Source organism: Argentina silus (assembly GCF_951799395.1).
Source record: "Argentina silus genome assembly, chromosome: 4".
In the NCBI taxonomy this organism is placed as follows: domain Eukaryota; kingdom Metazoa; phylum Chordata; class Actinopteri; order Argentiniformes; family Argentinidae; genus Argentina; species Argentina silus.
This window is the reverse complement of record NC_139658.1, coordinates 12,230,334-12,352,797: the sequence shown is the minus strand read 5'-3', so window position 1 is coordinate 12,352,797 and position 122,464 is coordinate 12,230,334. Positions and strand designations below refer to the sequence as shown.

General features: G+C 41.8%; 7 protein-coding genes across 7 annotated transcripts; 5 read left to right on the top strand and 2 right to left on the bottom strand.

The window, feature by feature from the left end:
- Positions 1-4,738: 4,738 nt before the first annotated feature.
- Positions 4,739-14,386, top strand: LOC310803067 (solute carrier family 41 member 1-like; the record flags this gene model as incomplete). Its single annotated transcript, XM_083667703.1, has 10 exons — positions 4,739-4,933; positions 6,352-6,459; positions 6,669-6,740; positions 7,103-7,247; positions 7,571-7,717; positions 8,002-8,146; positions 8,463-8,542; positions 11,232-11,366; positions 11,588-11,736; positions 14,207-14,386. 10 exons carry the CDS (start codon positions 4,739-4,741, stop codon positions 14,384-14,386), a joined length of 1,356 nt encoding a protein of 451 aa, XP_083523829.1.
- A 2,557-nt stretch (positions 14,387-16,943) lies between these two features.
- Positions 16,944-35,533, bottom strand: LOC310803903 (carbohydrate sulfotransferase 11-like). Its single transcript, XM_083668862.1, has 3 exons — positions 35,419-35,533; positions 22,713-22,795; positions 16,944-18,025 (listed from the first exon to the last, which is right to left on the bottom strand). Exons 1-3 carry the CDS (start codon positions 35,510-35,512, stop codon positions 17,180-17,182), a joined length of 1,023 nt encoding a protein of 340 aa, XP_083524988.1. The 5' UTR covers positions 35,513-35,533; the 3' UTR covers positions 16,944-17,179.
- Positions 35,534-42,620: 7,087 nt separating this feature from the next.
- Positions 42,621-54,310, bottom strand: txnrd3 (thioredoxin reductase 3). The gene is made up of 16 exons (XM_083669229.1): positions 53,933-54,310; positions 53,118-53,178; positions 52,051-52,160; positions 51,250-51,357; positions 50,947-51,019; positions 50,613-50,732; positions 50,081-50,223; positions 49,206-49,321; positions 48,317-48,542; positions 47,908-48,000; positions 47,514-47,590; positions 46,177-46,333; positions 45,594-45,701; positions 45,143-45,238; positions 44,489-44,623; positions 42,621-44,317 (listed from the first exon to the last, which is right to left on the bottom strand). The coding sequence occupies exons 1-16, from the start codon at positions 54,047-54,049 to the stop codon at positions 44,255-44,257; spliced, it is 1,803 nt and encodes a 600-aa protein (XP_083525355.1). The 5' UTR covers positions 54,050-54,310; the 3' UTR covers positions 42,621-44,254.
- A 2,857-nt stretch (positions 54,311-57,167) lies between these two features.
- On the top strand, positions 57,168-64,668 carry bin2b (bridging integrator 2b). Its single transcript, XM_083667443.1, has 12 exons — positions 57,168-57,369; positions 58,347-58,427; positions 59,491-59,545; positions 60,462-60,556; positions 60,723-60,818; positions 61,037-61,144; positions 61,243-61,328; positions 61,519-61,594; positions 62,348-62,430; positions 62,888-63,554; positions 63,860-63,952; positions 64,173-64,668. Exons 1-12 carry the CDS (start codon positions 57,277-57,279, stop codon positions 64,284-64,286), a joined length of 1,647 nt encoding a protein of 548 aa, XP_083523569.1. The 5' UTR covers positions 57,168-57,276; the 3' UTR covers positions 64,287-64,668.
- A 5,518-nt stretch (positions 64,669-70,186) lies between these two features.
- Positions 70,187-99,920, top strand: LOC310803771 (integrin alpha-5-like). The gene is made up of 30 exons (XM_083668653.1): positions 70,187-70,557; positions 74,210-74,340; positions 78,017-78,117; positions 78,474-78,597; positions 78,846-78,907; positions 79,107-79,152; positions 79,273-79,398; positions 79,678-79,722; positions 80,100-80,143; positions 80,434-80,490; positions 82,056-82,108; positions 83,050-83,258; positions 83,638-83,829; positions 83,919-83,964; positions 85,168-85,281; positions 86,454-86,509; positions 86,862-87,019; positions 87,537-87,674; positions 89,813-89,880; positions 91,769-91,919; positions 92,226-92,318; positions 92,519-92,598; positions 92,815-92,895; positions 93,062-93,167; positions 95,784-95,942; positions 96,083-96,190; positions 97,596-97,709; positions 97,992-98,093; positions 98,179-98,301; positions 98,505-99,920. Exons 1-30 carry the CDS (start codon positions 70,349-70,351, stop codon positions 98,586-98,588), a joined length of 3,180 nt encoding a protein of 1,059 aa, XP_083524779.1. The 5' UTR covers positions 70,187-70,348; the 3' UTR covers positions 98,589-99,920.
- A 4,080-nt stretch (positions 99,921-104,000) lies between these two features.
- On the top strand, positions 104,001-107,661 carry LOC310802923 (heme transporter hrg1-A-like). Its single transcript, XM_083667542.1, has 3 exons — positions 104,001-104,405; positions 106,628-106,795; positions 107,491-107,661. The coding sequence occupies exons 1-3, from the start codon at positions 104,276-104,278 to the stop codon at positions 107,625-107,627; spliced, it is 435 nt and encodes a 144-aa protein (XP_083523668.1). The 5' UTR covers positions 104,001-104,275; the 3' UTR covers positions 107,628-107,661.
- An 11,365-nt stretch (positions 107,662-119,026) lies between these two features.
- On the top strand, positions 119,027-119,608 carry LOC310803338 (twist-related protein 2-like; the record flags this gene model as incomplete). The annotated part of the gene is made up of 1 exon (XM_083668076.1): positions 119,027-119,608. The coding sequence occupies one exon, from the start codon at positions 119,027-119,029 to the stop codon at positions 119,606-119,608; it is 582 nt and encodes a 193-aa protein (XP_083524202.1).
- Positions 119,609-122,464: the final 2,856 nt, after the last annotated feature.

Sequence of the window (122,464 nt, the reverse complement as noted above, 5' to 3'; positions counted from 1 at the left end):
ACGTCTGCATTACTAATCATTACTTTTAGCTTGTGCCAAGTAGAGATTGTACCAAAGCCAAGGGAGAGAGGGCAGCCACAGGGCAGGTTGTCTACACTGTAGAGATGTCACACACACACACACACACACACACACACACACACACACACACACACACACACACACACACACACATTATGGATAAGCCTTGGTGGCCACCCTCTGCCCTGTACACTCAAGTACTACGATGAAGGATGAGAAAGTCAAGCCCAACATGGCTACCAGTGAGTCCTCAAGGAGGATTTGTCTACAAGTGGTGGTTCCATACCTACTGGCTGGGCAGGGCATGGTGACTGCAGGCATGGTGCTGGATGGTGTACAGGTGGGTGAAGCCACTAAAGCTTTTTGGGGTTTGTTTTGTACTCAGCCGGAACCTACAATATCATGTCCATAACGACTCATGAGACTCTTGTACACTACAGCTCTACATCTGAGAGGTGGTGTACTGTGAAGTCCTGAGATTTGTAATTATTTCTGCAGTGATGACTTGATTAATATATATGTTAAAGGACATCATGGTGAGTCCAGGATTGGAGTGGAGACAGAACATTTGTATTTGTACAATCACAGCAAACTGTGTGGACTCTCTCTGCAAAAGCAAGCTGAACTCACTACTTCTCACAGATACTTACATAAATGATGTCAGTTTGAATTCACAGTGTTGCTAGTAGATTGAATAATCTGTTCTGGTATTTTTTTTTGCTTTGAGGCTATGTAGGCTAAGTAGGGTCCTATGTAGAGTAAAGGCTATGTAGGCTAAGTAGGGTCCTATGTAGAGTAAAGGCTATGTAGGCTAAGTAGGGTCCTATGTAGAGTAGAGGCTATGTAGGCTAAGTAGGGTCCTATGTAGAGGCTATGTAGTCATTGCCAGTGTAGACGCCTCTCCCTTCCCTCTGTTACAGTGAGGTTGGGGACTGTGGGTCACAGTGGGGTGTCACAGTGACCTGGTAAATCAGATAAAGAAACCTCACTGACACACACACCGCCGTCACAGGGATCACATCGGCCTTGGCTCATGAAGAGCGTTGGTTAGAGTGGACAGTCAGGCTGGTAATCTGCAACTTGGTCCTGTGTGACTCAGTTTAGTTGTTAGAGCATGGCGCTAGCACTGCTAAGGTTGTGGGTTCGATTCTCGCTGGGACCATACAAAAAGTGTATGCACTGTACTGTAAATCGCTTTGTAATTTTAAAAAAAAGCATCAGCTAAATGGTATATAATAATAATATGACAAAGTGCAGACATCACAGATGTTACACTACTGATATAACAACGTTAGTGTGGTTAGCAGTGGGTGATTAATCAGCGATTATCACCTACTGATATTATTTGACCATAATAATGCCTGCACTTACTATAACTCCTGGCACATACAGTGCCTGTATGATGCACCTGAACATATCTATAATTCATACCTGCAGGTCAAGCACTAAAGTGAAAGCCACAAGGAACAGGAAAGATGTGTGAAAGATTACCAGAGCACCAGCTGATTCTAAAATCTGCACAGTAGTCAAGATGAACCCAATAGACTTGAAGGTGATCTTGCATTCGTACTCCACAGGAGTATTTTATGACATACTAGTGTTTCAATCCACCTCGTGTACACATAATATATTGTCAAAATGATAATACACGTGATAATGAACACATTACAAAATGACAGAACTCTCACTCACGCTCAAGCACTTACAAATCATCACTAACCACAAATAGACCATGTTTCCAACAACCTCTATGACACAGAAACAGGCTGTGCATAGCAAGTGTCCTCCGTTGGATTTCTCTAAGCAATCCTGGACCACTTTCAAGGTGTTTGTAATGAGACAACCAGTCTAAAGCTGTGATATACGAACCATAGACTTGTCAGTCTGCCATTTAACAACAGACCCAGAAAGGCCATTCTCGTAAACATGCCAGAGTGTATCACTATACAGAGATTGACTGCTAAGTGAGTTTGTCTTGACTCTGTTTTCACTGACTACAGAGATACATGTATGAATGAAGGAGCTTGAATAGAGGCTAAAGGGATTTAGATTAAAATTTTTTATATAAATTCGTTTTAGCTGTTCTGTTAGTATCTATTCAGCCCCTTCTACTCTTCTCTTAAATGTACAACAGTAAAGACACAGTTTCCACGTGTTTACGACTGTAAACGTTCTACCTTGACTAGTTTTTGTTGTTGTTTGTTTACTTCAAAAATCATTCAAAACTACTTAATATAATTATTATGTGATCGTTGTGTGACGCATGAGGTGTCAAAAAACACAGTAATTGCTACAATAGCCTATTTCGACAAAGCCCAGTATGAGGATTAGTGACAGAATTCTGGCGGACTGTCTTTCTGTTTGTGTCCCTCAACAATTAGGGGACCTTTTTCACTTAGGCTAATTAGGCCCATTGGTAAGCTGTGTGCACAATGGACGTATAATCCTTCAATTACTCTTCTACCCCAGAGTCTCCTCTGAGCTCTTTGTTTACAGTCCGAATTACAGCAGCGCATCAGAGGGGGGAGCAGGAGAGAGCAGACTATCTACATCACGTCTCAGGGACGCCTTTCAGCTGAGTCACTGTATGTGTGTGTTGTGTGTGTGTGTGTGTGTGTGTGTGTGTGTGTGTGTGTGTGTGTGTGTGTGTGTGTGTGTGTGTGTGTGTATGTGTGTGTGTGTGTGTGTGTGTGTGTGTGTGTGTGTGTGTGTGTGTGTGTATGTGTGTGTGTGTGTGTGTCTGTGTGTGTCTAATCACTTAAATTGGGACAAGGTTAGACAGAGGACTGGACTTAGCTCCATGTCTCTGCTCTGCTTAACAGCATGCAGATCTACACCAACGGTGATTCAAAAGCTATTGATTTTCGCTGTTGTGCCAGTCCATGGCAAATATTTACTAAATGTCTTTCTGGGTAATGAAGTGGACAAAGCTGTTTCAAATCAGAATTTGAGAGAGAGAGAGAGAGAGAGAGAGAGAGAGAGAGAGAGAGAGAGAGAGAGAGAGAGAGACTGGCTAAATATGACGGACAGTTACAGGGAACAAAACCCCCCATGAGTCTAAGAGTGGAGACAGTCAACCCACCAATCAGAGAGGAGAATAGATGTCCTTTAAAGGGACAAGGCCAATGCCACGTGTTGGTGACAGGTTCAGCACATGCTGGCACTGAGAGTACGTCACACAATTAGAGGGGGGACAGGGAAAGAGGGAGGAAGAGGTTGAGGGAGGGAGCGAGAGTGAGAGAAAGAAAGAGAGAGAGAGAGAGAGAGAGTGAGAGAGAGAGAGACAGAGAAAGAAAGAAAGAAAGAAAGAAAGAAAGAAAGAGAGCGTTCACAGGAAGGTGAGATTTATCAAGATACAGACATTGTGAGATTAGAAAGAAAGACAGGAGTGAAAGAGAGAGAGAGTAAATGAGAGAGATTCACAGAGAGAGAGAGAGAGAGAGAGAGAGAGAGAGTCCGTTTCAGTCTAGTAATCTTGCCAGCACCCCCCCCCCTCTCTCTCTCTGTCCCTCCCTCCCTCCCTCCTTCCCAGAGCACCATCACGACCCATCTGTCTGCATACAGAGAGGAAACCCCCTACCCAGCAGCGACGGGACAGGTGCGGCTTTGCCTGAGACTCAGACGGTGCTCACTCATTGTCACCCTGCAGAGCTATGCAGCCTTAGGACTACAACAGCCTCCCTCATCCCTCACCCCTTTGTCCCTCTCATCTGCGACACACAGACGACAGAGCCTCCCCTCCTGCATTTCTCCGGTCCAACATGAGGAAGGGGCTCCAGAGCAGCCAGGCTCACCCAGAGCAGAGGCAGAGGCAGAGGGAGGATAAAGAGAGGGAGACAGAGAAGGAGAATCAGCAGCAGCAGCAGCAGGAAAGGAGGGCTGAGAAAAAGTTAGCCGCCTTCTGGCTGTCCTTGTCCCAGAGGACGTGGACGTTTTTCAGGCCCAGAGAACGCGCGTGCTTCCAGCGGAGCCCCTCAGCCGCTCGCCTGCTCAAGAGTGAGGCGTGAGGACTGTGTGTGTGTCCGTGTGTGTCTGTGTGTGTGTGTGTGTGTGTGTGTGTGTGTGTGTGTGTGTATGTGTGAGAGAGAGAGAAAGAGAGAGAGGAGAGGTTGTCTGTCAGTGGCAGGGTGTTAGGAGAGGCCTTCCTGCCCCCCTATCGGGGGACCCGTGTGTTTGTGTGTATGTGTGTGCGCACGTGACCTCCATACGAGAGGACAGAGGCGGTCCCATTCTTCAGCCTCGTCCACCATTGGCAACATTTCTTGCTTCAGTTATCTTAGCAACGTTGGCTAGAGGGCCAAGAGAGGGAGAGAGCGACAGGTGAAGGACGAGGGAAGGAGCTCTTTGAATCCCCTCTCCTTCTTTCTGGGCTCCCTCTTGGGAAAAGCGATGAGCGTTGGATAATTGTTTCTTTGACCTCCCGTTTGGAACATTACAGCGACAAACTTTCATTTTTAAGGTTTGTTGACTGCAACTTCAGTGGATCAGGTGACCTCTGTCCGACTGACAGGGTTTCTCCTCTTTCTCCTCTCTCATTGTCTAGAATCTTTGTCCTCAGAGAAAATCGGAGCTACGGAACATTTCGATTCGCTTTACGTGTGTCACTATCAATCAACTTACCACAAAGGCGACATTAAAGTTGGAGGTTCTTGTGGCACAACGCAGGCTCCTTCAACTTGTGACTTCCCAGGCGGGGATGGGGTAATAGGACAACGACATGGTGGTCACCCATCTGGAACTGGAGTTGTGCTACCAGGGGAAGAAGCTGAGGGGCTTCACCTGTAAACTGACCCGCTCTGCCAATGGCTTCCTGCCCGAGAGTGCCTGGCTCATTGGTGGCCAGATCCTGCTGCCCTACCTGCTGGCCGGTCTGGGCATGGTGGTGGCGGGCATGGTGATGGACGTGGTGCAAGTATGGTGTTACTCTGTTTATGTGTGTGTGTGTGTGTGTGTGTGTGTGTGTGTGTGTGTGTGTGTGTTGACACGTGCGTGTGCGTGCGTGTGTCTACTTGTGAAGTGTTAACACAACATGGTCATTATGGACTATGTGTCTGTAGTTGAATCATATATTGTATGTGTGTGTGTGTGTGTGAATGTCTCTGAACAACACCCATTAAATGTGACTTGACTGCTATGATTTCAGTTATTGACCTGTTGTTAGGCTTTAGATGCTACCTTTTTTTAATCTGTGCAGGCTCTGTGAGAGCAGGATTTGTAAGTACGTCACCACAGCTTATGCTATATTGTGGAAATCCATTTCTATCTATATGTATAGGTGATCTACATTGTTACACTGCTTTGTATCAGTAATGGCCCACATTCCATAGATAACATCCCAGGTTACGTTACAATAGCGCAGAGTGAGTCATCTGGGTCAGTGTGATGCTTGTGTCATGAGATGACCTGAGCTGAGGTTGAGCTGAGACAGAAATGGTAAACAAAACACTTGGAGCAATGCACTGTGGGAAATGTAGGAAGGGAAGAAATGAGGAATGATAACCAGACCACCTTGAATCGTGCCAAACTATACAGATAGCTGTATCACTGTATCACTGTGGCAAAGTCCACTCAGAACTAGCAACAGTAACTGAAAATGACAGCTAGAACATCCATGAGTGCTGTACCCTGTGGAGACATACATTTACTAACACAACAAAATCAATTGATCAGTGTTTTAGTGCTGGGTTAGAATCTATTTAGTTGTTGCCAAAAACACTGCAATAGAGATGTATGTGTCAATAACTGATACATAAAGCATTTGATGTTAATCTGCTGAATATGGAAGATGGATAACATCTGAGTGCTAAGGACATTTTCTTGGCCTTAGAGAGTGTAGGCAGTCTGATAAGCATATACGCATATACGCATATACACATGGGACACAGAGGCAGATGGAGTACAACACAATAGCTATTTCCCTGGCTAGACCTTTGGAAAGATCCCTGAGGTAGCATCGCATGACTGGCTTCCTGAATAATGTAACAAGTAGTCGCTTTGACTGAAGTCAGCCAGGCATCATATGAAATAATGTGTTGGGAGCTCAATGATTTTGTTCCATTTGATTTGTAATGAATAAAAACACACCATAAACACTGGTTAGATTCAAAAGCTACAACATGTAACCCCAAATACCACAGATGGATATTAAAACATATTTTGTTATCGGTATAAATGTACTAATATTAAATGATATGAGATGATAGGAACTAAGGGATCAACCAATGGCATTAGCACATTAAACATCTGTGTTTTGAGTTTTGTAGTGAAATTGTTGTGCGAATGTTTCAGCATTGGGAGCGGTTCAAGGAGATCATTATGTGTACGTTTCAGCATTGGGAGGTGTTTAAGGAGATCACAGAGGTGTTTATCTTGGTGCCAGCCTTGGTGGGACTGAAGGGGAATTTGGAGATGACATTGGCATCCAGACTGTCTACAGCAGTGAGTGAACACACACACACACACACACACACACACACACACACACACACACACACACACACACACACACACACAAAAACACGTTTTCAGACCAGACATTGTAGTTAACATGATTTTGTCCACAACTGTCAACATGTTATCACTCACCAACTTTCAGATAAATAAGTATCTCTCCTCTCTTTCTTCTGTCTTCCCTCCCTCTCCATCAGGCCAACACTGGACAAATGGATGACCGTAAGCAGCAGTGGAGGATGGTGTGTAGTAACCTGGCTCTCATTCAGGTGACACCGACCACTCAGCTCAGCCAACTGCATTCCATCAACCAATGACACACACTGTCACATACTGGCCACCATACAAGTTGTGGAGGAGGGAGATATCTATATTAAACAGACGGTGTTAAAACTCACTGTATCAAAGTGTCTGTCTCATTCATCTTCCACTTTTCTCTCTCTCCCTTTCTCCTTCCCCTCCTCTCCTATTCTGAACCTCTCTCTTTCCCCTTCTTTTGTTTCATTTCTTTCTTCTCTTTCTTACCTCCCTCCCTCTCTTCTCCTTCTTTCTCTTGCTCTCCCTCCCTTTTTTTATCTCATGAACCTCTCTCTCTCTTTCCATCTCCCTCCCCCTCCCCTTCCCCCTATAGGTCCAGGCCACAGTGGTGGGCTTCCTGGCTGCATTAGTTGCTGTAGGCCTGGGAGCATTGACCAGAGGTCGGGTCAACCTGGTAAAGGCAGCCGTCCTGTGTGCCAGTAGTGTCACAACTGCCTTTGTAGCTGCCCTATCTCTAGGTAAGCCAACGGAGCAAGACCATGGGAGTGGCCATGCCTCTGGAAAATATGCAAGCACTGAAGCTAATAATAGAGTTAGTACTTGGTGTCTTTTAGCCTAGTTAACCAAGATATTGACATAAACGTCTCTAAACGATCCAGGGGCGCAAAACCAATATAGCAAAACACACAAGTGAAGTTGGGACTGTTTAGAAACCTGATTGTATTTATATTCTGTCTGATTAGTAAGCAGTGGTGCTGTATAGTTGACCTAATGTCTGATGCACTAGATGACTATACTGAATTTACTGTTGGCTTGATGTACTCACCTTGTGTGTCTATAGGCCTAGTGATGGTCGGGGTGATCATTGGCTCCAGGAAGGTGGGCATCAACCCTGACAACGTGGCCACGCCCATCGCCGCCAGCCTGGGTGACCTCATCACCCTCTCTCTGCTGGCCGGGGTTAGCAGCTTCCTTTTCCGGTTCAAAGGTCAGTCAGTAATAACATACATTTTGGATTATTTCTTTTTACATTGCGATCAACATTACATTACAATTACACACATTAACAACAGACCTCATTGTTTTTTTTATGAATTCATCTACCAGCTCTCACAAGAAGGCACTTGCATTGTGTAATCAGTAGAGGGCAGCAAAGTATGTGTTGCAGGTTCTTGGCGGCCTGCTAACATGTCTAACACAAGACTGCAGCTGACAACCTTAACACACATGTTCTCTTTCTCGTGTGTTCTGTCCACTCTCTTTCTTCGTCAGAGATGTGGTACCTGCCTCTTATGATGTGTGGCTTCTTCCTGGTTCTCATCCCTGTGTGGGTCATCGTTGCCCGCCGTTCTCCTCCAATCAGAGAGGTGCTGAAGTCTGGGTGGCAGCCCGTCATCCTGGCCATGTCCATCAGCAGGTAACAGCCAGAAGCTATGAACTTTCCACTGTCTATGATCCGTACTAGAATGTTTATAAAAGGCTGCAACATGTCCAGTCTCCTTTCCTTAATAAAATACTAATCTGAAAGAACTGGACAGGTGAAAGATTCACATCATATGGGCATCCACCAAATTGCTTTCATCTAATCTCTTCTTGCAGATCAGCAAGAAAAAGGGCACATAGTGCAGTGAAAAGCCATTTTATACTATTGAGATAAGCCTCTTGGCCACTTATGTCTTTGTTTAAACATATTTAATGACAATAGTATCCTACTGTGTCCTTGTAATTCACAGTATCGGGGGCGTGATACTGGACAAGACTGTGAGTGATCCTAACTACGAGGGCATGGCGGTATTCACCCCTGTTATCAACGGTGAGTGGACAGAACACCTCATGTTTAGGGTTGGGGAATTTGAAATCAGATTCCTATGTCAGAATATAGGTGGCCTCATAGTATGGAGATACATAGATTACTGCCAATATTATTGTAAATAAAAGAAGTAAGGAGAATAAAACTCACAAATGTGTACCATGACAAAACTACCATGACAAAAACAGATATAATTGACTATCCACAAACAAAAAACCTCTTGATTTGTATTTGCAAAATACAAAATACAACATTTGCTACAAACATCACGATGTGTGAATAAAAACGAAAGCAGTGACAAACATCTTTCCAAAGTTCCTCTAGAGACTGACGCTGAAAACTAGGTAACGCTAAAGGCTAACAACAAAACAGGGCATGATGTCATCAAACATCGTGAAGCCACGTGTTACCTAGTTTTCAGCATCAGTCCCTAGAGGATCCTTAACATACAGTTCATAATGGCTAACTTATCTTGAATTTATCATTTTTTCTAACATATGCCATGCGAATTTGGCTATGCATTTAATTAAAATAAGAGTAGTTACCTAAGTTTACCTGTATGTAGTTTCCAGCTGGAAGGCTTCTGCAAAATGTTCATTTGCGTTGACAGAATAACTTAATATCAGAATAAAAATTAAATAAAGTTGAAACTCATCTACTGTTGGGAAATCAGCACAGCCTAACCTAACCTGTTTCCTGTGTAGATTCTATGAAACCAATGATCTTATTAAGCCAACAAATACATTGTTTATGAAACACAAAGGCGAACAACAAAACAAGGCATGATGTCATCAAACAACATTACATGATTGGCTGAAAAAAACCTTCAGCAAAGATTTTCTATTTCAGTGGAGATAGCTAACTGCGATAAATGCATTTGTGGATCATTTTTACATGTACAAGCTAAATGTTAGTGCCAAAATTCTGTAAAGAAATGTAAACAAATCCACGGACGAAATGTGATCTGCAAATGCAGATTCAACACTTCTAACTCAAATGGGTTTAATATATTTACAAATCATTTTCATGTTTTACAAATACAAATCAAGAGGTGTTTGCTTGTTGGTAGTAATTTTTATTTGTGCTTTGTGGTTTTTGTTTACGGATCATGGTACACATTTGTGAGTTGTACTCCTTTTATTTACAATAATATTGGCAGTAATCTCCATACTAGCTTTATTGGTCCTCAATGGTTGTGAATGGATCATCGCTTTGCTTGGGTTTATTGTCTTATCCCCTCCTGTCCAGGACCACATCAATTGTAAGATATTAACTCAATCTACAACTCCTTACTTCTAAGCCAACATCTGGTTGTCTTGGTGGGGAAATATATGACATGTTTTGCAAAGTAATAGGCAGGGATGGGAACTTGTGTTGTTATGTCTTAACAGTCTTTGAAGTGTAACAGTTAATCATTATAATTTGTGTTATTGTTTACAATTTATGTAATTGGTGTCATATGGAAAATTTTGGAGGATCAAAAACACCATGAATTTATTTAAATATTCCCAAGTCATTACACTCTACAGAACGACAAGTTATTCAGAGTCTTGAACTCTAATGAAATCTAAAGGATTAAGAGGATTAAGAGGCCTCCCGAGATCTTCATAATTCATAATGATTAAAAGGATACTAATTCAAACCACTCACCAGGCTGGCCATAACATCAGAGAGACAGGAGGAATGCATTGAAGTTCCCACATCTTCAGTAAGACTCTTTAGTATGGTGATGTTTGTTACCCACGGCTAAGCCGGCACCGTAGCTGGAGATGAATAACAATGGGGTTTGCATAAACCGCCTGCCTGTTTAGAATGTCAACTATGGACTGTCTGGTTCGGATTTCCTCTATGTCATTGCCAGCCTCAACGCTATCAAAGCCTCTCGCATATATTGGCTTTTCAGTACAGGAAGTACATTTGCATTGCCATTCAGTGTTGCTTCCGCTTTTGTGCTCTCTCTTTCTCTTAACCTGCCCATGGTCCTGAAAGAACCCCTTGCACCTTCCCTGGGTTTGCCCCTGTGTTTGCAGATCTGGACATATCAGACAGGTGTAACTAGAATGGTGATGGTTCCATGGGAACCCCTAATTGGGCTTAGGGGAGCCATATTACTTCTGCTTATCTGATTCCCTGAAGATTGGGGGGGTCTCTAGACTAGACTACTTACTCCCTCTCTCTCTCCTATCTTTCCCCTTCCCTTTCTTTCTCATTTGACTGTAGCACACCATCTCCTCCCCGAAATAATGTAATGACTCAATTACTTCAGACTGTTTCAACCAAATATATGTCTATTGTAGCTGTAGGTTGCAGAAACATGGAAATTGAACACCCAGAGTTATTGCACGATATACAGCAATAATCGCGATAGGCTATGATACATGATTGTTAATACAGTTCTTCAGCAATGGAATCGTAAGGTAATGAAGTTACATCATTCCGTAATTTATATGATGCATGTTTGCTGAAACTCTGAATACAGAAACTAATCTTGATTCAGTGAGACTACTGAGTGAGAAACTAAGCCAAAAATGAAAATGTAGTATGTAGGTAGCAGGTGGTTATCGTAAAAAAATAAATTAAAAAAATCTCAATGACTTAGAAACCAGTTTTATTTACCTTAACCTCTCAGCCAAAGATCCCCTGAACATTAGCTCTTTCATGACATTTCCTACTGTGCCCTTCTTTCATCCAGGTGTCGGAGGTAACCTAGTGGCCATCCAGGCCAGCAGGATCTCTACCTACCTCCACTACTGGAGCGTTCCAGGGGCTCTGCCCTCTAAGATGGCTCAACACTGGCCTGACCCCTGCCTGACCTTCTGCTCCTCAGGTCAGCAGACAAAACACAACTCTAACATAACATACAAACAAACTAAATAAAGACACAAACATGCACAGGTGTGCTTGGGGCTGCAAGTGGGTTGTGGAGATTCCACTCCATTGGGAGTTCTTTGACAGGAATCCTTTGACAGGATTCCATTGCAGTTCACATTACTATCCTTGTGCATTTCCTCTCAACTGTTTTCTGTCTCCAACTATGTCCAACCACAGGGGTCAACTCCAAGTCTGCCAGGGTCCTAGTCTTCCTTGTGGTTCCGGGCCACCTGCTCTTCCTGTATACCATCCACTTCCTGCAGGGAGGCCACACGGCCATGACACCTGCCTTCATCTGTTGCTACCTGTGTGCGGCATTGCTCCAGGTCAGAGGTCACACTAATGGATCGCACCACAGATACAGTGCCTTCCATAAGTATCGGAAAGAGGAAGCATTTTGTCTTCTTTTAGCTCTATACTCCAACAGTTTGGATTTTAAATGAAACAATTACTATAGGGTCAAAGTAGAGATTCTCAGCTTTAATTCAATGTTTTTTTTTTTTCAGATTAGGTTCACCATTTAGGAAAACATACTCCTCTTTCAGGGCTCCAAAAGTATTGGGGAAAAAACATATAATGTCCAAATAAAGTACTCATATTTAGCATTTGCCCGACAATCCTTTGCATGCAATAACTGCCTGAAGTCTGCGACCCCTTGACCACACCAGACCCTGGGTATCTTCTCTGGTGATGCTTTGCCAGGCCTGTACTGCATCTTCAGTTGTAGTTTGTTTTGAGGTATTTTTGCCTGAAATCTTGTCATCAGGAAATGGAATGCATGTTCAATTGATTTTAAATCAGAAGATTAACTTGGCCAGTCAAGAACTTTCCGCATGTTGGCCCTGAAAGACTTAGCCTAGTTGCTATGGCAGTATCTTTGGGGTCATTCTCTTACTGTATGATGATGCGTCATCAAATGAATTTGGAGGCATTTGCTTGTACTCGAGCAGACAAGATGTTTCTGTACACTTCAGAATACATTCTGCTGCTGCTGTCCTCATTAACATAATTGATTAATTGATTATTTATTTTTTTTCTCCAAACTTTCCTCTTGCAATTCACTCTGGTACATGATAATATGTATCTTATCTGTTCACCAGAGTTTTCCAGACCTCTGCAGACCTTTTAGGTACTTTTTAGCAAACTGTAATCTGACCATCATTTTTGAGCATAACTAGTAGTTTGCACCTTACAGTGAAGCCTCTGTAGTTTGGCTGGTGACTTTTTCTGCAGATGGTAGTCTCTGACACATTCATGCCTACCTCCTGGAGAGTGTTCCTGATCTGTGGGAGAGTTTTCTCAATTATGATGAGCATTCTTCAGCCATCCACTGTAGGAGTCTTCCTTAGCCTACCAGCCCGCTCGTGATTGCTTACCAGTGCTTTCTTTCTTTTTAAATGATGTGACAAACTGTAGATTTTGGACTCCAAAGGCAAATGCAAAGCCTAGATTCCATACTAGACATTGACAGCTCTCTTATACACAAATGATGTGATGGAACACACTTGACTAACCAGAAACACCTGTCAAAACAATTTGCCAATACTGCCCAGAAATAGGAGAACTATGTATAAAAAGGGTTGTAATTTCTAAAAGGATCTACCAATCAGAAAAAAAGAAAATATTGAATTAAAGCTGGGAATCTCTACTTTAACCTCATACTGTTGGAGTATAGAGCTAAAAGAAGACAAAATGCTTCCTTTTTCCAATACCAATTCCAAATTGGAATTAATGCTAATTTGAGATCCATGTACAGTGCCAGTCAAAAGTTTGGACACACCTTCCCAAGAGTGTGCAAAGCTGTCATCAAAGCAAAAGGTGGCTACTTTGAAGAATCTAAAATATAAAACATATTCTGGTTTGTTTAACACTTTTTTGTTTACTACATAATTCCATATGTGTTTCTTCATGGTTTTGATGTCTTCAATATTCATCTACAATGTAGAAAATAATAATAAAAAAAAAAAGAAAAACCATTGAATGAGAAGGTGTGTCCAAACTTTTGACTGGTACTGTATATTTTTGCACAAATCTCCTATCGCCATTTATTGAAGTCCAATTTACGCAGGAAGATTAAGTAAATGTCTTAGATGTCAAGTTGGAGTAATTTTCTTTCCTCCTTTCATCTGTATCTTTCCTCCTTCCCTGCATTAGATGGGCTAGAATACATACAGAGAGTGATTTGGATGACTTTATCAAACTGATATAAACAAAGGCCTTAGTACAAATGCTAAAGTGTTCCTCTATGCTCTGGCATGATCTCATGCTGCAATTCAAACCACATGTTACTGAACCCAGCAAAAACAACAGTAACACTTCTGGTTAGAGCATATATTTCAAGCCATGTGTTTTAGCTCTTCAGTTTATCAAATTGATGGGTCTTTTCCTACTGGAGTTAGCTGTACTAGTGATTATACACTGTTACTGGTGTCATTGTCAATTCAATAACAGGAATATATGTTTTTGTGACCTACATAAACAACTTATGTGCAATAAATATACTTCTAATATAGTAATGTGTAAGCAACAACCTGAACCAACAGAGACAGTGGAATGATCGCCTAATCATCAGTGAGTAAGTGATGGTTTTGACAAACAAAAAAATGGGTTGCTAGGTCCGGGGTTACAGATAGTGTATTAGCCCCTCTATTCAGTATTGCTCTACAACTGAAGTCGAATTTAACCGTTTCTAACTACATAGTAGGTTTTCTAGATGCAGTGTATTCCAGTCGCTATACTTTGCAACCTTGCTTTACTTACTTCTACTAATGATGTACTCATTATCATGGTATCCAGGTGGTAATTCTCCTCTACCTGGCTGACCTGATCGTGTGGTGGATGTGGCGGAGGGGGCTCGACCCAGACAACTTCTCTATCCCGTACCTCACTGCTCTAGGAGACCTGCTGGGAACCGGGTTCCTGGCTTTGAGTTTTAGGGCGGTTCTACTTGCCAGTGTTACTGAGCCTGGTGTCTAAGAGAAGAGAGTGTTTTTTTTCTGGATGTGTTGAGACTGTTCTGATCACTTATTGTATGCAACTGGCTGGGATCAAGCTGTGCTTTTGGAAATTGTAGGAGGAGACAGAGAGAGATAGAGAGATGGAGATGAATAGATGGAGAGTGAGATGGAGATAGAGAGATAGATAGTGAGAAGAGAGAGATAGAGAGAGAAGCGGCTAGAAAAAAAGAGAACGGGAACGAAAAAGAGTGAGTATGCTCATCTGTGATTGTATTTCCCCCTATGCCAGACCCGGCCTCCCATATCTTTGGCAACAGTGGTTAAGAAAACCCAGCATACACAGAGTAGTCTCACAGGCCTCGCTTTCTACAACCACACTAGCTTGACTTCACACACAGTAACTAGTCTCCATTATGACATGGATGCTGCTAAGGATGTACTTGTATACTGTAGCTCTATAGGCTTTACTAGAGCACCATTTACTATACCTACAAACTGTTGAGAAGTGATCTGGCGTATGTAAGACTATTGTAAATGCTTTAATAGTAAATGGTAAAGCACTGTATTGAAGCAATAATATTGTCTGTGCTTGATTGTTCGTCCCTTGATTGTCTGTACTGTCTGTGTCCTCATGCTCTGAATTGTTCACGTGAATTTAAAGTTAGTACTGTCACTATTACTGCACTCTGAATGTAAACACAAATCATTAAAAAGACACTAAGTATTTAGTGTCTCAATTTTACAGTGCTTTTTTTCACATACTATCTAAGGAGATTATTTTATGTGGAAGTGTGCCTTGAAACCATTACAAGAAGAGCCATGTCATCCTTATCATATTTATGAAGTCAGTAGCATTGTTGCCTGGCACATCTGCTAGTAATTGGGTCAGTGTTAGTTGTTTGTTGTATTGACATACCACTGCGGCAGTACATTGCACACATTTCTGAATGCAATTTGTGTGTATTAAATAAGTGAATACACCTCACTATATGGGGCCTTTTGAATCTATCAATATGCAGTTTTAAAAACTGTCTAAAATCATCGTTTTTCTGTATTCAAGCAAACCATTTAAAGTAATGTTCACTAAAGATGTCAATTGTTGTCTTTTTGATCCTATTTCCAGCTGTACTGAACACATTTTAACTTGTATGCTACCATATTTACAATAGGAAGATAACACACTAGAGCAAGTTATTTTAGTAATGCAATTACTTTCTATCAATGTGTTCCTTTTTTTGAATAAACAAATTAACTCATTCACATACTGGGCTACTGTACTGTGTGCATGTCTTTCATTTTCATGCGAGGCAAAAATCAGCAATAAAAAAAAAAGAAAGAATATTTTTGGACATAATCACCAACATCAAAATCATGACTCACACGTCCACATGGCAGCCTTGCATTTCTACACCCCTCCACAATGTATGATGGGAAATCACCAGACCAGAGCATGTCCATCTAAAACTCCAGACTAGAAATCTGCCCAGAGAATATAAATAGCTTTGCAACACCCCAACAGTTATTTGACATACACACGTCAAAATGTCTGCACATATTTCCTAAAGGGATGACCATGCTCATGCTGTTGGATTGAGCCGTGTCGGGGGCCGGGTTCACAGCTCTCAGCTCCCGAGCACAGGGTGTTCTTGTTGACCTTGTGTCAGAGAACATGACAGGTGTCCAGAAGTCGGTGGAGCCCTTGACAGCTGATCTTTGAGCCATATCGGGCCTCAGAAGGAACCTGACAAATCAGTTTTGGGGATTTGTCATACTTTCTTTCACTGGACCCTAAACTGCACACACAATACATACACAACCTTTTCCTGGGTTAGGGTTAGGGTTAGGTAAACAATCTGTGTAAACCAATCTGTGTAAACAATTCAAAACCATTCCAGGACTCCGACACAGAAAAACGGCTTAAATGTGTTTATTTGAATTTGTCAAAGAAGATATGCCTCTTTGTGGTTTGATCGCAGTTTGTTGACAATGAGCGGCAGATATAACAATAAATAAACCGTCCATGGAGAGTCAATGCCATATTCTGCACAGAACAGAGACACTCTCTACAGTAAAAATAAGACACTGATGTCAGTCACATTTCAAAAGGATGTCATACATACGCCTAAGAGTCAGTAAGGCTCACATTTAAAGGCACCAATATGAAGAGACGTTCAGTGTCCCTATGAGATAAATACTACTGTCCTTTCACATAGCTTGTCTTCCTCTTGATGTAGAAATAATGTTGGTGGTGGTCAGAGAAACCTTTAAAAACACCAGAAAACACAAGAAAGACAGAACCAAAAGGTAATTGGTGGTGACCAACAGTTTGGTGATTTTTTTTGTTCATATGATACGTACTGTGAGAGGAGTACTGCATTTCCGACATATAAAGGCAACAGTTGAATCTCTATTGGCTCACTATTATGGTACAGTCGTTTGCCTAGCATAGGCAACATCTTCATCTTGAGATAAGTGTCCATTCAAATCTCATCTTAAACACCAATCTTACCTTCGTTCACTTGATTTCACTAGATAAGCATTACTGTGCTTTTGAGAGAACTTGGTCCATAATAAGAAGTGAATAAGAAGTGCCTCTAACTCTCTCCTTCAAATTTACATCAAAGCCATCATAGCATGCCATAACATCTGTTATGACCTGTCATAACAGCTGACATTTACACATCGTCATCACATAGGCTGCTGTTCACAAGCTAATTGGCTGGACATACATCCATTAAGTCATGCTGATGACTGCCTTATGTAGGTAGACCTTATGATCAAGAGTTTAAACTAGGCATCACTAAAGGCTGCATCAAAACTTCAAGTACTCTGGCGTGGTGTAGTTGAAGAGCAGGAAGTCCATACGATAGAGGTTGTACAGCTTCTTCTGGTAGAAGGGGCTGATGTTGTGGAAGAACTGGGCGGCCATGTCTCCTGTAGTCCTGGTGCTTTTCCCCAAGGTCGGGAAGTTGACCTGGCCCTCTACTCCTGCCAGCTGCAGCACGTAGCGGGAGTCCTGCTCCAGCGTCTCATACTTCCCTACCACATCATAGTGGATGAGGCAGGGGTGGCACAGCGAGTGTACTCGCTCCCAGTGCTCGTTGAAGGGCTCCTCACGTTGCGTGGCAGGGTCTACAAGGTAGTACACAAACTCCTCGAAGGAGACGTCATCTCCCCGCTCCAGTGCCTCGGGCTGCGGGTCCTGCCGGTGGCGCCGCACGATCTTGGTGCCGTATCGCTTGTGGAAGGCCGTGTTGTAGCTACGTGTGAACTTGTTGCGGTAGGCAGACACCAGCCGCTCAAAGGGCTCGCGCACAAACACAAACTTCAGGTAGGAGCGCAGACGCTGGTTGATCTGCGAGGTGGAGTACTCGGAGAGGGTACGCAAGTTGCCAGGCACGTGGGCCTCGTTGGCGGGGATGGCCAGTGGGTCACGGTGGGGGCCGGCGGCGCCCGTAAGGACCATGAGCACCCGCTTCCAGTTGGTGCAGGCCACCTTGGGCACATAGCAGTAGAGTAGGCCATGCTGGTCGTCCACGATGACGTGCTTGAGGTCCTCGGGGATGAGCACACGGCGCTTGCGCGTGTACGAGCGGCACGCATCCTCGAGGAGCTCCCGTCGGCCCTGATGTGTCAACTGCACCGCAGACTGCTCCAGCTACAGGAGAGAGGATGGAAAGGAGAGGTTAGAGAGATTCGAGTTGTTGATTTGGATTTATCTGAAGTTGTGCGAGGCATATGCCTAATGTCTCAGTGTGGCTTAACCACAGTTTGTTGATATTGAGGAGAGGAAAGGATAAAGTAAGACGGCATGTGGTTAAGGCTGAAGGAGTAGAGTTCATATCCATGTTACTGAAGACATTGTCATACTTTACCATGGTAAACATTTTGACATTGTGCTCATCAGATTGCAGATGGCACACGAGATACTCTCTACTGGATACAAAAGCCTCCTTTAAGTGAGAAGTCTGAACAAAAGGATATAGCTGGATTTAGAGCTAGATATCATTTATGAACAAATTTGTCATGTTTCAAATTTAGGGAAAACAACCTTTGAAAAGGAGTAACGCTTATGCATGATTTTCATGTCTTTCGAGATTATGTATAATAGGCGTAATCTGTCCAAGAATGGAGTTAATCTCAGAAGATTGAGGAAGTATGCATCAGTAAGTAAAATATAAACTATGCATTATTTAACAGGTCAGCCAAATGGAGAGATATGTTCAGCATACTAAATTACTGTAATTCAAAACTAAATAACAGACTATCTAATTATGGATTTTCAAACTTAAGACAAACTTGACTGTAATGACTTGGAGCATATTTTGTGCTCCCCCATTTGAAGGCCCTTTTCTGTAACTCATGTCTTATTTTCGGGGTTTTTTCCACTCTCCCAATGAATCTCCCACACGCACGCACACAGTACTTTAGCTCATCACAGCAGGAGGTCCTAATCACAGTCTATCCTCTCTCCTAAATACTGACCCTCCTTGTGTTGTGTATAATGAACAGTGAATGTGTCCATTTATCATACACTTTTATCAAGCAAGACTTGTCAAGATAAAACGCTATTAATATCTCTTTTGTCATCGACAAAGTACAATCTTAATCATTTTACTATAATATTATAATACTTATGTGGAACTGAAACTACTCAACTTGTTTGGTAGAGTAAGTATTCTTGAGGCATGGTCTGTGGTTGTCTTTTCGGCAGGTAGCTTCAACATAATAGCCTACTCTGGTCGTCTGTGGCTCAGTTGGTAGAGCATGGCGCTAACAACGCTTAGGTTGTGGGTTTGATTCCTGCACATATACTGAAATGTATGCACTCACTGCAATGTAAGTTGCTTTGGATAAAAGCGTCAGCTAAATGACATATATATTACTCAAAACAATTCGGTTTCTGCGTGCATTATGACACGATTGGAGAGAATATGTCTTCAAGCAACCTGAACTAGAACAAAGTTAATCTGCCAGCAAACATCCACATCATCCACAAATTACAATTCACTAAAATGGAGCCCGTTCTGACTGCTATCTTTATGAATTCGAATAGACACTTTTCCTCTGAGTATTGCCACAGCATGGCTTGGGAAGAGCTAAGTGCAAAATAACAAAAAGAAAACCGCAAACGATTAAAAGTAAATCATGTCTTTAGGAGTTGTTTTGTCTTCTGGCAAGTGTCTCAATTCCCTCACTGGGAGAGTTAATTGGAAACAGCTTGTTCTTATAGCACTCTTTTTGCTGTACTCCCTCGCCAAGCTCATTTGTCTCTCCCTAAGTCTGAAATATCTAGCCTACTGTACATAATGTAGTAAGGTATTATACAATACTATCTACATATCTTGGTACAAAGTAACTACACAGGTTTTACCCTGAGATTACCCTGGAATAATGCCACAAGTAATGTGGAGTGTTGCCATAAGATAGAACATCCCTTTCTTTGCCTTTACCAAGCCATTAGGTAAAGTTATCTTTCTGGCTAGTCTGTGTACATCCACATTTCATGAACTCATAGTAACACACACAGCACATTGCATTTCTAAAGTTAGTCTGAAGCAACTTGGAATGTTGAATGACATTGGACACTTTAATAGCTTACTTTATACAACAGATCCCTATGTTGCACTCTATCACTGTCTTTTTCAACAGCAGTATGGACATTCTAATGAAGGATAGAGGGTAGCGGCTGGAAAATGTACTGCCGTCAGGGATTTATTCCCTTCTTTACGAGACAGTTTCACGCCCACCCACACCTGACTAGTCAGGCAAAAATGAATTAGAAAATGCAATCCAAATCATAACTCATCTCTTTCCATCAAGTGTTGTTCCTACATGATTTTGCTAACCAATGTCTGACTGCCGTCTGGAACTGACGGCGCAAAGCCATGAATCATTCTCAATAAACGTCAGTTTGTGGTGAAATTAAAGACAGACGTTTGACCTTTTGTCTGATGAGGAGCATCAAAGGGGCTGTACTAAATGGTAAGCGTAAAGTTCAAGGTTCGTTCGTGTGTCAAGCACGGACAGTCACCGGTAGTGACTGTCAGTTTCACTGCAAACAGATTTATTTATTTATAACCTTTATTTAACCAGGAAAAGTCTCACTGAGATTAAAAAATTTTACAAGAGCATCCTGGCCAAGACAGGCAGCAGCACAATTAACAGGGTTACAGACAAACATAACCATTAAAAACATTCATATTACAATTTACATTGAAAATAAAGAATAAGTTACAGAATCAAAAATATTCATCAATATTCGTCACAAGTCATCAACATCAGGTATCAAACAGGGGCAATATGAATCAGCCAAAACATCTACAGCCAGATGTGCCTGCTTCCAAGTCATTTAGAATTACTTTAAATGCATCCAGTGAGACAAGCTCACGAAGACTCAGCCCTGAAAAGTGGTGATAGATAGAAGGTTCAGTGGCTTTGATTTTGTATTTGAAAACATCATGAGTTTTGTTTTGTCAACATTCAAAACAAGTTTTAAATCACACAAGGTACGTTGTACAGTATTAAAAGCAAGTTGTACCTGACAAAGTATCACAGTATCATCGGCATAAAAGTGGAAATTTGCGTTGGAAACATTTTGACCAATACATATAATGAATAGGAGTGGTCCCAGGACCAATCCCTGGGGCACACCCTTGGAAACACTAAGGGAGCTAGAAGTGATACCTTCTGTCTGCATGCACTGAGATCTGCCTGACAGATCATTTTCGAACCAGCAGACAGTGTGTTCTGACAGTCCTCCACTGATAAGTCTTTGCTCCAATACTGCATGATCCACAGTATCAAAAGCCTTAGATAAGTCAATGAAAAGGGCTGACAATGTTGCTTGTTGTCTAAAGATTCAATAAAATCATTTACTACTTTTAGAGCTACTGTAGTTTTTTTTCCTAAAACCTGATTGAAAATCAGATAAGACATTGTTAGTAGATAAGAACTCTTTCAGTTGTTCACTCACAAGAGATTCCAGAACCTTAACCAGGACAGACAATTTGGAGATGGGCCTGTAATTGTTTAAGACTGTGGTCAAAGGAGATGTGATAAAATCAGCTGCTAGCTTTAGAAAGTAAGGCTCCAAGTTATCAGGACCTGCGATTTTCCAGTGTCTAAAAGTTTGAGGGCTTTATGCATCTCTGAGACTGTAACCGGATTAAAACTAAAGGATTGACTAACCGTAACATGACCGTCAAAACAAACAGTAGGGAAATTCTCATGAGTAATGTTGAGAGAGTCAAACACGGAACCAGAGGCAATGAAATGCTCATTAAAACAACCAAGCATTTCGGCCTTATCAGAGATTTTATGTGAGTCCTTAACAATGCATGGAGGGAGCTCTATGCCATTTTTATTTCCAGCTAAGGATTTAATATTCTTCCAAAATTTCAAGGGATTGTTCAGATTGTTTGAAGTTTCTGTGAGGAAATGGTCAGCTTTGGCTTTTCTAATTGCAACTGTGCATGCATTGTGCAGTCGCCTGAAAAGCAGACAGTCTGAATCAAGACTTGTTCTCCTGGATTTTGTCCATGCCACATTGCACTCGTGAAGTGCGTTGGATAAATCTGGAGTGAACCATGCATTGTTTCAGCCTTTTACTCCTTCTACCTGAACTTTCTGAGGGGAGCATGCTTGTCGACAAATTCAGTAAAACCATCATAAAATAATTTCCAGGCATTTTCAACTTCAGCAATAAGGTTAATTATCTCCCAATCAAAGTAAAACAGGTCATGAAAACACCCTTGTTCCATAAAATGTTTCATGTCACACTTTATAATGATGCGGGCTTGGTTTTGGGAATTTTTGTATTTCTAACTGTGGCAGTTACTGATGATCCAGACGATTAAGCCTTGATGCACATCTGTAGTAGCAATGTGGCTCACGCTGATGATTTCATCTTCATAAAATGTTTACAGACAAGTCACATAAACACTGAATTATTGTAAACTAATTTCATTGGGGATCATTGTGCCAAAGACAAGGCATGCCAAAGATGTTGATCTACTGTACATCTTACTCAATGGCTTTCCACAACAAAGTCACTTGTTTACCACTGCTGTTTCATGAAGGTGTGTATAAAATAATAATATTTTCTTTATTCATGAAAATGACATGCAAAATATCCTTCAACAACTGACCTTTTATTGAAGTTAGTTAACACCCTCATAATATTAGACCCTTGAATGTTTTATGCATAAAAAAGGCTCTGAATAGCTTTAAATTGATAGTTCCACTAGTCATTTGTTTTGTAACTCATAAAACATGACGAAAACAAGTTCAGTGGTCCTCATTATAAATCAGATAGACATTCATCAGTGTTGGTAGAGACTCACCTGGTCACTGTCATAGAGTGTCTGAAGTGGACTCCTCCTGGATTTCCCCTGACCACTGGTGCTCTCGCTGCCCTGCGACGAGGCTGAGAGAACACACACAGGTACATACGTTAGAATAAAAACTCACCAGCTACGTTCATGCTCAAAGGTTCTAAATTCTAAATTCAATGGCCACCTGCGGCATTAATGTATTTATGGCTCAATGTTACTAGAAATTAAGACTTCCAATTGCCACGTGGACATTTGTTTAATGTCCAGTCTGTGACAGTGACCAGAAGAAACTCTTGAAACCCTTATCATTGAAACCCTTATCATTAGTGATGACTTACTACACACACGTACACAGGTGCAGTACACACCTGAAGGTTATCCCAAAGTCAAAACACACACCTGAGGGCAAGTTTGTTATAGGAACACATGGGGAGAAGAAAGAGGCTTCTTTATGCAAAAAACAGGCCTCCAAATGGACTGTGCACCCATTCAGACTACCACCGTACCTTTTACTGTAGCTCCCTGCTACAGATACAGTGCAGAAATACTGTAGAAAACAGCACTCCTTTATAGAGCCAGGGAGGGGGGAAAAAAGGAAATGTGAGGGGGAAAAGGGGAAAACTCCTGAAACCAAACCACAGGGGCCACTGAGGCATAGCAACCAGAGAAAATCTATACTGCACTTTGGAGTTCATCTAAGAAGCATACTGTGACGTGGACTTGACTGTTTTTAGACTGTTGTTGCCACCGTTTCATATGCTGCTGCGCTTGTGATGTTTGATAAAAAAAAATTGTCTGGCAATGCAAACGTGCAATTTGCTGTGTTTATGACGGTAAAAAAAAATCCCATTTGTCAGACAGTGTGGGCTGACAAGAAATCTCCGCATCGGAATGAAGAGAGACAAAGAGCCACAGACACAGTCCCTCTGGGCAGCGAAGGTTGATCAGGGTGCAGGCAGGCAGCTCAGGTTTTGGATCATGGGCTTCATTTCAATACTAGAGGGCAAGTTCTGGGCATATCCCTGATACTGTACCTATACATTCCTTTAAGATACATCTTTGAAAAGGAACTGTGAAGGGACTGAGTGTAGGGGCTAGTTTGGTATGGAGTTACATCTTGCCTACTGGTAAACTACGTTCCATCATTCCTTCTCCTAGCCCTACAGACAGGGCTAGGAGATGAAAGGACACTTCTCCTCGTCCAAGAACCTAGACTGGAACCTCTCATGTTCCACACATGAACCAATATGAAATTCTCTTAAGGATGTGTACATTCAATCCTACATCCCGATAAGCATAGGAGGAAGCCCTGTGTTAGATTTTTGTTCTCAACAGACATATCTAACGTTCTCCACTGACTCAAGTAAAATATAAAATAATAAAATAGTGTCTGGCTAACAATGTGGTCAAATGAGAACAACAGTAGCCACCACACAGCTCTAAATCAGACACCCCATGGCAGTGTGGAAAGACGTGGATAACACTCCACCATATGTTTTTCTACACATTTATATACTCACCGGCCACTTTATTAGGTACACTTGTTCAACTGCTCGTTAACGCAAATATCTAATGGTATGGGGGATATTTTCTTGGCACACTTTGGGCCCCTTAGTATCAATTGCATCGTTTAAACACCACAGTCAACCTGAGTTGTTGCTGACCATGTCCATCCCTTTAGGACCACAGTGTACCCATCTTCTGATGGCTACTTCAAGCAGGATAACGCGCCATGTCACAAAGCTCACATCATCTCAAACTGGTTTCTTGAACATGACAACGAGTTCACTGTACTCCAATGGCCTCCACAGTCACCAGATCTCAATCCAATAGAGCACCTTTGGCATGTGGTGGAAATGGATGTGCAGCCGACAAATCTGCAGCAATGATGCTATCATGTCAATATGGACCAGAATCTCTGAGGAATGTTTCCAGCACCTTGTTGAATCTATGCCACAAAGAATTAAGGCAGTTCTGAAGGCAAAAGGGAGTCCAACCCGGTACTAGCAAGTTGTACCTAATAAAGTGGCCAGTGAGTGTATATTCCAGCTACAGCAGCAACAGTCAATATGCCCACCCCTCCCCCCTCCCCCCAAAGCTCATCAAGAGTGTGATGCAGTGGGAAAATTTGACTTGTTTGTATGCCTAAGAAAGATGACTTGATCCAGAGACTACCCCCCTACCCTATAGGCACTTCATGAATCTTTGGGAATTTGAGAGGAATATGTGATACCAGCTTCATCCTCTGATAGGCTAGATGTAATCCTCTCAGATCTATTCTACAAATGTCTCTAGGCAAGAGTAGAGATTTGGGGTTGTTTCTGGAATAGGCCATGGGTTCTCACCATAGTAAATCCAAATTCTTCTAATAAGCAACAAATCAGTCAATCATAACCAGCTCGTTAGGCCTGTACATCTGCTTTCAGTTGCTTTTAATAACTGCTCTCCTGTTGCAACAACCTCTGATCCTCACATTGTTATGATTAGTACTACATGAGCCCTGTTCAGAAAGTAAAAAGGCATCAGTCTTGTCAAGTTCAAAGGCAAAGAGGGCCCCTCTCTGACATTGATCTACCATGTTTCAACTCTAAGGTAATGCTTCTCATTGCCTGTCAAACAAACAGAGGACTCTTTTCACAGCTAAATTATGACCATCATAAATGGATCATTGTGCATTAGCTGAATTCTCTAAAACACTTTACGATCAGATGCAAAACTGGAGATGGAACTTTAAGAGACTGTTATATTGTCAGATACTTGAAATAATTTTTTTTTTTAGTTCATTGTATGGTGGATTTTGCTTTTTGTATTGACAGAATCTGTCTTCATTGCACAATTTTACAGGGTCACACACAGTATGTTGACTCAACACAAATGACCATGCATTCCACAAGGTTTAAAGGCTGAAAAAGCCTAGCTTTAACTGTTACTCAAATGTTAATGAAGACAGTTGCTGCATGAGTCAGGGTAAGATTTCATTGTGACTATTACTAACTGTTATTTTTTGGAAAACTCATTTTGGAAATGATAAACCACTGAAGCCCATAAGACACCATGATTTAGAAAACTGACTTTTAACCTTGACTGTTCCTTCCTTGTCACAGAACTACATAATCCTGGTTTTGCTCAAGTTAATAAACTTTACGACTAGACTCAATCTCCACTTTAACATCTTTTGCCCTTGTGCTCCCCACGTCTGTGTGACTTATGGTGCAGGCATCAGAGCACAGCTGTAGAGGTCACGCTTTGAACCGTAAACGGGTAGGTTTTTTTGTTAGGTGGGGGGGCATGAGCCAGAGGGGAGGGATGGAGATCATCCAGGTGGTAATGAACACAAACTAGCTTTTTGTCTGAAAGCCCTTAGTGTATTCTCAGTTCGGGGCTTTACACACTGTAGGGTTCACTGCGTTGGCTCGGATACTTTCCTTTCACATTGACAGCACAGATTTAGCAACAATAGTGGATATGGTTGTGGCGAGTTCAGCACAGCAAAGTACAGTACGGCTCAGTACAGTTTGGCTTAATACTGTGAAAAGGGTCTGAGATACAGTCCTAACAAAGTAATTTCAATTAACTTTCTCTGGGCCACAAACAACAGTGAATAACAGTGACAAGTTAAACTGAATGTTTTACCCACCACTTTCTTAATGTATATTGCTTCGTTTGTTTATAATTTCAATATGATCCGCTTCTAACTTTGTTACAGCTACAATGAAAGGCAACAAATGGGTAGTACTTACAATGAGTAAAGGGCAAAACGTATACCAAACAAAAACCCTTTTTACCAAAGTTTAACAAACCACGCAGCTCTGTGCACCAGGACTACTTCTAACAATTCCAACTGAACGCCCCCCCCCCCGTGCAGATTGAAAGTTTGGTAATGGAATGACTATAAAATCTCCCTGGGTTTCTTATGTAACCATGTTTCCCCAAAACTGTGGTTACATAGAAATGTTAAATATATGCTCCAAATTAAGATGTAAATATGTCTGCAGAAAGAGTGGAGTGTTAGCTATGATATAACCTTGTTGAGACCGGGCATTGCTAGTTAACATCCAATGAAATTGCGAGCACATTCTCCCATCGCTCCGTCCAGTTTAATCCAAGTCAGGGTTAGGGGGTTAGGGTTATCGGCTAATCTAAAATTCTCCAGACATCCAAAAGAGGCATGAGAACAATGTGATTTGGAGGTATGGCTACGTGAGGCTAGCTATGACACGATACCTTGAGCTACAGGAAATGACATGGATTTACATCTGGTAACAGAGTGATGGTAACAGAATGACTGTATGGGTCCCTCACAGAAATGCATAATTTATGGATTTGAATGTCATTCTGTACATGACAATGTAGCCAAAATAGGGACACGGGTAGAAATATACAATAGACGCTCTCATCAAGGTAATGTCTTTTGTTAACTTACATATAACATTAAAAAGGGTAATTGATTAAAGTGATCGTTAAAACTCTTCATTTATGTTATTTAAGTCAATGACATTTGTGGTTCTCAGTGTCTTTTACTTTTACTTCATTATATATATATATATATGGAAAAATAGCCTACAATTTTGGCACCAAAAAACAGACTCAGACACACCCAATCTGGTCTAGTTTGCCTCAGAAATCCCCACTGCAAAATGAAAGTTCTTCATATTATTCTCTGCAACCAGTGTTTGAAGGACCCTAAGAATCTGTCTTAGGGATACTACACTATATGTGTCAGTGCTCTCTTTAATGATGAAGACATGTTGTCATCATTCTCAAAAAACTATTTGGAGCAAGAGATGAGGAGGATGTTGATGATACTGTATAATTTCACACTGTTTTGTCCCTGTGGAAGAACACTTTTGGAACCCTTTTTTTAAGTTCCAAGTAGAACCCTTTTGGGTTCCATGTAGAGCCCTCTGTGAAAAGGGTTATACATGGAACCCTAAAGGGTTCCTTAAAGAGTTCTCAGAATAATCGTAAACAGTACAACCTGTACAATAAGTGAATGTAGCCAATTCAATTTCAGTAACTCCCTTACCAATTTCATTGGGTCATTCTGTTTCCAATTTGATAACAGAATGACCAGTTTTAATCACTTATTGATTCATAAACTAAATCGTATCAGTAAAAACACAACAAGTATTTGGTAGGTCTACCTATGTTTCTTACTTTAGGTCTATACTTTAACATTAATGAGGTTTGATGTTTTTCTTAACACCTTTAAATAAAACATTTTCTTAGACGCTTTTAGATGTTTGACCAGAAGTCAACACATTTGCTTATCTCTATTCTTATGATAGAAGATGGTTGAGAAATGTATTTCTGACTTAATTTCAGTTGACACCCAATTTGCTCTGATGAATTTCACATTTTGGTCCTCATTGGTCCTTTTACACAGAACTGCCTTAAACTAGAGGGTAAATTGCAGTAAAAACAATGATATCATAATGTCTATGTTGAGATTGTAACTCACATGGCATCAAACAGACACTTAAGAGTTAATCAGAGAACAGAGAGCATCGTGGCAGCTGCAGAGGACACAATTCCCAGTGCAATAACATACAAGATGATGAAGCGATGAGCGATAACACAACGCAAACAAGACCTTCATTCAGGAAATTAACCTACTGCGTAGAAACTGGGGAAACCCAAGAGGGAGAGTTTCATCTCTCCTACTTTAAAAAATCCAATTAAATATGACTCCCATTCCTAAAATGCCAACCTTGCTTTGTCCAGTGCTTCTAGCATTACATACGTGGAGTTGAAGCTACATGGTATCTACAGCTTTCTCCCCAAGGGACTCTTAAGAGTTATAGAGCACATTCTGTCTCACCTAACAGTCACCACATAGGGGTGGTTTCCCAGACACAAATTAAACCTAGTTCTGGACTAAAAAGCATCGTCCGTGGAGAATTTCTGATTTGGTCCAGGACTAGGCTTAATCCTTGTCCGGTAAATTGCCCTAGAGTTCAGATTAAGCTTTAGCTATCCACTCTGTGGCAAAACGTCTGAGTAAAACATGAGAGAGGACACAAAAAAGATTGAGAAAAATGGTGAAATGTACATACAGGTGGTCATACAGGACACAACCTATACAGGACACAACCTCTAAATGTCATGAATTTTTTCAGGGGCCAAACCCTACGAAAACAACACACAGAGAAAATGTAAACACACATATGGTATGTGCTGCCCAACACGCACACACACGGCATATACATTCATGTGCATTTTCTCTCTGAGGGGAAAGGAATTTCACTTGATGAATCGTCTGCAGACTGAGACCTGGGGCTCCATGTGTGTAACCATCAACGCAACTATGTGCTGCGGATCGATTAACACAAAAAGCACACACTCATAGAAGGGAGGAAAGTGACACTTAACTGCTGTGGATAAACTTACACACACACACACACACACACACACACACACGGCTAGGTGCATTGAGAATTTAAGAAAGTCCAACTGCCACGCAATCAAACCCTTCCTGCCTTTTGATAGAACCATGACCAAGCAACAAGGACAGGGTGGATAAGAATACCCGGGACAACACACACGCACTGCACACCCCCCCTCCGAGACAACACACGTGCACACACCCCCCCAGGGAGAAGCTGGGCTCTGGGCACAGGGTCAGCCAAGTCAGCGCCCCTGGAGCAATTCAGGGTTAAGTGCCTTGCTCAAGGGCACTTCCGATTGCTGGCCGGCCTCTTTAACCTCCAGGCTACCTGCCGCCCCACATATGCCATCCCAATATGTATTACACTGTTGAACTTCAAGCTCTATAAATACTCTATCAAGCTAAAGCATTAAATCCTATTGCATGTGGCTGCAGTGACATGAATAGAGTACGTAGGCCTACAGTCTGCCAGCACTGACAGTCTCTAATCAAGCTCAAGTAGATGGCCTTTAGGGGTATTTGATTAGCCTAATATGCAGCATGCCAGAAATACTCCATATGGATAAGGGAAAAGGCTGAAGGACGATGTGTATGTGCGTCTCTGACTCTCTCTCCATGCCTGTGTGAGACTTGGCAAGTCTGAGTGCCAAGCGGCTTGTGAACAGTGAACCCACTCACACTGTCCATGCCACAGCAAGGCATGAGGGAAACATATACTGTAGCCTACTGTAGGTGGGGATAAACTATATGCACTACACTACCAGAGAGAGAGAGAGAGAGAGAGAGAGGAGACAGAGAGAAAGGCAACCCAGCAATTACTTCATATTGTAAGGAACAAACTCATAGTCTTGCCATCTGCTGTCCATCCACTGTCAACGAAACAGCTTCCATGTTGGCAAGCTGGTTCTGAGTCAAACAATTTTTAAATTATTTCGATGCCATGCAAATAGACATTGGATTCACATTCTCTGTGCAGAAGCTGCTACTATGCAGTGACTACTTTAAAAGCATCTCACTATACAGAACCCCCCGCCCCCCCCAATATGTGCCTAGAAACAGCCCAATAATGCTTGAATACACAAATGTTTCCAATAAAGCTACGTCATCAATGCATTAGTAGAGAAGGAGCTTCCAATGGGAAGTTTTGTCACTTGTTCTAGCCCTACCATGTGAGGTGTAGTGGCATTTTGTGGTGAACAGTGCTACAGTACATTTACTCATTTCGCCATGTTTTTTAAACTCATTACCACTTCCCTGGCAGAATATGACTGGCTCCTTTAGAAACAAGCAGAGAAGACACATTTTCTGGGTTGAATGAATCCATTGTGTCCTTACCTTCCTGTTAGAACTGCATCATGCAAGAACCATGGAAATTTACAAAAACATTTGCAGTACTTCACACCACTTTTTGTGACTGACAAAACTTTGTTAAATTGTTAAACTTTCATACCATCAAATTAAATAATAAATACATTTCATGGCCATTTAGTTGCGGAAAAAATGTAAGGGGTGAAGATTGGGTCTTACGTACAGTCAGTGTAAGTCACTCTGAATAAGAGCATCTGCTCAGTGACACAAATGTAAATAATGAAACCTGAGTGGAGACCTATGTACCCTAAAAAGGGGTTCATGCTGTAGCACTCACCCAGAAGCCATTTGATGCAAGCTGGCCAAGTCCTATTGGTTTACACTTTGCTACACCCCATGCTGCTTCTCTCTCTCCACCACTCTGCCTCTCTAGTATAGCATCAACGGCCTAGGAGATGCAGAATATAGAAAGGCCAATGTGTGTTCCTCCTGTCCCTGCCATAAACGCTGCTCTGTGTGGAAGTCCCACTGGGAATGGGGCCCCCTCCCTCTCAGTGAGCTCTCCAGGTCTGCCAGAGAGGAGCTTTACTGAGAGAGACAGTGTGCTGTATCGACGCTGATCCCTCATCTGCAATGTGTGTGTAAAGGGTGTTAGTGCACATGCACAGGCGCGTGGTGGGTATCTGTTTAACGAGAGTGAGAGTATTAAGAGTGTTAGCAGATGTGGGACGTGCATCAGAGACTTGCTATATGGAGTTAAAGGTGGCGTTGGGGCCTGAGATCAGTAATGCAATTGTACTGTTGTGTAGGGTTGTAATGCTTATGGGTCTGAAAGCAATCAAAACATGTTTTCCAATTGGAGGGATATCTCCTAGGTTGAGTTTTGGATCATCTCTGACACCCCTGAAGTCAATCAATTTGCGGATTGATTTTTCTCTACCAGGCTAGTCATATATGCCTTTCATGAGTCAAGTGTTTCCCCAAGTGAGGAGAACAGCCTCCAACAGCTCTCAAAGTTTATCCGTGAAAGTGTAGAGTCAGCATGGGAAATCTAGGGCAGACATACTGACTTAAGCACTGATCTAGCAAGACCTTACCAAGCCCCAACAATACCCTAACATTAAGAGGACAGTGCCTGACTGACTCAGTATAAATATCACATTGAGAAATATTGTATAAACATGGGGTGACTGGCCCCCTTAGCATTCCCAGTCCTTTCAGTCACTATGTGAGAATCAAATCCAGCATTGTGGGGATTTGTGCCTTAGTGAGACCAGCTGGAAGTAATGGAAGACAATTATGAACAAACCCAGAGTGAGCGGAGGAATCCATGTTCAGGAATCACTAAATATCTAGTCCTGGAGCGCTTTGTGTTCATGAATATGCAGCTGGCAGGAGGAAAGAACAGGTTGGAACAGCAGGGCCAAACCAAGCGTCTTCAAATATCCCTGGATGGCTAAACTTCTGGAGGGTAGAAAGAGGCAGAACAGATTTCACCTGGCAACCCAAGAGTGTCATAAACATCTACTTAATGAGAGACAGGCAGGATGTCCCTGGGGACTGAGTTCTAGGATGAAGTCTAACAACAATGTCAACACATACAAATCTATTGTGAAGTCCAACAACGTCATATAGTGCTTGAATAGGATTGAAAATGTAGGCAGATTGTGCCAGCAACTCCATGGCCAGAGTAATGGGACAGTGAAGCATGTTTTCTTCTGGCACTATACTCCAAAAGTTTGGATTTTAAATCAAACAATTATTATGGAGGTGAAAGTAGAGATTCTCAGCTTGTATTGAAGGGGTTTTTTTCTATACATGTTGCCATCACCATGAAGATATTACAACACTTAGACATAGTCCCCCTATTTTAGGCCACCAAAAGTGCTTACCAAATGTCCAAATTGCCCACTCATGTTTTGTATTTGGTCAACAATACTTTGCATGCAATAACTGCCTGAAGTCTGCAACCCATTGACCCTAACAGACGCATCTTCTCTGGTGATGTTAGGCCTGTACTGCAGCCATCTCCAGTTGTTGTTTGTTTTGAGGACGTTTTGCCTTAAGTCTCCTCTTCAGCTAATTAAATGCATGCTCAAATCTGGAGATTGACTTAGCCAGTCAACTTTCCACTTTTTGGTCCTGAAAAACTCCCTAGTTGCTATGGCAGTATGTTTTGGGACATTGTCCTGCTGTATGATGAAGTGCTGTCCAATGAGTTTGGAGGCATTTGCTTGTACTTGGGCTGACAAGATGTTTCTGTACACTTCAGAATTTATCCTGCTGCTGCTGCCGTCAGCAGTTATATCATCAATGAAGGCAAGTTAGTTCCTGTGGAAGCCATTCTTGCCCAAGCCATAACACCCCCTCCACCATATTTCACAGATGAGGTGGTGTGCTATGGATATTGGGCAGTTCCTTTTTTCTCCACACTACTCTTGCCATCACTCTGGTGTATGTGATGTGTTCTATCATTTCTAGTCACATGCTGCTGCACCTAATTAGAATCTAATGACCATTTGACGAGCTCACCTCTGCTTTCTTCCCTTTTAACTATGTTCCAAACTGTTGATTTAGGTAGGTTTAAGTTTTTGGCTGTGTTTTTGATATTTTTTTCTTCTGATATTTCAGCCTCATAATGGCTTCCCTGACTTTCATTGATGTCTCTTTGGTCCTCATGTTGACAGACACCAATAGCAGACTCCAAAGGCAAACGCAAAGCCTAGAATCAATAATAGACATTGAGAGCTTTCTTATGACTGCCCAAATGGTATGACGAAACACATCTGACAAACCAGAAACACCTGTCAAGCCAATTGTCCCATGACTTTTGGGTACCCTGAAATAGGGGGACTATGCATAAAAAGAGTTGTCATTTCTGAATGGTGAAACCAATTTGTACACAAATACCATCAAATGTGTAGAGCCGAAAGAAGAAAAAATGCTTCACTCTCATTACTTATGCAGAGCACTGTATATGTTTACGGTCCTACAGTTGTTCTAATGACACTAATGTTGAGTAGGTATATTTTATTACCTTAATGGCGTTGAGTCAAGCCCAGGCAAAGCAGGTATGAGGTGGGACCAGCTTCACGGTCTAAATAGTAGTAGTTGCCCCAAGCACTGATTTATGAGCAGAACTTAAAGGCAACCTACACTAGGATCAACTCAAATTTCAGATCACTATCACTTCATGGCATCATATACATCAGTGAAATCATTGGTTGAGCATTGTGATTCTGCCCTCCCCCCTCTACTTCTAACATCCATCTCTGTCAGTCCCCTTTGACTGTTCTTCCTTTATCACAGCAGCAGACTTGGAGGGTTTGTGGATAGCTCAAATGTGGATAAATCCTGACAGGATTACACATTTTTAAGAGCCACGCATGCCTTTCCATGTCTTTTTTTTGTTATGTTGATTTTTCAAACCTTTGTTGCCCCCTCTAAATACCCTTGAAAACCACATGGTGCATCTTAGGTTGAATAGAGTACGACAACTTTAGCATCACCACCACAAAAATTTCCTTTGTGTCTGCTTGGTCATGACACAGTGGCTACAGCCATGCAGCGTCCAGTGCAGTCTATGTTATTATCTTCGACAGTGAGAATTCTGTGCACAGGATCCTATTCAGGCAACAGGAGTACTGTAATTTACATTGCCATACTGTAAATCTACAATAATGTACAGTATGACAAGATACTCTCAGAGCTTTGTGTTGTCCTACAGACACTGTAATCTTCGACAAAGACAGGGACCTGAGGATTTTTCAACACAGACATGTGCATTGGTATGAGGTGCATTAGGCGTAATTCATGTAGACCTACTTGAAATTGCCTGTCACTAAAACCTAACCTTACATTTCCATTAACAATGTAGAGATGAACCCATATGGCTTTGTCTTAGCTTTAGTAAAGCCTCATAACATCATGCTCCTCAAAGGAAAAGAATAAAGCTCTGTAAGAATGAGTAACTGATTTTACATATTTCACATGACATGCAAGCCAAGGTTATGAAAAATAATGTCATAAGTAGAGCTACATCTACAGATGAACACAAGAGTGGCCATTACATTCCACAAGTAAAAAAAAATAATTTAAAAAAACCCAAAATGTGTCCCTCACAGTATATAGGTTACATGGTTTCAATATACCCAAGCATGACTGAATGAAGCCTTTGTATGGGGCAAAGAGAGACCAAAGTGAGGTAGAGAGGGGTCTCACAGTCGCAGTGAACAAATCCACCACCAGCTGCAAACTCTCACAATGTTGTTCCATGTTGCAGAGGAAACACTGAACTAATCAGTCTGGTAATTAAAGTTTTCCTCCATTCTGGTCCACGTCCACAAAAGGGAAATTTAGACAAGAGGGTTGGGTGGAGGTAAAACATTAGTGAAAGCTGTTGAGAGACATTTGCGTCTCCACCCCATGCACTCACACACAGTCTTTGGTCGACTGAAGCATAGAAGATGCATAATGTGTGGGATTAGTAACCATAGCCCTGAGTGCAACAGACTACACAATGACAACCCTATTTAAGTTAAGTTAAATGATCGATACACTGTAACCAATATACCAATATACTGTAGGTGGTAATGCATGAGTAAGGGCTGACATGCACAGCTGCAGGCTACTCTTGAGTATGATGGACATGACATGGACTGGCCATTCATCTACAGCTGGCCTGTGGAAAAACCCTGGAGACATGGCTAGTAAAAAATTAAATGTGTTGTTTGGCAACTATTTAGCACACTGTACTTCAATAACATTAATTCAGAATACATTGACGACAGTATTTGTATTCCTGTTGGATACTCTCCTAGATAGGAAAGTTCTGACAAACTCCTTGATAGTGTGTAAGACATGAGAGCTTGATAGAAAGTTCAAAAGTTAATATACATGCAAGCACATTGGAAGCAAAGAATACAGCATGAAATTCAATTATGGCAAATTGGTAATATGGGGGGACATATAAAAATGACATTTGAATGAAAAAGCTCGTCGGGGCATTTAATAACTCACCTGGTTTCAGATTACTCTGAAAATAAAATATGACCATGATAAAACACCCCAAACACATCGCAAGAACCATCCGATAAACTTTGGGTTTTCTCATCCTGAATCTTTAGGAACGACAAAGCGCCGACCCAAATCCTTTTGAGGTTCATGCGAAAAAACACCGTTTCGACCACGCACGGGCTGCGTTACGGGGCTCGGAGAAAGAAGTAGGCTTCATTGTCCATGCAAAGATAGAAGCGTCTCCTGCTCAACTGAAATTGCTGATTGTTACTTGTGTAATTCGTCATGTTGATATACATCCATGCATGTCCTCTGTCGGCGAGCAGTTCAACAGTCCAACAACCACAATGGAGACGGTAAAATGGGAAGCCTACACATAATTTGTCACAATTTGCTAGTCGTTTGCGTCGCGTCCCGAATAAAAACGTCCCGAAACCACTGGGATCTGTTGGAAATTGTACTAAAAGGCAGCATAGTTCTGAGTACGAAACGGTTTATATGCCCTTCGGTGCTTCTTTCCAAATGTTTGCTTAGCTGTTAACTCTTTACTTTCCAAAACATGGATGGCAAGACACGGGTGGCGCACCCCCAAGCGTTGGCCCAAATGATACGCTGCTTAATAAAATAAATTCAAAAAATTGTCTTTTTCCTCGTCTGGTTAAGTAATTTTCTGGACGCTTCACTGGCAAACAAATGTCTGAAAATATAACTGGGATGTTTAGCAGTTTTTGGGCACTTTATTTAACCCGCAGCAGCTACATCTAGTGGGCTTGACTAACAGTCTATAGTATAGGTCTACATACAGGGTAGCTCCTACTGGACTACTGGTGTTTACCTTGTATCCTGACTCAGTGTGAGAAACCCCTGAGAAAATCATGTTGTTGTATATGAGGGTAAAACCTGTTATGATCCAACACATCTTCTCTCACTTGTAGGGCCAGGGCTGGTGGCTTGACTATGGACTGTGAACTGACCCTGAATAAACCATAAGTGAAGTGGTCCATGATTAAAGGGTTTAAATGAAAGGGTTTAGATTAAATTGAATAATACAAATGGTTGAAGCTACTAGATTCTTGTTGTAGGATAATAGACAGAAGTGTAACAAAATCAACCCGAGGAATGTCATACTTGAAATACAGCAAGAGAAGTGAGGTAGAACTGAAAACTATAGTATAGAAACACAGTAGGGAGTCCAGCCTGTGAGAGTGGAGTGCACATGACCGCAGTGGCAACCACAAAGTTCACCCCTAATCCCACCATGTGATAGCAGCCCCTAGACTGAACTCTCAGGCTCACCGAAGGGTAAAGCAGTAGGCGTCTGCTATCTTCATCCATAGCAGCGGACAGTGTTGGCCAGGAGCCCATGTTCAGCTAATTAGAGATAGGAACATTTCCTGTACGGCAGCTTTTGACCTTTGACCCCCTCAACATACTGCACATCCGCTTCCCCTGGGTCCGAGGGCAGAGTGGTCCTGGTAAGAGCCAGAGTGGGTTAGGAGCCACGCGAGTGATCAAACGAAAAGGCTGGTCTTGAGACGGAATGAAACCTGGGGGCTGTTTACTGTCTAAGAGTGAGATAATGGTGTCAGTTCTAAAGCCAACCAGACTCCTTTGATTAAGACAAGACATTAAACCATGGAGGCAGTGATCTGAGGGGATGAATACACCTATTAAAAGTAGGTTTCACACTCATAAGAGTGAAACCAAGTCTTGTGAGTTTCTCTCTCCTCTGACTAAGGCAGTGTGATTCTAAAACCCTTCCCATGCTGTGACCGACATAAAGCCTTTGGATATTACTTGCAACCCGCAAAGTAAATAAATAAGGTTTCTAGTTCAGCTATGACACTTAAAGGAATTGGCTGTGACGCTCCAATAGATATGGGAAACATTGCTCTAAGGAAATTATAAGGGAAAATTGATTTATAGTTGCTGTGGAGAAATCATGAATCGTAATTCATGATAATAATATCAGATCAGATTTCTTCACCAACAAATATGCTAGATGGACTAATAGTGACGTAAGGGCTGGATTCTTCAAAAATAAAAACAAGACTGTCAAAGCTGGTAAACAAGAGCAACCAAAAACATGTGCTTAAAAAATCTAAGAGCTGATGGCTCACACTGACTACCTCTATGTAGATTCGTTTTTGTAAAGATACGTGTTGATCCTAAACTAAACATCGCACTCAGTACACAAGCGTTTCTTTACCTTTGACAATCTTTACCTTTGACCAGATCAGTTGGATGCACAGTCAGGCCAGTCACAAAAAATAGTCATAAACTGGAAACGTAAATCTCAATATTTTCTTTCAGTGTGATAGCATGATTGATAGGCTAGCAAGCCAGGACAGTGTCTGCATTCCATCCTAATACTTATTGTCAGTGATTAACTTTGTTGTGTCAGACCAGATCTGGTGACTAGCCAGAGAAAAGGAAGAAGGGAAAGAGGGGTTAAGGGCAGAGACAAGTGTAATCCTGTCTCAAATAGTAGACTGTGGGGAGCACTTATCTATATAACCGTTAAGTAGGTAAGCTTGAACATTTTTCGCTTTTGAGAGTGACCATGAAAATTGGCACTCGCATAATCTTTTCACGCTGAACAAAACCTTATGTAGTTCAAATTTAGCTTGGCCTTTTTGGAGCCTGTAGCCCCACCGAAAGGTTAAAGACAAACTTAAAATGCTTATAACTTAAAAAAGATAAATGTTATCAAGAAGCTGCATCCATGCAAATTAAGTAAGGGCGGCTTCAACAAAATCTGACATAGTGCTATTTTAACCAGGCCTCATGAGAGTGAGTAGCGCCACCTACAGGTCAAATCCCATACACTTTGAATGGCCATTGTTTACTTACTGGAAGATATAAAGATATACTTTAATGGAAGATTGTTTCGTTCCACGTAGGTTTGTCTGTTAAAGGGCTACTGCTTTTTCACCATATATGCTATAATCACCAAAGTACCTTTAATATGTTCAGGATTGTCTAACTTAATTTGCTAGAAAGCTGGCATACTTTTTACTCTGTAAACATTCAAAGTTGTATGATTTAACATGGGTTTCAATAGCCCATTGGTTTTCTATGGTGAATTACAAAATGCTACTGTGTTTTCGTCTTTTAAACTAGACACTCCAAACCAACTTTAAAATGCTGAAGCCGACCTTACTTAATTAGCTTAGATGCAGAGTTTATCATTTTAAAGTTATAAACAAAAAGTGAACAATATGGTTGTTTTAGTTTATCTTCTAGACTAATACAATTTTTGATTCCTTTATTCCCTTACCCGCTGAGCATGCAGCACTCGAAAAGGTACTTTTATGGAATCTGCAGCACTAAACTCAAAGCAGGTGTAATGGGATATCAATCAGAAATAATAGTCCTGGCTTGCATTCAGAAATGAAGGCAATGAACAATGCATTAGAAGGTTAAAGCAGATAAACAGCTAAACCCACAAATAAGCAATCTGTCAACTTTGAGACGCCATCTAACCCACCACTCCCTCCCACTCTACTTTCCTGAAGAATATTTCCTAAAGATAGAATAAGTGGACAGGTGATAGCAATATGATGGACATAAGGGTATCCATTCCTTTCACCTGTCAGCGGTGCAGAATGGAATGAGAATTTACGACTTGGGACGACGTCAGAGACTCCTCTGAGGTGATGACGAATATCATAGACATTTTGGTCAGACTAGAAAACCCATAACCATGTGGAGCATAAGTGTCTTCCTTCTACCAGTTGTTTGATGTCCTCCATGTCTCTTCCTCCGTGGTTTATGTGTGTGAAAGAGGATGAAGACATACACAGAGACAACACTGGCATGGTCACTCTCTGTGTGCTTGACACTAGTCCAAGGCTTGTGAACTCACATGTATGAGCTCACACACTCCCTAACTCCCTGATGCACCCCGCCTCGTCCTCCTCCTCCTCTAAAATCCTGCTCTGGCTCAGAGGGTTCACTGCAAACAGATTTTCTCCAGAGGAGGAGGAGGGTACATTTGTTTATGGGGAACACCATGTTCCCAGACAGAGCAGCAATCTGAAGCCATTCTTATGAATTCATGTTTCCAAACACATAAAATGGGATGAACAACAATAACAAACTCAACAGGAGTCAAAATATGGTGACTGGTTTAGTCTCTGTTCAGGTTTGTTTTACTACTCCAATAATCTGTCTCTTGAGCCAGCAAAGTTGTAAAATCAGCCTGTTGTTGACCTTCAAGCGGTACATTTAGATACCTTAAGGGGGCATGGGAAGGGTATATTGACCATTTTGGAACTGTCGAGTGGTGCTATGCTCTGTCTGGTTACTGTATATGGAAAATAGACTACTAGAGTCTATGTATTGGTCACTCAAGTCAAGATGGATCTGTTGAAATGAAACATGCTTACATCATCGATACTCCTAAGAGGCATGAGTAATATGACCAAAAACTGGGATTTGTGAGACTGTGCTGCCTCCTATTGGACAATGATAAAACTATAAAAGATAGATAAAGATGATACTGTACAAACAAAACCTCATCTTCCTGGCTAATAACTCTCTCATTATTATCTGTGGTGTACTTTTTATTAGTGTACTAAGCAACTGGCAATTGCTCACATTCACATTCATAAAGGGGTTTTCAGAAAGTCTACCTCTACATCATTGTGTTTGTACAAACCCAGCAAACTTAGTTTCCCCAAGAAGTACACACCCAGCTTTACTGTCCTTTTACAGTGATAGAGGATTATTGAAATTGGACACATTGACTCCTTGACACTTGAACTAGTCTCCCTTGGCCAGGCTTGACACTTGCCTGTGTCAAGAAATGGATGGTATCCCTTTTCTCCATCCTTCTCCTGCATGGTAGGAGAGCTAGTGGAAACCACTCATATGCTTTTAAATCAATGTGCGGAAGTGCAGAAGTGCATCAGGAAGTGTGCTTCACGGAAAGGTGAAGAAATGTGAAGCAGAAAAACTCCTAGGTTGGCTTCTTGTTAAAAAATACTTTATAAACCTCCTTCTGATGCAACACAACTCTTTACAAAACAAAATGTGCTGCAAATGACTCTTGAAGTACTGTTACAGTACTTAATGTCAGGCAGATTCAGCTATAATCTATTCTTATTGTTTTATTGTGCTGTACTGTGCACTATGGCAAGTTGTTCAGGCTGAGCATGTCTGGAAGTCATCAGCAGGGCGCAGTGTTGAGCTCACATGCTACATCAATGGCCTGGGTGAGCACAGCATGGAAGAGCAGAGGAGGGGCAGGAAAAATACTGTCCAATGACTCATAGTCAATGACTTTTGATCAGTCCAGTCATTCTGAGACCTGATGCATGACTCAGTTTCTGCTCAAGGAAGTCTTCAAATCCAAGTCCAATATTACCAGAGATCCAACAGGCTCCGGAACAGTTTGTACCCACAAGACTGCTCAACTGACCCCCCCCCCCCCACACACACACACTCAACCGTCACTACCTCAACCCCCCCGGGACTGCTGAAACTATAGAGTCATTGTTTGCAAGGCAGGGATAAAATTTGACTTCTCGTTGATAGCACATCATGTGTTAAAACAGGAGATGTCAGAACTTCTCTGGTAACTCAATCATAGAGCATGCAAAGTTTGAGGTCACTTTATCTACCAAGCTTTGGTTGCATTTCCTGCTTTCTTGCTAAACAAAGGGCATAGGGGAAGATAAAGAGGAGGTCAAAATGGTTACTATGTGGTTTTGTGTCTCACTTTTGCAATCATACACTACCTTATAGAGTTGTCAAGAAGGACTTTGTTCTACAAAACAATGTTACATTCAAAACAAAACCATTTTCAGATCTCATCAAAAAGTACACAATAGACTTTTTTTAAGGTTATTTTTGAGCGGGGCAGTCTCACTCTTATATTTTTTATCGGATAGAGACAGTGAAGATAGACAGGTAAGTAAGGATGAGGGGGCATGTTAGCAGGGCATGGGCCGGATTCAAACCCATGCCGACATGGACACACATGTAGGCCATGGACCACTGGACCGCCACTGTACCCAACAGACTTAATTGCTCTTGGGTCTTGATTCACTCCCATTTTACACTAACTTTCACTAACCTTTAAGTTGCAACATTTTCCTTCACTCTAATGTCTTGAATTACATAACACTTTTGCACAATCTGAGGAAAAGGCGGCAAATACGATGAATATCCAACTACTGTTTGAAAGGCCCTCATTAGAATGATAAACACTGGTGATATAGTTGAATCATATTTCCAGGAGATTGATTAAATGAAACTGCTTGACCAAAGTAAGATTAAAATTCATAAGGGCCAGAGTTGTCATGGCAGCCAGTGCAGGTGACACCGTTTACACATCTGAGCAAAGGACAGACCCACTAAAGCAAACAAAAGCTTCACACCAGTCTCCCCTCATTTGATCATGACCGCCACTTACACTAGAGACATATCTGAATAGCTCTATAGAAATAATTAAACACACAGAAAGGAAACGTGTTACTGGTTTTCCATCCCCCTCCTCTGATGTAGGGAAAATGAATGCGTGCCTACTTCAACAGACTGGTTTGATCCACTGTACCGACGTGGGCACTGAATACAGATGCCCCAAATAATCTAATAATGATCTCATAATTATTTAACAGGCCGCTGGAAGATTACCATTTTGTGAAGGGAAGTTTTCAGGGCAAATGTGGAGAATAAAGATGAGAACCGGTCATTTCAATCACCTGAAAAAAGTATCTCCGTTTAAATGCAGATATACTTAACTTACTGAAATTAAGCTAAGTATGATTGGCAACAAGACATTTACATCATTAATCACTCCTCCTATTCCCTGCACTGATAGCGTTCATTGTGCAATGCTGCGCCTTTCCAGGAAAAACGGAAGTCACGGCAGCCTGATAAGACGCTATTAACACCAACCTCTAGTTGTTGGACTCTTAACTCCTTTTCTCAGGAAATTAAAAAGCAGGTTGCTTAGGAACCCATGCTCACCATCAACTTCCCTGTTCTTTCCCGTAAACCTGCCATACTTACATGTCTGGCGTCATGAGAATAGCTTGAATACTTCAAAGAGCCAGAGGTTTTCCCTAACCACAAAACGCTCCAGGCCCTAAATACAACCTTTAAATAGGGCCTAAACTGTTATAGTCAGAACCAAATTATAAATAAAACATGCATTCAACATTTTAGTGAGAAATCAAAGATGACACCACCATAACCAACTTTTACATAACTTTTATTTAAGTCTTGAAAGATAACTAGAAACAGTGATATGATACCAGTGAAGCAGTCGTGTCACTGCTCAACGACAGTAGTTTCAGTAGGAATTTTCTCATAAATACTGTGCTCTAAAGGATTGGATACATCTTACATACACATAACGCAGAGGCAAACAAACAGCAAGATCAAACCGATACAAATAAGCTTAAATTTAATTCTCCCCTTAAAACGTTCGGAACCAATTTCTCTAAGGACAAGAACATTCAGTACAATCCATGTTTTGTAAATGTATTCATTCATCAAAGTCTAACGGTTTAACTGAAAGTGAATTCCGAAGGAGCAGCACACACCATAGCTCTGAATGACAGAGCAGGATCAAGGACTTTGCCAGCTAACTTTGATAAACACTCAAATATTTTATGGTTAGAAAGAGAGTAAAAGTGGCCATGTGAGTAATACCATGCCTGATTAAAATATGTCTTTAACTTACAAGGAAGTACAGAGATGTTTAGGGATATCATTAGCTTGCTAACTCATTGATCCTGACCTTAATTGTCAAATACTTCCCAGATGTGAGTGGTATCTGATGGTGACAACATTACCCAGCTCTGTTCTCTTGACTTCTCGACAGCATGCACCTTTTTTGGTTAACACTTTGGTAGAAGTTTGAACTGAGAGTTGTCTTTAATCTAAGGCTGACAACCCCCGACATAGAGAAGCAGCAAGGTTGAGCAATACAATGAGAGATGTTGAGAAAACAAATTTCTATTGCCACACATAAACCTCAATGACTAGAATGTCAAATACATTTTTTGAAGAGAAATAATGCCTGGAATGTTGATGGCTTGACAGAAAAGAGACATGATAACAAAAGGAAAGATAACATGTTAGACATAATATTTCACTTCTACCAAGTACACCGACGGTGCATTTCAGCCACCCACTGGATCAGACAGTTCAGAGCATTATGTCCATTCAGTCAAACTCCAGTCGTGTGCCAGCAGTTACCATCTGTTATACTCCAGGAGTCTTCATACATGAGTGTGTATGTGTGTGTATATGTGTATGTGTGTGTGTGTGTGAAATGTTTCATGTTGGGGAGTTGGACGAAGGGTTAGGTACACCCTTGGTGCCTTCAAAAGAGGAACATCAGTCCTAGCCCACCTCAGTAAAAAAGGTTACGGGCCAGAACGTCAAAAACAGCACTTACATACAGAGATGTGGTGCTCCTCTGAGAAAGACACACACAAGGCACCTTTTAAAAACATCAGCAGAGTAACCCCGCTGTTTAGCAGGCTGTCCCATAGTAAATCACCTCACCTCCTCATATCCTCACAATCACCTCATATCTGTGCTACAGGTCCCCTCAGTGCATTTTTGGCTCAAATGATAAACAGTGACCCACAGTTTACACTCCCCCCCACCCCTATTCCCATTGAGTGGTTTTGTAAGTTGAGAATTCTCCCCCCCCCCCCCATCATCTTGTTGGTTTTCCTGAGAAATGATTGGTTGTCTAGAATCTGAGAGGGCCATGTTCACACAGAGTTGAAAGGCTAGAGGGAGGGAGAGAGAGAGAGATGGAGAAATCTAAGATGGAGGATAGGACAGCCCGCTAAACAAGCAGGGTTTAACCTCAGCAGCCTGATTGGGTGATCTCGCCGCCTGAGCTCTTGGTCACCTCCATGGTGGTGAAGATCTGGAGGAGATAAGGAAAATGTCTGTCACTTTACCCTACATTGTCATTAGGTTAGGCAGAGTGACTTATATATATATATATATATATATATATAGTTTTAGTTTAGCTATCCATCCAGTGAACAAAGGCAACCTATCAGATCCACAAAGGGGAGTAAATGAGGGCATTTACCTCAGCGCAGGTGGGATGGATGCCAATGGTGTTGTCAAGCTGCTCTTTGGTCAGGCCACACTTCATGGCCGCCCCATAGCCCTGCGTCACCTCTCCGGCGTTGGGACCCAGGTAGTGGAACCCAATCACGCGGTCCTGCAAACAGAGAGAGAGAGGAGGAGAGGTTAACATAGCCTCTTGGCTAGAGACAAATTAGAGCATTGTATTTCCCTAGAAAAAAGACAAGATAAATAGCAGTATCTGTACTATCAAGCTGCAATTTTAGTAGACGGCGCGCTTTCTCATTCTTATCAGCCAACGAGTCCAGCCGATGAAGTCATCTCCCTGATACCATCCAATTGTAAAATTACATGTCAAACAGACTAAATAAAAAGACACTATGCCAGATTCTTTGTACTCAAACAAACCTTCTACGTTTACAGATTTATAGCATCATGTAGCACTGGAGACATGAACGCCCTTCTTAAATCGGCCAAAAGAAAAACGCAACAAGGACGGCATCGTCCAAAAAGGCAACATTTTCAGCTGATGCCTTCATGACAACATTCCACAGACATTCATAGGGAGACGCCATTACAGCTTTGTCTAGTAATTAGTAAGTCTGTGATGTGTACAAAACGGGTAGCCCCAGTCAGTTGAGATGCATGATCTTACATTGTCCAGTTTATTGCAGATGATCTTGGAGTAGCATTTGTTGTTGTCCCTGTTTGGGACGGTGAACTCCAGAGGCCAGAACAGACTGTGGTACACCTACACAGGTAGGAGGGACATGCATTAAGGTCAACTCTAACATGCACGCTGATGTTCTTAATGATTGACAGACATACTTGATAAAAGATAAAACACAAGCACCCACACAGTTAACCTGCGAGTTATATCACTACAAAAACATACATACAAACAACAAAACATCAGAAAGCACACCTCACTGGGTTGTGAATACTGTCTTATATAGCTGTTCTATATAGCTGTTCTATATAGCTGTTCAGTGAAGAGCTGGTGAGTTCATTAACAGGTGACGTGTTCAATGTCACTTGATATCCATCCCAGCATGAATAATTCATATGAGAGTGGAACAGAGAGTGTGTGTGTGTGTGTGTCTCACCTCCAAGTTGTCCTGGCCATACAGCTCCATAGCCTTCTCTTCAGGAAGCCCACAGGAGCCGTACTCCAGGGGGGTGAACACCGTGGTGGGCACGTTCACGTAGTCACACTGGAAATGACAACGTTAAACCGCGGTTAATTAACAATGGAGGCTGACGAGCAGTCGTAAAGGCGTATAACATAAAGCCATCCTGTCTGAAATGTATAGCGCTTAACTCAGTACTCAACACTACATTCCATGGAGAGAACAAGAACAGATGGATAAATAAAAAGTAACAGAAATAACAGGTGGTCATACATCTGCAGTTTGTTTGGACAGACTGAGCTCAATCAGAACAGGTTATAGTATGATGATAGAGGATACAGAAAATAATGTGTGTATCCAAGATTGTTCCTAAATCAAAAGAACTCATGCTCTGCAGAGCAACATCTAAGGCTGCCAACATCATGTTCTTGAAAAAACATTGACTTCAATCATTTTAAAAGGCACAAGGGGTGGCAGAGCTAGTGAACTACCCCAAACTATTGGAGAAGTTCCATGGTCTCTAGATACAAGTATGTGAACCTGCAGGTGGTCAGGTTACCTTGAGAGAGCCTCCGGCAAAGAGTCGGCGTGCCAACAGCTTGCCGGCCTGGATGGCCACGGGCGTCAGCTCCCACTTGCCCTCCAGGATGTCTCCGATGGCGTAGATATGCGGCACGTTGGTCTGCTCTTCGTCGTTCACTGGGATTTTACCATTCCTGTGGGGAGAGGGAGAAATTGAGAGGGGGAGTAAAGGAGAAGGACTGGGAATGTATAGACGTTCAGGTGCGGGGGTCAGTGAAGAGGTGCTGTGTTCGACTGTAACTGTAGTTTTTTAGTGTTAAGAGATTTTATAGAATTCATTGTTCAGTCACAAAAACAAAACAAAAAAGCTGGCGTCACACTGAATTTGATGTAGTGAGAGATTGTGCCTTCACACCAACATCTTCCGTTTCTTTTAAAAACACATGGGCTGATCTGTTCAGCTTACTGCTCCGTTTGCACTGCAACTTCACAGTGCATTACATCACAACATCTGATAGTGACAAACTGAAAAGTCATGATCAGAAGAACAGGACCGGGTGAGACTAATTGTATCTCTCATCATGGGTGATACAAAGGTTAGGCTAATTGCAAACGCTCCTCAGTGAGCAATGGAGATGAGGATGATAAGTCACCAATGACAGACATTATTGCAAATGATGAGCCGTGTGTTTGTGTAATCCGACACATCTCTCATGAGGTTGCAGGTTTGTTTTAGAACAGGTTGTGCCTTGTCTAAATACACACAATCATTTCAGTCTATTGGAGCATGAATAGCCAGGGGATATCACATTATAATAACAATTCAAGTCTCGTGCAAATAATTAGCAATTTAATGGCTATTCATTATTCTGCATTATAAACTAGCATAAATAACCACCTCGGCTAATGTAGCTCAACCTAAGGGAGGCCCCCTCCAACTCAGTGCATCTTAAGCTGTGTGATGACCCCTGGAAATGCTAGTGGGGTCATGTGACTGAGGCATAGGACTCAGAGCACACTCTTAAGCCTGGCTCATGCGCTTTTTAATCCTTATGGCCCAATGCCTTCTGTAGGGCTCACCCATTCAGAGTGAAACCCCAATGTTAATGGCTGCATCCCCAATTCCATTCATGTATTAAGAAGCCAAAACACTTCAGACACTGGTGTCCCAAAGTGAAGTGCACACATGGTGGTGCCACACACACACACACACACTCCCCCCTGTGGTGAGCCGTGGGGTGGCAATAGTGCTGAATCACTATGACTGTGGAGTCTTAAAGGTACAGACACACCTCCCGTTCCTGTGTCTCCTTGGTGAATAAAAGAGAAGGAACAGAGAGAGAGAGAGAGAGAGAGAGAATTGAGGAAACGTACTTGGGGTTGACTTTGACCCCAGCTTGATCCAGACCGATCTTAGTGGTGCATGCGTCACGACCCACAGCTACCAGCACCTGAAGGAGGACAAGGAAGTCACCTGCTTAATGATAAGGTTTCTGGCTAGGAAGTCAGATTCAGCTCATATAAAACAACAGTACCTACATACTAGTTACATATTGGACCACAATATATTTGACAAATGCAAAAATCCAAAAATAAGATCATTTCACAACCCTGTTGTATGTTATGAGGCCTGCAGTGAGTTCAATGTTGATGGCATAATATTCCTAAGGACTTTTATCCAAAGTTACTGGTTCATTTCACGCAGTCAATGCCAGATTGGATGACACAACGCTGTTCTATTGGGGGTTAGGGAGATGTTCATTCGTACGGTGTTGTATTCTCCCTCGAAGATCTCGTCACTCTCTGTAGACTTGGCTGTAACCTTCAGCCTTCCCGGAGTTCCGGCCTCAAGCTCCTCCACCTGACACACACATACAAATAAATAAAAGTAAGTGTAATCCAAATAGAAGTCTTCCAGGCAAACCATATTGTGTTTCTTTGAACCACACAAGTTTTGCATTCAGTAAACATACATGACAATGTCCTTAACAGTTTGGTTCAAACTGGTGGCAGGGGTTGAACTCTTCCCATGGCGAGACATTACATAACTTCCCTGATGACGACTGAGCAATTCACCCAAGGCATTTAACAAGTCATAAAAAGTTATGAACCTCCTTAACTGTCTCCTTAACTGACAGCTGAGGAATGTTTAAAGGGCGCATGTTTAATCTTTTCACCTTGACTGGGACGTGCTTCCGAAGGAACTTGACCCCATGCTCCTCCATGTGCTCACCAGCACGGTTGGCCATCTCCTGGTCGAAACCCCTCAGAAGGATGGACCGTACCATGACCGTCACGTCTAGTCCCAGGCCCGCCAGGAAACCCCCGCACTCCAGTGCCACGTAGGACGCCCCGATCACCAGGGTCTTGCCGGGGCAATAGGGCAGCGAGAACAGGTCATCGCTATAGAGAGGAACGAACACACGCATACAAAGAGCAGAAGGTCAGCCAGAGTAGAGTGCATTTGGAATAAACCCAGAATGCTTTTAAAAGTATGACCCCCGAAATTCAGCCACTCTCTTCAGACTTTGTTGTTTAGTCATAATACAACATCTACATAAGAATCTGCCTTTAAAGGGGAGGTAGAGGGGTGGTCACAAAGGCCTACACCTATGTCATGTGGGTTAGCAACACTGCACCACTATCTTAGATAAACCTGCGCTTAGACAGATGGGGGATTATATGCCTATGAAATGAGTGCCTAGAGACAAGTCCTCCTGTGGGGAAAATGAGAGACTGGAGCTTACTCAGGGAGAGTCGAGAGAGAGAGAGAGAGAGAGAAAAAGAGTGTGTGTGTGTGAGTGTAAGAAAGAGAGAGATGGGAGAGCTTACAGAGCACAGGCTCAGATGAAATGTCAAAAAACCCATCCATATATCCAAATCGCTTGTTCCTCAATATTGCACATCACTGTGCAATAATGAGCTGTAGACAAGGCTTTCCCCTCAGTGGAAGTCAGTGTAATTGAGGTTAAAGCCCGCTACGTACTTGGTCTTCAGGGATGCTTGTATGTGTATGTGTGTGTGTGTGTGTGTGTGTGTGTGTGTGTGTGTGTGTTGGTAACACACCTAGTGATGCAATACTCTTTGTCTCCGGGGATGCCCAGGTAACGGGGCCGTTCGCCTGTCGCCAGGACAAATTTGGCCGCCGTATGGAAGGCCTCCTTCCCTCGCTTAGTCGTCGCCTGCAGGCAAAGGAGGAACAGATGATGTTCCTCTATGGTGAACAATCAAAAGCCAAGGAGTATAAACGCCACACCGCCCTAGAGTCCTGTACGAGTTACCATGGCAAAATAACAACATAACCTTAAACCTGTCTGCTTGGTTAAGCAATGTGACTGGGATGTGTGGGTGGAGTCTGTCGGAATTATTTTGGTTTGGTTGGTTATGTAAAGCCAAGAATCTAATGCAAAATTTCCATTACCATAAGCATGGTTTCCATTTCCATTTTAACCCTCTAGCTCCCCAATAGAATTCTAGAACATACCAGCAGGGGTTTTGCATTCAATTATTATATTTCTCTAATGCCTGAAATAATGGTGAATAACTCAAAATCTAAGGATAAACATCAACTACACGTTAATTTACTGTTAAAGATGAGGCTAAACTTTATTTTCATATCAGAATAGCCTACACAATTTGTCAAATCCTATACCACTATGAGATGGTATGGCTATCAATCAATTGGTGCAGTATCGTCATTATGTGACAATTTTTCCTATGACAACCTATGTTTATTCCAATCAAATGTTAAAAATGTTTTAAGTATTGTATGCTTAAATTACTTTATTGTATGAGTGAAAGTGACGGCTGTCTGCAGGCACTCTAGTAAAATATAGAAAGGCCGTTGAGGGCCGTTATGTGGTCTAGAGGGTTAAGTAAAAAAGATAATATTGGTGTAGTGCCCATTAGAAGCATAACGGCGGTTAGGCTAGGCTGCTGACCTTGATTTTATGGGGCTCGAGGAACTCTGCGTAGGAGTTGACGTAGTTGACGTTCTTGTCGCGCAGTGCTACCCTGTAGCCCCAGTTTAAGGAGCCAATGTAGTTGTTCACCCCCGTCTTCATTGTTTCCCAGTTGTGCTTCACTAAACCAGAGAATGACAGCGTCAACAATGATAACCACAACACACGCCAAGATTAGCAGTTCCAAATAAAGTCAAACCATTTGTACTTTATAGCCATTAAGTACACTTCTTAATTCACAGGTGAAAACATTAAGAATGGTTTGGTGCTAAAAAGTTGAGATCGTTACTCTGGGGCTATATACTATTGAAAAACAAGGACATAGGACTGAAAAGAGACTGGTCTTGAAAAAGCTTGTGCAGCAGATTGAGAGTTCAACAGTCTTTAAGTTTATATTCTAAAGTAGTCAATCTATCAGTTTACAAAACAATTTCCTAAGAAATTTTACAATTGCACATCTCTTCATCTTCCAGTTGACCTTTGACCCACATGACCATGTCCACCCCCTTACCGGACTCCTCAAACTCCCAGCCAAACTTGCGGGCGTCCTGCACGGCCATCCCCAGGAGGGCCGTCTGGTGCATCAGCTTCTTGGGGATGCAGCCCACATTCACACACGTGCCCCCCAGACCTGGCCAAGACGTGGACACGCACATTAATCTCAACACTTTATTTGGACAACAAGGAAACATAGGTAGTACAAAGAATCCAACTGTCTCTGTCTAAATAAGTCACTAATGCAACTTTCAACCATTCTTCTCAGGGTGGGAAACATGCCACTTCACTTCAAGATATCATAGATATATAGGCTTATTCAAGAACTTATTTGCCAAGTGTCACCTTACCCCAGGTGTTGCCTTTTGGCGTGGGCACCACATAGTCCAGCACCATCACCTTCTTCCCAAGCATGGCTGCTTCCTACGCCAAATAGAAGCAAAACAGTGCCACATACATTTATAAAACATAATTTAGACAATGACTTTAACTAGCCCAGGTCATGCATTGATTCTCAAATCAGAATTTGTAGCCTTGATATATTATTTACGCCTTCTGGGTGTCTCAGAAGGTCAATCCTCCACACTACACTATACGTCAAGAGATCAGAGGTTGTGCTTGTTTGTAGATCTGTTCTGATACGCGGCTCTCACCTTTGAGCAAGCCAGGCCTCCCGAGCCACCCCCGATGACGATGAGGTCGTAGTCGTAGACCTCGTTCTCCCCACACAGCATCTGCTGTATGACGCCATCTTTGTGAGCCTGGGGGGGGGAAGAGAGAGGGCTGAGTATCCATGGTGCTAGCCATAACCAACCAAGATATCACAACAGTAACTTCTAAGATGGTGGGCAAAAGGACAAAATGCTGCAGGAACGACTCCCACACATACATTGTATTACTACTGCTGTATTATAACAATGCCATTCATGTTGCCCAGAGTGTTCTATGAGGACAGCACATGTGGTAATGTTGCGTTGCACCATCACACTCCAGGAGGACGTGTTGGCAGTTTCAAAATATACACCATTGTGTGATGCTGGCAAAGGGCCACCGTATGCAAGTCACAACCAGTGTTCTAAAGACCAAAAACAAAATGAAGAGCTGATTGAGTTTCAATGCGAGAGGGACCAGGGACTGCTATTTTTATGTAAATCGCTATATAAACAAATAGGTTAACGCAATCCTTGCTTCTGGCAAGTGGACAAAGACTATTCTATTCTATTACAGAGCAGCAAAACAGGTTTCAGTTACAGGTTTGCATCATTTATCTCACTCTAAAATACAAGGAGGAAACACGGCATCAACCTGTAACAAACATTCCTTCAACAAAATGTAAGATTTTGAGAAACTTTGAAATGCTCACAAATGTCAATTAAGGAAATAAGCGAGTTCAAATTAGAGAAAATTTGAGAAATTTCAATTAAGTGGATTCTAAAATCTCCACTGATCCTTACCTGCATTGTTTTGTCACAGCCACCGATGTGAGTCTTGTTGATGAAGACATTGGGGACAGTTTTCTGTCCAGTCATCTCAAGCAGCAGTTCTTGATAGTTGGATCCATCCTCTATATAACAATTAGATGTTAGAAGAGTGGATCAATTCACACACAATTTAGCCAGTCATTCCACCTTTCCTTTCATATCTTCATAGTTCTCAATAGTGTGGAATATGTGCCAAAACCAACATGCTGTTTATATAATTGTACTTAAGAGTATGTTCTTCAAACAAACACACCATGTGTAAATACAATTTCTGATTTCCTAGTGTAATTAACAGAGTAATAGTTATGTGCTCATTGTGTATTTACACAAAAGCAGCTGTGACTGATGAGAGATAAAATGGCCAAGCATGAAAGTGTGTGTGTGTGTGTGTGTGTGAGAGAGAGAGAGAGATACAGAGAGATATGGTGCGCTGCCAAGATATGTCCAGGGAGTGACTCAGCACATTTCATGAAGGCCCATAGCTACAGTTTACTATGCATTCTGTGGTAAAACATCTTGGCTTGGACAACAATGTTCATCTGTGGAGGGGACATCCAATTGGCCTTTATATGTTTCATTCAACCCATCATGATAAACTGAGTTTAGGGAACTTTTTTTATTATTTTAAAATAACCATCCCTAGCCTATACTGATTTTGGGGTCTGAAAGTGAACATACTAAAGTTACATGCAAATATGAATGGTCCAAGTTATTTTATGGTTTGGATATCACCCTTGCACTAGGGATAGAAATAATCAGCATTGATTAAACAGCATGACTATGCAGAACTAACCAGTATACATTTCCTGAAGGTGATGGTCCAGTATTACACAAGGCATCTTGAACTTTAAACTGGGACAAAAGACCATTCCATGAGGACCCTTAACTCATGGTCAACTTAACTATGGCAAATTGATCTTATCTACTTGAAAACAAACAAAAGCACCTTGCTTATCGCTAACCTCATGAACTCAAAATATCTTCACAACCATCCATTACAGCTATGCAAACCACTCACAACATGTTATTCTTTTTCTTACCAATTAAATCCAACTCCACCACATTGCACTTCACATTCAACTCCTTAAAAAGATCCTTCACCTGAAAAGCAGACCACAAAAAAATACTTGAATTATGTTAGACTCTAATCATATACTGGTAGTAGTTTCAATTGTATGCGTAGCCCACTAAATGAGTAGCGACAAGGAATGTTTTAAATGTGCAATCTGTATGTTTTTTTCTGCTGCCTATTGGCAATTCATAAAGACAAAAAAGAATACCCAATGATAGACTTTTAAACCATCTTTTATCATTAGCTCTATGGACAGTAATATTGATCTCACGTCATCTCTTGTAACCAGCTAATGGTTTGGTTATTTTACCCCAGCCCAAACTCCCAGTTTACCAGACAAATGTCAGGCTGTATGCCAAATATTTAAATGGCAGAATGGCTTTTTACTGCTAGGCTAACTAGTTCACATCGCACTGGTTAGAACTGGTGATGATAGCTAAAGGCTTAAAGCTAGCCAACTTAAGCAACAGGCCAATGTTGTCAGCAGATAATTCAGACAGAACGCTCACTTACTACTACTAGCTTACGTTAGTTGTGCTGCATAGCTAACCAGTGTGATAACTTGTTTGCGATTTAAAGCACTGTTTCTAGCTATCTACGTTGTTCAAGAATACAGAGTTACAGACTTTACCTATTCAGCGCAAACGCTAGCAAGCGGCGTACTACTAGTAGTAGTACTGTACTGTACTACCAGTGCCGTGCTGAGTTGGTAGCTAGACAGCTTGGCTTAACTAGCTAGCTAGATAGAGTACCATGAAAAACCATTCAACTATTTACACTTACCTTCACACAGAACGGACAGTAGCTTTTACTGAATACAACTACTGGATTTGAGTCAATAAGCTCCTGTATTCGAGATTTGATTTCTTTCCGCCCGGTGTCATTGTCGATGGGAGGCATTTTTCGGAGTATTTCTGTCGCGCTTGCCTTGCAAGCTTCAGCTGACGCTGGGGTAGCAAGCAGAGGGAGAGGCAGGGGCAAAACTCCCTCGACCACGCAACAACGTTAACAAATCCAATAACGTCGGTTTCTACGAGTGACTCGTTCACGTGTCACAGCTAGATCAAATATCTAAACTGGTAACTACAACTCGGACGAGTCAACTTTTATACTCATCTCGTTTTCCGCCCAGTGGTGTCTGTCATTCAACCCGCGAAAAGTCTTGCGTAAAATCTTCACTTGGGTGTCTGGGCGAGCGTATTTGCGGGCATCAACTCTGCGCACAGTGCGCAATTTGCTGGTCACCAGTCCACAACTGCCTGGGAGCCAACAATTATCACCCAGCAAAAAGGAATTACAAACGCAGAAGATCTTTGTTTTTAAGTTTTTGCTTGGCCCAAGTGCATAGATCAGGAAAGAATAACAAAACGTCTATGATAGTTGATTATTCTTTGTTATAAAAAAAAAGTAATAACTCATAACCCAATGTTTGGAATCACAGCACCATCTGCTGGAAAGCAGCAAAATGTACATCAAGGCCCCCCATGTCCAAACTTGCACAATCCTACCATCACTCCCTGGCTGAGAATCGTCTACATTCTTCTTTCCTTGTTTCGTTCCTTTTAAAAAAGCATAGGAGGAGAATATCTATGGGGAGGAACCTAAGGTGAGGATGCAAGGAATAGAGACCAGACTATTGGGACACAAGCCCTATCTCTCAGCCAGGTAAGTGACATGCTTGGCCTTGGCCACGGCCACTATTTCTCCACTGGGATTGGCAAGTTTTTTTTTTTTGGCCCAGGAACCGACCAGCTTCTTTTTGTAGGACTGCTTCTATTAAAACTAATACTTGCTGGGTGTTGTGACTAAATGGGTGTTAACCAACCATCTTGGGGACCTGTGAGCAACATCCAGGATGGGCTGCGGTCCACAGACCTGGGGTTGAAAAACACTGCTCTCCTGCACATTCCTTCACTTATGTTTCTTTCTGCCTCTTTCCTGGACCTTCTAATCATCTCTAAAAAGTGCTTGAGAAATGCCATTGTATATTATTGCTGTTCAATTTCACACAAACCCCCGTATTTCTAAATATATGTATAGAGATCCAAGCCACTCTCAACCTCACAGGGAACTGATGTGTCAACATGGCCAGTGGATGGCGCCTGGAGGCCTGAGATTGATCCTTGCTCCAGAACGACTTGAATTCAAGAGCAGCTGTGACTGGTAGGAAGGCACATTGCTTTACAGGCAGCAAATACAACATTCAGCTGGCAGTACTATGTTGCTTAACATAACAAAAGTTGAAAGTTGAATTGAAAGTATATCAATAGCTTGCATGTTGTGAATGACTTGCATATTTTTGTGGGTCGTTAGCATGTAGCCTGACAAGACAGTCCTCATGAGTGTATGAGCATCAAGTTTGTATTGTGTCCTCCTTGATGTCCTGTTGATTGCTTGTTATGATTTCATCTAATGGAGATACCAGCCTAGCGGTACATTCTGTAATATTTCCAGCAGTGGAGGCTGGAATCGTTTTTGATTTTCCTCATTCCATTCCATTCATTACAATAAGCCCATCCTCCGATTTCTACCTCCACCAGTCTCCCCTGATCCAGTGATTTCAAATAATGATAACCTTCTTCTGATTTAAAAAAATGACAAAACTAGATTTGTCATGTTATTCAGTTATTTATGTTTAAATTGACACTTTAAACAAATTGTATACAGCGTCATTATACCAAAGATATTTAAAACTGTGATAATACTGCTCTCATGGAGTCATACCACAGATCATACCTTACATATGCCACATCATAGAAATCAAGTGCTATTTTGTGTTGTAATGTATGTACTGTATTTAAAAAGTAAATAAATTAATGTATGTACTGTAATGTCATGGCCATGCACATCATTATTCATGGCTCACACGGGGATGTATTTGCTACAATAAATTGTTATATTTTTGTAACGACGTGTCACATTTTGTAGTAATGGATGGATGTTGATGGATGGAACTTTGGACTCACTTTTTGAATTCTGTAGGCATTTTTCAGCCAGCCAACGTTTTTTTTCATGGACCTGTAGGTAGGCTAGCAGTGACTTGCCATGTCTCATTAGGTCTACATGGTTAATCTAATCTTGTAATCAATTAGCCCGGGGTTGGGTGTAAAATGAGAGTAGATCTCCTATCTGTTATGCTCATCTATGGTCGTCAAAGCCAAAAGGGAGTTGCTAGCTAGTGTAAACGGTTCAGCGGAGCTAGCTAGCTAGCGTTAACAGCACAGCAACGGCTCATCAGAAAGTAATCATCCTAAAGTTTAATCTCATTTTGACCAGCACATCAAAGTGTATCCTCTTTGACCTGATTTTGACCGTGTTTGTCTGTGTTCTTGACAGCTACTACTAATACCTCTAATTTGCCAACCGACTCGTCGCACGACTGAGAAAGTAAATTAATAAAAGCAAAAAAAAGTTTGTTATGGTTTTGGTCAACGATGTACCCATGAAAGAGGGTAGCGCAGGTGTTTTGACACAATGTCAGATCGCTAGCTAGCTAATTATTGTGCCATAAAAAGTCCAGACATGTATGGAATGGGGTTTTTTTGTCAGCAAGCTGTCAAGGTCCTCACAAATGCCTCTGGAAAAGTCTTTCTCTAGCAACTCATGGCCAGTAGCTCCATAGGTAATGAGTGGAACGACAAATCAACGTCTCATACCTTTCAGGTGAGTCTCCATCCTCTATTACCTGGAGGTTGCGCAAAAGCGCATGGAGTGACGATTTGTGGGGATATAACTGCATGGTTGTTGAGTCACACTGATACTGGTGAGTAAAACTGGTCAGATTTGAATTATGATTTGAATATGACTGAAGAATGTATTTTTTGGATGATAGCTAAAACATGTGTACCAGACAATTAGCTATATACCACACTATAATGCGTTTGAACAAGTAGCTAGGGAATGTTCATTCTGAGCACAATGAATTCCTGGGGCAGGCATAAGTGTGTGTGTGTGTGAGTGTGAGTGTGTGAGTGTGTGTGAGTCAGCATGTCAGTCAGCATGCCACAACAGGCTTTCACTGTTGGCTTTGCTCCCCCTCCTCTCCTAAGCATTCAGGGAAGATATAAGCAGCAGTTTTGCAAGAGGAAGCAGAGAAGAGCCATAGTCAGTTGAAGAAAGAAGACACGATGGCAGAGAACAAGACAGGGCCAAACATTGGGGCTGGGGCTGGATTTCTCGCCAAAAGGGTACAAAAGTCATTGAATCGAGCTCAGGAGAAGGTAAGCAACTGGTTTGGTTGTTTTATAGCGAATCACCTCTATATTGTCATATTGACCTAATTGTGTCACAAGGCACTGTCACCACTTTGTGGTCTGACTAGCCTATTTATCAGCTTACCGCCTCTATATAACTATCAGGGAATTAGTGACTTGGCTACTACTGTCCTGCCCTTTCTCCTTAAAACATATGAAACAGATGAAGTATATCTGTGTGCCTGTGTCCTATTTAATCAAGAGTAACACTTTCACATAGCTATGGCGTGTGAGCGTCATTGATACAGTATCTCTTATGGTGAATACGCTGTCAGTTGCAATACAGTTCTTCAGGCAGAGGCATAGTTTTCATACAGAAGAGACTTTGCTTGATTGCTGTCAACAGGACTGACAAGTAAATAATTTGCATTATCCTTGGGTAAGGGTTCGAAGAGAGATAAAAGTAAACTGTTTCAAGAATCCTACAGAATGTAGGATATAGGTTGAACATTTGTCAGAGCACAAATTAGACTATGTAGGCAAAGAATTTCCATGGACTTTCCGGACTAGTCTGTTAATGCCATTTTGTTGATGTTGAGTGTGCAGCTGTGTGTGGACACAAAAGCTGCCACTTCCTGCCCCTGAATTCACTTCCTCTCTCTTTCTGCTCGCAGTCAGTGGCTTTGTGGTTCCCTCGTTTGGCTCGGTGCTCTCTGCAAGTTTCACTTAACTGCTGTCAGCCTAAGCAAGACCAGCAATGTGGTTTCATATGTCTGCAACAGATTTCAGTCTCTAACCTAAACTACTTCATCTGATTAGTTGTGCTAAATTTATTCTCAATAAATGGGAGGAGGCACTACTTCACCACACTTTCATAATTTGGAATCATGTTTTCATCATATCAATTTCCATGAAATGGCCTTTTATATTTTCAGTTGTTAATGTTGATCGCTGGAAGTCCCTCACTGAAACAGTAGGTCATCTGTGTTGTTGTCCTCTCATAGGTCATGCAGAAGCTGGGGAAAACAATGGAAACCAAGGATGAACAGTTTGAGCAGTGCTCCCAGAATCTCATTAAACAGCAGGTACCAATAAGAAGCCTGGAATTTTTCTAACTGACCTTTGCATCATCTGTACACTCAACGGATAAGGTCATCCGTAAATGAATATTCGGTCCGCTCTGATGCTCCAACCAGAGTGCTCTGTTTTCAGAATGGTCAGATAGATTGAATAAAAGAAAACACACCCAATAGGACTCATATTGACGCTTGCTTACATCTGATCATTCTCATAGAAAGAAATAGACTCGGTCTTAGTCACGTGACTGAAACCTTTGTAACTTGCTTGATCCAAATGTCTACCTGGTCTTCTCTTATTTGCTTTTTGTGTTTTACGTTCTTTGATTTTTATTTTAATGTGACTAATGTACGGTTAGATAGCTAAAGAGCTCTAGCCCTAGACACTTATTTGAATAACACTTAGAAAAAACAAACATTGTTTAGTCTGCTGACCTTTTTTTATTTTTGTTTACTGTCCCCATGTCAAGGTCAACCATACCATGCTCTCAGTGTAGCTTTGACATGGTACAAAGTCTAACAAGGAGAGCGATTTGTCTTATCGTATGTGCATACTTCCTTATTTCCCTCAAACATAGGCTTAGTTCAGTATATCATCCCTTTAGTGTTTTGGTCCAAAACAAGGAATTCCAACTCTGAAACAACATGGGTTGGAGAAAAAAAACGTTATCTTTTAAGTTATTTAGAACATACCGGTAATTCAAATTGATTCCCTGGCCGTAACCTCTTTATCTTCTCCCAGAAGTGGCCAATTTAAGGTTTTGTGTATACAGCACAGAAGATTCAAATGTATGAAATGTCACAGGAAGGAGCTCCACCCTAAAACAAGCTGTTCTCCCTCACATTGCTGCTTCACCAAATCTTGACTGGTGTAGTGTAAAGTACTACTGCATGAAACACTATTTACTTTAACTATCACATTTAAAGGTTATCATACACCTTGTATTCTAAAGTTCCTCTGCTTCTCTCACATTGCATTTGGAGTTACATCTTCTTTTAAAGGTGAACAAATAAAATAGCCTTTGACTAATGCAACCTGCTCAGAGTCTTCTCTCTTTTCTTCTACCCACAGACTGATGGGGGCAGGCTATCCAAGGATGTCAAAGCATACTTCAATGCAGTGAAAGGTATGATCTGTACAGTATATCTCACTCCATAGAAGAGGTTGCACACAAGAAAAAGAGCAAGGTCATAGATTTGATTAGTGTTATCACATGACTGACATTACCGGTAGCTTAATTGAAGGAAACCAAATTATGCACTCTGTACTAAGTTGTAGTGTTGGGGCAGTGATAAAAGGTAAAAGCCAAACTTCCACATTTGAAACAGATTTTTAGATATTCTGTATTATTTTGACCAGAAGATCAAAAATCATTAGGCTACTATGTTCTTCTTTCAACCTTTTTTTGATTGTGGTTACAGTTGTGTTCAACTTAGGGCACTGACCTGTGTGTCTTTTTCATAGTACTGACTGTACTTTCAAATCCCTTCGAGTGGCAGGAGAGAAAGTGAAGAGAGAAGTGAATTATATCTATTCTTAGATCACTGTGTTTCGCAATGCTGTCTGTGATGCTTTATAAGGATAAAGGAACTGCCCATACCATCAAAAGGGCAGACACAGCAATGAAATAAGTATTATTTATTTGATCAAGCATAAGAATGGATTAACAAAAAACATTTGTATTCGTATAGTCTCTGTTTTAGTGCAGCAGTGCAGTATGATTCCACCTCTCAGGAAGTGAGTGTTATTGTGACCTTTTAGTGTAGGCGTAACCAAATGTGCCCTAGATGCCACAAAACCAAAACATCTTTATCTAAATGCTGATTTACTGTATCCATGCCAGCTGTGTGTCCACTTTGCAAGACCACAAACCTAACTATTGTTTTTTGTGCAGGGAGCTGTGTTATACAAAACATACAGTGAGAAATGCTTACTTAGCATTTCAAAAAAACATAAACTTTAGCTTTACAGAGTCATCAAAGGTGGTTCGTTCGGTGGTTTTGCTCATGTTAACATTTTCCCTTCGTCCTCCCGTCCCACAGCGATGCACGAGACGTCCAAGCGATTGTCCCAGACCTTGAGAGATGTGTATGAACCCGAGTGGCAAGGAGGAGAGGACCTGTCTGTCATTATGCAGGTGGGCCAGAGCTGGAGTCTTCACACAGATCAGTGTGATGGTGTAGACAAGTCAGCCAACAGTACATTTCATGTCTGTTCTAACTGAGGCATTGTCACATTGTTAAAATACTGGATGATTAGGATTATTATTGCAATAAAGTGACACTTTCTTCCCGCTACTGCAGAGTGAAGACTTGCTGTGGAATGACTTTGAAGAGAAACTAACAGATCAGATAGTCCGCACCATGGAGAATTACACAAGCCAGTTTCTGGAAGTCAAGGTAGGCTTCTAATACTACTACTACAATAGTCAATTATACAGTTTTGTGGTGCAATACGAGTTGATCACATGTCAAAATCCTATCTCACTATAAACAGAGGTTTTACAAAGACAAAAGTGTTGTGTGCCCTTCGATGGGGGTTGGTCTTACAAACAATAATCATGTAGCTGTAATTGTAGTCTGTCTCTGCCAATGGGTTTTGTGTTCTCTTCTTTCAGGAACGCATGGCCAAACGTGGTAGGAAGCTGGTGGACTACGATTCCTCTCGCCACCACTTGGAGGCGCTACAGAACGCTAAGAAAAAAGACGAAGCCAAAATCACCAAGGTGCATTTAAAATGCGTATTCAGTCTTACCTCTGCAATTTTTGGGTTATGGTTAGGAAAGGAACTGAAAGAATGTCATCTGCTTTTTGCTCTAACCAGGCAGAGGAGGAGTTCAATAAAGCGCAAAGTGTCTTTGAGGAAATCAACAAAGAGTTGAGGGAGGAGCTTCCTGTTCTCCACCAAAGGTGAAGTCTTCTTACTATCATCTCTATGATCATTCCCGGGTGACCACTGTGTTCGCAGGGGCCCATTCAGTAATAACGAACATTCAAATCCCTAACATACATTCAGTTCAACACATTTCTATCTGCAAAAATAAAGTGGCTCTAGTAGTAACACAAAACTAACAAATAATTTTCCCTCTAATACCCATAGCCGAATTGGATGCTACGTGACTGTTTTCCAAAACATTTCAAACCTGAGGGACGTCTTCTATAAAGAAATGAGCGTGGTAAGGCCGTCTCTCCTACAGTTTGAGACCAACTTAACAGGAATCCAGATGAATACAATGATTGTGTTAATCATATCACTATACTTATATGAAGAATGTACACTCACAAAGCACTTTATTAGGAACACCTGTACACCTTCTCATGGTGGAGGTGGTGTAATGGTGTGGGGAATGTTTTCTTGGCACACTTTGGGCCTGTTAATACCAATCAATCATCGCTTGAATGCCACAGCCTATTTGAGTATTGTTGCTGACCATGTGCATCCCTTCATGGCCACAATTTACCCATCTTCTAATTGCTACTTCCAGCATGATAATGCACCTCGTCACAAAGCAAAAGTCGTCTCAAATTGGTTTCATGAACATGACAATGAGTTCAGTGTTCTTCAGTAGCCTTCCCAGTCACCGGATCTGAATCCAATAGAACACCCTTGGGATGTGGTAGAACAGGAGATTCACAGCTTGAAAGTGCACCTGAAAAATCTGCAGGAATTGTGTGATACACTCATGTCATCATGGACCAGAATCTCAAAGGAATGTTTCCAACATCTTGTGGAATCAATGCCATGAAGAATTGAGGCTGTTTTGAGAGCAAAGGGAGGCCCTACCCAGTAATTAGTATAGTGTTCCTAATAAAGTGTTCAGTGTATGTTCCTAATATGGTAACTGACTAAAGCTAATTCTTCAACTTGCAGGGACCATCAACAACATTGAGCTGATATTGAATAATACAATAAACATGTCTAATTTCAGCTGAACCATGAGCTTTACAATGTGATGAAGAAGTTGGAGACTCAACATTCAGGAAAAGCTTTTATCATCAAGGGCCTCAATACGTAGGTTCACTGCATTTCTATCGAAAATATACATTTCTCATAGTTGTCCAGGCAGTTGAGCACAACAAAAGATTTAATCTTGACACATGATGATGCTAATGGTATGACATGCTAATTTAGTCTTTGGTACAAGCCTGTCATAAATCACTAGATCTGAGAAGATTGATAAACCAGTTTTATGAAGTGCACTGGTAAAAATGGCTTATGCTTTGATATGATCATAGCATTTATCTATCTAACTCTAAGGTAAAAGGCAGTGCTACCCTTCTTATGTACAGAAATATTTTCATTCAAGAGACATTATAGATGCTGGAATTAGCCAAATGGTATGGAGCCTAGCTTTAAACGTAAAGGAATCAAGATGTACTCCCTTTGATATGATTATGCTCCCATCAAGTGTAGAAGCCGCCAACAACAAATGCCACATGAATTCACTCTCTTCTCCCCTCTATGGCAGTACCAAATCAAAGAAGAGGAAATCCCTAGTCATCTCTGCACCCATTCCTTGCAACACAGCCTTCCCTGCAGACCACGCATCCCTCCACTCGTCTGCCCAGAATGGCAAAGAGGCACACACCCCCAGCCTTGGAGAGAACACCCAAAGCATCTCAGAGGAGCCCACCCTGGCGGGCGAGGGCATGGACGTGCCCACTGTCACCTCCGAAACATCCGACTCGGACGAGCTGAGCTCCAACGGCCCCAACACGCCTAAAAGACAGTCTGTGTGCGACAGCGTCAACAGTGACCGGAGCGACGCCACAGCGGAGGGTCTGAATCTCACAGAGAGCGTAACACAGGAGGAGCATGGCTCCAGCCAATCAGAGGACTCCTCCACCGTAGAAGTGCAAACTGAAAAGTCAGAGGTGACTGGGGGTGATGAGGCTGCCAACCAGGAGGCTCCTCTGGGGTCTACAGACAGCCACATCCCACACACTGAAGAGGAGAGCACACCTGTTCCACCACGGAATGCTGAAACCAAGCCTCTACCTGTACCTGCCCCACGTCTCTCCTTCTCTCCTGTGGAGTCTAGCATAGTGGTGGGGGAGGGAGAGGGGACTTCCCCGAACAAAACTACCACAGGAAATGCCTCAGCCTCCCAGAATCCACCTGGTTTCCTGTACAAGGTGATGCAGATTAGGTTGATATCAGGCTGGTTAACTTGAACCCCTTTGGACAGCAGTGTCTGCAGAAATGCAGTTATGATTTAATAGATCAGTGATTAATCAGTTAACAAGGATACAGAGAGATACAGTTAGGTTATTAATCTGTTCTTCGATACAACCAATGAGAAAGGTATCGGAATATTGTCTTCAGTATGTGTGAGGGAAGTTGAATAGAGCACCAATACCTTTTAACACTTATATTCAACACTTGGAATCAGTATTTCTACTCTAATGGAATTCTGTTGTGATTGTGCTGTTGATATCAGGCGGTGGCGGTAGAGAGTCATGCATCGGAAGATGGATTGCTGCAGTTTGAGAAGGGAGACGTGATTCTTGTGCTCGCCGAAACTGTGGACAAGGTTTGCATTTGTTTTCATATGTATATCAGTGCAACATCTGTTTACTAGTCTCTGTCTCCACTGTGCAGTATACAAGTTGGCCCACTGTAAGTAACTTCTTTGTTCTTTGATTGAATAGTAGTTATTGACACACAACTTGAAGAGACAGTAGTTTGCCCAAATGAATTATCTTTTGTTGAATGGTCATAGCATGGTAATTTGTATTCCTTTCCGATTACAGCAAGAAGGCATGTTGAATGGGGTGAGAGAGGAGAGCTGGAACCAGCATGGGGATCTAGCGGATCACTCTGGATTCTTCATGGAAAAACTGATCCAGCCAGTTGAGTCAGATTGAAGCCAATGGCCTCTTCTGTTTTCCCGTCTTCCCGTCAGCAGTACACACATTGGCAATGAACCCAGATAGTGTGGGTGTGGAGACTGCAAAAGAAAAAGAGGGGAACACAACCCCCATGTGGTGACTTACTCACATGCTTCAATGTCGCAACTTGTTTTTGGCATACAGTGATGAGTCTTTTAAAAAAAATGGACAGAGAGAAAGAGATTTCAGAAGAATGTTCTAAACTGATAACAAGTGCTGTTTGTGTGATTTGCAGCATCTGGTCTTGTTTGTCTTGTTCAAAGTTTTGTGACAAAATACTGTGAAACAAAGAGAATACTTTTTTTATGTTGACGCTATGAAAAGATTTATTGTTAATAAAGTTGTTAGTGAGAGAGGAGTCAAAGTGTCTTGAAGTGAATGAACCAGAAGTATTTTGTTTGTTGAGCTTACAGACCGGCTCATCTGCAGGTTGTCTGGGAGACTAGTTCAGAATTCTAAATCGTCTCTTAGCCCCTGTTCGCTAACCTGTCGATCTGACAGAAGGAAGGTGAAGTTGATATGGTGAAGCTTTGGCCTAGCTTATCAGAGGGCAAGATGGAGCATTGACCATATTGCTTAGTTATACTGTTAAAATCCTGTCAGATCTAAAGGAGTTGCTCGGGGCCGTAAAACAAACAAAAAACATGGTGCTTTACCTTCCCTCAGCCTACATCCTCTGGAGTGGAGGTTTAGCCTCTACACCTCACACTTTAAACCACAAGGTGGCAATAGTGATCTTACATATTGGGCCATGAACTTGTCAGCTACATTTCTGGCTCTTTTTCCCAAAATGTTTTGTCTTGAATGATGGTAAATCCCTGGTCACTAACACTATGATGGATCCAATGCGCCTCTTTCATTTAACTTTTTTTTTTTTTTTAAACATTAAGTCATTTAGCAGACGCTTTTATCCAAAGCAACTTACAATCAACATGATTTAATAACTGATGATTTTACAACACATACAAAGACCAGTTTATTTAAATTTGAATATACAAAACAGCATTTCCCAGAAATACTGCAACCAAAGGGCCAAACAAGGCCCCTCAGCTGAGAGGGTTGTACTTAAAAAATAAGTGAAAAAGTGCCTGGGGCCTCCTCTTCCACACAAGGACATAAAACCACATCCCTATTGGTGTAATATTCCTCATTCTATAGTGTACAGGCTGAAAACACACTCAAATGAAGTCACCACAATGACAGGGGCCTTGAGCAATTTCAGAATTGAAATTGGAATCATGTTTGCCTCAGCTTTCCTGGAAGGAGAATGTGGCTTGTATTGCACAATACAGCTGTGGAAATAAGCTGTTTCCCTGTTACAGCAGCTCCCAGGTGTTTGTTTTTTGTTTAGTTGGAACCAATGGTATTTAGTGACATGCTAAGCTTATTCAGAGGCAATGATAGGTGACGTAGTATTTTGACAGTTGGAATTTTGGGGGATTTCCTTCACTTGGGAGGAGAGAAACATGTCAGCTTCATGCGAATTCAGTCTCTTCCCCACTGGCCTAATACTACTGTCCCAGTGGAATTGCAGCTACTGCCCATAAATGAGCTCCTAAGGACCACAGGAAGTCCTTCAAGGCGCATAGTGCACACCAGAGTGCGTGCTGAGAACAGCAGTATTAGTTGATCAATTTCCTTGTCAATTCCTTTCCGTGTTTAAGAAATTATTTGAGTTATGATATAATGAGGAAATCTATTTCTCTATATATAGGCAACATTTCCTCTTTCAAGGTGTACAAGTAATCAACATTTGTTTCACCAAAATCTGCTCTGTCCACAGTTTCTCCATTGCACAGGTTTTCCATCTGCTTACATAATTGTCCCCACTTTTTATGATATTATAATGGAAAGTACGGAATCATATGTTTCACAGGGTGGCTTTTAGTGTTTTTTATTAGGGCAGTGGGTTGGGGCAGTGGCACGAGTGGCAGGGCACTCCACTGAGCTATGGCAGATGGTGAGTTGATTTTTTAGAGGGAGGGGAGGTATTGCAACAGATGGTATCACCGGTGCCAGCAAAATCATACAACAACCTAATTCATGTGTCTGTACCAACCACTAAATTAACAACTGCTTTTACTTTACACTTTACAGGTCACAGGTGAATACAATTGTCATAAATATAGTCCTTTCCTTTTCCCAAGCCCCATAGTGGCAGACACTTTCGACATGGCTATTTTTCAATTGACCACAGGGAATACACACATACACGTACTTGCAGGGTCCATAAGCTCAACCCAGAACTCTGTTATTTATAGCACTCTTCCAAACTGAGAGGTTAAGAGGGAAAGGTGATATTCTCATTAGAAGGGCAGACATTCTGGGCTCCATTCCGATACTAAAACAATGCATTGTTCCTTGTCTTTTCTCAATGAGGGGTCTTCTCTCCCTGTTTCCCTTCCTATTACTCTCTCTCTGTTTTGCTTGTTTGTTGTGTGAGTTTTACCCCAACCCTCTTGGGAGTGGGTGTGTGGATGTTTTACAGGCATGAGTGTGTTGTATTAGTGTTTAGACCCATTAAGAAGTTGCGTTGTGTTGACAGGGCAGATGATAGATAACTTTTATACAGTCCCTGAGAGACTTCTGGAGTTTCAACCACCGCCGACATTCCTCGTCTTGGGTTGCATGCCCAAGGTAATCCAGATGAGATGTTCCCTTGAAGAGCTGGATCTAATCAAACCTGCTGTAGTCATGTTTATGCAGATGTTTACACCACTACCACTCACGCACACACTTCTGAACTGTAACTGTAACTGCAACCACTGTACTAAAGAGCGCTGTCTTCCGACTGTCACAGGATCCTTCCGCTGTCTTCCTGTCTTCTTTTCTATTCATTTGGGGTTTAGGCATATAGCTGGATCTACACAACCAATGGCATGGGACATGGACTCATTTTGCTACCTTTGAGGTCATCTGACAGTTTTATTTTGGGGTGTAACATTCCTGAAATTTATAGTAGGTAGGCCGATTGTCCTTTTGAGAGACTCTGCCTCATATTGTACCATCCCACCTGGTAAAGGCGGTGAAGGTGCTCCCACCTGGTAAAGGCGGTGAAGGTGCTTATTAAACAAGGCAGTAAAAGGTGACACAGTGAACAGAGATTAGCAATAGAAAACAAAAATACAAAAATGTGTTGAGAAGTTAGAGCCTTCAGCTATCTTTGCATGTATGGGCAATAATGGAAAACCTATGAAGACAAATTATATGTTTGGTGACCAACACATCCAGGAATGTCAAATGGAGGGAAAATGACAAATAGGTCTACTCATTCTCCACCTAGTTTTGAGAAATAAAGCCAATGTTGCTGTGTACATCTATGTCAGATTAAGAGGTTCTCCCTGTAATACAGCATAAGGCATAATTCTATAACATGGTAGATACAGTATGTAGTATTTACTCTATGAACTGATGAGTGGGGTTGATGAGTTTAGTCTCTTTCAAAAGTAATTAGGAGATGATAGAAATACTAATTATTACTGCAGATTGCTAACAAGAAAACATGGTTGGCAAAAGTAATTTCCCCCTCCTCCAAGCATCCTGTCATGTCAGGATGTGTGAATACTTAGACAGTGACTTCAGCCAACAGACCTCAAAACTGGAGGTCCCACATTTGCCATGTTGTTGTTTTAGTAGTGGTAATCCTGTGGCTTTCTGTGTGGGCAGTGTGTGTGTGTGTGTGTGTGTGTGTGTGTGCGTGCGTGCGTGCGTGCGTGTGTGCGTGTGTGTTTGGAGAGAGAATCACTCTATCCTCCATCTTTCAATACTCACAAGACACCATGCAGACAGCCTTGTGTGTGTCATGTCTCTTATCACGTTGCTTATACAGACAGGGCCTGTGTGTGCGTGCGTGTCATGAACCTGTCAGGATGATATTGAACCATTTGTGTCTCAAAGCCTTCCTTCAATGTGTGTGTGTGTGCATGTGTGTGTGTGTGTGTGTGTGTGCGTGTGTGTGTGGGTGGGTGTGTGTGTGTGTGTGTGTGTGTGTTTGTGCATGTTTATTTCTGGTCCTGAAAATAGCTATAAACTAGGTACTTTTAGTTGCTCTAAATCATGCTTTGCTTTGCCTAAAGTTAACCAGAGGAAAATGAAACCTCTTGCACTTAATGAGTACTTACATTGCTAAATAATTGCAGAATAATTACAGAAAAAGCTGGAATAGGTGTTTTCAACATTTACCCTCAGACTGTTCGAATTACCCAACACACGCGAGTAGCGCAGTATTTATTTGAGCTTTCGCTGTTTCAGCATGATACTGGTAACTTAGCTATGTCCTGAAACATGCTCTTTTTCCACAGACCTGAGCCAAAACTACAAAGGTCACACTTGTTTTCTCTCTGCCCTGTTTCTCATCTTTGAAAGTGAAGTGGATAACACACAGTACACATTGAGCAAGTGAGCCCAATGGATATTGACATCACTTCCTCTGAGCGAAGATTGTCGGTTTGATGGATCTTTATTAGTAAGGGGCCTAGACTCTGGTCCAGTACGATTAGCACCTCTTGTAGAATAACAGGTTCCATATGAAGTCAAAGGGGGTTTGGATTTCATGCTGAATTAAAGTAACATAGATATAAGGGATTCTGTGTCAGAGTTTGGTCTTGTGGTTAGCACTGGCAACCAAGGACTAAACTGTGTAAACTGGAAGCTGGGATTCGATCCCCAAGTCTGCTACTTTCACTGCTATGTATACTACCATCTCATCCGTCTCGCCATCTGTTTCCTACAGTACTTGATAAAACACAAAAATACCAATTTCACAAAAAAAAAGGCTGGCAGGGATTTTACAATTTTGGTGAGATATCCATTCATACAGAAGACCACATTAGTAAAGTAGAAAGAGCCACCAAGATGACACATCTCTCTAACCAATCCCACTCTTACACTGTAGGCCCACTGCTCATTTTTCATATGGACAAACTGTATGTTGTAGGGAACGACAGTAATCAAAATCCAAACAGGATATGGTGAATGGCTGCTTCTGCTAGCAAGAAGCACTGACACCTTTTTGTTTGAAGAGGCTAAAACTCAACAGAGAGCATCAGGGAACTACTTTCTTGAAGTGTGTAGATTTTACAAGTCAATGTTTAAGGCAAGCCATACAGAGCTCTCATAGATATATAGAGCCATACAGAGCTCTCATAGATATATAGAGCCATATAGAGCTCTCATGCAACAAGACGTGTGACTCAAAACATTGTGGATTTATAAAAACATATCTTCACATATCCGCACATTTATTTATGCTTGTTTACATTTTCCCAATATTGTCAGACACAGTTCTCAGTGTTTTCAGAATGGAATGACATGATTTAAAACATGCTAAATCTAAAGATAAAGAGAGTGTTTACATTGGTGGTTGGTGTCAATGGCCTGGTAAACAGAGCCAAAGCAGGGATTGCATCTGTCTTTGTCTGACTGCTTTCAAGATAAGGAAACAACTATGTAATTTTGTAATTTAGGTGACCTATCCCTTTAATGAAGTCACTTATCAAGAATAACTGAATGGATAACAAACTTACAAATAAATTTAAACTTGCCTACAAGAGGTCTAAGTGAAGCTATTATATGAGACTACTGATTATGCATTATTAATGATTCAGGGAAACAATTTGTGTTACATTATTACAATTTTACACAATTTACAACACACAAACAAACACACATGCTCATTCTCTCTCTCTCTGTCTCTCTCTCTCTCTCAGCGGCTTCGTTCCTGTGATGATGAAAGAATAATTTTAGGCAGTTACTATAACAGTTTTGGAAATGCACCGTCCCACACCGCATATTTTAATAAAGCTCCACCCCAAAATAAGTTTGCAATTCTCCCTCTCCTCCTCCTCACTAGTCTAAAACGAGTGTAAGAGGCAGAAGCGAGTAACGAAATCCTCTTGTTTCCACAAAAAGTAATTTCTATGGTGGGACAAATATGGCTTACCAAACATATCGGACAGCTGGATGATTTGTTTTACTTCTCAAAGCAGGTTGAATATTGCGTTTCACCTATTCAATGAAAGAAAAGACGCACAAAAGAGATGGGCACCGGACGGCGACTTTCAGAACTTTCAACAATTCTATCATCACAAAATCCCATTCATTGCACCTCAATCGTTGTACTGACAGTGGTTTTTGTCCAGCTGTGTGCAACGTTTAACTTGGACGTGGAAAACAGGGTCGTCTATACTGGACCTAAAGCAAGTTTTTTCGGTTATTCTGTGGACCTTTTCAACAGTAATTCATCTAGGTAAGTGAGCATCGGATCTTATTTGTAGACCTATGTGGATAAATGGTATTAGGAAACTGTTTGGGACAATACACCTCAAATGGGGAACGTTGGAAACGTGTTTGATCTATTGTTCATCATGCGTATTTGGAATAACGGTCTGTGCGCTGCTACTCTGCGCTAAAGCGGGAACCCGCAATGGGGCAAGCCCCCTCAGTTCCTTATTCCATCTACACAGGTCTACATCTTAAAGCTTCTCGGTGAAAGTAACAGCAGTGGGATTTTCCTCACCTCACAATGGTATTGTATGTTATATGTCTCAGAATCTATATCAGAATCTATATCTATATATCTCAGAATCTAAGCAAGCCAAGGCTCTCCATCTCAAAGTGCCTCAGTCCAGATGTGGTCAGTGGATACCAGATTGCTTTGTGTTAATCAAGTGGGGCTATCTCAGAGGCATAGACGAAATCAAAGACAAGTTTTTTGGAGTCTAAAAAGCTATTCATATTTGTGTAAACTGTGAAAATACAAATCCCATGAATTCCATGGACCTTGACCCCACACACAAGGACTCCATGCTGTTTTTGTTGACAGGTGTGTAATTGGTGAGTGAGATAAAGTTAGATTCAAACATGTTTTCAACCCAATGCCACAGCAGGCATCACCACCTTTTGACTCAGTGAATGGAAGACCTTGACATTCACAGCTGGAGTGAAGCACGTGCACACACACACACGTTTAGGTTGTGGGTTTGATTCCTGCTGGGACCGTATATATATACTGAAATGTATGCACTCACTGCAATGTGAGTCGCTTTGGATAAAAGCGTCAGCGAAATGGCATATATATATATATATATATATTATATTATATTACACACACACACACACACACATACACACACACACACACACACACACACACACACACACACACACAGGTATACTGTACTCTGCCCTTCTTTGAAGAGCCAGCATCATCATCAATTTAACTTGCACTATTGAGTGTTGTGTGATGTGAATGGATAATATGAATGTATCAAGAGAGCTATGATGTCTGATTATGAGAGTAGCCATGCAATAGACCGCAGAGAAGATGGAGTCAGTCTAGTTGAACTAACCTTGAGAAGGCCTTAAGGTATGTAGCTTACAATGGGGTCACTATGAATTTATCCAATGACATTATAGCACAAGTCAAAAGGTCACTTGTTGCACGTGCTCATTTTTGCTGGTCTAGATTATTAAGGCCCATTTACTCAAATGTGAGGGTCACCGTTAATGCTGAGCCAATATTTATGTAGGGGCTGAGAGATGTTTAACCAAATATTTACAGGGGATATCAACTCTCCGCGTCACAGTTCCCCTCGTAACGTTGTCTGAGGCACAGAAGGCCTGATGTCGTTGATTTAATAAATGTACACATTTTTCTGACACCAGCGGCGAGGAAATTGGTTAAGTCTCTCTTGGTTTGCTTAGCTAAGCGTTGGGGGGCAGAAAGTGTGTTGTGGTGTCATTATAGATGTTGATTTAGTCCCATTGCAGGAATCTGGTCTTTTTACCCTGTGGTGCTTTTGCCTGGTCTGGACAATAGTACCCTTTGTTCTGGAACAAACTAATTTATTTGATAGCTAGCAGCATCTTTTTTGTTCTGATTTCCTAATGTTATCATATGACTTTTGCTTGCACTTTGCCTTGTTTTTAGTCATAATCATATTGCAGTAAGTGGCCAACTATAGCACTACTAATGACACACAACAAATGACACATGTGATAATAATGTCATCATATGACTTTTGCTTCATAGTCATATTGCAGTAAGTGGACAACAATAGCAGTACTAGAATGACACACAATTCGCCCGCCCGAAAAGCTTCTGCTTTTGCTGAATTTCATGCATTCTGCTAATAACATTGTATTGAGCCAGACAGAGAGACAGTTCTCAGGGTTTGCTGTAGTTCTCTCCATGCCAGACTTGTTGCTGTGTCTCAACGACATCCACAGTTTAAGTTAATAAGCATGGTACACACAGAACCTTTGTGTATTGGTGAGGGAGGCTGTCTGGCAAAAATGTGTGGCCTGATGTCACCAGCTGCAGAATAGTTGCGGTGTTCAAGCCATAATGTTGTCAATATGTAAGGTTCTCCCTAGAGTTTTCTTTTAGGCGAAGCTTACACCCCTAGCATCACCGTCTGATGGGGGAAACATCGCTCTCTGCGTATACAGTATGTTTGGCCAGTAAGTGACTCACTTTTGGCTGACACAGTGTAATGGTTATGAATATTAGCCATGACATGACTGTGAGTCTTGGACTAATAACCTTTCTGTTAAATGAAAGTGCTAATTTCAACATGTATTAAGGTGAGCCAAAGAAGCATGTTGCTTGCCCTCATATCATATCATTTAACTTTAACAGCATATCTGCAATTATTGTTAAAACAACAATTACTATTATTAAACAATTATTATTACTACAGTATCATTACCCTGATATTGCTTTACATTGATATTGATATGTTGGTATCATTGGTTTAAATGGCACTTGGTTTAAAAGGCACTTATTAACAACTCAACACTTTGAGAGATAACAGGAGAACTTGAAAGTATATCTCTGAAAGACGGGGCATTCAAAAAGGCAGCCCTTTAAGAATGAGTGGATGCAGAGTGAATGGTTTATAGGAAAGCTAATCCTGCCATGTAAATATTCCTCTTATGCTCTGCAGACATTTGGGGGCCCCTCGACTCCAAGAGTGTGTCTGATCTCTGTTAATGTCATCATTCATCCACGTCTAAAGCCCCACAACTCCCCTGAGCTGAACTTTTTAGAGTGGCTGTCTCGAAAGAGTAGATGGTTTGTCACAGTCTCTCCCTCTTTCTCTCAATGGCCATAACATTAAAGTGTTGTGTTCGTTCTCATCATCTATTCATTTTCAACAGATTCAAGTTTGGACAGGAGAATGGAGTTTGAAATGGGTCTGCCCCATCTCTGTTTTGGGTTAAGCCACTAGCTGAGCTAATCCTTTATGCCCCTTCCTTCTAGTTTTCCCACTATCATTCCTTGGAAACTGCTGTAAGGCTATGTAAGCCCCTCTGCTAGACCGCTTACAGATTGGCATCATGTTAAGTCAGACAAGCCTCCTGAATCTATATTAGGCACCCTTCTGTCTATTTCTCTCAGGTTGCATCACACTTTGGTTCTGTAACCCTTTTCTCAGGCTTGAGCCGTCAGATCCACAGATTCTCTATTGTCCTCTCCCCCCCCCAGTCCAGTAGTGAATGGCATTAGTGATAAGATGGAGGCCTACAGGAGCTATGATTGGGCCTTTATCTTTGCCCCAGATTCAGCAGGGCTGTCATCTGCTCCTTTCTTCCCAGAGGCCTGACCTCTTAATGGTAGCCTTGGTTACCCACTATTATTTACAGAGGCTAACCTAATGCTGCCTGTTATGACAGAGCTGTATAATGATGATGATGATGATGAGAATGATGATAGGGCACCTATAATATGAGGGAAAGTCACCGGTACCTAAATCTGCACAAAGAAACTTTTAAGTTTTACCTTGTTGATGAGGCAGGAGGCTATGAAGAAGACCATCACTGATATACTTTTAGAAAGCTGGTATGTTTCATGGGCTGACTGTACAATAATGTAATGTTGTCTTTTTACTCTACAGTGTCAGCATCCTTATTGGTGCTCCCAAAGCTAACACCAGCCAACCGAACGTCATCGAGGGTGGATCTGTGTACCTATGTCCCTGGCGCCATGGCCAGTCCAATTGCAGTGTCATCAACTTTGACAGTGAAGGTAGGGTACACCGACTGAGTTTAGCATGAATATGCAACAGGATACAGTCGTGTGGGAAAACGCTTGATGAGCAATGCTTGAGTTCTGTGTGTTGCCCGATATCTGCCCCGTAGACTGTGTGTCCTAACATAAAAACTCAACATAATGAAACATTTGTAGAGAGTGGAACAATAGCAATCCATCATGAGGGTAATAATAATCATATGCAAATGGCTGGGGATATAAATCAAAGCCTCTGAGGAATATGTTATGATGATTGTGAACTTACTGTATACTGAACATTTAGTCCATCTCACATCATGTCGCTGTCCGTATAAAGGGTGACATGATGTTGATTATGTCAGGTGTCATACAGGTGTCGTGTAGATTTTATGAGGACAGTCATATAGGCCTATACTGAAAGGTTTAACTGTTTTTAATTACCCATACAAATAGGTCACTGAGGCTTCTATTAGTGTCTTCAGCTGAGCTCACCAAAGCTGCCTTTGACACAGAGGTTAGTTGCACAACTCTCTGTCAGGGCTTAGAGGTTCTCAACCAACGGTGGTCTGTTTTGGTATAAGGCCTCCATTTTGGGGCAATAGGTGTATCCAGTGTTTCCACCGAGCTTTGATTTCCTGCTGGATGGAAGCCAGTGTTATAAGCGCTCTTTAATTAGGCCAAAGTCATTATGGGGACCCTGAGGACCCCTGGGCTGCCCCTAGCTCTGCCAGTGAGGCAATCAAAGTTGTATCAGATAAGCAGGAAGCGATAAGGGCCAACGTCTGAGGATCAGAGAGGCTGTGTTATTGCATATGCTCACACTGTACTGTACATACACACACTCCGATACACACATACTAAGACATACACATACACAACACAAACTGAATACACACATACAGTGCCCTGTGTAAGTAAAGAGAAGCATTTTTTCTTCTTTTGACTCCAAAAGTTTGTACTTTAAATCAAACAGCGAGACAACAAGATTGTCAGCTTTTATTTGAATGTATTTGTGTACATATTGATTTTACCATTCAGAAATTACAACACTTTTTATGCATAGTCCCCCTATTTTAGGGTACACAAAGTAATGGGACAATTGGCTTGACAAGTGTTTCTGGTAAGTCAGGTGTGCAGGCATTATTTGTGCAGGCATAAGAGAGCTGTCAATGTCTAGTATTGATTCTAGGCTTTGCATTTGCCTTTGGAGTTTGCTATTGGTGTCTGTCAACATGAGGACCAAATGTGTCATTATTAGGAAAATCTGAAAGAAACTAAGCAAAGAAAGAAAAGAAAATAGCAAAACCTTAGGTTTGCAATCAACAGTTTAGAACATCATTAAAAAGAAGAAAAGCAGTGGTGAACTCAGCAATCGCAAACAGGTAGGCTAAGGAAGACTTCCATAGTGGATGACTGAAGAATGCTCACCATAAAGCATCACCAGAAAATATAGTGGGATCAATGGGTCACATTGTCCACCACATACTAAACATGAGTGCTTAATTTGGACATTTGATCATTATTTTGTATACCCTGAAATAGGCGGTGTTTGTGTAGGTATACAAATAGGTGTTTGTGTAGGTGTACGTCTGAGTATGTGTGTATCCTGTTTGTGTATGTGTACAGGCCTACATATATATACACTTTATTAGGTACACCTGTTCAACTGCTCGTTAACACAAATATCTAATGGTGTGGGGGATATTTTCTTGGCACACTTTGGGCCCCTTAGTACCAATTGAGCATCGTTTAAACGCCACAGCCTACCTGAGTATTGTTGTTGACCATGTCCATCCCTTTATGACCACAGTGTACCCATCTTCTGATGGCTACTTCCAGCAGGATAACGCGCCATGTCACAAAGCTCACATCATCTCAAACTGGTTTCTTGAACATGACAATGAGTTCGCTGTACTCCAATGGCCTCCACAGTCACCAGATCTCAATCCAATAGAGCACCTTTGGGATGTGGTGGAACAGGAGATTCGCATCATGGATGTGCAGCCGACAAATCTGCAGCAATGATGCTATCATGTCAATATGGACCAAAATCTCTGAGGAATGTTTCCAGCACCCATGTCACAAGGGTACCAATACATCCGGGTGATACTGGATTATGCCACGAGGTACCCAGAATTCCCCTGTGCACCATGGCTACCAAAGGAATTGCATGTGGGTTGGTCTTGCTGTTCTCCCGTGTTGGTATACCCGAAGAGATATTAACTGACCAAGGAACCCCGTTCATGTCAAGAATCATGAAAGATCTCTGTAAACTCATGAAAATAACCCAGTTGCACACCTCAGTGTATCACCCGCAGACCGATGGATTGGTCGAAAGATTCAATCGGACCCTGAAGCAGATGCTGAAAAAGGTGATGGAGGCGGATGGAAGGAACTGGATTGTGGATTGTGGACTTTTGAATAGATGGCTGAATCCCCCCCCCCCCCCCCTCCCCCCCGATGTAAATATCCCCATATAAAATTCCCAATTGCATTTGAATTGCACTTTGTGTGTTTTATTATCAAACTTGGTGGCGTGGAAACCCCACACCCTGCTACTATATATATGTATATATATATATATATATATATATATATATATATATATATATATATATATATGTGTGTGTGTGTGTGTGTGTGTGTACAGTGCCCTGCGTAAGTAATGGGACAGTGACATTTTGTCTTCTGACTCTACACTAAACACACAGTATACAAACTGTGTACACATCCGTAAATACACATACACTGTTTACAAACACAACCTGTGTACACAAACACGTTCTGTAATCTTAGACACATCCACAGACTGACACATCCATCTGAAACACACCTCTCCTGTACAACTAATGTAATAAATGAATTTAGGAATTTAGCCGCACAAACAAACACACACTCCGTGCCCGCAGGCCTTTCCTCTTCCCGCGCTTGTGCAGCACAACATGGGTTCAAAGGGCATGGTGTGCACAGACACAGTCCAGACCCCAGCAGCCAGACAGTTACAGGGCAGCGGTTAGGGAAGGTTAATGTTACCACTCAAGTCTGACAAATACATCAGATCCATATCACCAACTGCACTGAATTAGGCATAGTTCATGCAAAATGTGTTCAAGTACTTACTTAGTCTATGGTAGGAGTGACTGGTGTTCAACCTAAAATTAGGCTTAAAATTATGACACTTGGATGAACTAGACTGTTCAGGTTTGCTTAAAGTTATTTGCGTGCAAAAGAGCAGCCAAGCTATTCTACTCTTTGGCTCTGTCTCACTCAGCATTGCCTTCATTCTACCAAAGCCCTTCTTAAAACAGGATCAGACGAGGAAGGACAAATTATTCGGGTTACAGTAAAACGCTTTTCAAGTCCAGCTGAGCTTTTTGATGTTTTCCAATACAGCATGGTGAATGAATAAAGACTTGAGACGTAGAGATGGAGGTTGTACAACATCAATGTGAAAACCCAAGGAACTGTCTGGAACTGTCTCAAACACAGCTCTAGCTGCAGAAACATCAAAACAGAGACGACAGGGGTTAAACAGAGATGACACAAGGTTAAAATAGACTTCCATGACATCAGACCACTGTGGTTGCTTTAGAAGTTTTGGTTTCAAATAAGTTATTTTTGTTCACATGTAAGTACGTAGTATGTGTACACATTTGTATTTTAATTCGGGCCTCTCCCTTTGACATCCCCTCAGGAGATCGCAGTTTCCATGTCAACGACACTGATGTCCAGGTGGAGTTTAAGTCCCATCAGTGGTTTGGGGCAACGGTGCGTTCCCATGGCAACACCATCCTGGTAAGATAACCACTGTTATATAGCAAGAAGCATAAGAAATAGCAGTTTTTCAGCTTTTTATCATTGTTTTCTTACCATATTCTCAAAATGTTCATGTTAGAATTGATAGTAGAAGATTGTACTTCTGGCCAAAGCATGGCCTTTTATGTCGTGATTTTTGCTATATCTCAACATCCCCAGTATCCTCATAGATTTTCTTCTACTGAAGCCACAAGTAAACTAGACTCTAGTTCCAGTCACAAAAAAACTTTTACAGAATTGTCAGTGATTCATAAGAGCTGACAGTTGACAGCTTAGAGCTTCTGGTTGAATTCTAACCCAGGTATCCCCACACCCTTCTCTTCAATGTGTCCAAGGCTTGTGCCCCGAGGTATTACTGGAGAACCGAACATGACACCCCCTTCTCTGACGCTACAGGAACCTGCTACCTCTCTGTGGACAACCTTAGAACCTTTGTTGAGTACGCCCCCTGTCGCACAGGTACTGTACTGCAGCGGCACCCCTGATTCACAATGTGTCTGAAATCTAGCTAGCACCATACCCCTAGACTGTTCTTGACCATTGCCTATCTGAAAGAACTAGGTGGGTGTAAGCAATATGGCATAGAGGTGATACCGCTACTGTGAACTTGCAGACAAATAAGTGTTAATAACAGGATTATTTAGCTCACTTTTGATTGCAACTTTTCTGTTTGTTGTTTTGTTGTCGTTCTCTCATGTTTACCTCAGAGAGACATGGTCCTGCAGGACAAGGCTACTGTCAGGGTGGATTCAGCGCTGACTTCACTAAGGTCAGTAAAAGTCAAGAAAAAAACATGAATTCACAACAAATTCTCATTGGAGGTTTCATTGAAATACCCCTAATATTCTGAACAAATAGTTGCTTGCGAGTCACATGATTTTGTTTTATCCAAAAGCCCCTGATATTCATTATGAGAAGTTGCTCATGACATCTTAGTTCCTCATTGAAGGCTTTGTTCTGTGTTCTAGGATGGGAAGGTTGTTCTTGGAGGGCCAGGGAGTTTCTACTGGCAAGGTTAGTGCACAATGTAGATGAGACAATCCTGTGTGAACTTTGCAGGGTAAAAGCTCAGTGGTCATGGTCTCTTTTTTTAACCCCTAACCTTTGACCCTTTCCCATCCATTCATCTCATAGGTCAGCTGATCTCAGCCACCACAGAGGAAATCGTCAAGGCCTACTACCCCTCTTACTTCCTGCTCTCTGTTACGGGGCAGATGCAGACCCGCCCGGTGCAGGGTAGTTACGACGACAGTTACCTGGGTGAGAGATGGTCTAACTCTTGATAACAGTTGGAGAGATGTTTTGTAGATTTAGCACCCCAATTTTTCATGATAAGCCCTGGCTGTGTACAATATTGAAAAGCATTTTTTTTTTTTTTACTTAGTGTCTGATTTGAAATGAGCTCTCTGTCCATCTTGCAATGTACAGCATGACTATTACCATACCTGTCTTCTCTTTGCTTACTATGTATTCTACTCACTCTAACTGATCTACTCTCTCTCTCTCTCTCTCTCTCTCTCCCGTTCCCTCTCTCTACAGGTTACTCTGTGGCTGGTGGAGAGTTCAGTGGAGACGATGTTGAAGGTGAGGGTCATATTTACAGTGCAGATTGGCTCGTGCGCATGATTGAGCTTTGGGTTTGCTTACCCCATAGGTCTGTCTAATTGTTAACCACTCTCCCTCTGAACTCCCATATGATCTACTGTGCACTGATGAGCTTCATTCCTGTCCAGAAGTCTCTTTCAGATGTATACAAAAGGATGTTGTATAAACAGTTTTTTCAAATTTACTGTAAACCTGTCCAGTGACACAATAGGATTATTGTTATTATTCCAATCTTGGCTTTCATCCAGTTATTTCTCTGTTACTCTTCCATATCAGTTAAGAACATATAGCCCTCTTTCACTGTTAACTGTACTTCTGAAATCTTTCTCTCTGTATCTTATTTTCTGTCATTGCAGATTTTGTCACAGGAGTCCCCAAAGGACTCATGCTGTATGGTTTAGTAAGGAGTCCTCACATATTTCATGATTCATCTCACATGATATCATTAAAGTATGATAGCAAATAGGAATTTGAAAGAGGAAGGGAGAAGTGGGTGGGGGGACTAACATGTCACAAGAAGGTCAACATTTATATCATACATTTTCATTTTGAACAGAGATTTAAAGAGTAAAAGAGAGTAATCTAACAGTACATTCATATCCATTAGTAAACGTGTAATAAATGTGTAACAACAGTGTCAAGTTCTATTCATGGTATAACTTAAATTATTCTTTGAACATTGCCCGTTAGGTATCCATACTCAATGGGACAGATCTAAAGTCTATGCTGAACTTGACTGGAGAGCAGGTATGTGACACATCTGTTTGTTGAGCTGGGGGCTGTACTATATTTTTGGCGCTCCCGTTTAGATATGTGGGTTCACTGTTAAGGTGTTGTGTATGTGTGTTTAGGGGGCCCACTTAAGGAATTCACCCTCCAGTGATCAGCCTTATACCTCGGTCAGAGGTGAACACAGCCCATGTGTTCTATAAGCTGTGAATCAAAACCAGAAATGGCTCACATACATCACTACAGACACTTCTGCTGACTCAGCATATTTTCAGTTTATAAGTGTTGTAAGCAGGGGAGTTGGGATTAGGGGCAACTGTGAGGAGTTGATTAGGCTCAGAACTAGAGACACCATTCGTGCCAACCAATTGTGCCAAAAAAGTCAGGACCCCCTGGCAGAGTTGCAGGGGCAGGGTCTGGATTGGATCAAGTGGCATTTACTACAATGCAGCCTCATGTGCAGGGTTTCAGCAGCTGGGGCACAGACTACTACAATGAATGTGAGTGTGTGTATGTGCACATGTGTGTCTGTGTCTGTCTATTTGCATTTCAATTTTCATGTGGCAGGTTAGTTATTATGGGAGCGCAAAGCTTGGCATTGAGGGTGCTGGGCATGAGCAAAAAAAAACCTTGCTTTGTAAACTGCTAACTTCCTAGTAAGAATGATTTGAAGTAAACTCCTGGCGGTAGTTGACTTGACGGTCTCTTAAGGGTGAGTGGCCTCCACATGGGTGCTTTGACTGCACTGACTGGTTCAGCTGAGTAAACAAAGTAGAAAGAGTATATCTGCTTACCCAAGGGGTTTGAAGCTCAACGTCCTGGCTTTCAGGTTTCACTTCTATGAGATTCGAAGTCTTAGATGGTGAAACCGTCCAAACTAAAGAAAAGCTTGGATACCTGACTGTTTCTGCATTCAACAGTGCAACATCGCTTGCCAAGACAACGATACATTGGCTCAAACATTGGCTAAAGCAGAAACAGACTGAGTCAAACTACAGACTCCAGTTCTCTTGGCCCTTATGTGGCCATCAAACAGTTTGCCATTGACATTTTTTAGTCTGTTCTTCTGTACCAACTTACAGTTAAAATGGATTTCTTGTTTGCATGTTGGTTAGAGTACAGTAGCAACTATGTCAACACCATCAATCTTTAGGTTCAGTCTTCTCAAGGCCAACCAGTCCAGTCCCTCTAGAAAAGAACATGTAATGCACTCTAAGATAGTTGATCATGTGTGGCAAGGAATAAAATCATCAAAGACAAAGGCATGTTGAGTAGTTGATTCTCCCCTGGAGATGTCCCTAGCAGTGTGAGTCCACCACTCCCACACCGCCACACCACCGAACTCCAACCTCTCCTGTAGTTTACAGAAGCTCTGGCGCTGAGCTCCATGAAAACAGAGAAGAGAGTGGGCCGAGGGGGATGGATTTGGGGCCTGATTGAAGAGGAAGGCTTCTGGGGAGAGGGGATATAAGAGAGAGAGAAAGAGAAAAAGAGAGAGAGTGAAAGAGAATGAAAGAAAAGAGGGATACTATGCCCCACGGTGTGATTACAGGCTAACTCTGTCTTGCTCTAATGTCTTCCAGATGGGGTCCTACTACGGCTATGCAGTGGCAGCCATGGATATCAACAATGATGGGTGAGTGAGCGGACAGAGAGGGAGAGGGGGAAGGGGGAGGGGGGGTGGAGATAGAGAGAGTGAGTGAAAAGGAGACAGAGAAATTAAGAGCAGAGAGAAGACAGGTAAGACAAGTTGCAACTTGGGAAGATAGATATGAGAAAGTTGGAGAGAGAGAGAGAGAGAGAGAGAGAACTAGGGGTAAGTCGGAAAAGGGGTGAATAGCACCAAGTTTCAGAAGATCCCATGGTCATCCATGCACCCTCTCTCTCATGTGTCATAAATGTTTCCCCTCCTACTTCCTCAAAATGATTCCTCCCCTACACTTCTCCCTCCCTCTCTCCGGCCTACAACTTCTCCTTTGACCAATTTCACGTCATCATCTTAATGGAATCATACAGTAGTCGATTCCTCATGGAGGGTTATACTGTAAATGGTACATTCTTAATGCAAGTATATGAGCTGCTTGTAAAATGCATGTAGTGTATTTGGGGGGAGTTAGTGTATACTGTATACGTTTCATGTGCTTATAAAGTGGATTGAACTTGAAGGTATCACTCACTGATGTATAGAACAGCTGCTACCGCCTTGTTTCAACCTAGACTTCTATGTACTGTACGATTAGGAGAACTACAGTTCAAACTTGCGGTTCCTCCTCTTCTACAGTAACTGAGGTGTCTGATACAGTGTTAATTGAGCAGCCTGTGAATAACATTATTCAGACTTGCAGTACTGTATGACTGAATAATATATATAAAAAAATCTCCAAACAATAGCCAACAATCCCTACTCTTCTGGTCTGTTTGGAAGTCCACATTTTTCAGTTGTATACTGTATCTACTAATGGCATTGTTTGGTGTCCATGTCTGGCCTCTATATCCTCTCCTCTTCTTTCCTCTCCTCTCACCCCCCATCCTTTCCTCTCCTCTCATCCTCCCTCCTCTCCTGTCCTCCCCCCACAGTCTGGATGACCTGATGGTGGGAGCCCCTATGTTCATGAGAAGGGGGTCAGACGGACGTTGGGAGGAGGTGGGCCGTGTCTATGTCTACCTGCAACGGCGCCCCCTGCTGTTTGAGCTCAGCCTCCCCAACCTGAGTGGGACACAGGCCTTTGGGAGGTTTGGCAGCTCCCTCGCCCCCCTGGGTGACCTCAACCAGGACGGGTTCAATGGTAAGGCTTCTGGAAATGGCACTTCTTACTGCACCTCACACACTCATTTTACATAATGTTGTATTGTCTGTCTTGTCTCATTGCTGTACATGTCAGTGAATGTAGAGCTCCCATGCTGTACTGAAAACAAATCCCACCAACCTTGTGTTGTGTGGCTATAACATTGACAAGAGCGGGGCGGATGTGTATGGGTTTTGCATTGTTAGTTTTCAGACTGTATTTTTCAAAAGGATTAAGGTATTTTTCTACAAAAAGTTACTTCTCTGCAACTATGATGTGTTTGTATCAGGAGAATGTAATAACACTAGTTGGTCCTCAAGCATTATCTTAACAAAGATAATCATCTTCATCTTCATTTTGGTATTCTTCATTACTTTAGACATAGCCATTGGTTGCCCCTTCGGAGGAGAGGATCAACAGGGATTGGTCCTCATATATAACGGACATGTCAGTGGGCTGAAGCACATGCCCACCCAGACTTTAGCTGGCCAATGGGCCTCTGGCACCTTTCCTGCGAGCTTTGGCTATGCTCTTCGCGGTAACAAAGACATCGATCAAAATGGTTACCCTGGTAAGGGAGAAATGTTGAGTCCAATTGTTTAATTCAGAGTCTAGCTAAGATACTGATTGGTTAGAGTTGATACATGTCATCCTTTCCAGATCTCATCGTAGGTGCTTTTGGGGTTGACAAGGCTGTTCTGTACAGGTATGTAACATCATCACAACTTGATTTGCTTTTAGACCATACAAATACAGTAGAACTACAAAAACATATACAGAGCCCTGGGTAATTCTTAGGACAGTGAAGCATTTTTTCTTCTTTTGACTCTATACTTCATACTTGGAGTTGAAATCAAACAATGGTGTTAAAGTATAAATTGTCAGCTTTTATTTGAGGGTATTTGTGTACATATTGGTTTCACCATTTAGAAATGACAACACTTTTTATACATATTCCCCCTATTTCATGGCACCTTACACTTACCAAAATGAACAGTTTGGAACATAATTAAAAGGAATGCACTGTCAAACAGATCAGGAACACTCTCCAGGAGGTAGGCGTGGATGTGTCAGGGACTACCATCTGCAGAACTACAGAGGCTACACGGCAAGGTGCAAACCACTAGTTAGCCTCAAATGGGAAGGTTATAGTTAGCTAAAAACTACCTAAAAGAGCCTGCAGAGTTCTAGAAAAAGGTGGACAGATGAGACAAGGATTAACATGTACCAGAATTATGGCAAGAGGAAGGTGTGGAGAAAAAAAGGAACAATATCCCAATATCCCCAGCATACCACCTCATCTGTGAAATATGTTGGAGGGGGTTTTATGGCTTGGGCATGTCTGGCTGCCACTGGAACTGGCTCACTTGTCTTCATTGATGATGTAACTGCTGACAGCAACAGCAAAATTAATTCTGAAGTGTACAGAAACATCTGGTCTGCTCAAGTACAAGCAAATACCTCCAAACTCATTGGATGATGCTTCATCATAAAAAAAGACAATGACCCCAAACATACTGCCATAGTGACTAGGGAGTTTTTCAGGGCCAGGCAGTTATTGCATGCAAAGGATTTGTGACCAAATACTAAACATGAACATTAATCTGTCCCAGTACTTCTGGTGCCCTGAATTAGGATGGAATATGTATAAAAAGTTATAAATGGTGAAACCAATATGTACACAAATACCCTCAAATAAAAGCTGAGAATCAATCCTTTAATCTCATAGTAATAGTTTGATTTCAAATCCAAACCTTTTGAGCATACAGAAGAAATGCTTCATTGACCCAATAATTATGTAGGGCACGGTATAATTTAATTCATTTATTTGATCCTTCATTTGAATTTGACCATAGGTTAGCGATAACTGTAATTTTCTCCCCATTGGTCTGTAATTTTCCTCTATCAGGGCTCGACCTATTGTCAACGCCAGCGCTTCTCTTACGGTGCAACCTACCATGATCAACCCAGAGGAAAAGAGTTGTGTGGTGCCCAATGGGAATGAGACTCTGTTTGTGTCTTGGTACGTAGATACATACATTCCTTGTCTTCTGAGAAGAAGGTTAAAATGCCACTGACATTCCATGGGCAACTGAAACAACTAATTATTCAGTCTTTAGTAGGCTTTTATTGCAGGCCAGGCTAAACATGTTTATACTTTAACATTAGAACAGCTTTGTGACAATACCAGAATTCTATTCACTTGTTCAGTCCACATTTGACAGAATGGATTATACATTTGGCCCCTCCGCATGTATATCCAGACATCACTTTTTATTGGACAGGATGTCACTATGAGAGAAACAGCCTTCCATAACAATATCAGTCATTACTCAATGACTATGTAAGAGCCCTGGTCAGTAAATGAGTCAAGGAGATATTATGCAGTACATTTTCTACTCTGTATATCTCGTAAGCTTTCAAAATGTCAAAATGTTTTTACCTCTTGAAAATTCCAACTGACTTCATGTTTGACACGGTTTTTTCCAGTTTTCCTGTCCAGTATAAGCTATTAACTGGAGTCGATATTCTTAGTACAACCAAAGGAAAAACCTCCCCTCTGAAATTCCTTCGGAAAGTTAAATTCAGACATTAACAAGAGGAGCATTTTTTTTCAACTGCCGACTAGTACCTTGAGATCCTCCTATAGCTCAGCACAAGTGGCTTTTGTTTTGTGTGTTGATTGGTGTTTGTGTTGCTGGGAGACTTGAGGAGGCAGAGGGAAAAGGAAAGGTGCGGTGCTGTGCACAGGGGAAAGGACACTGGGAGGGTTGGCATTCACTTTGAATGAGATATTGTTTGGCACTTGCCTAGGACGACACACCCACACATGGTCATATCCACATGTGCATTCAGATGACCACACACACACACACACACACACACACACACACACACACACACACACACACACACACACACACACACACATGGGGCCTGACCATGCCACTATTCCCCGCACTGGAACTCTACAATAATGCACACAACAGATCACAGTCCCTTCATCAAGCAATCATACTCTCAAAAATTGCTTACATATTACAGATGTATTTTCCCCCAGTGACACAGGCATATACTGTATACAAGGGCAGCACTTGTAAGAGAGAAGGACATGTTCATAATACAGTGTAACAATATGTATTAAAGCTCTGCATATGCTGTATTATTTTTTTGCCTTGTGTCTTCTCCCTCCAGTGTCAGCCTCAGTTTCTGCCTCTCAACCAATGGGAAGCACCTCCCTGTTGATCTAGGTGAGCCAGTGTTTTCTTTTGGTAGGCCAAAGCTGTTATAGTAAATATGCTGGAGCTCACTGTGGTCAATTTAGCTGTTAAGATTAAGATAAAACGGGGCAATCATGTAAATACGGGGTTAACTTCATGGTATTCGTGAGTGTATGAGTGAGCGTTTATGTTTGAGTGTGCGTGTGCCTACATGTGCCTATATGTCATTTCTTCTCTTTGTGTCTGTGCATTTGTTTCTGCATGAGTGTATGTGTTCCTAGTGTGTTTCAGGATGCATATATTTGTCTGGGACTATAACCTTCTCTTTGTATGCATATATTACCCTCTGTAAATGTGTGTGTCTCACTCGTGTGTGGTACAGGTTTTGTTGTAGAGGTGCAGCTGGACCGTCTGAAACACTCTCAGAAGGACTCTGTGAAGAGGACGCTGTTCCTGGACTCCCAGCAGCCCATTTTACTGAAGAACATCACCTTGGCCAACGGAGGACAAATCTGTCATGACACCAAGATCTACCTGCGGGTGAGTAACCTCAAACACTGTTAAAAACATTGATTGAATTAGAGGACATTGTGCCACCTCCCATACATACATACATACACTCATGAAAGGATCTACTGCATCTCGCTTTTGTTTAAAAGGACATAGGCTAAACTGGTTTTATCGTCCAATACCACTCCTCAATGTAGATGCCAATATATTTGCTCTTCTGTTCCTCGTATGGACAGGCAGCAGATCTAAACATGTTTAAACACTTATTGCTAACATTACATAATACAGCTACTTTGGTTTTTGATTACATGTTACATGTTAAAATGTTTCTTTCATTATACATTCAGAGTTACCTGTAACATTACATTTACTGCAGTATAAAATTATATTATACATAAAGTATCTCCCCCATTTAGGTGGCAATCATTTAGAGTGACTTATTTTTTAAGTAACACTTAATTTAATTATTAAAGTCAATGTAACACAAATTCAATTTCCCTGGTGTGTTGGTGATGCCATTGCCCTTTTTTCCTCATATGTGTCACAGAATGAGGGCGAGTTTCGAGACAAACTCTCACCCATTTACGTCACACTCAACTTTAGCCTGGACCCTCTCGCTCCACTGGATCTGCATGGCCTGAGACCCATACTACACTACCAGACCACACAGCTAATAGAGCAGAAGGTAAGTTGAATCACTTCAAACTGCCAGTAGAAACAATGCCTTAGATAAGCCGATCTGGCTTGGATTTCACCTGGCGCTGTGAGAATGAGCTCGCAATTTCATTGGATGTTACATTCAAAGAACCCTTCCGCCCGTCGCCCATAAATTATTACTTGTTCTGTCTTTTCCGACTGGGTAGGGCTATTTTGCCGAGAGTTGTTGCCTATGCTAGATTGCAACACTGAAGAAAATGGAAGAAACCCTGATGGAAAAACTGAAAAACTGCTCTATACACAAAATCTAGTCGATGAAGGCATTAAGTATTTGATTGGTTTGACATGTGGTGAGACGTCACTCATTTCAAACAGGTTTCCACCTCTTTGTAGCTACTTTAAACTAGGAAAGCCTGGTCTCAACAAAGTTACCCCATATTAAACTGCTAGACCATGCAACATATTGTACAGAGTGTATGTAGTTATATGCTGTGCATTCCTATACTTAACCACAAAACATACAGAGCAGATGGTATGGTGATATTGTAGCCCCCATATTACACAACCAGACCTTGTAGAGCAGAGGGTGTATATGCAGTATACACAGTATACACATTCTGTCTACTAGAGTTTAGTCTGCACTAGACCACTTACTTCAACACTGTGCACCTTTTACATCTCCTGATATTTACATTTTGTGCCAGAAGGATTTGTTTGAGGAGAGGGATGAGGTCAAAAGCAGCCATTTTGAAATTGACTTCATATGGACGACCCCCTAGTGGTGCTGGAGCCCATATAGTTAATGGTTAGAGGTCAGTGTTCACACACCAGGCACTGAATTACAATGTATGGTAGGTTTTTTCGAGTGGCGACTAGTATCCCTCAAGGGGGAGTGGAGAGAGGATGGAGAGTCACGGCTATGCAAAAACACAGAGGGGGAACTGACAGCTATGTCTGGGTGGGGCACTGAGGATAGACATCTGGTTGTGGTTTGTTTATGTATGTTGCCAATGGTCTCCGCCAGTCCAGAGCCAGGCTTGTAGCACGTGCATATGTTTATATGTGTGTGCGTGCGTGCGTGAGTCTCTCAGTATTGGCAGAGACCAATACAACTTTGCTGAAGCACAGTCTTGGGAATAGCGTTGACCTTTCATGCTTACATAGTTCTGAAATGTTTTGTTCCGATACGCTTTGTCTTTCCCTCTTCCCTCTTCCTATTTCTCATCTGATCAAAACTCATATTAAAATTCCTCCTCTTCTTAACGCCTTTCTGTCTGACGGGGAGATGGAGAGATGAAAGAGAATGAGAGTGAGTGAGAGAGGAGAGAAGATAACTTAGGGAGGCACCCTTTGGTGTTTGTGTGGTTATTACAGGTCCCTGTGCACTCCTCTCCTCTCCATCTCGTGTTGACTGACTGATCACCACATGCGTGAATGATAACACTGGGGACTTAAATGAGCAATTGCCATGGAGACGGAGTGAGCGATCGCCATGCCGTCTCTACATTCACGTCGCAGCATTCTTTCGGGGCTTAATGTTTTCCATATGTCGAGAAGATGGGGTTTGGTAACAATGGGGTTCACAGCACTCAGTGCAAGAGCAATGGTGGAGAATGAGAGAGAGGAGAGCATGGAAGACAGAGAGTGGGGGGGAGGAGAAGGAAAGGGAATACAGTCAAATCAAATTCATATTATTTATGTCGTGGTTTTTGCAAAGCCATTTGTGACATTGCTATTCATACCCAATCCCTTCTTGGAAGTCAAGACTCCAAGAGTCCTTTCATCCCATTCTTTCTTTCATCTCCTTTCACCCCATTCCCTCTCATTTCAGCCTTTCTGCCTAATGCGAGTTTCACCAAAATGAAACACTCCTCAAAGTGGTATTCATCATTTACATACACTCATACCGTCACCACTTTTTTCTCATTTGCTTTCTCTTTTCCTGCCCTCCAAAAAATTATAGTTTAGTATTCTATTCATTCCGGGCTCATATACTTATCTTTTTATACCTGTTTTGAGAAATCAGGTGATTGAATTGTTTTATGAATGTCCTTCTTAGTAACTCATACTATACCTCTCCCTCTAGGGATCTCTCACCTATCACCCTAACTCTCTCTCTCTCTCTCTCTCTCTCTTTCCCTCTCTATCCATCCCTATGTTATGTAGGCCCAGATTCAACTGGACTGTGGAGAGGATAACATCTGTGTTCCTGACCTCCAACTGACTGTTTATGGGTGAGCTGATATAATCTCTCCATTACCTGAGAAAAGGTACTTGTCTCAAATACACTGGAATGGCTTCCTTTAATGGCCACTTTGTCTGAGGTCTACTGATAGGTGAACAGTCTTTCCAGGTCTTGAATACACTGTGTTCACCTGTCTTTTGCAAGTCATTAAGTCATATTGCCAACTGTCACCCAAATGTTTTAATGCCAAATACTAACAAAGTTGAATGGATGAATTGAGGTAGCGAACAATGAAGATCTGGAATCTAGTATAATGAGTTTTTGGATGGTATGAGATGAAAGGTTTGGATTTGGAACATTCAACCTGACAAGTATTCCAAAACACCTTGAAGGAATTATGGGACTTTTGTTTACAGCTTGTAACAGGTTTGCATTCCTGAGAAATAACAGCCAAATGATTGCTATTAAGTTTGTCACAACTTGGCTTGCACACGATAACTACTGATCATTAATTATAATTTTTGTTTGAGCATGGACAACAACCAAGTATTGCAATAGAGTAAACGGTGCACTAGAGTGAAGAATTGGGTCCATTCACAAAACACACATTTTCTCATCTTTTCTAGGTCTGTTGTGGATAGTGTGTTGCGTTATTTGGCCATGTGATTTTGATTAGCTGCAGAACACAATAATTTTCCCATGGAAACTAAAAAATCGGTGTTTCTCTGTTTCCCCCAGACCAGGCCAGAAAAGCTTCTATGATTCAGCACTTTAACCATGCGGACTGCTTCAATTGAAATGCAATCCATGGCTTGTTTTTATGCTTTAAATGGCTTCCCGAGAATTCCCATGTGGAAGGATGTTTTGTGTTCACAACCTTGAGGCCCATCTTGGAGATATGTGCCTTTGTTGACACTTTGTGTGGTATCCTCTGGCTTTAATTATACATGTTACTATTTTATTCTATGCCTTATTATATTTCCTGCCCACCTCAAAGTTGGCAGAGCGATGGTGATAGAATATCGATGGTGTTGCTTCCTTTGTATTCGTTAAACTGGCTTTGCTATAATTGGAATCATCTGTGTGGTCCTCGTGCAGAGTATGGGGTCATTGTGTCCAGACTTTTAGAGAAAAGGGGGATGGGAGGAAGAACAGGGGAAGGAGAGAGAGGACAGGGTACAGACCCTCAACCCTTACTTAGTTCTACTTAGTCCTCTTTCTGCTCAATAGCCAGCATTACTTTATGACTACACTCGGAAGTGTAGTCAGGAGGGGGATGGTGGTGGTGTCGAGTGGATTTATCACTTCACTGGAAGTGTGTGCACACAGGGGTGTCAGTGTAAAGAAGCAAAATGGTGGGGGTTGGTTTCCTGAGACAAATCATTGTGATTTGATTTGGGTCGTTTCCCGGGGCTGAATCTGACAGACATTTAGCAGGAAAAGCCCCAGGGGGGATATAAAAAACTGAGAAGCGTTGTTTGAGAAAAGTCCTGAGAACCTCCCCTGCTGCAGTTTGGAAGGTGCCCTATCTTTAAAGACAGTGTAGTATAGTGTTTCCAAAATGTTCTTGTTCTGTGGCCTACCTACAGGGGTTTTAGAATGTTCCTGTGACTCACAAAATAAGCAAGACCAATGACTCACAAAGTAAGCACGACCAGGAGGATTTAGCTATTACAAACTTACAGGTACTGACTCAACATGTGGGAAAAAATGTACTACCATCTCATGGCTGTTATTAAGATTGAATGTTTTTTGGAGCTCCCAAAAACATCTCATTGATCTTTAAAGATCGAAGATTATTTGTAATCTCGCTACACATAGACAACACAATCTTCTTGAGAGACATAACATTTGTGACTGCCCTTGTCATGCTGTTAGAAGTTATTTCAGAACAAAAGAATAGTTGATATATATTGGTCTTTTTGTGTTTTCCTCAGAGACCGGACTGAGGTGTACCTAGGTGATGAGAACTCTCTGACCCTGACCATCAATGCAAAGAACGAAGGAGAGGGAGGGGCCTACGAGGCTGAGCTTTATGTGGTGCTTCCCCCAGAGGCGGACTACAGCGGGATAGCCCGTAACAATGCGGTGAGGGAGCAATCATCTCTCTGTCCTCTCTGTACAGTACATACCAACACAAATTATGCTATGGCTAATGTTATTGCTAATATACGTAGATGCTGATCATGCTAATGAGCTAACTGTTAGTATTAATCTATATACAGAATCAAATACCTTTATGATGCTAATATTAATTATCTTATTGATGATGTTGATACTAATAATAACTAGCGAAGAAGACAATAAGACTGCGGTAACAATACCAGAGTCTATAATGATGATAAGCTCCCTCTCTATCTCGCTTCATATTGTCTCTTCTTGTCTCACAATCAGAGTCTGACTGAGCTGATCTGTAGCTACGAGACACAGAATCAGACCCGCTATCTCATCTGTGACCTTGGCAACCCAATGAAGCCTGGCACTAGTGTAAGTGCCACATGGACTACTCTGTTTTTCTCTTTCTCATTGTGGGGTCTGTACAGCTACGTGTCTACATGTCTTTACGAGTAATGTTATATTGCCAACTGATCCAGGGTCTGTTTTTGACTGTGTGTTTATGATTGACCATCTGAATAATAAATCTGGGGTTAGCGTCTCTGATCTGTCTGTTCTGTGGGTTACTATAGCGGTGGGCAGGCCTTCGCTTCACTGTGCCTCGGCTGAAGGATACTCACAACACTGTGCAATTTGAGCTCCAGATACGTAGGTAAGACACCACTTTTACTGATATAGCTTTAAAAAAGGCCTATTTATTCATTGTATTTATAGCAATCATGTAGAATATTATTTCAGAATGAATACGGGCAGGTAAATGTGCTACATTATATTTTTATTTGGAAAGTGTTTTGTTAAAATACTTTTGAACTGAGTGCTTTAAGGTAACCAAATTGTTATACTCTTATTCTCTGTCCCTTTTTCTCAGTAAAAATGAGAACAATTCCCAGAGCGATGTTGTATTCTATGATCTGGAGGAGGCTGTGCTGGCTGTTGTCATTCTACAGGGGTGAGACATTTAAAATAATAGAGTGACTGTATAACACATCACAGTTAAAATGGGATAAGTGGTATTTTACCATGTTCTGTTGGGTATTCATACTGTACCAGCTCCTACTCTCCCTCTCGTTCTTTCTTTCGTTCTCTCACTAACTCTCTTTTCCTCTCATATAAAGAGTTTCTCGGCCAGACAAGGTCCTCTTCCCTCCCCCAAACTGGAGGATGACCCACAGCCTGCAGGAGGAGCAGGACATAGGGCCAGAGATCCAACATGTGTATGAGGTACAGCACAGGCTCTTGATGTGCACCACTATGCTACGATATGTAGCACACTTACTACATTTACATAAGTGAAGTTTTAATGTTGGATGTAAGTGCTTATATCTGTAGCTTCAAGGGACTGTGTGATGCTGATAAAGGTTCTGTAGCTGAAATGCATCCATTTGTGACTGCTGCTAATACAGTGGTTCCCAAAGTGTGGGGTGGGAGTAATGCAGGGGGGGCGCAGGGAGAAGGGATGGGAGTGAGAAATGAAATGTACTGTAGTGGGGAAAAAATCCCACACGCCGATTGTACAAAAACGCTCAGGTGGAAATATGTTGAAATATGTTGCATATGTTTATAGAGCTGTAAACAAACACTGTCACTGTTGCTAGGTTACAGTTTAAATGACCCGCTGGCTCTCATGCCATTTTGTATGTATTGTTAGCCTAGCTATCCACTCTGAGAAAAACATGGATAAATTCTTGTCAGTGTCTAAAAGAAAGGCAGACACAAAGTAGAAGATCAGAAAATATGACAAGGCATATCTCTCCTTCGGGTTCACTTCTACTGAGGTCGGTGCAGAGGAGCAACCAGTGTGTGTACTGTGTCTCAAAACTCTTGCGGCTGACAGCATGAAGCCCTGTAAGCTGAGGCGTCACCATAAGACAACACACACAAATGATAATGCTGACAAGCCCCTTGACTTCCTCAAGAGAAAGCTCAATGAATACCGAGGTCAGCAGAGTCGCTTTCTTAAAACGGCATCTGTACCTAGCAATGCCCAGCTAGCCTCCTACAAAGCAGCCTCCAGAGTTGAGCAATGCAAGAAGCCGCACACTATAGCAGAGGAATGACTACTCCCTGCTGCTATAGATATGGTCTCTACCATGATAGACGAGGCAAGTGCCCAAAAGCTGAGATCTATCCTCCTGTCCAACAACACAATAGCGAGACGCATCACAGATATATCTGAGTAAAAGATTTCACAGAGGATTTGCTGTTTTGCAACTGTGTTCCAACGCGGACAACAGCTGATGAACTGTTCATTGACAGCTACGTGAGGGAAGCGGGTTTAAAATGGGAGGACAGTGTGGGGATTTGCATGGACGGGGCTCAGGCCATGTCTGGGAGATGAGGAGGGCTGTGCGCTCAGATCAAGAGAGCTGAGTGGACGCACTGCATCATACACCGTAAGGCGCTCGCATCCAAACAGTTGAGTCCTGAGTTGAACAATGTTTTGACAGATGTCATCAATGTGGTCAACTACATCAAAACAAGACCGATGAAGGCTCGCCTTTTTTCCACATTGTGTGTGGAGATGGGCGCAGAGTACACTGCTGTGCTGTTTCACAGCAAGTCCCAATGGCTCTCTCGCAGAAAGGTGCTGTCCAGGGTGTTTGCGCTTAGAGCTGAGATCAGAATCTTCCTGGAGGAGGAAGGGAACGAACTTGCAAGCAAGTTTATAGATGAAGAGTTCCTCATGAAACTGGCCTGTCTGAGTGACATGTTCGACAAGCTTAAATGAGTTGAATCTCCAGTTGCAGGGCACCAACACACAGCTTCCACAGCTGACAGACAGGATACACTCCTTTACAAGGAAACTGGATATGTGAGGCAGGAGACTTCAGCAGGGAAACATTGACTCATTTGACAATCTCAAGTCATTAATTGAGACCAACAATTGCTTCCATGTGTGCGAGATCACATCTCAGCCTTGGAATCACATTTCAATACTTCTCTCTGGATGACACTAACAAATATGACTGGATCAGAGACCCATTTGTATCACCACCACCTGTCACGTTCAGCACGGAGGAAGAGGAGCAGTACATAGAGCTGACATCTGACTCAACAGTGAGGATGCAGTACACATCCAGGACCTTGGCTGGGTTCTGGATTGGAGTGGAGGAAGAATTCCCCCTCATTGGCCAGAGAGCAGTGGCAGTACTACTGCCTTTTGCCACATCACATCTCTGTGAGAGAGGCTTTTCTGTTGTTGCCTCCATCAAATCAAAATACAGATCAAAACTGAACATTGAAAATGAACTGAGAGTGGCAATCTCAAAACAATAACCCTGCTTTGAGAAGATTTGCAAGGGAAAACAAGCACACCTAAGCCAATGAATGTGTAGAATAGTAATATGGTGCAGGGAAGATCAATAAGTCTCTGTGTAGGCTTTTTTCAATTCATGATTTCCACAAGAATAGGAATGTGTAACATAGGAAAATGGCTTTTTTCAATCCATGATTTCAACAAGAAGGATAGGAATGTGTAAGACAGGAATATGGTGTTATTTATTATGTTACTTGTTATGTTAATTTTCTCTCCACAATTGAACTATTTTTAACTATAAAAAAGTTGTAACTATAATTGCATCTTTGTATTGTTATTTATAGAAAGAAAATGCTGGTTTGTACAACTATGCAACAAATACAATTCATTTTACCAAGAAAGATGGGGACGGTGTTGTGTAGGGGGGGCTTGAATTATTTTCAATTACCAAAGGGGGGCCTGACTGAAATCGTTTGGGAACCACAGTGCTAATAAATGCAGAAATAATAGCAATCGTGAGGCCTTTTCCATGATGACATGAATGACCTTCTCTTGACTCTCTCGGTGTCTTTCACTCTCAGTTGGTGAACAACGGGCCCAGTATGATCAGTCAGTCCCTGCTGGAGTTGAGGTGCCCTCTGAGGGTCCACGGTCACGACCTTCTGTACCCTCTGGAGGTCCTCACCCAGGGCCCTCTCAACTGCACCTCCAACCACACCCTCAACACACTGAAGTTGAATGTGAGGGACATACACTTTCCACTGCATGCAAAAACATGGTGCTGTGAATATTTGTTTCATTTCATAAGAATATTGGTCATTTATTTTTGACCATCATTATTTAATTTGAGTGGACATATGTATTCTTTGTGTGTTTGCAGCTCCAGCCCCCAACAACAGAGCAGCCTCCCTCACTGATGCCCAGTCCTGAACACCACATCCAGAGGAGAGAGGTCTACAGGGACCCTCTAGCAGAGCAGGGCAACCTGGTGAGACAACCTGATAATCGGGATGGTTGGTGGTGGATAGGAGGTCCATACGAGATCCACCCAACCTTGTGATGCCCATTAGTGGTGTTTTATATAATGTAATGGTTTGGAGTTGCCTCTCTCATTCCATGCTGATGACAGACACACACACGCCTGTATCCCATACATTGACAGCAATGAGCTCACTCTCAGTCCCCACAGCCTTATATATATATATATATATATATATATATATATATATAGAGAGAGAGAGAGAGAGAGAGAGAGAGAGAGAGAGAAGAGAGAGAGAGAGAGCAGTTCATCTGATCCCCATATGGAGACTCCAGGGGATGTTTTCTCTCTTTTCTTCCTTTCTTTTAGTTTTCACTCCTCTTGTTTGAGCGGCTCGACATGCCTAACCCATGTGGAGGCAACAGTGACACAGCCACAGAGGTCTGTTTACTCTGAAAACACTAAAACAGCAGACATTGGCTGTTAAATTAAGTCATTGGCACTTGGTCAGGGAGCAGTGAGTTTAGAGAGCATAGTGGAAATGACAATCTTATGGGAGGCCCATATTTCACTAGCTTGTGTTACATAGACTCACTGGTGCAGCAGTTGCGTGTAATGTCTTGCCTGACCTCTTGGTTTTTCTCTGGAAGTCATTGTCCTATTGTTCATTTTTCCTATACTCTTCAGTTTTTCTTGTTGTTTATTCTTATCTTCTTATTCATCTTTCTCTTTGACTCAGTGATTTTGTTTTATGAGCCAATGATAACTTGCAGAAAGTAAATTACCACAATAAGCACCCATTACAAACCGAATATGGCCTCATCATTTCCGCAAATTATAAATTAGGAGGAAATTATTCTCTCATAAAAGGAAATAAGGATATCCATCATAAGTTCTGCTCACAATCATACATTGTTTACAATAATTGTTTGTGAAATGAACTTAATTGGGCCTGTTTTTCATCGACTTGCTATGTATAACTGGCTCCACTGGTCCAGCAGTTATGTTTACAGTTTTGCTGTGTCTTCAAAGTAGCTGTTGTTTATTTATTTTCCCTCTGTTCTCCACCCATGTGTTGTTATTTAAACACTGTTTCATCCTTGTAGTGTTGTCACTTCAACCACGAATGACCACAAAACTATAGGCACAAACTATAAGAAAAATTATTCTCTCTTATTAAAGCCAATGACAACATAGAACATCAGGCAAGATGTGATGATATTAGTTTGAGTTTAGGTAAATTTCAATGATTTATGAATAGGGTATGATGTAATCAAAGCAGGAATTCATGATGAATCAGGAAAATCAAAACTCTGTTTAGTTGTTAAGAACAGTAACTACAGTATTATAGTTACATCTGTTGTTTGTGAGACTGATTGAATTGAATGTATAAGTGGCCCTGGTCTTTACCTAGTCCTGCTCTACGGTGGACTGCTGGAGCCTGCAGTGTCATGTGGGGTTACTGAAGAGAGGGGCCAGTGTCATTCTGACAGTCCGCTCCCGCGTCTGGACTGAGACCTTCATCGAGGTAAGAGGATAACTATATGAATAATACTTTGAATATGTATATATAAGTAATATAAGTAAGTTGGATAGTACATGCATATTCTCTTTCATAGAAGACATTTTGATAGGGTTTGATTTGGTGTTGTTTGATGACGACACCAAACATATCTGTGGTCCCATACCGCCCTCTCCTGGTTGTGAAGTTTATTTTTTGCATTTCAGATCAGATCAGTTTGTTTTGGGTGCAGAATTAAGTTAGATGAATGTACCTAATCCTTTCGTTTGCTTTGAATTAATTCCACAGAGGGCATTCAAGCAGTATGTGCTGGAGTGTTCTGTCCAGTATAAAGTGGAGAGGATGCCCTATGCCATCGCTCCCAAGCTCAAACCCAGTGGATCCAAGAAGGCAAGCTTCTCTTATTTATTCATTGATCTGTTAATTAATTTAAAGTAAGGTGAGTTGTTATCATAACATTGTCGTCCTGTTGCAGGTTGTGACCCCTGTGGTGTGGAACAAGCCAGACAATAAGTACACTATTCCACTGTGGATAATCATTCTGGCCATACTGGCTGGACTACTGCTGCTTGCCCTGCTGATATATGTACTGTACAAGGTATGGCCCACCGTGTCACGTAAAGAGCTAAACGTAGTATAGCATAGCATGAAATAGCACCTGTGACTGTCAAGATGAGTAGTGATCATATGAAAGTTGGACAAATGCAAACTAACTTATCTGGTACTACTGTATAAGGGGTGGTAGTGTAATTTTTGTCCATAAAGTTGTCTGAACCTCCCTTCTCTTTTCCACCCCTTCAGTTGGGCTTCTTTAAACGGTCCGATCCCTATGGTACAGCCATGGAGAAAGCTCAACTCAAGCCCCAGGCTTCTTCAGAGGCCTAAGCAATGGAACCATCCCTGGACTTGTTCCAAAAACTGGAAGGTCGATACACTTCCAAATGAACGTATAACTCGAAATGAACCACGGAATTCACATTTATGAAGGGAAGAATGCCGCAAAGACTCAGAAGAGTGCCACTGGAAGCTCAGGTCCTGCACTTAGATGCTAAAGCAGGAAAGCCTCATGTTGAGATGTCTGACAACAGGGCTGTTCTGGACCTCTGTTTGTGGAAAAACAGCAATGAAGACTGGCATAATTTCTGACTGGTTAAATGGACAATATAAAACCAAGGACTTCTTTCCCCTTATGAGGAGTGTGCTATTGAAGACTGATCTATAGTTATCATCATCAAGTGGTTTGATAATGCAGGAGGCCAAAGATCTTATTTTCTTCGTAACTGTAACACTAAACTGTATCAAACATGCTTGGCAACCAATGATCTCCATAAGAACTAGTAGAGAAAAAAAAACAGTTTGCAAATTGGTGGTTCGGCAGGTAGACATAAAGAGGGTTTAAAGCCACTGAATGCCTCTGATGACAGTATTTTCAATACAGTAGATGAAAGACTAATGACTGGAGGGAACTCCCCATCTTCTGGCAAGTCATTGTCCTGTGTTCACCAGAACATTGTTCTTCCCTCAATGGCAGGCTCAGAGAACATCAACATGGCCTCTCTGACAACTTACTGACAAAACCTTTTGAGGGCCATGTGAAGATACAGCATAATGACTTGCCACAAGAGGAATGGAGTTAAAACGTTTCTGAGTTTCCAACGATCTGTGCCGTTGCACGTCAATGGTGCAGCGGAAGCTTTAAGGGAGCAGGCGAAGGCCATTACCAATTATGGCAAATAAACAGATGTTCTTGGAAAAAGAAAAGAGAAAAAAGAGGCACACATGAAAGTGTATTTATCAATGTAAATGTTTTCAAAACTGTTGTCCTGAAGTGAGGTAGGACCTGACAGTATAAACAACAAAGAATCCAGGCTGCCACTGGCCTGACCAAGCACATACCGGAGAGATGCACATAGCTTTTTTACTGAGATTGCCATCCACTTCTCGGTTCATTATGGAGTTGCAACTTGACCACATCTGCAAATACAGTGCTACAGTGCTTACATAGCCTTTACTGTTGAATGTCATACGCTTACATCCATTCCTCACTATTTATGACACAAAGGTTTGGTGCATTGTGTATGTTTCGAAAGTTGTAAATTTGTTAAGAATATCAAAAAAATTAGATGGAAATGCATTTCCTGTGAAAATCTTCTCTCCCATATTGGGAGTTATTTTGTCTTTTTATAAATTGTATTTGACTGAAATAAACTTTCCACTTTCCATTACCGTATTTTAGCACTGTACTTTTGAGAAGGTATGATCATGTTTCACATATACAGTACTGATAGGTAAACGTCATGAAACAAAAACATTGTTTGTTTTGTTTGTTGCTCTTCAATTCCAATCACCACTTCTATCATTTGACATCCACATGCATATCTTATACACATATCTTATACACATTTTGTCACGATATAGAGAATATAGGTTATAGTTTTTAAAATGTAATAGCCAGGATTGTTGCAGGGAGCAAGTACATACTTGTGTGATACATAAAGCACACATCATTCAGTGTGTGCGTGAGGGAGGGAGGGAGTGGGATACAGGACAATGGGCAACAACCTAGTCCAGTATAAAATGGTGCCCACTGGTGCTTACATAGTAGGAATACCAAAGATATATTCGTAACTGTATATTGTTTGTATATATTTTATTAATATGTTTTTTAGGGTATTTCTGCTTTATTGGGAAAGTGACAGTAAAGATTGACAGGAAGGATGGGAGAGAGAGAAGGGATGACATGCAAGACGTGTCGAGGGTAGGAATCGAACCAGGAACCTTGCGATTATGTGTTATGCGCATTAGTGTGCTACGCCACTAAGCGCCCCATTTGTATACCATTTTACCATTGTGATTACTCAGTAATTACCTGGTTATGTTTGTACAGTATTGCACCTGTATAAGCAGTGCTTTGATTATGATATTGTGTCCTATCTAATGATTGTGATAGGACACTGGAACTGAGGGGGTAGCTCAAAGCCAGAGGATGACAATACCTACACCATGTTTCATGACACATCTGAGATGGCAGGATCTATCATCACATTCTTTGGTTTTCGTCAGTAAGCCATGATTTGAATAAAACCTTCAGATACCCCAGACATGTGCCTGAGGAGTAGAGGAGTAAAGGTCAAAGTTGGTAAAGTGATTCAAATCGACCGCCATGGTCACCCTCTTCAGAAGACCTGGCAACGGTTACAACATGACCATGACCTCTCCTGAGCTTGGCATGTGGAGTATAGGACTGCGTCTATGACCCAAAGTGCATCAGATGTGTAGGCTTCGTCTGTTCATCATGATTGAATCCATCTACTCATCTCTGAAAGATGGCTTAGAGCAGCCAGAGGATGGCAAGTCCTACATCATGTTCAACAGCACTTCTGACCAGTTGAAAATCTAATGAAAGATTTAATGCAACCGGTGTTCTCTTTCAGTCGACTTGGTCAACCTCTCATTATGGGACACACACTCTGTACCCCTATAAAATCACGGCTTGCCTAAATAGAACCTAATAAGCGTGTCCATTTGACTTGTGTTTGAACGAGCAGTTGATTGCGCCCATTTGACATGCGTTTGAACGTGCTGTCTCTAACCAACTGTCTCACTACCTCCTTCAGAACAACCTCCCTGACCCACACCAATCCGGTTTTAAGGCTGGGCACTCTACTGAGACTGCTCTCCTTGCTGTCATGGAGGCCCTCCACTCTGCTCGAACTTCTTCCCTCTCCTCTGTTCTCATACTTCTGGACCTGTCCGCTGCATTCGACACAGTAAACCACTCGGTCCTTCTCTCCACCACCCAGAATAGGGCATCTCTGGCTCGGCACACTCCTTGTTTGCATCCTACCTGGCCAATCACTCTTACCAGGTGACATGGAGAGGATCGCTGTCCTCTCCACGAGCCCTCACCACTGGGGTCCCCCAGGGCTCTGTCCTAGGGGCCTTACTGTTCTCCCTCTATACCAAATTTCTTGGCTCGGTAATTTCCTCACATGGTTTCTCCTACCACAGCTATGCAGATGACACTCAACTCTTTCTCTCTATCCCCCCTTCTGACTCACATGTGGCAACACGTGTCTCTGCATGTCTTGCAGACATTTCTGCTTGGATGTCAGCCCACCACCTCAAGCTTAACCTTAACAAGACTGAGCTGCTCTTCCTCCCGGGGTAAGCCTGCCCTTTCCAAGACTTCTCACACTCTTGTAGATTCTTCCTCTACATCAGAAGGATACGTCCAATCCTCACCAGAGAAGCAGCACAACTTTTGGACCAAACACTTGTGATCTCTCGCCTTGACTACTGCAACGCACTCTTGGCCGGACTCCCCGCCTCCACCATCAGGCCTCTGCAGCTCATCCAGAACGCTGCCGCCCGTCTGATGTTCAATCTCTCCAAATGCTGCCTTTACTGGCTCCCGGTAGCAGCTTGCATCAGATTCGGGCGGCAAAGGGAACAGCCCTCCCTACTTGCAAGCAGTGGTCAGCCCCCAAACCCCTGCCCGATCACTCCACTCTTCCACCTAGGCTGGCCGCCTGGCACCGCCGCCTCTATGTGGATGCAGCAGCCGCACTACTCGGTCACAGCTTTTCACTGTCCCGGCACTCTGCTGGTGGAACGAGCTTCCCACTGCTGTCATGACTGCAGAGTCACTACCAATTTTCCGCCGTAGATTGAAGACCCATCTCTTCAGGCTACATCTTATCGGTCCCTCCAAAAGACCTCTTCACCCCCACTACCCCCCTGTACAAGTTTCTCTCCTGTTAAAAAAAATCCTTCTTCTAGCATTGTGACTGCCTATGGCCCCTGGTCCGAGCATTGATTACTTTATCTTATGATGACTGATGGACAGATGATTCACTTACTTAAACAAATGTATTTGTTGTAAGTCGATGGCAGAGATGCCAAGCTCTGAGAGGGTGGAGAGAAGAATCTGGTGGCTCGTCTGGCCTTCTTAACCGTCTCTCCTCGTTCGACCTTACCCTTTCCCACTCTCCTCCGACTCATAAGGCGGGCAATCAGCTTGACCCAGATCCCCCCAAACCTCCAACCTTACTCTTACCCCTCTTCCAGTTTCTGACCATAATTTTGTATCCTTCTCCTTTCGCCTCAAATCAACTAAAATAAGGGCAATGTTGTTGCCTTTCCCTATCATAGCGCGCAGGTGCATTGTTGCACTCACTGCAATGTTTTGGATAAAAGCGTCAACTAAATGGCATATATTAGATGGGATCCCATACTCACTTTCGTTAATGATTTGACCTTTATTGATTCGGAATAGCTTTGAGGCATAACAAAATGTACTATTTGTATCTTTGTCTGGTGTTGTTATTATTATAATAATTTTTTGTATCTTGTGATGTAATATTATTATTAATTAATTAATTAATTTTATTCTGGGGAGTGGAATTTTGTTTTCCAAATGATCTCTTGCTGGGGTTTCTGCTTGGGTTCAATTGATATGAAATTAAACAAATTGGCATGGAATTTAATAATGTGTTGAATAAATTTAAATCAATCTGATCATTTTAGGCCTGAATTAAATAAAACCGTCCTGACAGACATCTTGAACTAACTCATAGTGGTTCCACTAAATTAAACAATTGAGTCTCATTCTACCAAATACACCTGCACCTCAGGATACAAGGAAAAGAGAGAGTGGATCTACAGTATCTGTGTTGCATTTTACCTCTGCCCCATAGACTCATTACCTGTAACAGGACTAGGTCTGGAGCAGGTAAATTGCAGGAGAGTATTTGCACGTAAGGACACATTCACACAAAGACCAATATTCAATATACACTCACCAAGCAGTATATCAGGAACACTATACTAATACTGGGTAGGGCCTCCCTTTGCTCTCACAACAGCCTCAATTCTTTGTGGCAATGATTCCACAAGATGTTGGAAACATTCCTTTGAGAGTCGTTGAGACGACTTTTGCTTTGTGTGCAATATCATGCTGGAAGTATCCATTAGAAGATGCGTAAATTGTGGCCATGAAGGGATGCACATGGTCAGCAATACTCAAATATGCGGTGGCATTCAAGCGATGATTGATTGGTATTAATGGGCCCAAAGTGTGCGAAGAAAACATTCCCCACACCATTACCATTACACCACCTCCACCATGAGAAGGTGTCCTAATAAAGTGTTCCGTAAGTGTATAAGGTCTCTGTCTGTCTGAAGGGGTGTAAGGAGTCTTCCAAGACCACAGTGGCCGCTGTTTACCATATTACAGTCACACCTCTTGGATTTCTTTGGCACATTGGCTGTAAATATTAGATAAGCATGCAAATGTTTTTTGTTTTTTTTACTTCCACACATAACAAGTAGCTAGGACTCGTCGTTCATGTAGCTATCACTAGCCACACTCTCGTTTAACTTTGCTGACAGTGTCACCTAGCAAAAGAGTGTTGTTTTTTTTCTTACCACTTAGCATAGCCTAGCTAGCTACAGTTGAGAGACAGCGAGGATAGGAGAGCAGGGGGCGAGTTTCCAGTTGTTTTTAACATCGACGTTAGCTGTTGAAATTTCAGTCTACTTGTCGTGTCACCTCGTTTTCTGGTGTCCCAATGGGGGTCAATAAGACCTACATCAGTATCGGATATGCCACCTTTGGCATGCTGATGGGATTCTCTGCGTTTCTCGTGTGGAACGTCGCGTATAAACAACCATGGACAGCGGCAATGGGAGGACTATCAGGTGAAGTAAATGCCATGTTGGAATGATTTATGTTGGCCATGATGAGACTGCAGGTATATCTCGTGAAGCCACAGTATTGATCTGCTGGTTCAGACTGAACAGTCGCTACAGTACTGTGGAATGCGCATGCTATATTACCAACTGATTAAATCAAGGTCCTGCAAAGCTGTTCGCACAACTTCATTGATTTGTATACTTAAGGAGTTGTGAGAACAGCTACTGTCGGTCATGCGATGTACTTTGCTACCCTGGGTCAAGTGAGTGTAACATTGCATACCGCCCAGATAGACATGCAAATACATTTGAAGATATTTGCCCCATGCATTGCACACACTGGTTACAGCCATTAGTCGCATATCTGCAACTTTCCAAACGCTGTAGCACGCCTCTTAACTTTAGTAACATAACAGATTACTAATCTTCAATCTATTAACTGCACACAGTGCTTAAAACTGCAAAACTGTAATGTCCGGTCAAAAACCGATTGGGTGTCAGCTCAAACTGCTTAGACCGAGTTTAGACTGAAAACCTTTCATATCTCAATTTAGATCAATGTAGAACACGTGTCCCCTTAATCCCATCCGAGATCATCTCATCATCACCATTACAATATGCTGACTTGAGACCTGATAAGAGTCTGATAAGGTCTTGAACCGTAAAGCAATGTTAAAACATGCATTGCTGTCAGCAACATTCCACTGACAATCATGTTTGACAATTTGACGGTATCAGAAATGTATATTTGTATGTTATCACTCTTAAATGTTAGGAAAATAGCCTTGTTTAAGTACTACAGTTGCTAAAATTCAAGTATTGCCTCCAATGCTTGTGTTCCATTTCTTTATTAGTTACATAATGGTTTTATGGCTCACTAGTTAACAAGTGGCATCTGTGGTTGAACTTGTAATTTATTCTTTGCTCAGCATATCTGTGTGACTTTTCTCTCTATTCTCTCTTAAAGCAGCCTCAATATTTTTTCGACAAATGGAGCAGTTTCTGCTGTCTCATCAGTAATCCTCCTGTCTAAACACTTCCCTCACTATTTCCTAACCAATGAATGTTGCAATCAAACATTAAATCAAACATTAAAAGAGCAATGTTTTTCATGTCCATCTCGGCCAAATTCAACCCTACATACACACGCACAGACCCCATCCACTTGACAAAGCATTTTTTCTTGTGGAGTCATGATGTGCCACATGTGATGTATTGCTGATGTGAATGATGAGGTAATCAATATGATAGCATTTTCAATGGCATGTGCCTAACCTCATGATTTTATACCATGAAATGGGGAAATGAGGGGTTGTCATGACATTGACACAGCAGAAACAATATGCTGCTAACCATGACTGACCTAATGTTTGGGTTGTAGAGATGTCAATTTAACATGGTGGTCATCATCTTGTTATGCTAGACATTAGGGAGCATGGAGCTTTCTAACCACAAAAGTGAATTTAATCACAAATCCTAACCCACACCTCAACCAAGTTAACCCGTACAATGTACCTACTCATCAGTTCTGACAACATTTGCACCTTTAAAAAATACATCAATTTTTGGACTTTTGAACTTTTGAATTCATGATATATTGCCATTGATTCTTGAAGAATATAACTTATAAATGCCTCATGAGCTTAGTTCAGCTGTTTTAACCCATTAGAACCCAAAATATAAGCCTGGTTTACTCCCTTGTTTGTAAACAATGCAACTGTAAACAAACACTGTATACCTTGAAAACATGGTTAAAACTATCATTTTGATCTCATGGATGGTCAGTCTGATGGCACCTTAACCCTTTTTTGCATGGTCATCCAGTGGAAGTGTCATGTGGGACAGCGCACATCCTGTTAAACAGAGAAAAGTAGCGAGTGGTTTTGAAACTGACACTGTAAAAAAAGGAGGCAAAAGAGTGTGACTTTGAGACACACAGTGACACAGCAAAATGCTGTACACTGAGTCAGGAATGCTAACACATACCACACCGCTCGGGACCCAGAAATCAATAGCGTCTTGTAGTAATCTATGAAGAACCGTCTCTCCTGACTTGATTTATATAAATCCACATACTAACTCAAACTAACTGTCTGTGTGTGTGTGTGTGTGTGTGTGTGTGTGTGTGTGTGTGTGTGTGTGTGTGTGTGTGTGTGTGTGTGTGTGTGTGTGTGTGTGTGTGTGTGTGTGTGTGTGTGTGTGTGTGTGTGTGTGTTTCTCCCCCTCAGGTGTGCTGGCACTCTGGGCCCTCGTCGCACACATCATGTACCTGCAGGACTACTGGCGCACCTGGCTGAAGGGCCTCAAGTTGTTCCTCTTCATTGGAGTCGTCTTCTCCCTGCTGGCCATAGTGGCCTTCATCACCTTCCTCTCCCTCGCTATCACCAACAAACAGTGTGAGGCTCACAAACCTTATGTTGTGTCTTTTTGTGTGACAATTTTCCCCTTTGCAGACTTTCACATTGATCCTAATATATGCCATTTAGCTGACACTTTTATCCAAAGCGACTTACATTGCAGTGAGTGCATACATTTCAATACATCCCAGTAGGAATCAAACCCACAACCTAAGCGTTGTTAGCGCCATGCTCTACCAACTGAGCCACTAATAGGATACTAATATCCTATTAGTATTGTTCCTGCTCCCTCTCTCATCCTTATGTGTTCCCCCTCCAGCTCCTTCTCATTGACCGACCTCTCCCCTTCACTCGCTCTACCCTTAACTTGTTGCAAACCCCCTCTTCCCTGACTGACGAGCCCTTGTTAATCCCTCTCATTCCCCTACACTGCATCATGTGTGTTTGGTCATTGGTATTGAGTGATTAAAACCCCTGAAATCATGTCAGTTTTGGAAATGATCAACTTCTGTCTGTTAAAAGAAATCCACCCACGACATGCGCATACTCAAGACTAGCCTAGGTGTTTTCATTGAAGATGCACCCGAGTCATTGACGGATGTTGACAAAGCACCAGAGTGATTTCTCAGATACCAGAACAGACAGCTACTCAGTTGCAGACCTACAGTAGTCCACTATGGCTTTTCCCCAGGATGATATCTCATACTCACACATATAATCTCTGTCATCCATAGCCCTGACTGACCCGGAGAGCCTGTTCCTGTCATGTGTGTGGAGCTTCATGACTCTAAAGTGGTCCTTCCTGCTGGCCCTGTACTCCCACCGCTACCGCAAGGAGTTTGCCGACATCAGCATTCTAAGTGACTTTTAACCACCCTTAATCCTCCATGGGGCGAGGTCTACGGTAGACTAACTTAGCAGGTTTCCTAACCTGATGAAAGAAGGAAGGAAGGAAGGGAGGGAGGGAGGGAGGGAGGGAAGGCTGAAAGTAAAAGCCTGGAGAGAGTGAACAACAAGGAGGCTATTTTAAATAAGTAAAGGAGAGGAGGGTCAACGTTGTTGATGGGGAGATATTGAGGGCAATAATGGGGGTGAGGGGTGAGAACGTGTTGTCTGTGTGAATGAGGGAATGCGTAGCTGGACCTCCGCCCGCACCCGTGCCTCCTTGGCCAAGTTTCCCCCCCCCCCTCTTTCTTCCTGTGTGTGATCAGGGTATTCCCAGTCCTACAAGGCCAGTTTATCCCTTATTTTTTTTATTGTTTTTACATTTTAGGGATTTTACTCTCTTCCTATATATACATGATATGTTTTAATCTGTAATCTTGTTGTGTCCTCTGAAGTTGTTTTTAGCTCTGTACCCCAGAATCTCCTTTTTATGGGATTAGGCTTGTTTCTTATTGTGGTTGTATACTTTCAGGAAGTATTTTTAATGGGAAATACTATTTGTTAGTTTTTCTAAGCACCTCATCTATCTGGCTCTGATTAAATACTGCATTTCCTTCCTCTGGCCAGAAGGGGGTGTCAGTCCATCAAAAGTGGCATTTGTAAGTAATGTATACCACACATTTTGAAAAAAGGTTTGTTAACTTTGAATATGTACAATCTCAGATTAGTTGTCAATGTACTGTGAGCATATAAGTACACTTTACTTGCACAAGTCATGTAACACAAGGTACTACACAACAAGAAGGATTTCCCAGTTGTGTTGTTTTTAAGGATGTCTTATTCGTGTTTGAAATGTATGCTTGGGCCCATTGAAACATACTCTCACCTGGAATCAATGTGATGAACCCACTACATTTACAGTAGTCTGTTGTGTCTCAAAACACTTTCACAGCATCCACACCATTGAGTGTATGTAAAGACTATGAATATAGATACTGTAGCATTGTTATCTCAGAATGTTGAAACAACTGCTTTCTCAAAACAGTTGCAAGTGAAACCCACCTGTCTCTTTTTAGTACGCTTGTTATTTCTATTTTGTAGCGTTTTGTTATTGCTGTGACAGGAAGTCGTGTGGACGTGAATGACAACCCCACAAGTGAAAGAAGGACCATTGGGGCTTTGCGTTGGGTCCGTCGATTGTATCTCGGTAATGGCTTTAGCTCACAACATGAGGATTGATGACATGCATGCTTTAGTAATCATAACCTTTGTTGTTGTTTCTCAGATCAAAACCATTTGTGATGATCACTCTGTTGCCGAATGAGATTCATTTGAGTGTACTCATCCTTTAAAAAGTCAGCCTTTTTTAAACACATTTTTTTCCTTCTGTGCTACCATATCTATCATATTGTAATATAATGCAATATGGCATTGTGTGTGTATATCCATGTAAACACTTGTGTGTATGTAGGAATGTATGTATGTACAGGTATGTCTGTGTGAGCTCTGCATTAATAAAGTATTATTTTATGACAGTCCTGTGTGTTTGTGTTAGTACATGTATTGTGTGTTACATTATCCCTCAGCAACAAGTTCTCTATCTGCTTTGAAGGAAATGGTCAGATCTTATGATAAGTTATTTTCTATGATGTACTCAGGGGTTAGAGTGGTAACAAAGTGAAATGTCCATCACCTTAAGATGTGGGACACCATACAGTGTGAATTTATTGTGGCAAAGCCACTGTGGGAATTTAGGTGACAGCTCCACCACCAACACTATCCTAAGCTAAACTTTAAGTTAACCACACTGAGTATGCATGTGGGGGGTAGTAGTAGCTATTTTGTGTCTCATAAGTAGGCCTACTCAATGAAGGTAGAGTGGTTAAACTCTGGGGGCGCCCAGTGTGTTTTGAAGGAGTGAAATGTTGTAATTTCTATTTAGCCAAGGTCAGAGGGGTCAGTGTTGAGGCTGACCTGGTATTAGAGTGGGATTTGCACTGAGAAGCAGTGGGCCATTTTCCCACTCGCCCAGCCCACATAATAGGAGAAAACACCCCCATATCACTGCAGGCAACAGTAAATGCTAGGGCAATAACCTGCCCTTTGAAGTTAGGCAATTATTCAATCCATCCACATTTTTATTTTGGCCCTCAAAGGAGAGGAGGGGGTTGCAAAGGGTTGTTGGTATATGGTATGGTTAATGCAGCTACCTCATAAAGGGGTTTTGAAGTTGATATGGAGAATATATGAGTCACATTTCGATAGTAGTGTTTGTTACAACACTTGTATTGTTGACAATTATACTTCTGTGAGGTGATTGACTTGCAAATGCAACTAGTTTCTCAGATCTACTCGTTCCAAGCTTTTTTGTATTTATAGTTCCTCTGAAACATAAAGAGTAAGCTTTTAGAGTTCAGAGTTCTATCAATGATGTCATTATTAAGAAGGATTATCTTAAACTTTGATCCTTCATAAGAGGACTATCATTATTTTTTTTTTGCTGTCCTCATCCTACTTTTTTGCTTTAATAACATTCTTGTTGGTACTTATATATCTTTATAGCATTACATTGGTTTGTTTGCAAGCCCTGCGAGTCACATTGTATCAAGGTAATTGCAATGTTGTGGTTAAGTAGCCATAGCAACATTTTTTTTTATCTTGCTGTTATTACGTTTTACATTAAGAAACTGAAGAACAATCCTCATTACTCCCCATTAACTAAGCTGTAGGGTTTGGACCAAAGAGCGGCCTATTAACTTTATACTGTAGGTTGTAAAACGTGTGTGTGTGTTTTTGTGTGGTATGTACAGAGGGGGAGGGGTTGAATTTCCTTCAATTATGGGACTCCTTTCCACAAAAATCAAGGAAGGAAGTCGTCTAAGACTTAACTGGCAGATATAATGAAACTGAAAGAAGGAAAGGAAACTTGAAAAAGTCTGAAATATATAAAACTTCCTGATGGGAAAAATATACATAAGGATAAAATCACCTTGTATTACACATGTACTGTGAATCTGTCTTGACCTGATTAAATCAAATTAGATGTATCTATTATTAGATCATATTTTATTTGATATACTTTATTTAAATTAATTGAGCCTCTTTATTGTTTATGTATTTATCTACTGTAGTTGCACCTGAAAGTAGATGAGAAAAATGTATCTGCATATTGATGTATTCTAACCCATATCGCCTATTACATGTACTCATGTTACAGTACTGTAGGTGTTCCAGTCCACTTTTGGTGTATATCAAAAGTTTTTTTGAGTGGGTCTAATAATTGATATTAAATGGAACAGTCACAGTAGCTTTTAACTGTCCACCTTATCTTGTAAATGTAACTTATCTTTTACCAGCAATCATCTCATGGTAACATATGCAGTATTTAGGATGCAGAATGGAACTTCTAAGACCCCTTTGGACAATTGACATTAGTAATTAATGGTATACAGTATCCAACCTTTTGTTCTAAAATATATACAGTATGAACAAGACTTTGCTATTTTGCATTTACTGTACAGCATGCATGCCTACTGTATGTGACGTTCAGAAATTCATTGTTGCACTTAGAATGTAAGAAAATGAATTGAGTAAAAACACTATTAAAAAGACCCATTCAGTTTCAAAGATATTTTGGTTTATGAGAATTTATAGAAAGAAAACGAAGGAAAAAAACGTGAATGAAAAGCAAACATCTTGAATTAGTAGAGAACCAGATGGCTGCTTTGACATTAAAAGGCGCTTTGGCATTTTGAAAAGGCAGTTTCGGAATGATTTCCCAGGAACTTCCGCAAAACGCAGTACAAAGCCCACAGATATTTAAGCAATATCCATAGCAATTTACTGTTTTATTTACAAACTGAAGCATGTGTTTTTGGACCTTTGCATTTCTTCTCCTTTCTCTCTCTCTCTTTTTTCTCTGTTTCATTGCTGCACCTTAATTTCTCTCTCTCTCTCTCTCTCTCTCTCTCTCTCTCTCTCTCTCTCTCTCTCTCTCTCTCTCTCTCTCTCTCTCTCTCTCTCTCTCTCTCCCTTCTTGTCTCTCTGTTTATAACTAACATAAGGTCCAGACGTGATTAACCCTTTCAGTTGGCAGCAGTACAGTAGATGCCCGACCTTCAGGTTCAATCAATGTTTTGTTCCTAGACTCTTTTGTTTTCTGTGTTGCTCTGGCCGTGGACCACAGAACCTCGCATCTGAAACATTTTAGGAGACACATATTTGCCGTTTTAGAGCACAAAGGGATATGCCATGGCAGCGTGCGTTTGAAGTGGCTTCACAAGGACAACCAGTACCAGAACAAGGGATTAAAAAGAAACTATAAAAAAAAACATTAGTTGAGCATAACTTTCGTAAGGTCATCTAATCTAATGGAACAGGGGGATTGATTTAACGTGAAAGTGCTTTGAACCAACCTACAGAGCTATGTCGGTATTTCTAATGCAACTGCTCTGTTCTAAGAATGCAACACATTTGTTGGCCTACGTAGACCCACACTGTATCTTTGTCGGTATTGTGTGGTAGGACCTGGTCAGAGAGGACCTGGTCTTTTGAAGCCTTCATACTGTATTTTGACCTCTTTCGAAGCTTTCACATTTTGAAGTCTAGTGTATCTCAGCCACAAACACAATAGCTGTTTCTGAATTGTCAGAAAATCTGTCCTCTCCTCGACTCCTCCGTCCTCATGTCCTCCGTGTCCCGGAAACCGTTAAGTGGTTGCCATATTTAAGAACATATCAATTGTCAAACAGGTGTATTCCTCCCTGTCCTCGCCTCTTCAAGGAGGTGCCCCACTGAAGGATACAATCTTGTATCTTCATGCAGAAGAGTTTGTAGGATTTCTGCTTACGTGTAACATCCACACCCCCTTTTTTTACTAGACGGGATTCTGGAAAGGCACAACACAAATACGTGTCTGTCTACATAACGGTCCACACAGGAGATGAATTGAAAAAGTAATCTATAACATCCTACACAACATATTGACAATTCCTACAACGAAATTCTCAGAGTTTTTACAATAATAACAACATTTTTAAACCAAAAAAGTGATGTTTTGTATTCTGTTGAGTGGGGAAATTACTAGAAATATCATTCCCACACTCATTCACCATCTGTGGGCAAATTGCTGTATTCTTGTGAGGATGTTGAAATCTTCCATGTTCCAGTAATCTAACCCAAAGGTTAGGAAGATTTATTGCAAACACAACATCCTACCGGTATTCAATCATACTAGGCTTATAAACATAACACCAAGGCATCCCAATTTGTGCCGTGCCAATCTATGTACATCTCAGTGGAAGGAGTGGTGACGACAGGACATGGGAGCGGACAAGGACATCTCAATTCTTACGACCACAATTCCCTTCATGCTTGTTTCCTCATTCACTCCTCGATTTCTCCCCTCGTTGTGACGTTTTGAGGAGGACACGAGTGTAGGACGGGAGGAGACGACAGGAGGAATTGCAAGAAAATAATTTCGAGGCAAAAACAAGAAAACAAGATTATACTTCTCATAAGACCATGGTCTTATGAGAAGTATAATCTTGTTTTCTTGTTTTCTTGATTATACTTCTTGATTATACTTCTTTCTTGATTATACTTCTTATGAGAAGTATAATCTTGTTTTTGCCTTTATATTCTGTTGTTACTGACTATGAGTAACGTGTGTGCGAGTGAACAAGTGTGACTGTTTTGACTGAAAGCTTCATTGAGCGACAAGGTGACCGGTAAACAATTATTTTCAAGGTAAGTATGCGATATGAGGGGACATCAAGAGACACGACCGCTGGTTACACAACAAGAATTGAGACGAGCTCTATCTTATGCAAATATTCAGCTGCGACTTTGGCAACTACCAATCGTAGGTGAGAAGGTTCCACTAACTAGTTGCTAGATTGGCTAACTTAACACCCAACATGTGTTGCTTGAAGTGTCGTCCTCGGCGATGGAAAGAGACAATGTACTTGGACTGAACATAGTGTGTGAGAATGTACAAGGATTTGCTGGTGCTCCCTACTTAACTGATACTCTGGTACTTCACCTGTACTCAGACAACTTGAGGGGTAATAGATCACTATCAAATCAACCTCCTCCAGTGTCATGTTTTATGACCTACAAGGTTGCCTCAGTTCACTGCCTTGGGACATACCCCTTCTTTAGTTATTTTATTAGGAAAGTAATGAGCGAGAAGAGAAATTGAGGATGACAGCAGGAAGAGGCAGCCTGGGGATTCAATCCCTTGCTTGCTCCATTGCCTGGGCGCAATGTGGACCGTAGGTGGCAGCGCTAGACCGAATGCAGACACCCTTGGGACCCATCAGATAATCCATTTGCCTGAAAAGCTACTTTGGCCCAAGCAATGAGATGAATCAGTTTGAGATGTGTTCCAAATAAGATGTGGTCAGATTTGGATTTGGGGAACTACATACAGTAGGCCTACTGCTCGGATTTTATAGAGGTGGCTCATAAATGCTGGCTAGCCAAGTGTGTCCAGTGTAGTCATCTTTGGGCTGGATGGAGAGGTCAGACTCAACACACATTTGGTGTCGAGCATTAGTTAGATGTCATGCATCATGCATTCATAATGCTGTAGGGTCATAATGCTGTACAATGTTTTAGTATACATAGTCAGCCGTGCTCATCATTGGGCTGCAGTATCAGAAGGTTAACCATGTCAGCTAGTGCTCCAGTCCATGGGGTGCAGTGACAATTAGGAAGTTAGCCGTAGTATGTCTAAGTGAATCACATAGTTTGTGGTGAGATGGAATTGAAATAAAAAGAATGTCCACAGTTGTACTTGGAAAACCACTGTAATAAAGAGCACTACAGGGAGCAGGAACATTCTTTTCATTTATTCTTCTTAGCCAAATAACACTTCTGTGCAGTTCCATTCGACTTTGTACATGACCTATTTGATATTGGCCTTGAGGTTTTAGCCATGTTAGCGTAGCCTATCGTGCAGTTTGCCTAAAAGAGTTAGCCATACTAGCCTAGCCAGTAGGCCCATATAACTGCAGAACAGAACTCCGCTGGGAGTGTTTGTAATGTGCCATGTATGGACCCCGGGACTTAAACACTGTAATTAGAGCCAGCGCAGGATATTGGCTAAATTACACATGAAAGCAGGGACATTTGAGGGAAGCTAGGGCGCTAAATATTATGATAAATTATAGCCTAATATATGGAGATAAGTCGCAGCCAAACTGGAATAACACAGGTTAGCACGCAGCGGTGAAAACATTACGTGTTTTTTTTTATCTGCCTCAACAGAAAAATATCTTCAGGGGCTTTTCTTTTGAGCTGCCTTCCTTTGCCCGCACACACAAACTCCCAATAGCATAGCGACAGGGTGTGTGTGTGTGTGTGTGTGTGTGTGTTTGAGGGGACCTATCAGATTTGCTATAAGAATGCATTGACTTAATTGCATTAGCCACCAAACATAAGGGGGACATGCTACATTTTCCATTTGCACACACACAAACGTCCTCCCTGTGTTTTGAAAATAGATCAACACTTTGAAATTAGCCCTCAGTGTAAAAACTAGGTTCAGTAGGCTGGAACTGTAATGTAAGTGTGGCCCCCAAAACCTGCCTGTCCTGGCTTAATACCCCTCATCACTTCACAACCTATAGTCTGTATGTGCCACCCATCCCCCACTATCCTGACCCCCGCCCCCCCCCCCCCCCCCCCCCATCTAAGTCGATACCCCACAGGAAGTCCTGCTCTACGGGGGGAAATGGGTCCCAGATGTCTGCGTGTGTCCCAGTGGGCTCCAGAGGAGGCATGGAGCACCAGAGGGATGATGGGTAAGGGGGGTGGCGGGGGGGGTGGGGGTGCTGTGCTCTGTGACAGGGCATGGAGGTGAGGAGGGGTGAGGGAACTCTCAGGGTTAAGGTGAGGAGAAGTTTGATGGAGCGTGCCATTTGTCTAGCTAGCCTATTCTAGGACTAATTTTCAGCCAGGTCATGCAATGAGTTCATACAATGGAATGTCCCTTTAAATATGCCATTGATCAGTTGTCCTAACAGAACTTTTCAGTATGACGGTAAATTGAATTGACTGCCTTATGGACTTAGAAAATTGTTTTCCTTCGCTAGGGAACTTCAAAAGTGCCTTCAGAGTCAACATTCACATTCCCCAGGACAATATTTCACTATGGATCAGATATGACTAAACCATATGGGTGAGACGTAACTGGACAATACAATAGCCTTACTCTCTTTGATATCTAAGCTCTCTCTGGATATATATACCCTCTTAGTATTGTGTGCTGTCTATTTGCAGCTACAGGAAGGGTTAATTATTACCCCCAAAAATAAAAAGAAGAAGAAAAAGGGCCGGAGTGTTTAGTGAAACATTATGTCAAGACTCTGACAAGGAAATGAAATGTGCAACATCAATCAGCCTATGAGGGCCGAGATCAAACGGCCCTCCACACTCCTGCATCTGGTTCTGTTTGGACAGCCTCTCTTTTTTCTTCCTCTCCTTTCTTCTCTTTTCTTTTTCCCCTTTCTTATTCTTCTCCCATTCTCTCTTTCTCTCTTTCTCTTTTTCCCTCTGTTCTGCGCGAGGGGTGCGCCATGCTGTTCCTGTTAGTCTTTCGTTCGCTCATTCTTTCCGTGATGGTGGCATGGAGGCATGCTTTGCTAAGGTAAGCAGCCCCAAGGTTACCCCGGCAACAATGGGCTTCCTGTTCCTCCTTAGAAATCCACTGTCTCCAGTAGAGTCCAAAGCCAACTCAATTTTAATTCCAGTTAATCCAGGATTTGAATGGGAATTTCTGTTGGAAATGGCGTGGTATGTAAATAGTCTGTTATAATTCAGTGTTGATGTCCACTTCAGTGCCTGGATGAATGGAATTCTGTTTCTGAGTTGATTGGAGTCAATTGAAGTGGAAACGACTCTGAACTCAGCGTACTCCACCAAATCAAGCCTGCCTATTGCAATCATGAGACTCATTAATGTCTCCAAACACCCAACCCATGTCCTTCAAATGCACAGGTACCTCAGGCATCTTGTTGTATTATAAGTTATAACACTCACAGAATGTCTTCTAACATGAAATTACAGGTAAAGCTGCATTCCATAAGAGGTCCTTCCACATGCTAATAACTCATAGGAACAGATTAACATAAGAGGGTTTTCTCTTAGTGTATACATGTATTGTATGTGTATGCATGATTGTATGTGTTTCCACCGTGTGTGTGTGTGTGTGTGTGTGTGTGTGTGTGTGTGTGTGTGTGTGTGTGTGTGTGTTGTCCCTTGTGGTCTTTCACTGCAGGCCCAGATGTGTGTTCCCCTGGGTTCTCCGTGTGGAGAGAGAACGTGTGTTTACTCCACCAGAGGGCATGGATGGCACAATTAACAGCCCTCTCACCTTAGCGGGTTGAGGTCACAGGGTCACAGGGTCAGGGGTTATTCAGGGTCCTCACTGGGCTGTCTCATGGAGAGATTGTAGAGACTGAAGTAGATGTTGATATTTACAGTAGGGATATCAATGGTGAACTGTCTGAATAAACCTTGAATGGGAGTTTTGGTGACATTTGACTTAAGGTGCCATAATGTAGGGTTGAATAAGACCTAAACCATAATTGATATTCAGGTGATAGTTTTATATCCACAGAGTATATAGGCCTACCTATATTCATTACTACAAAATAAAAATGAATCACCAAAAGATAGGCCTGTTTCATCCCCAGGGCGACTCATGTCCTGTGTAAGGCTGGAGTATTGATATTCAGGGTTAGAAGACCTACAGTATCTGCCTAGTAAATGTACCTGTCTGTTTTTTTCATTTATTATTATTTAGAATTCATGTGAAAATGCATTGGTTGGATTGAAGCATGTAAGGATGTTAACGATGTTCAAATGCAATTTATTCTGAATTGTTTATCTTATTTCCCTGTGTTTCCTTTGAGCAGTAGTTTTACATTTAATACATTTAATGTGGCAAGGTTTTTTGTAGCTTCCATGAGCTGTCATGGTGAATTTCTATTTGTGTTTTTTGTAAACATAATTGCAACATCATGAAGTTTATTGTTTAACTTGAAAATCCATTTGTTAGACTTTAATCCATATGTTATTTTCTCTGACTGAGATTGAGGAATGACCCTAGGCCTGAGAGATTTGTTTTCAGAGTGTCCAGTTATCAAGATTTTATGGAGGGCATAAAGATATCAGGGAGATCAGACCTGACACACTGAACTCATACTTGTTTTTTCTAATTGGGGGAATAAAAAATCTTGGCCGGTGGGTGATGGGGGGGATGGTCTCCTGGGCTCTCCCCAGATTTGGACTGCATAGCCCCCCTGCGGGAAAAGGTCTGGTGGACCTCTGGTGGCTGGCTGTGGGTGGGTACTGTGTCTTAGGCTGTGGCTGTGACTTGACTTACAGTATATGTGGCTGGGACCTGTCTTGGTCCTTGACCTGGATGCAGTGAACTAGCGAAATCTAAAGTTCAGCATATACTGTTTCAACCACTGTTCTGTATGTTTTTCAATGTTCCTAATTTTTTCAGTTTAACACAAACACAATGTGGAAGAAAACTAACCAACAAGTACATTAAATAACAAAAACAAGTGTAAATAAATTAATACAATTATAATAAACACGTTAATTTGGTACTATAGCAAACATTTAAAATGTTGTTTATTTTTTTGGTAACCTTTGTACTTCAATCAACGAAAAAAGTGTTTCATATGTTTTCATTACATAATAGTGTTTAAAACATGTAATGAATTGATGAGTGGAGAGACAGACAAGCGGGTGCGGGATAACGCCAGGAGTGCTCCAGGAGAAATCTGGAACCTATAAAGACCCAGACAACTTCTGCAGCTTTAGCAATGGCTCTCCTGATTGGCTAAGACGGCCACTTACCCCCTTCCCTACCATCCACCAACCTCAAGCCTACTTCCTGCTTCTCTGCTCTGCTCTGACCAAAACCACACCCAACGGAACTCGGTTAAGCCAATCGGAGCTGCCCGCAGGCCCAGAGTTTGTGGACGGGTATAAAAAGAGACGAGGTGTACCAGCAAACTAGATGGTTTGTTGTTGTTCCGCAGGCAGGTTGAGATGGGAAACTGGAGGTGAGGAATTCAACACAGACACACAGGGAGACAGAGCAGTCTGACTGGAAGTAAAGACTTATCTGGATCTTCAACAGTAGTAAGTAAAGAAAGTTATCACTCTCATCATTGTTGCTTTCTCTGGAGGAAGAAGACGAGACCTGTAAGCCTGTTTGTCTTAACCAGTATTTCCTGGGATAAAGGGTGTCCTACACTGGTGTCAGAAGAAGGGAGAGATAGAGAAAGAGAGAGACGGACGAAAAGCAGCACCACCCTGCCTCGGAAGAGGAAGGAACGGGTTCCTAGGAGGGACGCTACGATGCGAGAGGAGGTGTCCTGCACCAACTCTCCCGAGGGGGGGCTGGTGGCCAGCGAAGAGGAGTTGGAGAGGGGGCCCAAAAAGAGTGGGCAAGGTGGGGGGCGAAAGCGAGTCCCTTACCCAAAGAAGGACAATCTGGGTCGGGCAGAGGAGAGGGGCACTGCCGGGAGCCCCAATAGCCTGGTCCCGTCGGGGCCCAAGCGGCTGAAGAAGAGCCCCCCCACCGTTATGGTCTCGGTGGCACCTCCTTCGCTAGTTCCCGGAGGCCCGGGGGAGCCTTTCGAGGACCTGCACACACAACGTGTCATCGCCAACGTGCGGGAGCGCCAGCGCACGCAGTCCCTGAACGACGCCTTCTCCTCGCTTCGGAAGATCATCCCCACGTTGCCCTCGGACAAGCTGAGCAAGATCCAGATCCTCAAGCTGGCGTCGCGTTACATTGACTTCCTGTACCAGGTGCTGCAGAGTGACGAGATGGATGCCAAGCTGGCCAGCTGTAACTACCTGGCCCACGAGAGGCTGAGCTACGCCTTCTCCGTCTGGAGGATGGAGGGAGCATGGGCCATGTCCGCCAGCCACTAGTGTACCCCCTCTTACCTGTCCTGTCCTGTCCTGTCCTACCTAACCTACTGTCTCTGTCCCCCCTCACTCTAAGCCTACTATCTCTGCCCCCCTCCTTATCCCATAACCATCATGTCGATCCCTTCCTAATTCACCCTCCTCACTTCACAACCGATCCTCTACCTAATACTCTGCCCCTTTCTGACCCTCATTCTTTCATTCCAAATCACCCTCGCAGTGCTGTCCTTACCCTTTCCCCATTACCTACGCACTGCGCCATCACTCCCACTGTTCGGGTTCACCCTTTGCCTCGACCCCTTTCCACTTTCAATGCTCCTTCATGCCTCCAGCCACCTGTCAATTTAACCCAACTCCACAAGCCTCTACGGTGAAGTCCTTCAGGTATGAACACACATGCATACACGCATACATATACAGTATATACTAAGCAGGACCGATCTACTCTACACACTTGCTGTAGTATCAATTTTAGTTAAAGTTCTCTTTGGCTGTCTGTCAGATCTTATCATTACCAGGAACGAAACGTAGATGATACAAAATGTGGTGTTCTATCTGTGTCCTAGGAGAGAGATGAATTTGTCCACACATATCCGAAAACTGTCATGGCCAAGCAACCAGGTTAAATGCACTTGTGAGAGGGGAGTCAACATTCTGGGGGTCTTACAAATATACCAGCTTGCTTAAAAGTACAGTCATGTAACAAAGCTCTTATCAGTATTACAGAAACAACAAATTAACAAAGACTTTATTCCTTTTACTTTGTTGTCGTAAACAGCTACATCATTTAATACACAAACGGATGAATGTATGAAAAGTGGATAAGTATTGCGAATTTAGCCGACATATAAAATAAAAGGTTTGCAGAATCTGTTCCATAGATTTATCATACATATTTTGTGGGAGAGGATTTATGAATAGTAATTAACTATCCAAAAATGTTTACATCAAGAGAAAGAATGGAAAGAAGTGCAGGTGCCTTGAAAAAGAAAAAGAGTTTATAAAAAATGTTGCGAATGCACAAAAACAGAATTACAACATATTTTACTATATATATACTATATATGATAACAGTGTTGTTTTACGATTATCCTACGATCTCTGTGGATTCACATGCACAATAACTGAAGGACAGTGCCTGGTTCGCCTGATCGCTTGCATTGCAAATACAAACATTTTGTGCATCATTTATAGAAAGGTACAACCTATTCCCAATATCATTATATATGTATATGTGATAAGTACAAAATTGACACATGAGTTACATTTATGTTTGTAACTAAATATAGTTTGGGGATTTTTTTATAATCTATAATTTTCATGTGTAGAAAATGACAGCATAGATCAATCAAATAATAATACGTACTGTACATGTTTTATATTCTATATTGAAAACAAATCAATGTGTTATCATCATTACACAACACACAATTAGTTTCATGAGTCACATATTAATTGTAACATTTTGCTCATATTACAGAATCTGGTCCAATTTGACACAAAGTAGTTGTTGACCCGATAACTGAAACATTAAACTATTTCTTTTAATATTCAAAGCAAACATATTTTCAGGAAATATTTTCACAACATGTATTATCAACTTGTTTTGTTAAACACATGTTGTTGTTTCTGTTAAAGTGACATGTAGCCCGCACTGATTGAAACAATCCTATTTCATTAAAATAGTATTTGGACGCAGTAGTGTAATACAGTACTCTATCTGCTGCATATGTTGAATAATGTTACTCTGCTTGCCAAAAACAAGTGCTTATGATTTTCCTTAAACTAAATGTCAAACAAAAAATGTCAAACATTTTTGTGACATCAAAAACATCAGCCTGGATTTGTTGTTCAAGAACAGAATGAGTGACAAGGGTTTATAATTTTAGGAAATTCAGTAAAACTTGATCAGCCATAACCAACATCAGTAGTTCACTGCCTGGAAGTTGTCATTTACCTTCATAGTTACGAAAAAAAGTTTTATTGGCCAAAAGTACTTGATACTATTTAAGTGTTATATCCAAAGTACATAAATTAGCAAATACTTTTTACCATTGACTCGCTGATACAGTTTAGGCAGAGTGGAGGAAGGTCTGCAGGTCTGCTTTTTACTATCAGCGTAAACAGACAGGTAAATCAGGGGAAAAAAGAGAGGGAAAGGGAAGGAAAGACAAAAAAACTTCTCTCTCTCTCTTTCTCTCTCTCTCTCTTTCTCTCTCTCTCTCTTTCTCTCTCTCTCTCTCTCTCTCTCTTTCTCTCTCTCTCTCTTTCTCTCTCTCTCTCTCCCCTGCAGCCTTGCCCTTTCTCCTCAGGATCTTGTATCCAGTGTCGTGCAATCAGGCCCTGCCGGGGCCCAGACAAGCAGGAACCTTTAGATTGGAAACAGTTGTGAGGCATTAGGAAGGTGTGTGTGCCAGGGGAGAGTTTGATGGTGTGTGTGTGTGTGTGTGTGTGTGTGTGTGTGTGTGTGTGTGTGTGTGTGTGTGTGTGTGTGCGCGCGCGCTTGTTTACGTGGACTTTTATATGTTAGTGTATTATTTTGAAGCCTATGCACTGGCATGTGCGTGTTTACGTTAGTATGTGTATATGGGTGAGTGTTTACATGTGTGCATGCGTGTGTATGTGTGTACATTTCCTTGTGCGTGTGTGCATATGTTGTTTCAATGATTCTATCTTATTTTATCATCTTCTCCTGCTTTCGGTCTCTTGAAAATAACAAACTAAGCTTTGTAGAGTTGGCGGCCGGTAACTCTCCTGAACGCAGATAAGAACATACAAGATAAGCGCTTATTAAAGATAAAACATGAGTGTGAGTGAAAACCCTATCATAGGGAGACAGGAAGAGACAGGATGAAAAAA

Bases quoted from the DNA above. Each gene is read 5' to 3' on its own strand.
- LOC310803903 (XM_083668862.1), bottom strand. From the start codon at position 35,512: ATGAGAAAACCCAAAGTTTATCGGATGGTTCTTGCGATGTGTTTGGGG. The intron at 22,796-35,418 runs GTGAGTTATTAA...GTGTTCTCTCAG, and splicing joins TCAGAGTAATCTGAAACCAG to CCTCGTCGCAGGGCAGCGAG. The intron at 18,026-22,712 runs GTGAGTCTCTAC...TCTCTCCTGTAG, and splicing joins CACTCTATGACAGTGACCAG to CTGGAGCAGTCTGCGGTGCA.
- txnrd3 (XM_083669229.1), bottom strand. From the start codon at position 54,049: ATGCCTCCCATCGACAATGACACCGGGCGGAAAGAAATCAAATCTCGA. The intron at 47,591-47,907 runs GTACGAATGAAC...GTCCTCCTTCAG, and splicing joins TCGAGGGAGAATACAACACC to GTGCTGGTAGCTGTGGGTCG. The intron at 44,624-45,142 runs GTAAGATCATGC...CTCTGTTTGCAG, and splicing joins TCTGCAATAAACTGGACAAT to GACCGCGTGATTGGGTTCCA.
- bin2b (XM_083667443.1), top strand. From the start codon at position 57,277: ATGGCAGAGAACAAGACAGGGCCAAACATTGGGGCTGGGGCTGGATTT. The intron at 60,557-60,722 runs GTGGGCCAGAGC...CCGCTACTGCAG, and splicing joins ACCTGTCTGTCATTATGCAG to AGTGAAGACTTGCTGTGGAA. The intron at 61,595-62,347 runs GTAAGGCCGTCT...GTCTAATTTCAG, and splicing joins TCTATAAAGAAATGAGCGTG to CTGAACCATGAGCTTTACAA.
- LOC310803771 (XM_083668653.1), top strand. From the start codon at position 70,349: ATGGGCACCGGACGGCGACTTTCAGAACTTTCAACAATTCTATCATCA. The intron at 87,020-87,536 runs GTGAGTAACCTC...TATGTGTCACAG, and splicing joins ACACCAAGATCTACCTGCGG to AATGAGGGCGAGTTTCGAGA. The intron at 89,881-91,768 runs GTGAGCTGATAT...TGTTTTCCTCAG, and splicing joins CTCCAACTGACTGTTTATGG to AGACCGGACTGAGGTGTACC.
- LOC310802923 (XM_083667542.1), top strand. From the start codon at position 104,276: ATGGGGGTCAATAAGACCTACATCAGTATCGGATATGCCACCTTTGGC. The intron at 104,406-106,627 runs GTGAAGTAAATG...TCTCCCCCTCAG, and splicing joins GGCAATGGGAGGACTATCAG to GTGTGCTGGCACTCTGGGCC. The intron at 106,796-107,490 runs GTGAGGCTCACA...TGTCATCCATAG, and splicing joins CGCTATCACCAACAAACAGT to CCCTGACTGACCCGGAGAGC.